The sequence below is a fragment of the Macaca fascicularis genome, chromosome 12, assembly GCF_037993035.2.
Source record: "Macaca fascicularis isolate 582-1 chromosome 12, T2T-MFA8v1.1".
Taxonomy (NCBI): domain Eukaryota; kingdom Metazoa; phylum Chordata; class Mammalia; order Primates; family Cercopithecidae; genus Macaca; species Macaca fascicularis.
Window position 1 is genome coordinate 12,789,411 of NC_088386.1, and position 144,179 is coordinate 12,933,589.

Genomic DNA, 144,179 nt, shown 5'->3' on the forward strand with positions numbered 1-144,179 from the left:
AGGGTCTGAGAAGACCTATCCACCTTGTGCAGAGGGCTCAGTGGGGCCAATGTTGGGGAGGGGTGAGCTGGGAAGGGTCTTAAAGGATGACTACAACAAAGGCTGAGTGCCTACTGTGTGCTGTCTTTTTGTTTGTGATTTCAATGAATCCTCACAAGAACTCTATGAGGAAGAAACTGTCACTATTTATTTTACAGGGAAGGAAACTGGGCCTGGAGAGGCTTGATGCCTTTCTTGTGCAGATGACAGAGCTGTTGTACAGCAGCACCAGGACCCTAATCTGGGCCATCGGAGTCCAGAACTTTTGTTCTCAGCCACACCACTATGATCTGCCCTGTGGGTTGCCCTGCTAGGCGAGGGAGTGGCAGGAGGGCTTGTGCACAGGGTTTCTTTTTGAGAGGCCCACCATCTCTGTCCTGCCCAGCCAGTCTGCCGAGAGCTGCAGGCCTCAGCCAGGAAAGGAGCATAGGAGGGAAGACACATTTCAAGTGGACAGTGCAGCCAAGTCTCCTGCCACAGAGTCATGTGGAGACCATGCTTCACATTCAGCGGCCCCAGATGACGTCGTAGTGCTGATTTTACCCAGTTGTTCACCAACTACAAAACCAGTGTCCTGACACACGGCAGTCATGTGCATGCGGCAGCCCCTGTGGATCTGAAAGAGAAATCTCTTCAGCTTAGCACAGCCTGAGAGCTTATGGGTGGAGTCACCTGGCAGAAATGCCAGCAGCAGCAACCCTCCTTTCTCTCAATCTTATTGGTGTCAGACCGTCCTGAGTTTGAATCCCAGCCTTGCCCTTCCTAGCTGTGTGTCCTCTGTAAACTAATTTTTATCAGTTGCTGCATAACAAGCCACCCCCAACCCTAGTGGTGGTAAGCCACAGCCATTTGTGATTTCTCAAGAGTTTGTGGGTTGGTTGGGCAGGTAGTTCTTCCGCTGTGGACTGAACTTGACCAACTCAGCTGGGCTTACTAATGCAGCCGTGGTTAGCTGTGAGCCAGCTGATGAACAATGGTCTCAGCTGGGGCAACTGGGCCCCCTCCACCTGCTCACTCCCCCACTAATGGGCTAGCCAGTCTTGTTTTCATAACACAGCTTGGATTCCAAGAGAGGGCAAGCCAGTGCAAGGTCCCTTGAGGCCCAGGCTTGGAACTGCTTCCCAGCACTTTTGCCACTTTCTGTTAGCCAAAGCAAGTCTTTGAGACCAGCCCAGAGTCAAGGTGTGGAAAGCAGACCTTGCTTCTTGGGAAAGGAGCTGCAGTCACATTGTTAGTGCCATGAATATAAGCTGGGCAAAGCGCAGCCAGCATACCACATTGCTTCACCACTCTGAGGTTGAGTTTGCTCATTTATAAAATGAGAATAATATTATTTATATTATGTGATACCCTAGTGTAAGGGAAATGGCTGCACTTTAGTCAGGAATAGGCCGAGGCAGCCAGCCGGTGCAGCGTGACTCAGTGGGTTTGGAGTGCAGGCGCACAACTCCAAACATTATGTAACCATGCCACGTGAGGCACATTATGTAACCACTCACACATGCTCATGTGAGGCTCAGAGCCACTGTTGTCTGTAAAAGGTATAACTACCTTGCTGATGCTGTACATATGGCTTGCACTCATGGCTTTCTTGTGCCCATGGCTCACTCATGCCCACAGCTGGCTTGTGTCCAGAGAGAGAGAATAAAACCATATCAAAACTCCTTACGATTCCTCGAGTGTTCTTCCAGCTACCTGCCACTTGCCCACTGACTCCCCTCGGACCTCAGTCAAAACCTGACACCTAGCGTTCTGTGTTCTTTCAGTAGATGGTTAGTCAGTCGTTGCCACAAGAAGGGACACAGGAGAGGCTCAAGAAAACAAAGTCTTTTATACCTACAGGTCCTAGAATGACAGAGTCACTGTAGTGCAAGAAGGGGTCACATCCTCCCCACCCTTTAAGGTCCAGTTCAAATTGTGCTTTTTCAGAAAACCTTTTTGATTACTCTCACTCCAGATAACTATTTCCATTCTGTAAATCCGACCCATGTATGTAAGGAAAGATCAATGAGACTCTAAGACTGATTCAAGCTTACTATGTGGTTTACAACATGGAGAGTGGGCTTAGCCCAGCAGGCAGGGAGCTGAGAGAGAGCAAGGACCCAGGGGCAGGTGGAGTCAGGGTGGAGCACAGAGCACAGGGCATGAAGAGAGTTCATGTGTGTGCTGGAATGTTACCAGGTCAAGGTCAGGGGAGGACAAAAAAGGGGAGAGAGAGCTCACCATGAGAGATGTTATGTCTGAATGACTGAAGAGATGGTCAAGAGTAAGGTTGACCATAAGTGACCTTCACCTTCTGTGTCACCACTTCCACCCTCTCCTTCCCCTGGCTATGGACATGAGAGAATTCAATGAAATGTTGTGGTGCATGGAGTGGGCACATCAATGGAGATTAGAGGTATGAACACACTGACACTCAGCCACAGTCAATGATGTTGAACTTTATTAACGGCCCCTCTCCGGAGGCTGCTCAGTTGTCCCTAGGGAACTCCTCAGAGATCTTCTGCCTTCCCATGTGTGAGCCCGAGGACACTCAGGAGCAGAGCAGTGAAAGGGTTTCCCGGTCAGATGCTGCACTCCACGCCTGCGTCCTCCTCGTGGCTGCAGTCGTGAGAGCCCCAACTATTCTTGCTGCAGCTCCACAGGGTACTCTCCGTGCCCCGACACTGAACATTATCCAGCCAGATCTGCCCAGTGCCTTGATAGAGAGAAAGCAAGAGAGAGAGAGAGAGAGAGAGAGCAAGAAGGGTAGGATTAGAGTCATAGCAAAGCAGCCACGTGTGTGCCTGGGAGATTCCATCCGGGATAGACTGCCAAATTTTCTCACAGTCATTCTGGCCCATTCTGGTCCAATGTGCTGATGGCTGGCTTAGCCTACTTTTTTTTTTTTTTTTTTTTTTTTTTAACAATGACTCTGCCTCCATTCTATTCTCTACCCTTTGACGAAAGTCTCATGCAAATATTTAATACTTAAACCCCACACTATTTGAAATATCTTCCTGGGGGGTTGGGGGTATCCTAATGTTTAGTCTCCTCCCTGCTAATTCACTCCTACTGTGTCCACCTTTCTCACATGCCTCTGTAATCATGCCATCGCCCCGCTCTAAAGCTAGCATTTGCTTTGGGTTGGAGTAAGGACAGGGAGCACTTGGGGTTGGGAGCAAGCGGGGAAACCGGCCTCATGTCCTGCTGGGGCAGCTTCTATGGCCAGAGAAAAGGGCTCTGCCTGGGGACTTGACTCCTTTGCTCAAGGTTTGAACTTTTGGCTGAAAGACATAGGCTGAGTCTCCAGCGTCTGAAGACATTTTCCCCAAATTTTAGTAAGCCCCTGCTCTGATTTGTTTCCTCTTCCCTTCCCATCTTTTCTTTAAACATGATCACAGCCAAGACTGCTGGTCAATCCAGGATGCTAGTTTGCAGATAGCTGGAGTGAACGTCTCTGTTTGCCTGCCCTGAATCTTCTCTCTGTTCTTCTAGTTCCAGCAACTCATCTGTCCTTTGGAGAGCCATCTCCGGCAAACACCCTCAGCCATGTGGCATTCTGACTCCAGGGCTGGATGGACATTGACTGAAGCAAGGCCAGCCTTCACTGTCAGCGCTGGAGGAGACAGGTCATCTTTCTGCTGGGGTGGCCAAGCTGGAAGGACGCATACCTGGAGCCCTGTGCTGCAGAGATTTCTGGTTGCTTGGACCAATTCTTTTCTTTTAAGGCAAACCACACTGAGTCACTCGCCAACACCCCACCAGCGAGAGAAAGCCACATCCACACCTCTGGGGAAGAGGCCCTTGGCTGGTAACTCACTTACCAGCTCCCACTTTGTACAGGGCCCTTCCTCTGGAGTAACCCAGCATGCGGCAGAAGACGGTGGCATCAGAATTATGCCATTCATCATCGCAAATGGTCCCCCAGGTACCACCGTAGTAAACTTCAGCCCGGCCTCGGTTACTACTGCCAACAATCCTGACGGACACTGCGTTTTCACCTGGGTGAAGAAACACACGTGGGAGAGGCGAGGAAGGCGGGGCTTTGGGTAAGTGTGGGCTCTTTCTTTTCATTTTGGAGTTCTACAGTTAAGGAAAAGAAATGCCCCTGCTTGACTGTCACCAGAGCCTGGAAGATCCCACTTTACAGCACCCACCCAACCTGGCATGCAGCCTCCGTGCACCTGGGGCCTGCGGGCACAAGGCCAGGGGGGCAGGTGCCCCTGTGGCTGGTTTGCAAATTGCATACACCAGGTCTTGTCACGTGTTGTGGAGAGAAAAAAAAGAAAAGTTGAGAAAAGAGAAGGAAGGAAGGAAAGAATGGAGGGAGAGAAGGAGGGAGAGAGGGAAAGGAAGGAGGGAGGGAGAGGAAAGAAAGAAGGAAAAGGGGAGGAAGGGAGGGAGAGAGAAAAGGAAAGGAAGAAGGCGAAAGGGGGAAGGAAGGGAGAGAAGGAAGGAAGTGAGAGAGTGGCTGGGGAGGGAAACTGCTAACTGCTGCTGTGTGCCGTGGGCAGGCTCATTCACGGGACTAGACCCTCAACTCTTCCCCAAAATGAGAAATTTATTTGAGAACCATCTTTTCCCTCAACACACACAATTTTCAGGTGCAGAATTGACTTTAAAGCACACATTAAAGAGAATATAAATAGTGATTACCTGTTTCACCTTTTTCTCCCTTTACTCCTCTCTCCCCAGAAGATCCTGTCATGAGGAGAAAACCCACACGGTTTGAAAGAAATCCAGGCAGGATGCCTTTGCCTGCATTTGCAGGAGTGGGGAGCGGGTGGAGGGGTGGGGGTGGTCAGACTCTCCCTGGGTCTCGCCTGTGGCCTGGTATTGTGGGTACAGGACGTCCTGCGGGTGCCAATGATTAAGCAGGAAGAAACGGGCCTGAGCTATAGCAAGAGGGGTTGAAGTCAGATTGGTGAGGGACCCTTGGTCAGGGACATGGAGTGGGATGGGCTCATCTCCTTCATGCAAACCGTCTAGGGGTGTTGGGTCATGGGGCATGGCTCAAGTGCACATTCATACCCCTGTCTCAGATTCTAGAGCTGCGCCTAATCCACTGCTGTGTGCTCCACGCCTAGGACAACCCCTAGCGCAAGACTTGCCAATTAAGGAAATAAACCTCTACCCTCCTGGGTTCTGAAAACCCCCAAAACAGGGCATTTCCTGTTTTCAGGTACAGAACTGGCTGTAAAGCATAGTCCTAAGAACCAAGGAATCAGATGCAGAGGCCTTACCTTTTACTCCCTGGTCTCCCTTCTGGCCAGCTCGTCCAGGGGCTCCCTTGGAGCCTGCCAGCCCCGGGCTCCCCTGTTCTCCCTTCACACCTGCAGGGCCTGGAAGGAGAGACAGTGCCCTGGTCAGGTACCCTGCTTTGCCTTCCCAAGAGAGACCCAAGGGCCTTGCTGTTTAATAAAAGTTATCCTTAACTGCCAGACCTCCCCCATGGCTGGGCTATCTGAACGTTCAGCCTGTCTTTGGTCCATATGGGGGCTGCACTGGTCTCTCAACTCTTAGGTAAACGCTGTCGAGAACAGGCAGTCTAAAATAGCTGGTGGTATTCCACAGATTGTTGGTTCTTCCGGAATTACATAGTTATGTGGAAGTTCTAGCCACGCTGGGAGAATTTGCTAGAATGTTTCTAAGCCTCGATGTCTCCTTTAGTGAATTGAAATAGTAACAGAGGCCGGGTACAGTGGCTTGCTCCTGTAATCCCATGCTTTGGGAGGCCAAGGTGGGAGGATGACTTGAGGTGGGGAGGCCAAGGCTGCAGTGAGCTATCCTGGCACCACTGCACTCGGGCCTGGGTGACACAGAGACTTTGTCTCTAAAAAAACTGAAAAAACAAAACAAAACAAAACACAAAATGGTAATAGAATATCTAGCTTATGAGGAAGAACAGTTGCTCGAGAAATGTGTCTGAAAAACTTTACTTTTGCACTCACAGGGGCAGGGCTGTCGAGAGGCCTAGAAACACCCCGCAGCTGGTGCCGGCTCAGGACCCAACTGAAGCACAGGCTCTGGAGGTGAGGATAAGAATAAGAAAGCCCAGCGACAGGCAGCGGGAGGCAGCCAGGAGAGGCTTGGGGGCCAAGAAGAAGAGGCAAGTGGGCCACAGCTGAGGCGGGGAAGCAGCAGCCGTGGATGGAGCAGAAGGGGCACAACTCCATGGCGGCTGTACAGCCTGGAGCCTCCGCCTGCACCCCTAGCTCTCCTGACATTTTCCCCCTTTGCCATCCTCAGCCCCTGCCCCACATGCTACACCCCTCAGGATGCTGAGTTCCTCTTATTCCCAGGTTTTGCAGTGGAGAAATCTGAGACTTGAGTGACAGAGCCCTGGAGTCTTAACCTCCACTTTGGAAGAAGGTCACAGCTGTGCGTTCAAAGTCAACAAGACCTGCCCTCTGAGTGGGCAGGCCTTCCCCGTCATCACCCCGAGGGATGAAAATGCAGTCAGCCCTTTACCTGGAACTCCTGGTTCTCCTTTTACTCCTTGCTGTCCTTGAAGTCCTAAGATCAAAACAAAAAAAGGGGGGGAGGAGATAATAAAACTTAGATATTAGACATTTTTAATCTTAGACAACCTCTACCTTTTGTCTGATTAATGCAGATGGAAAGATACATTGGTTCTCCACGATTGTTTAAAGCCTCTTCAGCAGATCATAAAAAGAGACAGTCTGCAGATGAATGAGAACAGGTGTATTGGGGGTGAAACAGCAAGGTACTGGATGAAAGCCTGGATTAGACAGACCTCAGATGCACCGCTGGCCTTCCCTGCCCACCAGTAACCTGACCTGGCATCTAAATCCAATCCCATTCCCTGCTGTTGCATTTATATTGGAAGAGAATTGGGAGATATCTGGTAAATAAAGTAATTGCCAAAATAAAGTTATTGCCAAAAGACTGTGGAGGGGGCTCAGTGGCCACCAGGAGCTTTGGGGGTCCTCACCCCTAATAGATGCTCTACAAGTATTTGTTGGTTTATTTCATTGCGGCCCCCAGTGGCTAAAGATTCACGTGGCTAAAGGGTCTAATGTCCAGAAAATGGAAAAATAATAACCACAATCATTGGTGATTATCCTATTGTAGTTAATGTTAAAGTTGCCCCATTCTTCCTTCTTTCTGTCCATTCATCCTTTTTTTTCAGTAAAGTTTCATGGAAGACCCACTGTCCCCAGCGCCCTGCTGGGTCACTGTGAGATAATAATTTGTTCATTTAGCAAGATCATGTCCTCTTGATTCTAAGTGCCAATATTATTTTATTTCAGAGAAATAGGACTCCTCAAAGCAGTTACACAAACTTGGGAAAATGCAAGCTCATTATTGACTATCAGTAAAAGTTACTAGAGGGTAACAAGGGGAACACCAACAGTGAGTCATAAGTATCTGTGCCCCCGGCCAAGCACGGAGCTCAGTCAACCTCCTTGCAGTTGCCTTGGGGAAGTTTCTGCCTGCCCTGCCCCACCTCTCACTTCAGTCCCTGGATTTTCCAAGCACCTGCAGTGTGCTGGTTAGTGGAGGGAGAGGCAAGGGGCTGGCAAGACTCTTCAGGGCCCCTTCTTGGAATAATGAGCAAGAGCAGTTGTGAATGCCCCTGAAATCCAGGGGCATTTCAGATCCCACCCCCAGGCTTGGCGCTGCCTGGGGAGGAGGGCGGGAGAGCCAAGGCAACAAGAGAAGCAGGAAGCACCAGAAGATTCTGAGAGGGCATGTACTTCTGTTCCTCATGTTAGGGAAAGGGACAGAACTGAGGCTGGGATAGGTTTTTGTAAGAGCTGGAGGTGCTTAGAGGTCAGCCCCTGGCAGACAGGCCCTAGCTTACACCGGGCCATTTGTGTACACACCTGTCCCTCTGAATAGAATGCCTCACCCCTTTGGTTCACCTGGAGAACTCACATTTAGCTTGTAAACTCTGCAAAGATGATATCAGATGTCACCACCTGTGAAGCCTTCCCTCTCTCGCCCAAGACATGATATCCTTTCTCCCAAGGTATTAAAGCAAAGTGGTTCCACAGTCTGACAGCCTGGGCTTGAGTCCACTTCTGTCTTATACTGACTTTGTGACCTCGAACCAGGTGTCCCTGCTCTGAGCCTCAGTCTCCTTCTCTGAGTCTCCTTGTTGCCTCCTGAGGCAGTTGTGAGGCTGAAATGAAATTGTGTGTGTCAAGTGCTGAGCCTGGTGCCTGGCCAGTGCTAAATAAATGATGTCACAGGACCCTGTGCCCCCTCCAGGTGGGGGAGCACCTCAGGTACTGAGGTTGAGTCCACACATGAGCACAAGGATTGCTGCACAGCTAGCACCCAGCAAATGTCTTCTATTGACCTGAAGGGCTGAGCTGAGATTGTCCAGGAGAAGCGACAGATGTTTCCCTTCTGCTTACCTGCATCTGAACAGCATATGTCAAGATGGGTTAGGAGAAAGATCACATTCTATATGTCTATGATGGTGATGAAGTAGGAAACAGTCTACATCACAGTGTCTTGGGGTCCCTGAACCCTGTCTCTAGAGACATGCTCTTAAGGTAGAGATTTCTGCAACATGGCACCCTCTGGGATGCAGATAGAAGGGGCTGAGAGTCTGGATGTGGACTGTTTCCTACTTCATCACCATCATAGACATATAGAATGTGATCTTTCCCCCTACCAGTCTTGAAATACGCTGTTCACATGCAGGTAAGCAGAAGTGGCCTCAAAACACTGTGACCTCCCTTTACTGTGACCACCCAAAGAGATGCACCCCTCCAACTGTCCTCTAAAGCACTGAACAGTAAACGCCCTCTAAAGACAGGAATCATAGGAAAGCCCCTGTTCACCAGGTTCGTGGCCCCAAGCCTGACCCTCCCTCTTTGCTTCCCATACTCTCCCTTCCTAGCTCCTCACCTCCAGGGGACTCAGCATTTTCTGCTGCTTGCATTGTGCCAGGCACTGTGCCAGGGGCTTTACATACCTTGTCTTGTTTGATCTTTCTGCCACCCTCCAAAGCAGTGTGATTTCCCTCCTTTACAGAGGAGAAAGTACACCCTCAGGGATGCTAGGTGAGTTATCCAAGGTCACATAAGAGTGAATGGGGAAGTCGGGGCTGTCACCCAGGCCCAGCCTCCCACTGTTCCCTGAAGGCACCTTTGTTCCACTAGTACTAGGCTCACTCCTCTCCGGAGTTTCACTTGGTCTATGCACTTGGTTCCCAAGACACCTCCAGCCTTCCTGCAACCATTTTTCCCCCTAAAAGAGGAGTAGTCAAACTAGAGTATACATCAGAATCATCTGGGTGCATCTTGTTAGTAAACAACTTGCTAGGGCCCACCCAGAGTCACTGATTCAGTGGGGCTGGAGTGGGAATCCAAGAATCCACATTACTAACAGGTTCCCTGGTGATGCTAATGCTGCAAGTCTCAGGACCACATTTGGAGTAGCACTGCCCTAAACGACTCTCACTCATTCTTGAGGGACCAGCTCACAGCCTACCTCCTACGAGCAACTTTCCTTGTCTCTACAGGAACTCACAGCCCCTCTGGCATCTGAACCCTCCCAGACCCACAGTTCATATGGCAGAGGTTATACCTTGATGAAATGTCTTCTGATATGTGTTTAATGGGTATTGGAAATTAGCATTGAGGTTTGTGTGATTTCTCTCCAAGCCTCACTGGACTCTAAGAGAACACTGGCTGAATGGTTGTTCATGGACTAATCGATGGAGGAACTAGTAATTACTTCACTATAAATCAAGGCAGCATCCTGATAGGATCAGCTCCTGCAGAGTAGAGGGAGAAATGGCCAAAAAATAGGTTCCAGAGCTGCTTGTTGTAAAACTACACTGGAGAGCAAATAAATGCTGGATTTTTCTTCTTAACCATAAGTAAGCTGGCTTTCCCCGAGTATCACAAGCTTATCAAGCTGAGAGGGCTCCAAATATTTACTTGCAAAGTATTTTTACAGAAAAAATTTTCCCCCAAGAAACATGTGTTACGTTAGAAAACACATGCCTTCCAGTTGTTTAGTGTTGAGCTGGTGTTCTAACTAAAGTCTTCAACTGTTCCTGCTCCCAAGGAAGCTGCCTATTTCAAACCTAGAATGCTGTGAAACTGTCAGGGACCTGGTGTTTTTCTACACTGCTTGCACGCCACAGAAAAGGAAACAGGATCAGCAAAGTCAAGTAGCTGAGCCTGTGGTCACCCAGCAGTCAGGGGTAAGTTCAAGTTGAGGCTCAGGTCTCCTGATTCTGAGTGAAATGGAGACATTTCCAATACATTAAAATAACTTCCTTCCTTCTTCCCTCCCTCCCTCCCTCCTTTCTTTTCTTTCTTTCTTTCTTTCTTTCTTTCTTTCTTTCTTTCTTTCTTTCTTTCTTTCTTTCTTTCTTTCTTTCCTTCCTTCCTTCTTTCTTTCCTCTCCTTTCTTTTTCTGACAGGGTCTCACTCTGTTGCTCAGGCTGGAGTGCAGTGGTGCAATTAAAGCTCGTTGCAGTCTCAAATTTTTTGGCTCAAGTGATCCTCCTCCTCCTCCTTCAGCCTCCTGAGTAACTGAGACTACAGGTACATGCCACCATGCCCAGCTAACTTTTTTGTATTTTGTAGAGAGGGGGCCATTGCTGTCTTGCCCAGGCTGGGGAAACCTTCCTAAATACCATGCCAACTTGGAGGCTAGGTGCTACCTGGCAAATTGAGGATTGAGTGAATAACTGACAAATTGGCCTTGTGGTAAGAAGTGACATGAAGGATAAGGGACTCAAAATTGGGGTATGTGTAGACTTCTGCAGAGCTCTCTAAGAAACTTAGAGAAAAATGAGGAAGAGTTTTATAAATGACAATTTAGTGATTTGACTTAGTAGAATTTAATAAATTATTGGACTATCTCAGTACTTAGATATGAGGAATGGAATTAACTGAGAAATTATGCTTTCAAATGCAGATGAGAAACATCTTCAAATACAGATGAGAAAATGGATTTTGTGTTATTTGCACTTCGGTTTTGCCCGAAGAGGAAAATAAAAGGGCATGGAAAATTCACACTGTTATAGTTTAGACATAAAGGCCATTGAGATAAAGAATTTCCAATCAGATTGATGTTTTGGAGTTTAAATGTTTTGGCTGCTTCTAATGTTATTTCATGAGGTAGAAACAGTAAAAAGAGAAATGTCATGATTACAAGCTGAAATAGAGTCCTTCCTTATTTCTAAACAAATATTATATCAAAATAGCTAAGGCATGTAGAGCTAAAATTGGATTATTCTTCTGCAATCTTTGAAAGTGAAAATGTTAGAAATACTAAGTGATGGAGACTGGACAGGGTCTGTTTCTAGCAGGTAAAAAAAGTGACCCTGAGAGAAGGTTCTGAATGCCTTGCTTGATAAAATGTGGAGGTTATCTTCCCCCCAGAATGGAAGGAATTTCCTCTTTGTCTTATTTAATATGAGCTGGCTCCTCTCTCTCAAGAGGTGCAAACAAGAGGAAGCATTTCACCTGAATAGGGTAGAGTGTGGTCAGTGGCTGTGGGGGAGGTAGAAAGGCTTGGTGACCAAGCCAGGATTTACCCATTTGTGGAGGAGTGGAAGGTGTGGCTGGGGTGGGGATAGGGTGAAGGTAACTGATTTCTCTCAAATCATACACTCTACATTCTTCCATAAAACCGAATCTGGAAAAGCACAACTCTGGAATCAGACTTTGGGATTCACTTCTGAATTCAGTTCATGCTCCCTGTGATACTGTGAGCAAAGGGTTTACTCTCTCTGAGCCTTTGCTTCCTCGGTTGTAAAGGAGAATGGTAAGTTCAGTGCGATCATAGGGGTCAAGACCCAGGCACAGTACCTGGCCCAGAGGCACTGATAACAATGAACAGACCACTCATCTTTTAAAAATAGTTAATGCGCAGTAATGAAACCTAGCTGTCACCTAGGTCAAGTCAACACACAGTAATTTTTCTGTTTTCATTTAAAGTGGCTAGATATTCTCTTGAGAGATTAATGATTTTATTTACAAAATGGGAAATACATCAGTTTGGAAACCTGGCTTGATATATCAAAACTGGCCAAGCACTGCAGTGGCTTTAGTTTGGGGAATACCGACATCCTGACATTGACAAGTATACACTGTCCTCCATGATGGGGAGATCGGGCTCCCACTCTCCGCCTGCCCCTCCTTCTCCCACTTCAGAAGTTGTCAGATGTAATCTCTCCAAAAGTTTATTAGCCTATGACTCCAGGATGATCTACAGACCCAGCCAGATTAGTCAGATTATGGTCCTATTGGAATTCCCCTCTGAGATGTGCATGTGGACTGTCAGCTACTTAATCAAGGCAAACATTTGGACTTGGGTGGGCAGCCTGCACAGTTTTAGATAAACGGTAATTATCACAAGCCCCAACTTGAAATGCAATTCCTCATGTTTACTTGGTCAGCCAGGGGTAACCCCTAGAATTTGCTGGCTGGTACTCACTACTAGGCCTAATTATTGGAGAACGCCATAAGAGTGCTCAACAGATATACAAGGTCTCAATGATGATGAAATTAAAACGATCCCCAAGCTATGGGCCAAAAGTCTTTTGCTAAAATGGGTGTGGGGTCCTGGGTACATAACTAAGAACTGTGATAGGGCCTGAGAGCTTCATGTTTCCTCCCAGGAATGGAACAAGCTGCTACCTTCTGCTCCGATCCTTTCTGAACTGGGATGAAGGGAGGAGGTGTCACTCATCAGCACGCCCTGATGGTGGGGCTGGGTAGGAAGACCTCATGATAGATTGTACTAATAAGACCCCAAGGTTTGTCTTGTATGGGCCTAGATTTGAACCTGGCTGTATCTCTTAATGGCTGTTTGACTGTAAAGTTGCGCTACGGAGAGTGCTTGTCCCACTGGTGTCAAGAAGATGCTCATTAGCAGGACTGCTTTTGTTCTGCAAATCCTCCCAAGATGCAAAGGGCGGGGCAGGATTCCCTACCCTCAGACTGTGGGAGACCCAGGCTTGGGGCTCGGAGAGTGAGCACAGTGCTCCTGTGGGCAAAATCATGTTTTACCTCCAATACTCTTGGTTAGTCAAGAAACATTAGTCTAGCAGTCGGGCCGGGGACAGAGGGTGGCTACCATTTACAACCGAGAGATTAAAGCAATCATCTCCATGAAACCACACAGAAGGTTCAGGGGCAAGAGAGCATCAGGTCTATAGTCAGACGGATTCTGAGACTGGGGACCAGTGAAGATGGAATTATAAGATCAGAATGGACAGTGAACAAGCCAGGAACGTCTGACGACCATATCCAGATGGAGCCTATCCCATGGTGAGACCTTGCTGGTGGCCTTCAGGTGGCATCCACATGGGATCAGGTAGCAGGGATCCTCCCATACCAACACATCATCCATAAAAAACACAACTGCTGTGGGGCTGGACAGATTACAAGGACAGAGAGGGTGTAAAAGCTGCCCTTGCCATGGCTCCCAACAGCTTTCAAAAAAACCCAAAAGTTCAGACCCAGGGTCCAAGGTTTGCCGGGAGGTGGTGATGAATGAATCAATCAATCGATTAGAACCGTGGAGGACCAGGTCCCAGTGTGGGTCTCTAGCACAGCGTGGGGGGTGAGGGCATCCAGGTTGTCCGACACAAGCATGACCTTCTTCTTGGGCAGAGGACAGGGGTGGAGGCAGACTGTCTACAGATGTCCTTGGCAGACATGCAGCTTTACATCATAACCCTGCCTTCCCCATAGCCCCTCCTGCCTGCTCCTGGCTTTCCAATGTGTGCAACAGTTCTCCATAGAAATACCCAATCAGAGAGTGCCCACACCATCAGGCAACAGTCTCTCTGTTCACTGCAATACCCTGCATGTCTGAGGGCAGAAAGGCAGGAATCGGTCTTATGCATTGTGATAGTAGTCTGGACTTTCTAGACCAAGTGAGCACACTGCGACTGGACCAAACTGGCTTATAAAATAGACTATATTGGTACAATGGTTTATGACCTAGACTAAATGGACATGATGGTATATAACCTAGATTGGGTTGGCATTATGGTATAAACTCGTCTTTGTGAGTTTGGCTAGTGTGGGTCAGTGCTCCCAGGCTGCTCCCTTAGGAAAATGTGGAAGAAGAGTTTTCTGGATCCTCCAGCCTGAATCCAGACTCCTGGACCTCCTCCTGGGGGTCCCAATGAAGGGTCAGCAGGAGAGAGCAGAAACATACAGCTAGGAGGCAGACCAGGGAGATGGTATGAGCAAGGTGCTTTGCTCTCCTCCCTGATGCAGGAGGTTTGGTCATGGCATTCAAGGCCTTTCATGAGCCATGAGAAGAGAAAGAACAGCCCTAGGCCGTTGGGCTTAAGTGGTCCTGGCAGGGGCAACTGCCCTCCATAACCAGGAACCTCAGAGGCCAAGGCGCAGAAGATCCTCTGCCTCCTCCGTGGGCCTAACAGGAGGCGGTTTTTCTCCCTATCCATCCTGCCACCCAGCAAGCCCACCTACTCACCCACTGCACCCTCTGTTACCTGTGTCCCCTTTGCTTCCTTTCAGGCCTGCGGCTCCTGGACTCCCGGGGCTCCCTGGAAGTCCTAGACAACAGACACCACAGAGGGCATAAGGGCTGGACTAGGCAGGTTTTCACACATCACTCTCTGTGCTCGCCACGGGACCCAGGATCTCACCTGTTAGCCCACGGGAGCCAGCACTGCCAGGCTCGCCCTTGGCACCTGGCTGTCCCACTGCACCAGGAGGGCCTGGAACACCCTGCAGTCCAGGTTGTCCTGAAAGGAAAGTAGTGACTGCCAGGCTGTGGTAGTTGGCAGGGGGCCTGGCTACCCCAACCCCTGGTGCTTCTATTCTCAGCAGTGAGACATGTACCTCTTAATACCTTAAAGTCCTCTTGGCAGATTCAACACCTCTCTTTAGAAGCCATGAGCTAGCCCTCTTAGTAGTAGGAAAATGATTCTCAGCAACTTACTAATCTTTTCCATCTGCAGGGTTTGGGACTTACGGACTTACTAGGAGCTCTGGGTGTGACTGTCTAACTTCATGCCATGGGTGGCAAAGTGGGGTGAAGTCTAGAAAGAAACATCAGTGAGGCCTGCCTCCCGCTGGCTGCTCTGTTCCTGTTAGTCAGGGCCAGGTTTTAAAGAAACCCCAGGTGCTCTGGGTGAACACCAAAATGAAGCAAAAGATGGTGGAGCCAGGTCCCCAGCTTCACTCTGCCAGGGACAGTGGTAGCTGGGATGACGCCAAGATTCCTGTAGTTCTTACCTGGATCTCCTTTAGCTCCAGGAAAACCAGCCAAACCTAAGATGAAAAAGAACTTTTAGGAATTTTTTTTCCCTTTGGCTCAACCAGCCAGAAAAAAAAAAAGAAATACCTAGAGGTCAATGGATGTGACTACGCGCTCTCTTACCTGGTGAGCCTGGCCTCCCTGAGTCACCTTTACTCCCCTGGGCTCCAGGAGGCCCCATGACCCCTGCATCTCCTTTCATGCCCTTGTCCCCTTTGCTTCCTGAAAAACCAAAAAGTCTCAGTCAGGTGTGGGAGGAACACCAATCAGGCCACCATGTCCTCCTCTGACACTTCCCATTCCACTGAAATCCCAAATCCTAAACTCCTTGGGCTCCTACTTGGTGCCCACGAGTGGAAGATATGACCACTGCCCTCAAGGAGCGGACCACTCTGCCCCAGAGACAAGAAAGAAACTCATGAAAATTTGGTGAGGTGACCTGGTATGGCTGACAGTCAACAGAAAACCCTGGTCCCCTTGGGAGGGACAATAGCCCAGGCTCAACCAGCACTGTCTGGCTCATTTTTGTGTCTGCATTTTGGCAATTATTTGACTTCACTTCAAAAATTGAAACCTGAGTATTCCAAAAAGCAGATCCCAAATGCTGAGAATAGCAACTTTGAGGCGTCAACAGACAGAAAAACATTGCAACAGCTCATATTCCTGCCAGCACTTCAGACATGGGCTTTCCTGGTACCCAAGATTTCAAATTTTCCACTTATCATCAGAATTCAGAGCTCATCCTAGCCTGTCCCCTTCTGAGTCCTCTGTCGCTCCCTCCTCTCTTGCTGGTGCCTGGTGCATATCAATTGACAGAGGCTCCTCACTGGGGTAGGGCTCTGCGACTTCTTTGGTTTAGGGGTGGACTGCCTGGACCTTGCCAGCCACTCAATGCAGGACACTACTGGTAGGCTGCCAAAGTCCCACCATCAGCTGGGTGTCCGTGCTCAACTCCACTCCCCTGGGGTTGGGGAGAGTGGGACAAAGGTCTAAAGAGGAACATCTCACTTCAACACAACCTTTTAGGCTTTCAAAAAGGCTTATTGGGAGGCAATTTTGTTAAAAGGCATTTATTGCTCCATTCTATGATTTTGATAATTCTGAAGCTGGGGAGGACTCAGGCATGACACCAGCCTTCTCTCCAGTGACTTAGAAAAGGGGGCAGAGAGCTCTGAAGAGGTGAGGAAGAAGGGAGAGCCCTGGGTCTTGGCATTGAGTGCTGTGAGTTCATGAGTTGTGAGGCTCATGAATCAGACCCCTTGAGATGGCTGAATGCTTGAAGGGTGGCTGCTCCTTGAGGAAGACAAAGCAATCCTAAGGAACTTGGTTGTGGCTGAGCCGTCCTATAACAGCTGGAGGGGCAAAAAGCAGAGAAGGCTGTTCTTGGCCATTCAGAGTGTCCACTCTGGAGACGGGGCCAACGGCACCTGTTAGAAAGCACTGAGAACTGTTTCCCTGGAGGAATCTGTTGGTGCCTTTTTTGCTGTGGGCCAGGACCATCAAGTTACAGCATCGCTGGGCCACATGAGGTTTCTTCAGAATGGTCTGGGCCTGCATCTGCATTGCTACAACTTCCACTCCCCAGCAAAGGGGATGGCTTTGGGAAGAGGGCAGTATCGCATCAGTCAGAGGACCACACTGGCTCTAGCCAAGGAAGCACAGCTGCCTCTGACTTCAGAACTTTCCAAGTGCAGCTAAGTAGTATGGTGAGGAAAATAAGCTTGTCCCCTGGGACTTCAAGTTGGTGGCTTATCTGTCTACTAGCAGGAAGAGAAGAGGTAAAATCTCAGCACTATTGGGGTCAGGTCTCCCTTGGTTTGCACAGCCCAGCCACTGGCAGTGGATTGAGCAAGCCATGGGTGAGAGAGATCTCATGATCTTGGGAAATGAAATTTGGCAAGAGGAGGAGTGGGCCAGAGTCCTGATTTTTGAAGAACTCAAACTGCTGCCTTTCTCTTCACCGACCACAGCGTTTCCAGGCCTGAGTCTTGGTGTGGATTCTATGCTTGCCTTTGTGACAGTGTGGTTGGGAAGCAGCATAACTCAGACTCAGTGGGAAAAGACCTAGCTGTGGCCCCTTCTCTGGGGCTGGCGGGACCACTTTGAGAAAGTCTGGGTTTCCCTTTCCCATCTATAGAGAGAACTATGTTGTTCCAGCTTTGGAAGGATCCTCAGAGGTCAACTGCCCAACCATCTTCCTGTGCCAGTATCCCCCATCAGCCCAGCCTAGGAGAATTCTGCAGCCCCTCCTCCCGTCCCAGCAGTCAGCTTCCCGCTAAGACCAGTGCCCACCCAGTTCATCAGGGGTCAACCCCAGGTTCTGAATCATTCTTCCTCCCTTGCCTTAGCACAGTTGGTCCTCCTGAAGCCTTAGTCCATTGGTCCCTTGGTCCTTATTCTTCTGCTGGGCACCACCTTGGGCAAGACCATTTTCTTTCCCACAAATGCCCTTTGAATATTTTAGGATGGCTGACACATCCCTGCTAAGGGCTGTCATCTTGAGGGCAAGCCTTCCCAGTTTTTTGTAGGGAATTCCCATGTGCCAGGTACAGTGGTACACATCTCATATGTCTTATATTCCTGCAGTAATTCATCCTCATTAAAGGTTTGTATTATTATTAGTCCTCTTTTCTAGGTGAGTAAATTGAGGCTGAGAAAGGTTAAGTCATTTGCCCAACGTCACACAGTTAGTGAGCCATAGGAGAACCCAGGTCTGTCTGATCTTGAAACTGAAGTCCTTCCCTTTCTACCTTACGGGATAACTACTACTACTGCTACTACTACTACTACTACTACTACTACTACTACTACTAATGCTATTACTATTACTAGCTGTCATGTATTTGATGCCTATTACTAGTTATCACATATTTAATGCCTATCATGTGGCAGACAGTTTGAAAGCATGGTCTCTAACCCTTATTACTGTCTTGTAAAATATGTCTAATTTAATTACTATTTTAATTTAATTACCATTCTTTTCTAAAATGAGAACATTAAAGCTCAGAAGGGTGAAGCATTGCCTTAGTCACACAGGTGACCAGGTGCGGAGGAGGGATGGGAACCAAGCCCACCTGGCCCCACAATCGTCACTCTCTGCCATTCACTGCAGAGCCTCCCCAATGGCTGCAGGAGGCTGAGAGGTGGAGAGCGTGGCATGCTCAGTCAAGTCCAGAGCCCCTAAGCCAGTGTTTCTCCGAGTTTGGTGCCCAGACCTTCAAGGTCAGAACCGTCCAGAGCATTTGAAAGAGACCCTCGAGCCCTCCCTGCATTTTAAGCAAGCACCCAAACAGCTCTTATCATATTGGCCCGTGGCTTGAGGAACACTGTTCTAGAGATAGCACCCTCAGTCAATGGGGGATTCTGGCTGGCTGGGGTCTCCCTCCTGAAATCAACCCTCTTGCCCTTGTCGTCAGTCAGTCTGCCCTGCTTCCCAAGGCCCAGTGCAGGCCCACTGTCCTCATCCCCTCAGCTTCCTCTCTGAGCTCGTAGCACTGCCTGTGCCCCGACTTGCCATAGTCATGCCTGGAATGACATTGTTCTCCCTCTCACGTTGCATCTCTTTGCTCACCTGGGAAGAAGAGACCCCGTGTGGTGCTCCAGAGGTTTCCATAGACAGAGCACTGCCCTGCCCTCAGCACTGAATAGACCCAATGGGACAGAAGTCAGGCCCCAGTTCCCTCAGGCCTCCTGGCAAGCACCGACACCCCCAATACGGCCCTCACCTGGGAGGCCCAGGTCTCCTTTATCTCCCTTAGTTCCAGTTTCCCCTTTTGGGCCAATGAGACCCCCATCGCCTTTGCTGCCCTTCTCTCCTTGGGGTCCTGGGGTGCCTGCAAAGAGAACGGCTGGTGAGGTGGGCTCCCACTATCCTTTTGGGGACAGGCTACTAGAGGCAAAGGGGCAGGAAGTGTTTGGGAGAGAAGGGAATGGGACCCCCAGATTTCTTCTGGGGGATGTGCTAGCTCATTTCTTGGGTGGTCTTGAAGAGGTGTGGCAGGACTCAAGAGAAGAGGACTGTAGGGCAGGCAGTAACCTTCTGGGGCTGGGGTGGGGCTGTGGAGAGAGGTCGGGGGGAACTGCCTCAGTGCCTCAGGGAATGCATCATTTGTCCCTAGCAGAGCAAGCACAAGTTACCAGTGGCTCCTTGCTTCCCTGGAGCACCCTGGGGTCCTTGGAGGCCTGTGAGGAAGGGAAAAAGAGCTCAGTTGCTGTGGTCTGAGAATGTCTAAAATGTCTTTAATCAGCTGACATTCTAGATCCGCTTAGCTGGGAAGGTGCCCAGAAGGAGATCTCTCTCTCTCTCTCTCTCTTGCTCTCTCTCTTTCTCACACACACACACACACGATTGCACAAACACAAACAGCAGAGTCCCTGGCAGTTCCAGGCAGTGTTTGCTCTTGCTACGGTTTGAAAGCATCCCTCAAAAGTTCGTGTATTCGAAGCCTGGTCCTCAATGCAACAGGTCCTAGTGGGAAGGTGTTTGGGTCATAGAGGCAGATCCCTTATGAAGAGATTAATCCCATCTGGCAAGATGGAGTGAGTTCTCGCTCTTGTGGGACTAGATTAGTTACCGAGAGAGCTAGTTCCATTTCTCCACCACATTTTGACTCAACACAAGGCCCCCACCAGAAGCTGCCAGAGGGAGCTACCCAATCTTGAACTTCCCAGCCTGCAGAATCATGAGCTTCTATTCTGTGTGAATTACCCAGTCTCAGGTATTCTGTAATAGCGACACAAAACAGGCTAAGACAGTTCTCTTCCCAAAGGTCCAGAACAGCACCTAGGAATATGTCCTGCATGGCAGTGCAGGAAAGGCTTTAGAGTCAGGCAAGTGTGTTTGAATTGTAGCTCTGTCACTCCCCAAACTGGATGACCTTGGAAAAGCCACCTAAGTATTCTGCACCTCAATTTTCTCATCTGTAAAATGGGGCTGGTAATGACTACCTGGTCCTCAGCTGATGCATAATTAGTGCTCTAAGACAAAAATGGAATTGAGAATGGTGATTCCCACCCATGTGGCCCAGGTATCCAAGGCTAGCATGTGGAGTAGACTGGAGGTGCTGGGTGTTCCTGGGGCTGGGGCAGGGGCAGGGGCAGGGAGGGATCTGTTGGGGAGAGAAACGGTAAGAGTATGAGGGGAAATTGAGGGATCCAGGAGGCAAAGTGGAAAAGGATGGGAATGAGAGGAGTGAGAGGAGGCGGGTGTATATAGAGAGGCTCTAAGTGAGTTGCTCAATTACAAAAGCTTTTTCTGAGGACACCAGTGGGGCCCAAGCAGAAGGTGCAGATGGGCTCTGGACTCCACATTCTCTATGGAAGCACAGCAGCCTGCTTTGTGGATCTGTTTCAGTATGTGGGTTCCAGAGGATTTGGGCTGAAGAAGGGGTTGCCTGGTTTTAGTGCTAGTGATTGCACAGTCCTGCTCTGATCCCTGTGTCAGGGCTGTGTGATGTGCCTGCTTGTCAGAGTCCTAAAGAGAAGGGGAGGCTCTAGCTCTATTCCTTCTTGAAGGAAATGACTGAGCTCCTCAGGCTTCTGGCTTTTCCTTCAAGCCAGCCTCAGTGGTTCCACTCTGGTGAGTTTCAGGCACCTAGCCTGAGTCCCTCTCTCTCAGAGGAAAGAGGATGGAGGGAGACCCACTCCCCTCTGAGTGAGCTTGCTCTGCTTAAGCCCCCACAGGCTGAGTGTGAGTGTGTATGCATGGGGGGTGTGAATGTCTGCGAATGTGTGTGAGCATATGCATATGTGCCCAAGTGTGATTGTACTTGTGCAAGTGTGAGAATGCAAATATGCACATAGATGTGTGCTCAGACAGGGTGTGCATGAGTATATGCTTGTGTGTGAGTGCATGTGTGTGCATGAGTATATGGGTATATGTGAGTGCATGTGTGTGCATGAGTGTGATTATGTTTGTGCGTGAGTGTGAGAATGCGAGTATGTGCACAGATGTGCCCTCAGACATGAGTGTGAGTATGTGTGGTGTGAATGTACGTGCACACCTCTGACTGCACCATAAACCTTCCTTCTTATGGTCTGCCTATCCTCCCCCCTTAAAACCTCCTCAGAAAACCCCCTGCTGGACACAGATCAATAGGCTCTTTGTGGTCCCTTCGATTAAATTCCTTCCCCAAATCAATTTCTGGAGGATTCTCCTTTCTAAAAAGTTTCCTTTCTTGTAACTGGTGGTGTTTTCTTTCTGCCTCAGCAGCCTGGCAGCTTAGAGCCCTGTTTGTTTACTCCCAACTCCCTTGTAAATCCTCTCGTCTGCCCTTTGTCTAGTAAAGGTCTTAATGTCTTTGCATCTTCACATCCCAGCAGCCTCGACCCCGTGGGGAATTTGCAAAATGGAGGTTCTAAATGAAGGGTGGATGGGAGTAGAGTGGAATGGAAAACCAATGTTTGGGTTTGTCCCTGGGGAGGGACAGCTCTGGGTCCCCCATTCTCTGACTGGGCCCCGTGAACCCATTTATATTAATAAGATGGCTGGGCAAAATTAGGCAACAGTCTAAAAAAATGGAAACTAATACTTTCCCAGGAACAATCACGAGCTTTGGGTCATTGTCTCTAATCCCCCCCGCCCCTGGCAGCCCTGTGTAGCCCTCTCATCCCCAATCACAGAAAAAGAAACTGAGGCTCAGTATCTTTGGAAACATCAGGAAACATTCCCAAGGGCACAGAGCTAGTCCAAGGTGGAGGTGCATGTACCTGACAACAGAGTCCCTGTTGGACCAAGGAGGCCAACTTTCCGAAATGGCACTGGCAGACTTACATTCTCACACAGAGGAGCGGGTAGGAGTCACACCCACCAGCCCCACCCAGGATGAAGGCCATCTAGCCATACCTGCCCCTGAGGGCCCTACTCTGGCCACCAGAAAGGGTGCTTCCCAGCCTCTCAGCCCCTCTGGGGTCTCCCACCAGACCTCCGTTCACCTACAGACCCCTCAGAGGTCCAGACTCTGGAAGTGGGCTGAGTCTGCAACCCGCGGCAGTCACTCTGAGAAGCTTGCTGTGTATTTCTGGGCACACAACTGGCACCTACTCACCTGCCTCTCCCTTGACTCCCGGTGGGCCTTGAGGTCCTGGTGGGCCTGGAAGGGAAAGGGAATTCAGAGTGAAGCCAAAGAAGGAGGAGGAAAATGATTAAGGGTCAACAGAAAAAGACCTGTACCTGTTGCTCCATCTCGTCCGGCAGCCCCCTTGGCTCCCTTCTCAGCAGGTGGCCCCGGTGGGCCAGGGGCACCAGGCATGCCCATGGCCCCCTTATGACCTTGAAGACCTGAGGAAGAGGAGCAGAGACACTAATGAGTCAGCCAACAGGATGGGGCAACTCACATGGTGATTCATTCAACAAACGTTCACTGAACATGGAGATGAGCCAACTTTGTGGAAAGAAGGAAAGAAGACAGAGTTTCTCCTGCAAGAAACCCATGGCCTAGAAAGCAAAAGAGAGACACTGAGTCAAACAGCCCTGGGGGCAGGTATTAGCACTGCCCCTTTAGCTGGGTGACCTTCTGCAAGTTACATTATCGTTTTGAGCCTCAGCTCCCTCATCAGTAAGACGGAATTAGTGTACTAGTTACACATGGATGTCCTGAGGTTACCATGTGGGGACAATCATGGAAAACATACAAGGCAAGCTCTGGATAAATGGAGCCTATAATTTCTAGAACTCACATGATTCTCTACCATTTCCAAGGACCACTTTGCAGATGGAGTTTCACTGGAATCTCACAACAACCAGAGGGGGCATACAGGGCTCCTCGTCCCCATCGCCAAGGTGGGCAGTGATGTTCTGAGATGCCCAGGTCTTGCCTGAGATCTCACCTTTAGAGTGTGACCACAGATTCCAGGTCTCCCCAGGGCAAAGCCTGCACAATTGCCAAGACACTGTGGCGGTAAAGCATGTGATGTGCTTTCTATTTCAAAGTAGAATCCCATCCAATGTGTGGGATCCATATGTCCTATCATTTTATATATACAAGGCTGGAAGGATGGAGTTCCAACTGGTGACTAGAACCTCTCACTTCAGCAAGGGATCCCTTTTGGATGTGTCTCTGGAGAGAGAATCATTTCAGGGTTTGACATCTGCTTCCACTGATGAGTGGCATGACCTGGATAGGGGTCTTCACTTGGCCTAGCCCTGGTTTCTTGCTCTGTACATGAGAATAGCACATCCACCCTACAGGGTCTTCGGGAGGACAGCAGAGGCCATGACGCATGGAAGAAACCCAGTGAAAGGGGCTCTTACTGTTGGCCAAAGGGAAGGGACAAGAACCTCAGAGACCCCACAATGCCAGAGATAAGACCCCTCCCCTGCAGAGCTGTCCCTCCTCCTGGGTGATCAAAGCTAGAGGTTTCTGCCTCTGGCACTTCTTAGGGAAAGTGCCCCACTACTCCCAGGCTAGAAGGCGATTTTCAGGGTAAGCTCCTAGGATCCTGTGCCCATTAGTGTCAGAATCTCTACCATCCCTTCTCAGGAAGAGCAGTGCAAGCTGTTCCGGCTCCACTGTGGTGGCCTGGTCCCCTGGGGGCAGGGATAGGGATAGGGCTCAGGCTCAGGACTCTAATTCAGCTTCTCCAAACCTGCCTGCATCATCTTGAGTGAGTCGATGTGCCTCTGAACCCCAACAGTTGCTTGGGGTTAGTGTGAGCAGTCAACAAACCCTAAAGCAAAGTGCTTGTGCTTATCTAGGGGTGCCCTCAGGGCCTGCCTCATCCTTGCCCCTCCATAGCCTCATCTCCCCACACCATCCTGTTGCTCTTGTGCTTCAGACACATGAACCTTCTTTCTCTGTGGTCTTTGACTCACTAAGCTCTGTCCTGACCCAAGGGCCTTTGCACACATGGCTCTCTCTGCCTTGCCTGCAGGCAGCTCAGGCTAGCTCTCTGCCTTCTTACCCAGGGAACTGCCCCATCCTTTCAGAGCAGTGGCCAGGGCTGTGACTGCATCAGGCTCCAAATTGATTGCCTCCTAAACAGGAAGGCTCATGAGGGCAGAGCCTCGTCTGTCCTCTTCATGTCTGGATCCCCAATGCCTATGGCAACTTCTCATCCTCATGGAACTTTCAATAGATATTTGTTGGGAGGAAGGAAAGAAGTCCAGGATTGATAGGGGAGAGAAACAGAGAGACAGGTGGGTTTTGCAATCCTCTTCCCTGAAGCTTGGCTGAGGAGCAGTTCCCCTGACTGTGTCCCAGGCAGCCTGCGTGGGAAGGCAGTTCCACAGGCAGGCTCTCTCCAGCAAGACCATGACTTCTGGGTTCCACATCCAGCCTTCCTCCCCTGCCCACCTATTTGTCACTGGGGCCTTTTCAGCCAAGGAACCTCCTGGGAGCCCAGGCAAGGCAAGCCATGGGGAAGGGGAGAGAACACAGCCTCCCTGGGTGGGAAAGGGCGATGGGCGGGGAATCTGGAGAGGCACGTGGTGCCTGAGGAGGAGCCGAGAACTCTATAGCCCCAGCTGCTGGAAGAAATTTCCTGTCTCTGGTTTCTAGGCACAAAAAGAAAGAGTGGGAAGAGAGAGACAGACAGAAGTCAGAGACAGAGAGAGACTGAGAAACACATGGAGAGTGAGAGTTAGAGATTTTCTCTATGTACACACATCTATATTCAGAGAGAGAGGGAGAGAGGGAGACATGGAGAGAGAGAGTTGGAGATTTTCCTCTATGTACACATATATCTATATTCAGAAAGAGAGAGAGAGAGAGACATGGAGAGAATTGGAGGTTTTCTTTATGTACATACATCTATATTCATACAGAGAGAGAGAGACATGGAGAGACAGAGTTGGAGATTTTCTCTGTGTACACATATCTATATTCAGAGAGAGAGAGAGAGGGAGACACGAAGAGAGAGAGTTGGAGTTTTTCTTTATGTACGCACATCTATATTCATACAGAGAAAGAGAGAGCCACAGGGAGCCCATGTTCTGTGCTCTGGGATGAGGTGGGCAGCACTGTGCCTAGGGTGGGTGACAGGCAGATTTTGAAGGTTGTACTGAACCCATTGGGTTGAGAAGAAGTTTAAGCATTGATTCTGTCAGCAAAAGCAGTTGAAATTGTTGAAACTGCCCCTCCTTGAAGGAGAGGAGCCAGCATTCATCAGGCTGGAGGCTCTCCTAGTATTAACAGTTAGTCTTCTCAAGAATAACAGAATAACAACCATAATAACAATAGCAAATAATAGTCATAATAATGACGAAGACAAGAACATCATTGAGTATTTGCTCTCTGCTGGACACTCGACTAAGAGGTTTATATTTATTGTTTTATCCTGACACTAATCCTAGGAGGTCCTACCATTATCTCCATCTTATTGGGGAGGACAAGAGCTCAGAAACGTTAGGTGATTTGCTCAAGGCCACCCAGTTTACAGGGGCAGATCCAGGATTTTCTGTAGGTCCACCAGTCTCCCAAGTCCCTGCTTCCATCATTTTGCAAGGCTGCCTCAAAACCCTCCCCGGTCAATAGTGTGATCTGGGCCGTCCTTGAAATATTATGGGACCAAAGGATTCTGTTCCGAAAATGGCATGTATATTTATCCACAGGGGGGCATTTCAACCACTCAGCTGATGAAATGGAACAGGGCTGTGAGTGAAGCGTGTGTGCAACACAACACATGTGGGTTGAGGAGGGAAGAAAAGGCAAACAAGCCATAGCCTTGTCCTCAGAGAGCACATGCCATTGTCAGACAGCTTTTGCACAGCATCTCGCTTGAGTCCTATAGCAACTCCGTGAGGTGAGTCAGATTACCTCCACTGCTTCCTACACAGGTGAGTGGCTGAGGCTCCAGAAAACTTAAGCAACTGACCCAGTGTCATACAGCCAGTAAGCCCCAGACCCAGGATTAGAACTCAAGTCGGCCTAACTGCACAGCCTGTGCCTGCATGACACCTGCCTCCCATCATTACTGCCCTGCAGGAGAGAGGAGTCAGACACCATGGAAATGAGTACAGCACCTCTGGTGGGAAGTGCTATGTATGTGGTAGGTAAGAGTCACCTGGAAGGAGTGCTTATGGGAGACCAGGAGAGAGGCTGCCCTGGTAGCTGGAATGCTGCCTGGCCTGGCCTGGGAAGGTAGCTAGATTTGGAAGGGTGGGGTGGAGAGAGGAAGCCACTTTAAGTAAGGAGGGGCTGGGAGTCCATTTAAGGTCCGGGAACAGAGAGGAGACTCAACTGAAGACAAAGGAGGCTGTGGGGACAGGGGAAGGTAAGCTGGGGTCAGATGTCCCGACCCAGAATGGCAGAGGCCAAGGGGACCTTCTGGGGAGGTTTTGTGGAAAGAGCAGGGTGGGTGTCAGTGAAAATGAACCTACCTGGAGGGCCTTGTTCACCTTTGATTCCAAACATCCCTGCAAGGGAAGGAGAGTGAGCTACGGCTGAGCTGTGCCGCACCCTTGGCCCTAGCCCCAACTGAGTGAGCCCTCCCATGTGAGACTCCCATCAGACTGTGGGGGTTTGGACAACAGGAGCCAAACACCTGGCTGTTTTTTGGGAAAGAGTCCTTGGAAAGAGCCAGATGCTTAGCTGTAACTAGCGGACTGCACCCTGAGACCTGTAGATCCCTGGGAGCCTTGGAGGTGGGGAAAGGAGGTGGATTCAAACCAGCCTGAGGAGGTAGAACCCCTTTGTGTTGGTCAAAATGAGCTCCTTTACATTTCAAGGAAGAGACACTCCCGTGGTGTCTGAGTGTCTGAACCTGCACTCCATCCATCTGCCCACAGCTATTACTCCTCTTCACACCCCCACTCAGCCTTCATCTTTGCTCCCAGGGAGGCTCCTCTGGAGGGATTTTCCTCCTGGGTCTGTGCTGGGCGTGCCCCTTGGTCACAGGACCCAGCCATGGGATCACCCTCCTAAGCCTCAGCTCACATGGGGCCCAGAACAAGGAACCCTGCTGGGGCCAGAGCTCTGTGTCACAGGGTAAACCCTACAACAGTTGGGCCACACCTAGCAGCTGGTTTTGCCCAAACTGTCTGAGGGCGAGGCTCTTCCCATTTTGGGGCAGCCTGAGAGAGGAGAGGGTGAAGCTGCAAGGCCCTGAAAGCTACGAGGGAAGGGGCACCCCCGGAGTTTTCACCCTTGGCTCAGTTTTCCCCAGCCTGCAGTCCTACCACCCAAGTCACCATGTTTCCCCCAGCAGGTCTGGTTGTCCTCCTCCCTCTAAAGTCCCCATATTGTCTGAACTAGTTTGGTGGCTTGAGTTGCTCTCTCCCCAACCTCATGTCAATGTAAGTCAGCTGTGGAAGAGTGGTCCAGAGAACCACCCCAAGCTCTCTGTTTTACCCTCCCTCCTAGACATTCTGGATCCATCTGGGGACTCTGGGTTCAGACTTGGCATTGAATTTGTTGCTGTAAGTCCCTGGCTCTTGGAGGTCACACTTTGCTTGGACAGGGTCGTTTATTTCCTGGTTCCTGATCCGGCTATCTCCCAGACCTCTGTTGAGAAGTCCCAACCCAGAGGGGAGGAGGCCAAACCTGGGTTCTGAGTGAAGTTGTCTACCCGCTGCAGCAAGTGCTCGTGGCTGACACGGACCCAGGTGAGTTGGGACTGCAGGACTTGCAGCCTCGATGCAGCCTGAGCCAGGCGTTCTCCAGAGTGTGTTGACCGCAGCAAGGAGAAGGGCAGGCTGTCCTCAGCTGACAGAGTGTCATTGAGGAGATACATCTCCAGGACCCGGAGCCGCTCCTGCAGATTCAGAACTGGGCCCCACCCCACAGCATTCTTTTAGGGACTGAGGCATTTGAGCATATCCCTGACATTCTTGTGTCATGTGTGCATAACTTCTACGGGCCCTGAATTTGTAAACACAAACTCCATGTGCTGTCAGACCTAGCGTAAGCACAGAGCCTTTTCTACATCTTGACCATGTGCGCTCCACACTCAGGCATGATATTGCACAACCACAAAACATTTCTGCATGGCCTAAAGCTGTGCCTACTGCATCCATAATCAATCTCCAACCTTCAGGCAGTTAAGGCCTTCCTGCATGCTCTGGGTGTGGATGCATGACAGCTAACATGCTGGTCTGAGCTAAATAGTGCAAGCAGCATTTGTGTGTGATCTTAATATACACATGATGTGTTTATGACAACTTTGCATTCAGCCTTCTTGAGTGACTTCAGTGTCTGCTCATGGAATTACTTCATGATTCTAACCTTTAGATTGGGAATACTTCAAAAGTAAAATCATGTTCAAATGGACACTTGGATCGGCAAAGCCCTTCCCACTCAGAGGCTGGGAGTCTTAGATGTCAGACATGTGTGGCATACCCTGTGTGAAATTATTGTGTCTTTCACTGCTTAGACACATAGGCTCCCAAGTGCATTCTCAATGTCTCTCTCTCCCTCTCTTATGCACACATACACACAACATACACTATCTTCTTTGCTTCTCTCATCACTGTGGCTGCCAGGGGCTGAGACTCTCTCCCAGTGGATGGGAGGAGTGGCTTAAGGTTCTCCACTCAACCTGAGCCCTTCATCTGAGGGACCCAGCTGGGTCACCTCTCTCCCCCAGGAGGGACTACACAGGACCAAGCCTGCTTTACCTTGGACCACTAGCAGCCCAGCACCAGCGGTGAGCAGGATCAGGTAGATGACCACCACAGCCAGGGAGAAGTTCACCCCATTTCTCCTCTTGGGCTTTGGATCTGAAACACAAGCCAGGCAGAAGGTGGCTGCTGCAGAGAGCACAGCACAGGGAGTCCCCGCCTGCTTCAGGCCCTACTCCATGTGAGCAGGGGGCACCCTGTGAGGTCAGCTAGGAAAGACACCAAAAGCTCATGAGCCCCAAATCATCCCCTGATCCTCCTTCTCGCCACAAAGCAAAAATTGCCACTGTTGGTCACTCATCTGTGTGGCTGGGCAAGCAAACATCTGTGCCATATATCATTTGCTGGAAAAGGTGTTATATCAACCTTGTTCACCACTGAAGCCCCAGCATGGTGCCTGGCCCTGCTGGGTTCTCAGTCTATATTTGTGGAATAAATTATGAATTAATGTGTTTAAATTTCAAAACTCTGGGAGGAGGAAGGTTGTTCCCACTTAGCAAACAAGTAGTGAGGCTTGGAGAAATTAAATAACTTATTAGGATATAAGAAGCAGATCTGGAATTCATGTCTAGATCTTTTTTTTTTTCCTTAAGATTTGTAAATTATAAAAGCAAAACATGCTTGATATATTTTATCAAATAATGTACAGGGCATGACAAGGGTTAATAATCATCCCTCAACCCCCTAAGGTCCTAACCCAATGAGATAAGCTCTATTAGCACTCTGGGGTATGGTCTTCCTCTCATCCCTCCTGCTCAGAAATCCTACAAACCCATAGAGTCTGAGACAGCCTTTTTTTTCTTTTAATCTTACAAACGCTATCATAGAACATAAAATACCACACATTGCTTTTCACAATGAAAGATTTTCATTGACATTTTCCTAGTTTTCTTTGTAGAGAGAGATTAGCTGCCTAATATTCCTTAGAGACAAACGCCACAGTTCATGCTAATATTTCCCTTTTGATGAGCTGTTTCCAGTTTGTGACATTACAAAAGAGGCTGTAATAATTCTTGCCTGGAAGTCCTGACTCTAGCCTTTTGTCAGCTGTTACTCTGTCTTGTTTAGGCGTATTAAAGGGAGGGTCCCAGATGCAGAAGGCCCTGCAGCTCCTACCACTCACATTAAATGAGCACCTATTCCACACCAGGCATTTACCAACATCATCTCTAACCATTGCAGCAACCCTGCAAGGTAGGCATGGTTACGCTCCTTTACAGAGGAGAGAGCTGGGGTTAAAAATTAAGGCGGCAGATGACACAGCAGGCATGTGACCCCAGGTTGGTCTCACTCCAAGGCCTGAGCTTGCCTCACTAGCCTGCACAGACCACTGCCCCTAGGAAAGATCCAGTTGAAATGGGCCCCAAGGGCACATCTGAAAGGGAAAGAGATTATAATTAAGCAGCCCAAGGGGATGTGTGCCCAACCATGTTTGCTTCTGTGATAGGGGCAGGTGGGTTTTAACTATTTTGACAGATGCACTTAAACCCCAGATCTTCTCCTATCGCCTGCAGCTCCTGTGTTTACCCTGCTGATATTCCTTCCAACCCCTGAACAGCAGGAAGCCCTGCTTGAGAATTGCCCAGATGAACAATGGTCTAGAGGTAGCTCTGGCAGCGCAGAGAGGAGTGGTTTTGTTGGTGGGTTGGTTCTTTAGCTAGCGGTACTCGATTATACTCAGTTTAGTATGGAGTGCCCTGTCTCCTCTGCACCCCGCCCCCCAGAATACAGGCTCACACAGCAGCCTGAGTAAGCCCCACAACACATAACCTGGCCAAGTCATTCTCTGCTGTCAGCCCGTCAGTGGGGGCTCACTGCTCCCGACTTGGCACCTGAAGCCCCTCTGGCCAGCTCTCCTGTGGCTGCACTTCCATGTCACACCACCACATGGGTCCTGACTAACGGCCAGGCCAGATGACAACTGGTGGCATTTTTCTGACTTGGGGCAATGTATGTCCCCTGAATACTGGCTCTCCTCCTTCCATTTCACAAGACTAATTTCTGCTCATCCTTTGGAAGTTCAGTAGAGCCCTTCCTGTTTCAGGACACCTACTCTGGTTCCTCTGGGCTGGGTGGAACCCCTCTTGGCTCTCCCACATCACTCCGTTTCTCTCTTCCACAGCACTGATCACCCTGGATTGTGTATGTTTATATCTCTGTCTCTCCAAATGGCCTGGAAGCTCTTTGAGCTGTATTCCAGCACCAATATGGTACCTGGCACACAGTATGCTGGGAAGACGATGACTGAATAGATGAATGAATGAGTGGCTGCAGAGGTTTGGGTGCTGAACATGTGCAGAGTTTAGAAGTGTTGAAAGAGCATCAGGAATGCAACTCAGGGCCTCGAGTATTCATGCAACCATCATGATGAAGATGAGTAACACACGAAGGGAGCCTCACATTTAACACAAGGTGGTGGATGGCAAATACAGTGTCATGGACAGCACTGTTTTTGGACAGCGCTAAATTTTATGAAACATAACATCATGGGAATGGAAAGGTAAACTGTGCTTTAGAGACACAGGTAATAGAGATGTCAGAGGTTGGAGCAAGCATGAAAAACACAGATATTTTAAAACCATATGGTCAGAGCATGGTGGAAGGCATGTGAGTAAGGACACAATGAGAAAAAATGAGGTATGGTAATGCTGTGACAGTAGTTCATGGATAGCTATCCAGGCCCAGAATGCTTTTTAAATTCAGAGCTACCACCTGGCATAGAGGCAAAGTATTTTAGAAACTGGGAACGTTGAGCATGTAGGCCTATCTAACTCACTCTGTACAAAATGGAGAGTCTGATAAAGTCCTTAGCCTCTACACTGTTCATTTCATCTCTTAGAGGATAGAAGAAACTATAAAGAAAACATCTATTCTAGATCAGGTTTGACCAAAGAGGAAGAGCTGCTTGACATGAGAGGATAAAAACAGCCTCTAGTAAATAAGAATGGCCTTCCCTGGAGTAAACCTTGGTGAGTATGGGAAAGGATTTTAGGCAAGCAGGTTTCAGATATTTGACAGCTCTGTTGTCTGACCCACAATGAAAATGTGGCTCCAGAGGGAAATAAAAATAATGTTTCAAGTCTGCAAAAGATCCCAATGAAGAAAAAAAGGCTGCACACAAATTCCAGTCTTTCCAGGTCTGCCACCTCCTGGGGTAGCAGGTAGTGCTGGTAGGGTGTCCTCCTCCCATACTATAACACTAATGGACATTGAGCAGGAGTCCCCACTCTACCCTAGCACTGGGCTGCCTGGTGAGCAGACCCAGAGAAGTGATGTCTTCCCTTTGGGCCTGATGTATCTCACTTCCTACCCGACAGCACCAGGCAGTACTGGAACGTGCCTTCTGGCCTGCAGGAACGATCAGCAGGGGACCAGAAAGAACACTAATGGCACCAGGTAAACAAAGTGGACCAGACTAACACTGACAGGGCTCTGAAAACTAAATTGTCATTGTACTGTAGCCCACACAAGTAAGCCAGAACATACCTAATAAACCTAAACTGTATGACTATGTGACTGTCTACTAAAATAGAAGTTTTAAATAGGACCCAGAATCTCCCAACATACTATACAAAACATCTATTATATAATGGAAAATCATCCATCATACCAAGAATAGAGGAAATCACAACTCAGATGAGAGGAGACAATCAAGAGATACCAGCATTGAGATGACACAGATGTTAAAACTATTCCACAGGAATTTTAAAGCAGCTGTAACAAAATGGCTTAGTGAGCAATTAAAATTATTCTTGAAACAAATTTTTTTAAAGCTCACCAAAAAAGTATAACAATAAAAAAAGAACTGAATAGAAACGATTGAACTAAAAAATACCAATTAAAGAAAAAAGACTCAGTAGATGGGCTGAATAGTGTAATAGATGTAACAGAGGAAAGAATCAGTGAACTCAATGATAGAACAATAGAAATTACACATCTGAAAAAAAGAGAAAGTCAGCTGGGAAAGCAAACAAACAAAAAACGTGAACAGAGCTTCAGAGACCTGTGGGCCAGTAACAAAACACCTACAATTCATATCATTTAATTCCTAGAAAAAGTGTGAGGCTTTAAAAATATTTAAGCAAATAATGGCTAAAAGTTTCCCGAATTTTGTGGAAGATCTAAACCTACAGATTAAAGAAACTGTAAAAAATCCCAAACATGATAAACTCAAAGAAATCCATATCAAGACACATCATAATTAAAAAATTGAAAAACTAAAAAGGCAGAGAAAATTAAACATCTAAAGAAAAAGAAAAATCTAGAAAGCAGCCAGAGACAAATGGTACATTACTTATAAAGGAATATCTTTTTTTCTTTTTTTTTAAGATGATGTCACACTCTGTCACCCAGGCTGGAGTACAGTGGCATGAAGTCTGCTCACTTCAACTTCCATCTCCTGGGTTCTAATGATTCTAGTGCCTCAGTCTCCCAAGTGGTTGTGATTACAGGTGCACACCACCATGTCTGGCTAATTTTTACATTTTTAGTAGAGATGGGGTTTCACTATGATGTCCAGGCTGGTCTCAAATTCCTGACCTCGAGATCTGCTTGCCTCAGCCTCCTAAAACGCTGGGATTACAGGCATGAGCCATGGTGCCTGACCAGGAATACCAATTTGAATGACAGAAAATTTCTCATCAGAAACTATGGAGACCAAATGTAAGAGCTGCAGCTTACTTTGTGTTTTTTTAGAAAAAGAATTGTCAACCAGGAATTCTATTGCCAATAAAAATACGCTTCAGGAATGGACAAGAAAGAAAGACACTCTCAGAGGAAGAGAAATGAAGAGAATCTTTTGTGGGAGAACTAACTTTAAAGAATGATTAGAGGAAGTTCCCCTAACAGAAAGGAAATGATGTAGTAGACTAGAATTTCAAAAAAGAAAGACAATAATAGAATGAGTAAAAATAGGGATATATACTACACCATCCTTCTCCTCATGAGTTTTAACAATCACATTAGATTTTTAACACAAAAATTTTACCACCTGATGTGGTATTCAGTGAATGTAATGGGAATATGACAATTACATTTAAAAAGTGGAGAAGGCTAAAGAACGTAAATGAAAGTAATATTTCTACACTTGACTCAAAATGGTAAAATGTTGATATGTTCTGTATATATATTGCAATAGTCATGCTGTGATAACTTCCATATATATATATATACATATATATATATTTCAATAAGTAGAGAAACCCTTAAGAAAACTATTCAATAAAAAACACTATAAATAAATCAAAATGGAATTCTAAAACTTGTTCAAATAATCCACAGGAAGGCAAGAAAAGAGAAATATATGAATGGGAAACAAAGAAAAAATAACACACAATAAGATGGCCAATTTAAGCCCTGATATATCAATAATTACTTTTGGTATAAATGGTCTAAATCAGAGGACAGATATTGCCAAACTATATTTGAAAACATAATCCAACTATGTGCTATAAGTAAGAAATCAAACAATAGAACTTCCAAATACATGAAGCAAAAACTGATTTAACTGAAAAAAGAAATAGAAAATACACAATTATAATTGAGACTTTAACACCCACTTTCAGAAATTGATAGAAACTCTACAAAGTTACAGAAGAACTAAACACTACCACGACTGACTGATAGTATCTAACGAATACACAGAATACTCCAGGTAGCAACAGCAGAATGTACATCCTTTTCAAGGACACATGGAACATTCACCAAAATAGACCATATCCTAGGTCATAAAACAAATTTCAACAAAATGAAAAAAAAAAGATCATATAGAATATGTTATTTGGCAATAATGCAATAAAAATAAAAATCAACAATGGATAGGCAACAGGAAAATCTCCAAACATTGGGAACATTTGAAAAAGGACTTCTATAAAATGCATGGGTCATTAAGAAAGTCTCAAAAAAAAAATTTTAAACTAGAAATGAAGTTTTGGAGAGGTTCCAAGATGGCTGAATAGGAACAGCTCCAGTCTGCAGCTCTCAGCATGAGCGACGCAGACAACAGGTGATTTCTGCATTTCCAACTGAGGTACTGGGTTCATCTCACTGGGGCTTGTCAGACAGTGGGTGCAGCTCCCCCACGGAGCAGGGCAGGGGATCGCCTCACCCAGGAAGGGCAAGGGATCGGGGAATTCCCTTTCCTAGTAAAGGAAAGCTGTGACAGATGGTACCTGGAAAATCGGGACTCTCCCACCCTAATACTGTGCTTTTCCAATGGCCTTAGCAAACAGCACACCAGGAGATTATATCCCATGTCTGGCTTGGAGGGTCCCATGCCCACGGAGCCTCACTCACTGCTAGCACAGCAGTCTGAGATCGAACTGCAAGGTGGCAGTGAGGCTGGGGGAGGGGTGTCCGCCATTGCTGAAGCTTGAGTAGGTAAACAAAGTGGCCAGGAATCTCGAACTGGGTGGAGCCCACCACAGCTCAAGGAGGCCTGCCTGCCTCTGTAGACTCCACCTCTGGGGGTAGGGCATACCTGAACAAAAGGCAGCAGAAACTTCTGCAGACTTAAACATCTCATTCTGACAGCTTTGAAGAGACTAGTGGTTCTCCCAGCATTGAGTTTGAGATCTGAGAACGGGCATACTGCTTCCTCAAGTGGGTCCCTGACCCCCGAGTAGCCTAACTGGGAAACAGCCTCCAGTTGGGGCTGACTGACACCTCATACAGCTGGGTGCCCCTCTGAAACAAAGCTTCCAGAGGAAGGATCAGGCAACAACATATGCCGTTCTGCAATATTTGCTGTTCTGCAGCCTCCGCTGGTGATACCCAGGCAAACAGGGTCTGAAGTGGACCTCCAGCAAACTCCAACAGACCTGCAGCTGAGGGTCCTGACTGTTAGAAGGGAAACTAACAAACAGAAAGGACATTCACACCAAAACCCCATCTGTACATCACCATCATCAAAGACTAGAGGTAGATAAAACCACAAAGATAGGGAGAAACCAGAGGAGAAAAGCTGAAAATTCTAAGAATCAGAGCACCTCTTCTCCTCCGAAGGAACACAGCTTCTCGTCAGCAATGGAACAAAGCTGGACAGAGAATGACTTTGACGAGTTGAGAGAAGGCTTCAGATAATCAGTAATAACAAATTTCTCTGAGCTAAAGGAGGATGTTCGAACCCATTGCAAAGAAGCTAAAAACCTTGAAAAAAGATTGAACAAATGGCTAACTAGAAGAAACCGTGTAGAGAAGTCCTTAAATGACCTGATGGAGCAGAAAACCATAGCATGAGAGCTACATGACGCATGCAGAAGCTTCACTACCTGATCTGATCAAGTGGCAGAAAGGGTATCAGTGATTGAAGATCAAATGAATGAAATGAAGTGAGAAGAGAAGTTTAGAGAAAAAAGAGTAAAAAGAAATGAATAAGAAATATGGGACTATGTGAAAAGACCAAATATACATCTGATTGGTGTACCTGAAAGTGATGGGGAGAATGGAACCAACTTGGAAAACACTCTTCAGGATATTATCCTGGAGAACTTCCCCAACCAACAAGGCAGGCCAATATTCAAATTCAGGAAATACAAAGAATGCCAGAAAGATACTCCTCAAGAAGAACAACCCAAGACACATAATTGTCAGATTCACCAAAGTTGAAATGAAGAAAAAAATGTTAAGGGCAGTCAGAGAGAAAGGGCGGGTTACCCACAAAGGGAAGCCCATCAGACTAACAGCGGATCTCTCAGCAGAAACTCTAGAAGCCAGAAGAGAGTGGGAGCCAATATTGAACATTCTTAAAGAAAAAAATTTTCAACCCAGAATTTCATATCTAGCCAAACTAAGCTTCATAAGTGAAGGAGAAATGAAATCCTTTACAGACAAACAAATGCTGAGAGATTTTGTCACCACCAGGCCTGCCTTACAAGAGCTCCTGAAAGAAGCATTAAACATGGAAAGGAACAACCAGTACCAGCCACTGCAAAAACATGCCAAATTGTAAAGACCATTGATGCTAAGAAGAAACTGCATCAACTAAGAAGCAAAATAACCAGCTATATCATAATGACAGGATCAAGTTCACACATAACAATATTAACCTTAAATGTAAATGGGCTGAATGCTGCAATTAAAAGACACAGACTGGCAAACTGGATAAAGAGTCAAGACCCATCAGTGTACTATATTCAGGAGACCCATCTCACATGCAGAGACACACATAAGCTCAAAATAAAGGGATGGAGGAAGATCTATCAAGCAAATGGAAAACAGAAAAAAGCAGGGGTTGCAATCCTAGTCTCTGATAAAACAGACTTTAAACAAACAAAGATCAAAAGAGACAAAGAAGGCCATTGCATAATGGTAAAGGGATCAATTCAACAAGAAGAGGTAACTATCCTAGATATATATGCACCCAATACAGGAGCACCCATTCATAAAGCAAGTCCTTAGAGACCTACAAAGAGACTTGGAGTCCCACACAATAATAATGGGATACTTTAACACCCCACTGTCAACATTAGACAGATCAACGAGACAGAAAGTTAACAAGGATATCCAGGAATTGAACTCAGCTCTGCACCAAATGGACCTAATAGACATCTATAGAACTCTCCACCCCAAAGCAACAGAATATACATTCTTCTCAACACCACATTGCACTTATTCCAAAATTGAGCACATACTTGGAAGTAAAGCACTACTCAGCAAATGTAAAAGAACAGAAATTATAACAAACTGTCTCTCAGACAACAATGCAATCAAACTAGAACTCAGGATTAAGAAACTCACTCAAAACAGTTCAACTACATGGAAACTGAACAACCTGCTCCTGAATGACTACTGGGTACATAACTAAATGAAGGCAGAAATAAAGATGTTCTTTGAAACCAATGAGAACAAAGACACAACATACCAGAATCTCTTGGGCATATTTAAAGCAGTATGTAGAGGGAAATTTATAGCACTAAACGCCCACAAGAGAAAGCAGGAAAGATCTAAAATTGACATCCTAACACCACAATTAAAAGAACTAGAGAAGCAAGAGCAAACACATTCAAAAGCTAGCAGAAGGCAAGAAATAACTAAGATCAGAGCAGAACTGAAGGAGATAGAGACACAAAATCCCTTCAAAAAATCAGTGAATCCAGGGCTGGTTTTTTGAAAAGATCAACAAAATTGATAAACCACTAGCAAGACTAATAAAGAAAAGAGAGAAGAATCAAATAGATACAATAAGAAATGATAAAGGGGATATCACCACGGATCCCACAGAAGTACAAACTACCATCAAAGAATACTATAAACACCTCTATGCAAATAAATTAGAATATCTAGAAGAAATGGATAAATTCCTGGACATATACTCCCTCCCAAAACTAAACCAGGAAGAAGTTGAATCCCTGAATAGACCAGTAATAGGTTCTGAAATTGAGGCAATAATTAATAGCCTACCAACCAAAAAAAGTCCAGGACGAGACAGATTCACAGGTGAATTCTACCAGAGGTACAAAGAGGAGCTGGTACCATTCCTTCTGAAACTATTTCAATCAATAGAAAAAGAGGGAATCCTCCCTAATCATTATATGAGGCCAACATCATCCTGATACGAAAGCCTGACAGAGATACAACAAAAAAAGAATTTTAGACCAATATCCCTGATGAACATCGATGCAAAAATCCTCAATAAAATATTGGCAAACTGAATCCAGCAGCACATCAAAAAGCTTATCCACCATGATCAAGTTGACTTAATCCCTGGGATGCAAGGCTGGTTCAACATATGCAAATCAATAAATGTAATCCATCATATAAACAGAACCAAAGACAAAAACCACATGATTATCTCAATAGATGCAGAAAAGGCCTTCAACAAAATTCAACAGTCCTTCATGCTAAAAACTCTCAATAATTCGATATTGATGGAATGTATCTCAAAATAATAAGAGCTACTTATGACAAATGCACAGCCAATATCATACTGAATGGGCAAAACCTGGAAGAATTCCCTTTGAAAACTGGCACAAGACAGGGATGCCCTCTCTCACCACTCCTCTTCAACATAATGTTGGAAGTTCTGGCCAGGGAAATTAGGCAAGAGAAAGATATAAAGGGTATTCAATTAGGAAAATAGGAAGTCAGATTGCCCTGTTTGCAGATGACATGATTGTATATTTAGAAAACCCCATCATCTCAGCCCAAAATCTCCTGAAGCTGATAAGCAACTTGAGCAAAGTCTCAGGATACAAAATCAACATGCAAAAATCACAAGCATTCCTATACACCAAAAATAGACAAACAGAGAGCCAAATCATGAGTGAACTCCCATTTCACAACTGCTCAAACAGAATAAAATGCCTAGGAATCCAACTTACAAGAGATGTGAAGGACCTCTTCAAGGAGAACTACAAACCACTGCTCAACGAAATAAAAGAGGACACAAACAAATGGAAGAACATTCCATGCTCATTGATAGGAAGAATCAATATTGTGAAAATGGTCATACTTCCCAAGGTAATTTATAGATTCAGTGCTATTCCCATCAAGCTACAAATGACTTTCTTCACAGAACTGGAAAAAATGACTCTAAAGTTCATATGGAACCAAAAAAGAGCCTGCATTGCCAAGAGAATCCTAAGCCAAAAGAACAAAGCTGGAGGCATCATGCTACTTGACTTCAAACTATACTACAAGGCTACAGTAACCAAAACAGCATGGTACTGGTACCAAAACAGAGATATAGACCAATGGAACAGAATAGAGCCCTCAGAAATAATACCACACCTCTACAACCATCTGATCTTTGACAAACCTGACAAAACAAGAAATGGGGAAAGGATTCCCTATTTAATCAATGGTGCTGGGAAAACTGGCTAGCCATTTATAGAAAGGTGAAATTGGATCTCTTCCTTACACCTTATACAAAAATTAATTCCAGATAGACTGAAGACTTAAATGTTACACCTAAAACCATAAAAACCCTAGAAGAAAACCTAGGCAATACCATTCAGGCCATAGGCATAGGCAAGGACTTCTTGACTAAAACACCAAAAGCAATGGCAACAAAAGTCAAAATTGACAAATGGGATCTAATTAAACTAAACAGTTTCTGCACAGCAAAAGAAACTACCATCAGAGTGAACAGGCAACCTACAGAATGGGAGAAAATTTTTAAAATCTACCCATCTGACAAAAGGCTAATGTTCAGATTCTACAAAGAACTTAAACAAATTTACAAGAAAAAATCAAACAACCCCATCAAAAAAATGTGCAAAGGATATGAACAGACACTTCTCAAAAGAAGACATTTATGCAGCCAGCAGACACATGAAAAAATGCTCATCATCACTGGCCATCAGAGAAATGCTAATCAAAATCACAATGAAATGCTGTCTCACACCAGTTAGAAGTCAGGAAACAACAGGTACTGGAGAGGATGTGGAGAAATAGGAACACTTTTACACTGTTGGTGGGACTGAACTAGTTCAACCATTGTGGAAAACAGTGTGGCTATTCCTCAAGGATCTAGAACTAGAAATACCATTTGACCCAGCCATCCCATTACCGGGCATATACCCAAAGGATTATAAATCATGCTGCTACAAAGACACATGTGCATGTATGTTTATTGTGGCACTATTTACAATAGCAAAGACTTGGAACCAATCCAGATGTCCATCAATGATACACTGGATTAAGAAAATGTGGTACATACACACCATGGAATACTATGCAGCCATAAAAAAGGATGAGTTCACGTCCTTTGTAGGGACATGGATGAAGCTAGAAACCATCATTCTGAGCAAACTATCACAAGGACAGAAAACCAAACACCACATGTTCTCACTCATAGGTGGGAATTGAACAATGAGAACACTTGGATACAGGGTGAGGAACATCACACACTGGAGTCTGTCATGGGGTGGGGGGAGGGGGAAGGGATAGCATTAGGAGATATACCTAATGTAAATGACAAGTTAATGGGTGCAGCACACCAACAGGGCACATGTATATATATATATGTAACAAACCTGCATGTTGTGCACACGTACCCTAGAACTTAACGTATAATAATTTTAAAAAACTAGAAATGAAAGGAAATGAAAGTACAATATATTAAAATTTATGGGATAAAACAAAAGCAGCTCTGAAAAAGAAAATTTATACCACAAACTGTTTACACTAAAAATAAAAAGGGCCTCCAATCAACACACTAAGTTTTTTCCTCAAGAAATTACAAAAGAACAAAATAATTCCTGATCACCAGAAAAAGGAAATAATAAAGATAAGAATATAAATAAATAAAATTTAAAATAGGAAGATAGAGAAAAATCAATGAAACAAAACTAGCTCTTTGAACAAAATCAATAAAATTGACAAATCTCTAGTAAGACTGACAAAAATTAAAATGAAAGAAGACACAGAGAGCCCATATCAGAAATGAAACAGGTGCTATTACTACAGATCCTGCAGCCATTAAAAAGAAAATAAGAAAATACTATCGCTAACTTTATGCTCACAATTTAAAGGAAATGGGCCAGTCCCTGAAAAGCCACAAACTATCAAAACTCAGCCAAGGTGAAATAGATAATCTGAATATCTATAATCATTAAATAAATCTAAATTTTAATTTAAAAACTCCCAGAAAAGAAATATTCAGGCCCAGATAGTTTTACTAGCATATGCTAATAAACATTTAAAGAAGAATTAGCATCAATTTTACACAACCTTTTATAGAAAAGGAAGAAACACTTTATAACTCATTTTATGAGGTCAGAATGATCCTAACACAAAAATCAAAGGCAGTCCAAAAAAAAAAAAAAGAAGGAAAGAAACAAGCAAAACTCTCTCATGAACTTTGACACAAAAATCTTCAGTAAAAGGCAAGCGGAGAACAAAATCGTGAATGAACTTCCATTCACAATTGCTACAAAGAGAATAAAATACCTTAGGAATACAGCCAACAGAGGATGTGAAGGACCTCTTCAAGGAGAGCTACAAACTGCTGCTCAAGGAAATCAGAGAGGACATGAACAAATGGAAAAACATTTCATCCTCATAGATAGGAAGAATCAATATCATGAAAATGACAATACTGCCCAAAGTAATTTATAGATTCAATTGCATTTCCCATTAAACTACCACTGACATTCTTCACAGAATTAGAAGAAACTTAAAATTATATGGAAACAAAAAAGAGCTTGCATATCCAAGAAAATCCTAAGCAAAAAGAACAGAGCTGGGAGGCACCACACTATCATACTTCAAACTATTCTACAAATCTATAGTAACCAAAGCAGCATAGTACTGTTACAAAAATAGACACAGACTAATGGAACAGAATAGAGAACTCAGAAATAAGACAGCACATATACAACCATCTGATCTTCAACAAACCTGACAAAAACAAGCAATGGGGAAAGGATCTCCTATTCAATAAATGGTGCTGGGAAAACTGGCTGGCCATATGCAGAAAACTGAAACTGGACCCCTTCCTTACACCTTATACAAAAATTAACCCAAGATGGATTAAAGACTTAACTGTAAAACCAAAAACTATAAAAACCCTAGAAGAAAACCTAGGCAATATCATTCAGGATATAGGCATGGGCAAAGATTTCATGATGAACTTGCCAAAAGCAACTGCAACAAAAGCAAAAATTGACAAATGGGATCTAATTAAACTAAAGAGCTTCCGCACAGCAAAAGAAACTATCGTCAGAGTGAACAGGCAACCTACAAAGCGGGAGAAAATTTTTGCAATCTATCCATCTGACAAAGGTCTAATATTCAGAATCTACAAGGAGCTTGAACAAATTTACAAGAAAAAAAACAAACAACCTCATTAAAAAAGTGAATAAGGGACATGAACAGACACTTGTCAAAAGAAGACATTCATGTAGCCAACATACATATGAAAAGAAAGCTCAACATCACTGATCACTAGAGAAATGAAAATCAAAACCACAATGAGATACCATCTCATGTCAGTCAGAATGGGGATTATTAAAAAGTCAAGAAACGACAGATGCTGGTGAGGTTCCAGAGAAATAGGAACACTTTTACACTGTTGGTGGGAATGTAAATTAGTTCAACCATTGTGGAAGACAGTGTGGTGCTTCCTCAAAGATCTAGAGCCAGAAATACCATTTGACCCAGCAATCCCATTACAAACCATTCTATTATAAAGATATATGGCACATGTATATTCATTGCAACACTCTTCACAATGACAAAGACATAGAATCAACCCAAATATCCATCAGTGATATCCATATAGATAAAGAAAATGTGGTACATATACTCCATGGAATACTATGCAGCCATAAAAAGGAATGAGATCATGTCCTTTGCAGGGACGTGGATGGAGCTGGAAGCCATTATCCTCAGAAAACTAATGCAGGAACAGAAAACCAAACACTGCATGTTCTCACTTATAAGTAGGAGCTGAACAATGAGAACACATGGACACAAGGAGGGGAACAACACACACTGGCGCCAGTCAGGGAGTGGGGGTATGGGGAGAGCATTAGGAATAATAGCTCATGCATTCTGAGCTTAATACCTAGGTGATGGGTTGATGGGTGCAGCAAACCACCATGGCATATGTTTACCTATGTAACAAACCTGCACATTCTGCACATGTAACCTGGAACCTAAAATAGAAACAATTTTTTTTAAAATTTTCATTAAAAAATTAGTAAATAATATCAAGCAATATATTTTAAAAATTATATGCCACAACAAAGTGGGATTTATTCCAGATATGCAAGGATGGTTCAATAATTTAAAATTAATCCATATAATCCACCAAATCAGCAAGCTAAAGAAGAAAAATCATAAAATTGATGCAGAAAAAGCACTTGCCAAAATCCAATTCATAGTAAAACTATCATCATTATAATTCATAAATATGACTCATAACAAATAATAAACTCACAATAAAAATTCTCAGCAAACTAGAAATGGAGGAGAACTTCCTCAACTTAAAAAATTGCATCTACAGAATATCTAAAGCTAATATCATACTTAATGGTGAATGACAGGGCACTTTTCCCTTAAGATTTGAAACAAGGCAAGGATATCTGTTCTTGCCTTCTTATTCAACATAGTACTGGAAAGTTCTAGCCAGTGCAATAAATAAGGCAAGAAAAAGAAATTAAAGGCCTACAGATTGTAAAGAAAGAAATTAAAATGTTCTTATTTGTAGAGTACATGACTATCTACATAGAAAACTCCACAAAATCTACAAAAAACTTTTATTTTTATTTATTTATTATTATTATTTTATTTTATTTTTCCATAAGTTATTGGGGTATAGGTGGTATTTGGTTACGTGAGGAAGTTCTTTGGTGGTGATTTGTGAGATTTTGGTGCACCCATCACCCCCGCAGTATACATTGCACCATATTTGTAGTCTTTTTTCCTTCAACCCCCTCCCACTCTTCCCTCCAAGTCCCTAAAGTCCATTGTATCATTATTATGCCTTCATGGCTTAGCTCCCTCATATCAGTGATAACATATGATGTTTGGTTTTCCATTCCTGAGTTACTTCACTTAGATTAATAGTCTCCAATCTCATCCAGGTCACTGAAAATGCTGCTAATTCATTCCTTTTTATGGTTGAGTAGTATTCCATCATATACACACCACAGTTTCTTTATCCACTTATTGGGGTTCCATGATTTTGCAATTGTGAATTGTGCTGCTATAAACATGCAAGTGCAAGTATCTTTTTCAAATAGTGACTTCTTTTCCTTTGGGTAGAGACCCAGTAGTAGGATTGCTGGATCAAATGGTACTTCTACTTTTACTTCTTTAAGGAATCTCCACACTGTTTTCCATAGCAGCTGTCCTAGTTTACATTCCTATTAGCAGTGTAGAAGTGTTCCCTGATCACCACATCCATGCCAACATCTACGGTTTTTTGATTTGTTGATTATGGCCATTCTTGCAGGAGTAAGGTAGTATCACACTGTGGTTTTGGTTTGCATTTCCCTAATCATTAGTGATATTGAGCATTTTTTTCATATGTTACTTGGCCATTTTACATCTTCTTTTGAGAATTGTTTTTTCACATCCTTAGTCTACTTTTTGATGGATTTTTTTTTTTCTTACTGATTTGTTTGAGTTTGCTGTAGATTCTGGACATTAGTTCTTTGTCAGATGTATAGATTGTGAAGATTTGCTCCCACTCTGTGGGTTGTCTGTTTACTCTGATGACTGTTCCTTTTGCCGTGCAAAAGCTCTTTAGTTTAACTAGGTTCCAGCTATTTATCTTTGTTTTTATTGCATTTACTTTTGGGTTCTTGGTCACGAAATCTTTGCTTAAGCCACTGTCTAGAAGGGTTTTCCCAATGTTATCTTCTATAATGTTTACAGTTTCAGGTCTTTGGTTTAAGTCCTTAATCCATCTTGAGTTGATTTTTACATAAGGTGAGAGATGAGGATCAAGTTTCATTCTCCTACATGTGGCTAGCCAATTATCCCAGCACCATTTGTTGAAAAAGGTGTCCTTTCCCCACTTTATATTTTTGTTTGCTTTAAGTATTTGGGCTTATTTCTAGGTTCTCTGTTCTGTTCCATTGGTCTATGTGCCTATTTTTTATACCAGTACCACGCTGTTTTGGTGACTATGGCCTTATAGTATTGTTTGAAATTAGATAGTGTGATGCCTCCAGATTTGTTCTTTTTGCTTAGTCTTATTTTGGCTATGCATGCTCTTTTTTGGTTCCATATGAATTTCAGAATTGTTTTTTCTAACTCTGTGAAGAATGATGGTGGTATTTTGATGGGGATTGCACTGAATTTGTAAATTGCTTTTGGCAGTATAGTTATTTTCACAATATTGTTTCTACCCATCCATGAGCATGGGATGTGTTTCCATTTGTTTGAGTCATTTATGATTTCTTTCAGCAGTGTTTTATAATTTTCCTTGAAGAGGTCTTTTGACTCCTTTGTTAGGTACATTCCTAAGTATTGCATTTATTTATTTATTTATTTATTTTGGCGGCTATTGCAAACGTGATTGAGTTCTTGATTTGATTCTCTGATTGGTCACTGTTGGTATAAGGAAGAGCTATTGATTTGTGTACATCAATCTTGTATCCAGAAACTTTGCTGAATTCTTTTATCAGTTCTAGGAGCTTTCTGGAGGAGCCCTTAGGGTTTTCAAGGTAAACAGTCATATCATCAGCAAAAAGGGACAGTTTGATTTCCTCTTAACTGATTTGGATGCCCTTTATCTTTTTTCTCTTGTCTGATTGCTCTGGCTAGGACTTCCAGTACTATGTTTAAGGGGAGTGGTGAGAGTGAGCATCCTTGTCTTGTTCCTGTTCTCAGAGGGAATGCTTTCAATTTTTCCCCATTCAGTATTATGTTGTCTGTGTGTTTCTCATAGATGGCCTTTATTACATTAAGGTATGTCCCTTGTATGCTGATTTTGCTGAGGGTTTTAATTATAAAGGGATGCTGGATTTTGTTGAATGCTTTTTCTGCATCTATTGAAATGATCATGTGATTTTGTTTTTAATTCTGTTTATGTAGTGTATCACATTTATTAACCCGGGAATGTTAAACCATCCCTGCATCCCTGGTATGAAACCCACTTGATCCATGGTGGATTATCTTTTTGGTATCCACCATAACTAGTATTTTGTTAAGGATTTTAACATCTATGTTCACCAAGGATATTGGTCTGTAGTTTTCTTTTTTGGTTGTGTCCTTTCCTGGTTTTGGTATTAGGGTAATGAAGGCTTCATAGAATGAATTAGGGAGGGTTCCTTCTTTCTCTATCTTGTGGAATAGTGTCAAATGGGATTGGTACCAATTCTTCTCTTAATGTCTGATAGAATTCTGCTGTGAATCGGTCTGGTCCTGGACTTTTTTTGTGTGTTGTTGTTGTTGTTGTTGTTTTTCTTGGGGAGGTGGGGTAATTTTAAGCTAGGAAGGTTGTATTTTTCCAGGAATTTATCCATCTCTTCTTGGTTTTCTAGTTTATGTGAGTAAAGGTGTTCATAGTAGCCTTGAATGATCTTTTGTATTTCAGTGGTGTTAGTTGTAATACATCCTGTTTTGTTTCTTAGTGAGGTTATTTGGTTTTTCTCTCTTCTTTTCTTGGTTTATCTTGTTAATGGTCTATCAATTTTGTTTATCTTTTTAAAGAACCAGATTTTTTTTTTCATTTATTTTTTGTATTTTTTGTTTCAATTTTATTTAGTTCTGCTCTGATCTTGGTTGTTTCCTTTCTTCTGCTGGGTTTGCATTTGGTTTGTTCTTGTTTCTCTAGTTCCTTGAGGTGTGACCTTAGATTGGCTGTGCTCTTTTAGGCTTTTTGATGTAGGTGTTTAGGAGTATGAACTTTCCTCTTAGCAACACCTTAGCTGTATCCCAGAGGTTTTGATAGGTTGTGTCATTATTGTCATTCAGTTCAAAGAATTTTTTAATTTCCATCCTGATTTTGTTTTTGACCCAATCCTCATTCAGCAGTAGGTTATTTAATTTCCATGTATTTGCACGGTTTTGAGGGTTCCTTTTGGAGTTGATTTCCAGTTTTATTACACTGTAGTCTGAGAGAATGCTTGATATAATTTCAATTTTCTTAAATTTATTGAGGCTCATTTTATAGCCTATCATATGATCTGTCTTGGAGAAATTTCCATGCACTGTTGAATAGAATGTGTATTCTTTGGTTGTTGGATGAATTGTTCTGTATATATCTGCTAAGTCCATTTGTTCCAAGGTATAGTTCAAATCCATCTTTTCTTTGTTGACTTTCTGTCTTGATGACTTCTCTTGTGCTGTCAGTAGAGTATTGAAGTACCTCACTAACTATTATTGTGTTGCTGTCTATCTCGTTTCTTAGGTCTATTAGTAATTGTTTTATAAATTTGGGAGCTCCAGTATTAAGTGCATAAATGTTTGGGATTGTGATTATCTTCCTGTTGGACGAGGATTTTTACCATTATGTATGTCCCTTTTTGTCTCTTTTAACCTCTATTGCTTTAAATATTGTTTTGTCTGATATAAGAATAACTACCCCTTGCTCACTTTTGGTGCCCATTTGCATGAAATGCCTTTTTACACCCCTCTATTTTAAGTTTATGTGAGTCCTTATGTGTTAGGTGAGTCTCCTGAAGGCAGCAGATAGTTGATTAGTAAGTTCCTATCCATTCTGCAGTTCTGTATCTTTTAAGTAGAGCATTTAGGCCATTTATATTTAATGTTAGTATTGAAATGTGAGGTACCCTTGCATTCATCATGCTCTTTGTTGCCTGTACTTTGTTTTGTTTTTTGTTTTTGCTTTTTAACTTATATTTTTGTATTATAGGTCCTGTGTGATTTATGCTTTAAAGAAGTTCTGTTTTGATGTGTTTCTGGGATTTGTTTCAAGATTTAGGGCTCCTTTTAGCAGTTCTTGTAGTGGTGGCTTGGCAATGGCGAACTGTCTTGGCGTTTGCTTGCCGGAAAACAATGGTGTCTTTCCTTCATACAGGGATGCTTAGTTTTGCTGGATACAAAATTCTTGGCTGATAATTGTTTTGTTTGAGAAGGCAGAAGATAGGGCCCCAATCCTTTCTAGCTTGTAGGGTTTCTGCTGAGAAATCTGCTGTTAATCTGATGGGTTTTCCTTTATAGGTTAACTGGTGCTTCTGTCTCACAACTCTTAAGACTCTTTCCTTCATCTTCACTTTAGATAACCTGATGACAATGTGTCTAGAGGAAGATCTTTTTGCAACGAATTTCCCAGGTGTTCTTTGTGCTTCTTGTATTTCCATGTCTAAGTCTCTAGCAAGGCCAGGGAAGCGTTCCTTGATTACTCCCCCAAGTATGTTTTCAAGCTTTTAGAATTGTCTTTTTCCTCAGGAACATCGATTATTCTTAGGTTTGGTTGTCTACCATAATCCCGGACTTCTTGGAGGCTTTGTTCATATTTTCTTATTCTTTTTTCTTTATCTTTGTTGGACTGGGTTAATTCAAAGACCTTGTCTTTGAACTCTGAATTTCTTTCTTCTACTTGTTCAATTCTATTGCTGAGACTTTCCAGAGCATTTCACATTTCTAAAAGTGTGTCCAAAGTTTCCTGAATTTTTAACTGTTTTTTTTCTTTAAGCTATCTATTTTCTTGAATATTTCTCCCTTCACTTCTCATATAATTTTTTGGATTTCCTTGCATTGGGCTTCATCTTTCTCTGGTCCCTCCCTGATTAGCTTAATAACTAACCTCCAGAATTTTTTTTTTTTCAGGTAAATCAGGGATTTCTTCTTGGCTTGGATCCATTGCTGGTGAACTAGTGTGATTTTTTTTTTTCTGGCAGTGGATTCGGGGGTTTGGATGAGCCTTGTTTTGTCATATTACCAGGGTTGGTTTTCTGGTTCCTTTTCATTTGGGTAGGTTCTGTCAGAGGGAAGCCTAGGTCTGAAGATTGCTGTTCAGATTTTTTTGTTCCACAGGGTGTTCCCTTGATGTAGAACTCTCCCCATTTTCCTGTGGATGTGGCTTCCTGTGAGTCAAACTGCGGTGATTTTTGTCTCTCTTCTAGGTTTAGCCACCCAGTGACTCTACTCAACTCCAGACTGGTACTGGTGGTTGTCTTCACAAAGTCCTCTGATGTGAACTGCCCAAGGGTCTCTTAGCTGTGGATACCAGCGCCTGTTCCAGTGGAGGCAGCAGAGGGTGCAGTGGACTCTGTGAAGGTCCTTAGCTCTGGTGGTTTAATACTCTATTTTTGTGCTGGTTGGCCTCCTGCCAGAAGGTGGCAATTTCCAGAAAGCATCAGCTGTAGTAGTGTGGAAGGGGACTGGTGGTGGGTGCGGCCCTAGAGCTCCCAGTATCACATGTCCTTTGTCTTCTGCTTCCAGGGCAGGTAGGGAAAGATCATCAGGTCCAGGGGTGGGGCTAGGTGTATATGATCTCAGAGTCTCCTTCGGCAGGTCTTGCTGCAGCTGCTGTGGGGTATAAGGGTGAGATCCCCAGGTCACTGGAGTTGTGTACCTAGAAGGATTATGGCTGCCTCTACTGAGTCATGCAGGTTGTCAGGGAAGTGGGGGAAAGCTGGCAGTTACAGGTCTCACCCAGCTGCCACACAAATAAAAGGGCCAGTCTCACTCCCACTGTGCCCCCAGCAACAACCCCAAGTGTGTTTCCAGGGGGAGAGTGAGACAGCCTTGAAAACTTGCCCGAAGCTTTGTCTGCCTCCCAGCTGCCAAAGAAAAGGACTTTAATTCTTCCCCTGCCTGTGAAGTCTGCAAGCTGGATTTGTGCCCTCCCCTGAGTTCTGGTCAGGAGGCTTCTCACCCTGTTCAAATTGTTACAAAGTTCAGCTAGAGAATCCCTTCTCCCTGTGGAGTTTTATCCCCTGCTCCTCTGGCCACATTCCTGATGGATCCCTGTGGTGCCAGCCAGGAATGGGCTGCTTGGGGACCCAGCAAGCTCCCAGGGCCTTTCTGCTGCTTCCCCCACCCCTATATTTCACTTGGCGCAGCTCTTTAACTTGATCAGCTCCAGGTAAAGTTGGAAAGTTCTCCTGCAAACAGATCTTCAGCTTCTCCAGTGGGGATGTGTGTTCAGGAGACGAGGGTCTCCCTTTCCCACTTACATGGCTGGGGCACTCACAGTATTTGGAGTGTCTACTGGATCCTCCAGGAGCAGGCCACTTCCTTCAGAGCGTCTGTGGATCCTCTCAGGATTGCTGGTTTGTTCTTGCAGTTGATATGGAGCTAAAGTTCACAAAGCAAGCCTCTGCATGCTGCTCTGTCTGGAGCAGAAATCTAGTCCCACCTCTCATCTACCATGATCCCCCCACCTCCAGAAAACTTTTAGAATGAATAAATAAATTCACAAAGTTGGAAGATACAAGATCAACACATAAAAATCAACCACATTTCTATATACTAACAATAAGTGGAAACCAAATTAAAAGCATAATAGAATTGACAATCACACCAAATGGAGAAAGTAAAAAGTTTCCTCTTCAAAGTTTTCCTTCTTGTTGAAGAATAAATTGTGAGTGTTGGAAATGATGGTTTCTTTTGAGAACTAAGTTTCTTCAAGCCTCCTTGCTTTGTGTTTAATAACTTTTTGTTAAGCCCTAGCCTATGTAACTGCTGATTACACAGGCCCATTCCAGCTCACAGCCTATGCCCCTTCCTTATTTGGGAATGTTACTGCTTCCTTAAACCTTTTGTTACCAACTTCTTTGTTCTTCCCTGTACTTACCTATTTAGGAAAGTTTTAGGCTATTAGCAAATCGGGTATCAGTTTAAGATTGTGAGGTCCTGCTCCAGCCAATGGATGCAGGACACACAGTAAGGACGACCCAAATGCGTAAAGGATAAATATGTCTGCTTTTCCTTTGTTCAAGTGTGCTCCTGCCATTGTTCCATCTGCAATTGAGCACCATTTCTGCAGAAAGTAAAGATGGCCTTGCTGAGAGATCTTTTGTCTCTGTGTTGACTTTCCTTTGTGGCACCAATTATCTATTTGTAACAATTTTGATATTTCTAACAATTTTTGTGGCAATTGTATGGGGATACATTCTCCTCCAGGGGCGTCTCTAGTCCTCTTTCATGAGGAGGCACCACACCACCTCTTGCCGTGGCCTCAGACGTAAGGTACCAAGACCTACCTGGTGCGAGGAATAACCTGAGCTCTCAGCAATGCAGAAAGAAACTGGCCAGCAACCTAGCTTAAAGGATCCTCACATACTGTGGCGACGACTTTGTGCACAGACAAAGGAAGGAAATCCACAGGAGCTGGTAGAGTACTTCCTTGGTGATGAAATTCTGGAGGGCTAAATGTGCATGTGCGTGAATGATCACAGACAACCCTGCTTGCGGTGTTGTTTGTGTGGATGGTGACAAGTCCTACTGCTGGATGGAGGGAGTGTGTCCTCTCTGCGGTTCCGTAGCTACCTCATATGGCTTAGGGCGGATCCTGCCATGGGATTTATACTGGCATGCCAACACTAAGAGGCGCCTAATTCTCCCTTGGGGGAGCAGCCAGAGAGGACAGCACAAGTGGGAAGTCTGCAAGGGACCTTCAGAGGGGTGAAAGGGAGAAACCAGGTCAACCTCCCAAGGCAGGCAAGGCAAGACATCCCCTGGTTTGAGGGGTTGAGCCTTCCAGGACAGGCAAGGCAAGACATCCCTGGTTTGAGGGGTTGAACCTTCCTCAAATTTCAGGTGGTTGAACCTCAAACAAACTTCTGGTAGTAAGAAAAATATTCAGAACTCCCCTTTCCCTTCTTCTCGGGGGTAAGAAAGAGACTAAGCTCCACTCCTGCTGGTTGCTTCCCAGGGGAAGGGGAAGGAGAAGGGAGAACAGCAGCATAAGCGGCTGGCAGGGGCAGGGAAAGACCAGCAGAGAGGAAAGAGAAATTGGGAGAGGAAGTAAGGGAGAGAAAGAGAGAGAGACAGAGATACAAAGAAGGAGTCAAAGAGAGAGAGAGAAAGAGAGAGAGAATCAGAGAGAGAGCGAGAAAGAGAGAAAGAGACAGAGATAAAGAGGGAGTAAAAGAGAGGAAGAGAGAGAGTCAAAGAGAGAGAGAGAAAGAGAGATAGAAGCAGTAAAGAGAAAACAGTATACCCTATTCATTTAAAAGCCAGGGTAAATTTAAAACCTATAATTGATAATTGAAGGTCTTCTCCATGACCCTATAACACTCCAATATCACCTTGTTGTCAGTGGGAACAAGGGCGTAGCCCGAAAGCACTGAGGTCACTGACAACCCGTAGCTTTTCTAATCAAAAATCCCAGTAACCCACAGATGGCCCAAATGCATTCAATCTGTAGCAGCAACTGCTTTGCTACCGGAACAAAGTAGAAAAATAACTTTCAGAGGAAACTTCATTGTGAGCACACGTCATCACGTCAGAACTATCCTAGGTCAAAACAAACAAACAAAAAAACAAAAAACCCCAAAAGCTAAAAGGTAGCTCACTGACTCAAGAACCTTAAGGTATGAGGCTATTCTGTTAGAAAAAAATGATTTGACATTAGCCACTGAAAATTCCCTTGACCCAGTAGGTTTCCTAACAAGGGATCTAAATCTTAATTACCAAGCAAAGGTGCCACCAGACCTAGGAGGAACTCCCTTCAGGACAGGATGACTGATGGTTCCTCCTGGGTGACAGGAAGATATATGGTTCCTCCTGGGTGACTGAGGGAAAAGGACACAATGGGTATTCAGTAAGTGATAAGGAAACTCTTGTAGAAGCAGAGTTAGGAAAATTGCCGAATAATTGGTCTGCTCAAAAATGCGAGCTGTTTGCACTCAGCCAAGCCTTAAAATACTTACAGATTCAGGAAGGAGTCATCTATACCAATTCTCAGTTAAATTTGGACTAAATTAGGTTTTATTAATAGCAAAGGATAATTGAAACCCAAAACCTACAAGGTTTTCAACAAAGTAAAGTTTGCTAAATGTTAACAGTGTAACGCGTATTATCCTAACTTCTAATCTTGTGGTCTTAAACAGTCTGGTCCACAGACATGAAGTAATTTCACTTTGGAAAAGAATGGTTATCACCTTTGAGGAAAAAAAAAGGGAGGGGGGAAAAATTTATGTAAAAAGGAATGTTATATGGCTAATTCTTGTCCTAAAATAAATTAACTGGTTGTTTAAAGAAAGGGATGTTTGCAACAATTCAGAAAGTTAAAGTATATCGAAGAATTTTCTGTGAAAGTCGCGAAAAAATAAGTTGTAAAAGGGAATTTATGCAAGAAATGTTGTATAATTTAAAAATGATTAGGCCTTCTGAATATGAAACTATTGAAGAAACAGTTTATATGCAAGGTGTGTAAGGAAAGTAAAATATACTTTTGGTAAAAGGATTATAAAGAGGCATAAGAATGTGGATTTTCACCTACATTAAAAGGTTAAAAAAATTTTGTTTTGAAGGTTTAAGCAAGTTTTGAAACTTAAATTGTAAAGGAAATTCTGTGTGTAAACATATTGGCTAAAGTTAAAGGGGTGTCATCCAGTTTTTCTGTGAACTGGACATTAAAATAAAAGCACAACAGGTTTTCCTTAAAGCACTAACCTGCTCTTTAACAAAAAATTATAAAAGGTTAAAAACAGTCTATAAAAATCTTACCTTATGGTCAGACATTAAAATTAGATAAATATGTCTACAAAGTTTTATTTAAATTAAGTTTAACATTAATAACACTAATATAAAGGTAAAATTTAGCTTATGTGGTATAAAATCATACAGGAAGCATTGTCAAATATAAAATGATGTTTGGCTTTCTTTGGTCTAAAAACTAATAAAAATAGGTGCTAAAGAAAATTTCTCAGCAAGAAGGCACCAAGGACTATAAAGTCCACTGTTGATGTCCCCACATTTTAAACAAAAGATCAGTTTCTTAGAAATTATATACTTGGTTTATCCTCCACCTTCTCTTCCCTTAAAACAAAAGGTCTTTTAGCACAGGTGCCACCCTTGGAGTTTCCAATACACCAGCACCAGCCTGGGGATCACATTCTCCTCAAAGCGTGGAAAGAAGGGAAACTCAGGCCAGTGTGGGAAGGACCGTACCTTGTGCTACTAACCACCGAGACTGCTGTTCATATAGCAGAAAGGGATGGACACATCACACCTGAGTCAAGTGAGCACCATTATCCTCAGAATCATAGGCCATTGTTCCTGGATCAATCCCTACCAAATTAAAGCTAAGGAAAGCTTAGTCTATCTATCTTTTCCTTTCGTTTCCTTACCCAGTGCTTATATCCATTACTATTCCTACCACCAGCAACTCTAACCCCACTGTAGGGCGCTTCTGTGGTTTAGGAACAGAGGTCACTGGAAAGGATCCTATAGGCACCTCCTACAGCTGCCCCTTTTCCAAACCTACAAAATCAAACTATGACTCGCCTCATGTCAAATGACAAAAGCAACTTCTCAGTAGTATAAATAGAAACCTACGGCAAACCATAGCCATTGAAACAGGGTATAAAGATGTAAATGCCTGGTTAAAATAGATTAAATATTCTGTTCACACTTTAAATAAAAGTGACTGTTACGCTTGTGTGCATGGTAGGCCAGAGGCCTATGTTGTTGCCTTTCCACTAGTATGGTCCTCAAATCAAGCGGACATGGAGTACATGGTAGCTCTTTTTCAAGATTCCACCTCCTGGAATAAAGAATAGTGCCAAGCTCTTTTTCTGCTATTTCCTGACGTTCAACACCCTGGGGGTCAGCCCTTGAGGGTCATCCAGCCTCCAACTTCCAAAACCAATTTTACCTCATGTCTCCAATGACAAGGGGGAAAATCTGGCATTCCTTGGAGACATAACAGGGTGCAATGAAGTCAGGCACTTCCAAGAGCTGCCCCATCAGTCTGCCCTTATTCATACATCTGCCCTGAGTGGATGCATGGTGGGATTGTGGAGGACCATTACTGGACACTCTGCCAAATAATTGGAGCAACACTTATGCTCTAGTTCAATTGCCTATCCCTTTTATTCTGGTATTTTGTTGACCAGAAAAGGAAAACAACAACAACAACAAAGTAGCTTCAATTCTTACCTCTTTAACAACTATAGTAAGTATACTCTTTCTTCTTAGGTATTATGTTGTACCATATATCCAGGAGTTAATCAAAACAATTAAGCCAAGACATGTTAAGCAAGTTTGAAGAGGAAAAGTAAAAAGTAAAAGAGGAGGGATTATAGAAAGTAAAAATTTCCTCTTCAAAGTTTTCCTTCTTGTTGAAGAATAAATTGTAAGTGTTGGAAATGATGGTTTCTTTTGAGGACTAACTTTCTTCAAGCCTCCTTGCTTTGTGTTAATAACTCTTTGTGAAGCCCTATCCTTTGTAACTGTTGAACATGCTCACAGGCATGTTCCAGCTCACAGCCTATGCCCCTTCCTTATTTGGAAATGTTATTGCTTCCTTAAACCTTTTGTTACTAACTTCTTTGTTCTTCCCTGTACTTACCTATTTAGGAAAGTTTTAGGCTATTAGCAAATCGGGTATCAGTTTAAGATTGTGAGGTCCTGCTCCAGCCAATGGATGCAGGACACACAGTAAGGACGTACCAAATGCCTAAGGGATAAATATGTCTGCTTTTCTTTTGTTCAGGTGTGCTCCCGCCATTGTTCCATCTGTGATTGTGCACCCTTTCTGCAGAAAGTAAAGATGGCCTTGCTGAGAGATCTTTTGTCTCTGTGCTGATTTTTCTTCGTGGCACCAATTATCTATTTCCAACAACTTTGGTATTTCTAAGAAATGAAATATTTAGATATAAATCTAACAAAACATGTACAGGATCTGTATGCTGAAATTTTTTTAAATTTAATTAAAAGAACCAAAGACCTAAGTAAATGGAGAGACGTACATGAATTGGAAGTCTGCATATAATAAAGATATCAGTTCTCTCTACATTTGTCTATAGATGTAACACAATGCCTATCAAAATTTCAGCAAGATCATTTTGTAACCATAGACAAGCTGATACTTAAATTTATATGGAAAGGCAAAAACCCTAGAATAGCTAAAGCAGTTTTGAAAAGAAGACTAAAATTTGAGGAATAACTCTGCCTGATATTAAGGCTTATAATATAACTATAGTAATCAAAGCACTGTGGTATTGGCAGAGGGACAGTCACATAGACCACTGGAACAGAATAAAGAATGCAGAATGAGATGCACACAAATTTACCCAAGTTGTTTTTGACAAAGGTGTAAAAGCAATTCAACAGGGAAAGGATAGCCTTTCAATAAATGGTGCACGGAATGATGATATATCCATGGTCAACAAAATGAAACAAATGAAAACCTTGGCCTAAACCTTATACGTTATACAAAAATCAATTCAAAATGGATCATAAGCATGATCTGGGCATGGTAGTATGAGCCTGTAGTCCCAGCTACTTGGGAGGCTGAAGTGGGAAGATCACATGAGCTCATGAGTTTGAGGCTGCAATGCACTGTGACCACACCTGTGAATAGCCACTGCACACTCCAACCTGGGCAACACAGTGAGAGCCTGTCTCTAACATATAAAAATAAAAATAAAATAGAGCATGAACTTAACTGTAAAACATAAAACTAAAAAAATTTTACGATAAGATAGACAAGAAAATCTTCAGCAACAAGGGCTAAAGAGCTCTTAGACTTGACACTGAAAGCACAACACATAGATGGAAAAATTGTTAGGTTGGACCTTATCAAAATTAAAAACTTTTGCTCTGTGAAAGATGCTGATATGAACATAGCAATACAAGTTACAGACTGGGAGAAAATATTTGCAAACTGCATATCTAGCAAAGGACTTCTATATAGAATATATAAAGAATTCTTAAAACCAAACAGTAAAAAACAAAAGATCCAATTAAAACATGGGCAAAAGACACAAAGAGTCATTTCACTGAAGAGGTTATACACATGGAAATTAAGCACATGAGAAGATAATCAACATTACTAGCCATTAGGAAAATGTAAATTAAGTCTACAATGAAATATCACTATACACCTATGAGAATGGTTACATTTAAAAATAGTGATAATGTCAAAGGTTGGCAAGGTTGCAGAAAACCGGATCAGTTGTACATTGCTGCTGGAATGTAAAATGGTATAGTCACTTTGGAAAATATATTGACTGCTTCTTGTAAAACCGAACATACACTTAGAATCCTGCAATTACACTTTTGAACATTTACGTTGGAGAAATGAGAACTTAAAGTCACACAAAAGCATTTACAGAAATGGTCATGGCAACTTTATTTGTAATAGCCCCCAAACCGAAAACAACCCAAATGTCCTTCAGTGGGTGAATGTTAAACAGTCTCTGATACATTCATATCAAGGAATGCTACTCAATAAGAAGAGCCAACTACGGATGGATACAACTTGGATGGGTTTCACTATATGAAAAAAATCAATCTTAAAGAAAGTCACATACTGTGTAACTTCTTTATGTAACATTCCCAAAATGGCAAAATTATAGAGATGGGAAGCTGATTAGTGGTTGCCAAGGGTTGATGATTGCTGATGGGGGAGTGAGGGGTATGTGGGGTTATTTAGCATAGAATTGGTAGAACTATATACATACCCACGGATGAGTGCATGTAAAATTAATGAATAAGCTCTATGGATTGCACCAATATCAATTTCCTGGCTGTAATTTTGTATTAATGCAATGTAAGATGTTACCACTGGGACAGAATGAGTCAAGTGTCAGAAAAGCTTCTTCTCTGTGCATTTTTTTGCAACTTTCCCTGAATCTATACCTATTTCACAATAGAAAGTAAAGACAGAACTCTACATTAAAGCCAGATTTTAAAAGATGTTGAGAAATATTGGTATGATAAAGAGCAAAGTCAGAACAACGACCTGAAATAATAGCAGTCGTGTCAGCAAGACTGAGCCTGAATGTACTTGAGGGTTTGGGTTTGTTAAAGGTCGCTCTAGAGTATCTTAAGGGTGGGAAGAAAGGATGGTTAGGCTTACTACTGAGAGACAATGGTTAGTGTTAATTAAAACAACAATAAAAACCTTAACTTTTCTTCTTGTATTTTGTTTCAATCTTCTCTCTCAGGAAGAATGTTCTTCAGACTGAAGTTGGTGGGAAGCCTGAAGTAGTTGAGAAGCTGGGGTAAGAGGTCCCAACAGGGCCAGGTGTGTGGCTCATGCCTGTAATTCCAGCACTTTGGGAGGCCGAGGGGGGCAGATCACTTGAGGTCAGGAGTTGGACAGCAGCTTGGCCAACATGGTGAAACCCCATCTCTACTAAAAATATAAAAGGTAGCCGGGCATGGTGGCGGGCACCTGTAATCCCAGCTGCTAGGGAGACTGAGGCATGAGAATCACTTGAACCCCGGAGATGGAGGTTGCAGTGAGCCGAGATTGCTCCACTGCACTCCAGCCTGGGTGACAGAGGAGACTCCATCTCAAAAAAGAAAAAAAAAAAAAAAAAAAAAAAAAGAGGTCTCGACAGATCACATTGCACAGCCTAACAAGTGCTTGTTGGTGTGGTAACAGTAGTCTTCCTTGAGAAACCAGATGTACCAGAAGTGTGACAGGAAGCCTAAAGCGAGACACAGGTTGCTAATTTTCAAAAAGGTAGAAAGAGACACATCTCAGAAAGATATTGTCAATAGGTAAATCCTCTCTTTCAAGCCCAAATGTTCCATTGTTGAGGCGGATGATGGGGCTAAAGAGCAGTTTCTATGGCTCTGAGGAGAGACCTGGGATTGTGTGGGACCCTGAGGGCCACAGAAGCCCACCCTATGTCAAGTCCCTTCAGGAAACTAAAGTAGTCTTTCTGGTGGTCATTTGTCAGTGGATACGTATATCAAATCATCATGTGTACATCATAAATATATACAGTTTGTATTGTTAATCACAATTCTAAAAAGCTAGAATGAAAAAGAAAGAAAAGAAAGAGTACCTTAATTCTAGTGCAGATAATGGAATGAAGGAGGCTTGTTCTAATGAGGGAGGCTGGAGGTGATGTCAGGAAAGAGGGAGGCAAGGTGCACTGTGCTTCTAGAGGGTATACTGTGAAATTTACACTCGTCATCATTTTTTTAGATTAATTTTAGAAAAAATGAAAGTTATATTCCAAAAGTTTCCCAAACTCACTTCTAAAATTTTCTTCAGCATGTGGTTAAAACTTTCCTAGTCCAGTATCCTTGGATAATAATAATAAACTAGTTTAATACTTTGTCATCAGGGAAAAGCAGCATTTTGTATTTCAATACAAACAATAGAGAAAAATAAATGGGGAAAAGGACCTTAGAAATGTTTTTCAGTGCTGTTTTTCATGAACCATACAAGGGAAGTTTAAGACAGTGTATTTTCAGAAGAAAATAAAACTATATATGGCCTAAATAAATAAATCTTCAGCAAACAAAAAATAAATAAGGTGCATAGAGCCGGCCCTGAGGGGTCACTGTGTTACAGAGCCTCACAGTGATTACCTGCATAATGGCACTCTTCTAGGAAGTTTCACATGTTCCACAGTCTTTGTATTAGAAGGCAGGATGTTGTGAATGCATTTAAGAAAATGTTTCATCCAAATTGGAGTAGTTTTAGTGTTTTGGTAAGACACTTTTAAACTTTTTATTTATTTATTGGTGGAGATAGGGTCTTGCTATGTTGCCCAGGCTGGTCTGAAATTTCCGGGCTCAAGGAATCCTCCTGCACTAGTTTGGTTACATTTTTAGTTGGTGACACACACAACCCGGGTCAGAAATCTGGGGTTCACCCTTAACTCTTGCGTCTTCCTCCCCAGCCCTGTCCTGCCGTTGTAGTCCAATTGATCTGATTTCCAGGGTTTCTCCAGAGCATTCCTCTCTTTTCCTGCCTTCCATCCACTGCCCCTCATCACCTCTTGCTGCCAAGTTCCTCTCTGTCCTCAGCTTCTCTCCAGTCATTCCCATGTAGGACAAAGAGCAACCTCACATACACATTGGTGTCTTTCAGCCCCACATCGCCCCCTTCCCGCTTCCCCACTGACTTCAAGATGAAGTCAATGTTTTTGGTTCCGGCCTCAGTCCCCACTGGTCTTTCCCTCCCAATTATGGCCAAACAGTATGGATTTATTTATATTTCTCCAAATATTTCTTGTGAATACAATACAAACATGTGGCGCCCACCCCTGCCCCAGGCACTCACTTCTTTCTCTAACGGACCTCCTTTATCCTTTAAACTTTGGAAAAGGTGTCAGCTCTGCCCTCCAGGGTCCTACACTCGGTTAGATCCATCCATCATGTCCTGTGGAAGTCTCAGTCACAACATGGAAATTGTCAGTTCAGGGGCAGCTCACCCTGTCCCCTGTCCCCTCCTGCCAGAAGCCAGAGGCCAGAGGCTATGTTTATTCAAGCCTGTTTCCTTGGCACTGAGCACAGTGCCTTGCTGGAAATAGGTGCTGAGTATGCTTGAACATCTTCAGTCTCTTCAACAGTCATGTATCCAGAATGTTACATTCTGAGAAGTTCTAAATAGCCAATGATTATTATAGTCACTAGCACTCATGCCTTTCTCTGTTATTACACTGTAAATTCCTAGAGGCATAGCCCCAGACGCTTCATCTTTGTACCCATAAAAATTGCAGGCAGGAACCTGGACAGACAGGTGTCGGATGAGAAGGATACTTTGGCCAGGAGACAGACAGAGCCACCAATTTTCCTGCATAGACATCTTCCAGCAAAGCCTGGGAGTGGAAATGACTGATCAACTTGGAAGATGATCCCAAGAGAATGTTCTAGAACTAGGAAATCAGAGATCATGTGTGGAATGCAAGCCCACCCATGACTTCAAATGCTACAAATTCTGGAAGATTTTAAAAATGCATCACCTGTTGAACACTGAATGAGAAAATAAACACGACAGAGTTGACTGAATATTACAGACCTGAGTTTAACCTAAGACAAACTAATTATGAAACTATGAACATATTTCAGTCAACATGAAATACCGAATGTTTCCTGACCAGCATATCAGTTATAACAGAAATCCCCTTAAACAATTTTAAAGAAGCTGTGTTTTGAAAACTGTCATGCTTGACTTCAGTTTTGTGGTCCCCTTTCAGTGCCCCTGTTTTGCGTTTTCATTGTATCACCCAACCTGTGTGTCAGAATAAGACAGTCATAATAAAAGGGGACATTTAATAAGTATTGGCATTTTTTCAAGGGAAAATATTTAAATATGATTAAAACAATAGTGAAGCTAAGAAAAACCTGACTATATGCTAAAGATACAGCATCTATTATTAGCATTCCAGAAATTCCAAATTGAAGCACTCCCGACACATATTAGTGATGGTTACGTGCAAAATGCAGCAATAGGCCAAACCCAGACTTTCTATTGACTTGTCTATTTTTGTATCTCGCTAGCAGAAAGACTACATTTCTGATCAATTCCATTATTGAGGAATAGTACTTTACCACTGATTTCGAAAGGCTCCATTGCAATTTGATGAAAAACTGCTTGTTGGGTCTCACTCAAGAGCTCGTCCTCCTTGAGAATTTTCTTATTTCTCATTGCCAAGCTTTATAGATGGCCAAAGTCCTGGAACCAGCAGAAATGCTCCCCTCAAGAGGAACCACTCGGAGAAAGATCCTTCCCATCGAACCACTACAGCTGGTTGTAAACCTCGCAGCACTTCCCTTTGGCTCTGATTTCGGAATTTGCAGAATGTTTCCTGACATGATCAGGATTGGACATTTCTCAAACACGGGGTATTCACATGTGGATCTCCTACACAGTGCTGCTGCTTGTTAAGGGGGATGGAGGAGGCTTTGGGGCACAAGTTACGGGCCTCTGAAAGCACCCCCTCGCTCCCAGGTCCCTGAGACCCAAAAGCTGCATGCCCCCAGAGAGAGCCAACCAAGCCCTGCCATGGGCCCAGACTCAGCTCACTGTCCCAGGACCTCTCCAGCCCACAGTGAAATCTCCCTTCTCTGACCTGCCTCAACCTTTAGAGTTCATCCTTGCTGCTCAAAGTGTGGTCCATGGACCAGCAGTATCAGGATCACCTGAGAACTTGTTAGAAATGCAAGTTCGCTTGTTCTAACAATGAGTCTCTGGTCCCACCCCATCAGATCAAATCCAAACCTACAGTTTAACTAGATCCCCAGGTGATTTACATACACATTACCGTTTGAGAAGCACTGCTCTGAACCACATATTTTAGCACTTAGTATTTCTTCTTGGAGTTTTCCCATGTTCTCTGTGTGTGTGTGTACACATGTGTGCACATGTGTACATGTATTACAGGTGTCCTTGTCCAGGCCCCAGTGAGATCTGGACTCCTTAAGGAAAGTAACCTCTTCCCTCTCTCCCTCCTGGCAGGCATCTCTACCAGGGATGCCGTATAGCATGGTGGTTAAGACACAGACACTATGAGCTAGAAAGCCTGGCTTCAAATTCCACCTCTTCCACATAGGAGCTGTCTGGCAGTGAGCAAGTCACTTGAGCTTTGAGCATCTCACTATTCTGTTTGTGAAAGTAAGGAAGATATGAATTTTGTGAGCCTTAAATGAATTAAATCATGTCAGGTGGCTAGGATGGAAGTATTAGGTAATAAACACTACGGTCATGTTGTTATTATTATCACTGGAGACATTGTGAGCCTGCTGGGTGCCAAGGAGATGAAGAAATGGCCTTTTTTTTTCATTAAAGATATTCACCGTCTAGCACGCAAGATGGATGCGGCTACAACCAGTTTCCAGAAAGCTGCTGAGAAGTGCGGCAAAGGTTGATGTCCCTGAGAAGACAGAAGTGCCTGGAGGCAGGGGAGACAGGGCAGAAATATGACAAAAAGCTTTATCATCTGAATCAAGGGATGCCAGAGCTGGGCTTAAAGGGATAATGGGGGATTGATCCAGATCAAGATGAGGAAAAGGCCCTCCAGGGAGGAAGGAGGGAAGGCACAGCCTCTCAGAGGTGGGACGGCCCGGAACAGGGGAGCCATAGACTTTTGGCCTATTTGAAATGTAAGAGGTGAGGAAGACGGGTGGCAGGAGGTGAAGCTGAGCCAGGCTAAGTCACTTTCTTTGGCCTGTGGTATGTCAGAAAGTGAAAAGGGATGAAACTCAGGAAAGTGAGTTCCTAGCAGTGCCCTGAAAAGCAGAGGTCCCCCGTGGCGCCCACAATTTCAACATTCAGGAAGTCACTGGTTCCGCCAGAGGACAAGCAGCAGAAGCCAGGACAGAAAAATTTAAAGAGGAGAATTGGAAATGAGGAAGTGATGGCTCCAGCCAGAGTCTGAGGGGTAGATAGGACCAGATAACAGGGGATTTGCTCATTGGAGGGCAATCCCCCAGGCAAAGGAACCTGCTCACTTAGCCTGGCAGAGCTCCCTGCTCTGCCTCTGCCTCCGCCTAGTCAGCTTAGCTTTGATTCTCGTGAGTGTGGGGAGGGGACTTATTAGAAAATGTCATGGGCTAATTATTGAGGATCCCTGTTCTTAGAGGAAGCACTTAGTGGATGTCAAGTGTAGTCACTTCACCTCTGGCTATGGGGCCAGAGAGACTTGGGTCCCAAACTCAACTCTTTCATTGACTTGCTGTGTGACCTTCAATGACTTACTTCTCTGAACTTCCACACAGAGTAATGGCTTGTACAAGCATTAATTCTTATCCGAGATTTACTGTTATGCCAGACACTGTGCTAGACAAATTTACATACATTGCTCAACACTCATAACTTGCAACTTGCCTCAAACTGTATGGTTATAAAGAGCTACACCAGAATTTGAATCCAGACTCTCTGCCTCAGACTATAGACAGATTTAATTCTGGTTTAATCCAGGGGCTCCAATCCAGAGGTTTGCAGCAGAGGAACTTTTTGATAACACACATGCCAGTTTCCCATCGCAAGTCTGAGGCTCTGGTTTTAATAAAAATTTCAGAAGGAGCTCTAATGTGCACCAGGCTTAGGACCATCGAGCAGTATAATTGAGGCACTCATGTGCAGTGTGGCCTCCTGACTCCATCCTAGGAGGATCCATTAGGCTGAATGATATGAAATGACTGATATCATCCGTTTTTCATATGTAATAAATGGATACGTTATATGATTCAAGCTAATCCATTCACCTTGCAGGGCCTGAGACTCAGGGATTAGGACGAAGCAAGTAATTCACTATCCTTGAGTACAAAAGATTCAATAATCAATATAAATAATATTTTAGTGCAATATATTTAAAAAATCAAAGTTAATGCAAAAATTCTGTGATGAACAAAATATCAACATCTTAAAGAAAGACAGAATCCCACTTTGCACGTACAATGACTCTCCTCATTTGCTTACCGTAGTCCTGGCCCTCTCATTAGCTCTGTGTTTCAGCATCCCCATTACAAAATGGGATACCCAGAGTTGCCCTGTTTGCCCATGGAGTGGATGTGTGGATCAAATAAAATAATAAATGAGCAAGTACATGTAAACAAAAGGGCTATATATATAGAATAGCATTTTATATCAAGAGAGTATGTCATACAAAACTGCATTGTCAATGAATCCCTTACAAATCCTTTAAATCTTCTATAAATAGAAATATGGTACAGTCTCTTCTGAAGTCTTACTCAGACACTTTTATCTCCAGGAACACAGATCCAGCTGTTTCTTCCCAGGTGAAGTGGCATTTGGAGACCAAGTTGTCCAATAAATGCAGGGTCTAGTTTTATTTGTCTAACGGCATGCATATAATTGGACTGGAGTATTTAAATGAGCGTTTGGAGAGGGCTCAATGCCCAGTGTAGTTACATCAAGTTCTGATATTCTCTGAAGTGATGGTCAAGTGGCTCCCAATGCTTAATCACACAGGAGTGGTGGGGCTGCAGTCCCAGGCAAGTGTGGCCACTCTTGATGGTCTCCATGGAGCCTGATTTCCTATCAGCTAGTGGGTTCCAAATTAGTTCAGTCAGTGAGCTGCCTGGCAGATCATCAAGAAGAATCCTTGAGCAACCCAATTCCAGCTTAAAACTGGGGCAACCAAGTTAACGCATGATATAAAAATTACCGGCGCAAACCCATGTATCCGAAACGAACCAACCAATTCACAGCAGACAGGCGAACCGAGCCTTGGGGACCACTCTGGAGTCCCTTCCACGCATCTGCTCAGTCATCTGCCTATGTCCACCAGCAGAAGGGATGGAGAGCCTGGACTGAAGGGAATGTATAAGAGAGAAACATTTTTAAAAGTTTTATCTATTGACTTCATTTTTCCTGCCGGTTGTGAGTGCCCAGGCTTACCTAAGCTCCTGGTACTTAATGAAGCTCAAGAAGTGTTAATCATTTAAAAATTAGAGAAAATCAACAACACAAATGACCATCAACAGGCAAATGAATTGTGTCCTATCTATGCAATGGAATACTAGTCTGCAGTAAAATGAAATACGCCATGTGAATGAGTCTCAGAACCCATTATGCTGAGCAAAAGAAGTTAGACTTCAAACAGGACATACGGTATGATCTCATTTATACAGGCTTCTAGAACAAGCAAAACTCATTCAAAGTGTCAGCAAACGGAACCATTGGGTCCTGGGGTGGGAGTAAGGGGGACTCTACCACAGTGGAGCACAAAGGAAACTTCTAGGGAGAGGAAAGTGTTCTGTATCTTGTTTGGGGTGTTAGTTACAAAAGTCACTAAACTTTACACTTGAAGTGTGTGCATTTTATGGTATGTAAATCATGCTTCAATAAAGTTAATTAAAACAGAAGTTAAAGGACAAAAAAGAATCATTGTTGTTGGACCTTGGCCCAACTCACAGAGGTTTGTCTTTTGAGAGTCATTGGAATGAGAGGGTGACAGTGCCAGCCTCCCAGTGACAGGTGTGAACTGGCCACCCACACCCTCTCTTGCCTGACGAGGATCCTTAACACTCGCTGGTGTGGTAGGTCAGTTCTCCCTGACAATCACACAGACAGGCAGGCATGACAGTCACACAGACAGGCCTGCGTAGCACCCGAGTTACACAGACAAATTTCCACAGAGCTGCCTTAACATTGAGCAAATAGTTAAACCTAGGGAAATCAGTGCCCAGACATCAAAGCTAAAAATGAAACATGGTCAGTAGGAGCATTGCATGGGCTTCTTCCTAACCTAAAGCAATCCAAAATAATAGAGACAGTCTTAAATTCCTAGTGCCAGCACCCGTCTCGGGTCGATGAAATTTGAGACCACTCAAGGTAACCGAGGCAGCTGTTTGAATAGATTCATTGGAGAGCCTAAGGCAGCTCTCTGGACCAAGCGGTAAAGGAGATAACATAGAAATAATCACTTGGGTACCATAGTAGACAGGGCTTGAAAGCAATAGGGACCTTTTCATTGGACTTAGCAAGCATTTTTTGCCTCTGACCTTCTAGCTGAAACAAAATTAGTTACCAATAGACTTAAGTGAACGCTATACTGCATGTAGGTACATAACCCCAACCTATATAAGCACTAAGAAAATAGCAATACTTTGGGTTGGTACGATGGAATTATCTCTGTCCTTCTCCCTGTATCCAGCTACAGCAATAAATTCCCTTCTTTCCTAGTTTGTTTGCTTCTCATTATTGGGCCTTGAGAAAATGCAGCCAGACCTGGCTTGGTTCCAGGAACACTGGGATTGCAGAATTCGGACTGCAAACTCCGCTGTGAGAACATAGGAAAGAAAAGAGAAGCAAACTGGTCTCTTATGAGACTCTTCCACTGACTCAGCACTCCCAATTCTGGGACCATAAAGGGCAGAGGCTGGGAAATCTGCAGCCTTCCTGGTCTGATTTCAGGAACACAAGTTCTCCTGACCCCAGGCACCATGCCCTGCCTTCCTGACACCTGCAATGTTTTCATAGGGGACCAAACCTTATATTCCCTCAATTAGAAATGAGATGTAAACATACATCCCCTCTAGGAGAGGAAACAGAGACATACACCGAAGTGTAAATGAGCAATATTATTCTTTTTCAGAGCAGGTTTGGAGGATTGAAGAGATGGGAGCACAAGAGAGAGTGGGAGCGCCCAGGCCCTAGAAGCTCTGCACAAGAGAGTGCTATAAATGCATGGAAAGAAAAGCAAGAGCCACGAATAAAAACTTTACAGGTTTCACAGTTCTACCAAGGGTCACCTGTGCTAATTTGCATTGACCTGAAACCATTTTGCCTGACCAATCCTGGATTGAGAGCATATGGATGGAATAGAGAAGCCAGGAATTCAATTAGAGCTGCTGGGGAGGTGGTAGTCATTCCTCACTCATTCATTCATTCAACAGATTTATAATGAGTGCCTACTACGTTCCAAGCTCTGTGCTAGTAGGAAAAGAAAACAGAACCTTACCCTTTCCAATGAGCTTGCTATTCACCCTCCCTTAGTCATGTACTCGTGGGGTTGTGCCCTATCTTGTCATTTTTAGCAACTGTAACTCCTTCCTAATTGTTCATTTATTCCTCTTTCTGGCCATGCCTCCTATCTTTCCAGCTCATTTCCTTAGCACTAACTCCAACAACCTTTTGACTCTAGGACCTCTTATCTATTATTCTGCTACTCTGCCACTGCCCATCATCTACTTTATGTCCTCTCTTCCCTACGTAATCAGCTTAAATTTATGGCTACTCACCCCCTGGCACACATCCTTAACTCCTTTATCCCTTTTTTGCTTCATTGTCCTCACTTGACTAAACCCACAACCCTGGTTAGATCCAACTCTCAGTGCAGCTGAATGTAACTGGAGAGAACGATGTGGCCCTGTTGATGATCTTACTTTAATTTTGTGACGTGAACTGCAAATAAACCTTAATCCTATCTGGGAATAGTATAATAGTCTTTATTCAACTCACTCTCCCAAATAAATCTTTCATACCTGTCTTCTCTTTAATCTTGTCTTCGCTCTTACCTTACTTTCACTGAGGAAATCCAAACAACCAGAAAGAACATTCTCTGCACCTCCACCATCACCAGTATCTATGCTAAGGCTTCTGCCTGCCTCTCTTTGATGCAGATGAACTTTTTAAGTTTCTATCAAGAGCCAGTACTTCAACCTGTGCATTAATTCCATCCTCTCTCACCTACTCATGGGCATTTTCTCAGTAGCAATTCTTCCTTCAATCTCCTCTACAACATTGATTCTACAGTCTCTACTGAAGTTATTTCCAACTGCTGAACACACATACCATTTCTCATATTCTAAAACACCTACTCTTGACACGCTGTCCTACAACTTACTACCTAATTTCTTGCTCTCTATTCAAGTAAATTTTCTCAAAAGAATTGTCTATACCCACTATCTTCAATTTCTCTCCTCCCATGCTCTTTTAGAGCAACTCCAGTGGAGTTTTCATTTCCATCACTCAACCAAACCACTCATGTTAATATCACCAGTGAACTCTGCATGGTGACATCCTATGGTCAAATTCAAGTTTTCATTTTATTTGTCAGAAGCATTTCTTAGGGTTGCTCACTCTCTCCTCCATGAAATAATCTCTACATTTTCCTTTAAGACATAAAAGTTTCTTGGCTGGCCATGTCTCAGGCCTGTAATGCCAGCACTTTGGGAGGCCAAGGCAGGCGGATCACCTGAGGTTGGGAGTTCGAGACCAGCCTGACCAACATGGAGAAACCCTGTCTTCACTAAAAATACAAAATTAGCCGGACGTGGTGATGCATGCCTGTAATCCCAGCTACTCAGGAGGCTGAGTCAGGAGACTCACTTGACCCACAGAGGCAGAGGTTGCAGTGAGCCAAGATCACGCCATTGCACTGCAGCCGGGGCGACAAGAGCAAAACTCTGTCTCAAAAAAAAAAGAAAGAAAAGACATAACAGTTTCTTGATAGTCTTCCTATCTTACTGGTTACTCTTAGTTCACTCTGCTCATCCCTTCTCTTTTCCTCACCTCTTAATGTTGCAGTGCCCCAGGGTTCTAGCCTTTGTCATCTTTTCCATTCTTACATACTTTCTTGGTGATGTTACCTAGTCTCATGGTTTTAAATTCCATGATTTTCAAATTTCTACTTCTGGTAATCTCAGAAGGAGAAAAGAGAGGAAAGGGCAGAAATAATGGAATTTTTCTGCCCTAATGGAGACTTTCATCAAAGTCTCCAAATTTGATGAAAGACATGAATTTAGAAATTCAAGAAGCTTGATAAACAAAGAAGTGGGGTAGACTCAAAGAGACCCACAGTGATGCACATTATAATCAGAAGACAAAGAGAGAATCTTAAAAGCAGCAAGAGAGAAGTGACTAATTACATAGAAGGGCTCTCAATGAGATTTCAGCAAGCCAGGCACGGTGGTGTGCACCTATAGTCCCAGCTATTCAGGAGGCTGAAGCAGAAAAACGACTTGAGCCCAGGGGGTTCAAGTACAACCTAGGCAACATAACAAAACCCATCTCTAAAAAAAAATTTCAGCTGATTTCTCATCAGAAATCTAGAAGGCCAGAAGTCAGTGGTTTGATATATTCAAAGTGCTTAAAGAAAAAAAAAAAAAACTATCAACTGAGAATTCAATATTCAGCAAAACTATTCTTAAAAATAAGAGTGAAATTACAATATTCTCAGATAAACAAAAGCTGAGTTTATTACCACTAGACCTTCCCTGCAAGAAATCCTTAAGGGAGTCCCTTCAGGGTGAAATGAAAGAAAATTAGACAGTAACTGGAAGCCACATGAAGAAATAAGGATCTCCAGTAATGGTAAATACAGAGGCTATTATAAAAGTTAGTATTATTGTAATTTTGGTTCATAACTACATTTTTAATTTTCTCTGTGATTCAAAGACAAATGTGTAAAAATGAATTATTAATATACATTATTGGGGACACAATTTGTAAAGACTTAATCTGTGACACTAATAACAGAAAGAGAAGACTGGGCACTATGAAAGCAAAGTTTTTATGTTACTGAACTTAAATTGGTAAAAATTCAAATTAGACTGTTACAGCTTTCGTGTATTCAATGTAATCCCTGAAGTGAGAACAAAGAAAATATCTATTGAATTAACACAATAGAAAATATCAGTTAAATTCATTAAAAAGAAAATGTATTTTAAAGTAAAAATAGACTTTTAACCCAAAAAGGTTATAAGGGGCAGACAGCATTGTATATTAATAAGAGGTTCAATACAGCAAGAAGATATAACAATTATACAGATTTACAGACTGCTATGGTTTGAATGTGTCCCTTCCAAAGAAAATGACAAGGGAATCATATTCATTAGGGTTCTCCAGAGAGGCATAACCAACAGGAGATATAGATGAGAGAAGATTTTTAGGGGAATTGGCTCATACAATTATGGAGGCTGAGGAAGTCCCATACGCTCCCTTGATATTCCAGAGAGTGGCCCAGTCCAAGCCTGAAAGCTTCAGAACCAGGAAAGCTGATGATATAACTCTCGGTCTTAGGGCAAAGCCCTGAGAACTCAAAGGGCTGCTGGTGTAAGTCCTGGGGTCCTAAGGCAAGAAAGCCTGGAGTTCTGATATCCAGAGGCAGGAAAAGAGGAGCATTATAGCCAGAAGACAGAGAGCTAGAATGCTCCCTTCTTCTGCCTTTTTGTTTCATCTGGGCCCCGAGCCATTTGAATGGTGCCTGCCCACATTGGGGAGGATCTTTTTCACTCATTCCACCAACTTGCACACAAATATCCTCTGGAAATGGCTTTATAGACACATCAAAAAGTATACCTTATCAGTTCTCTAGGTATTCCTTAATTCAGTCAAGTCCACATTCAAAACTAATCATCACAGGAATCAAAAAGTTTCACTACAAAAAAAGCAACTAAACACAAAGGTGGTAATGGAGGAAATGAGGAAAGTAATACTACAGGGCATATGGAAAACAAATAGCAAAATGGCAGAAGTAAGTCCCTTCTTATCAGTAATTACCTTAAATATAAATGAATTAAATCTTCCAATCAAAAGAAAGAAAAATGGATTTTAAAAAAACCTACATGATCCAACTATGAGACTCACTTTAGATTCAGATACAAGTAGGTTGAAAGTGAAAGGATGGAAAAAATTATTCCATGTAAATAGTAACCAAAAAGAGAAGTGATGTGGCCATACTAATATTAGAAAAATATAGACTTTAATCCTAAAAGGTCACAAGAGACAGAAAAGAACATTATATTTTAATAAAAGACTCAATAAAGAAAGAAGATGTGACAATTATAAAGATTTACAGACTGCTATGGTTTGAATCTCTCCCCTCCAAAATTCAGGTGTTGAAATTAATGGTGAATGTGATTAGGTCATAGGGGCTCTTCCTTTGGCAATTGTGATTAAAGTCCACATAAAAAAGTGTTATTTTCATGCAGTGTTCCACTTGCTTGCCCTTCCACTATCTGCCATGTGAGAACACAGCATTTCTCCCCTCAGGAGGTTACAGCAACAAGGTGCCATCTTGGAAGCAGAGAGCAGCCCTCACCACAAAACCAAACTTGCTGGCACCTTGATCTTGTGCTTCTCAGGCTCCAGAACTGTGAAAAAATTAATTTCTCTTGTTTATAAATCACCAGTCTCAGGTATTTTGTTATAGCAACACAAATCAACCTAATAAAAGACTCTCAAAATATACGAAGCCAAAACTCATGGAATTGAAGGGAGAAATGGATACTTTGATACCACATTTTCAATAATGGATAGATTAGTCAGACGGAAGATAAGTAAGGAAATAGGGGACTTGAAAGACACAATAAGCCAACTAGACCCAACAGACATGTACAGAAACTCCATTCAACAATACAATGCACATTCTTCTCAAGGGCACAAGTAACCTTCTCCAGGATACACTCCGTTAGGCCACAAAACAAGTCTCAACAGATTTTAAAAGATTGGTGTCATACAAAGTATCTTCTCCAACCATAACAAGATGAAGTCAGAAATCAATAACAGAAGAAAAACTGGAAAATTCACTAACATGTGAAAATAAACAGCACACTCTTAAACAACCAGTGGGTCAAAGAAAAACATCACAAGGGAAATTAGAAAATATTTAAAGATGAATGAAAATGAAAACACAGCATATCAAAACTTACACTTGTTTTTTGTTGTTGTTGTTGTTGTTTGCATAAAACAACACAAATTTATTCTTTCACAGCTCTGGAGACTAGAAATAAAAAATCAAGGCATTGGCAGGGTCATGCTCTCTTTGAAGGCTCTAAAAGAGAATCTTTCCTTGACTCTTCTAGCTTCTGGTGATTGACTGGCAGTCCTTGGCTTGTAGATGCACATTCCAGTCACATGGTCACCTTCTCCCTGCATGTCTTCACACTCTCTTCCCTCTATGCATGTCTGTCTCTGTGTCCGAATTTGCTCTATGTCTTTATATATCTCTTCTCCTCTTAATATAAAATCCCTGCATACTGAAACTTTTTCTTTGCTGTCCACTATCATATTCAACATTAGTCTTGTATCTCCACCTAATTATTATTAAATCAGGTGCAGATTTAATTTCTCTTCAGGTCCAGAACCTATTCTTTGCACAGGAACCATCAAATGTGTCATTCCCGGCTAATTTCATATCTTCCAGTTTCAGCAGGCTGTGCAAGCATGATGCCAGTGTCTGTTCAGTTTCTGGGGAGGCCTTGGGGAGATTTTACTCATGGTAGAAGGCAAAGGGGGAGGAGGCACATCACAAGGCCAGAGAAGGAGCAAGAGAGAGCCAAAACATATGTACATTTATAAATGGTTAAAATGATAAATACTATGTTTTGTATATTTTACCACACACAAACAAAATGTAAGTCAGATTGGCCAAAATGGCCTAGTACCATGCCTTGCTAAAAAACAGAACTTTACGCCCAGGAAATCTGGAGGATGGGTGTGTATTTTGCCTTTTCTCTATCCTCAAGCCTGTTCCTGCCCATTATCTCCAAGAAGTCTGGGTTCAGATGGACACTGACTTTGGAGAGAATCAGTGTTCATTCACTAACCATTCAGGGTGGTATGACTCCTTGGGAACCCCAAAGATGAATGGCGTAATCTGAGCCTAAAAGATGGAAGAAAGTGCATGTGAAAGAGGACCTGGGTCAGAAAGAATTGCTTAGGTTTCTCTTCTCTTTCTGACTTTCATTTCTGAACACTGCTAGCAGTGAGGCTCTGAATGGAGAGGGGTAAATGGTCATGTAAATTGGAAATGTAGGGTGAAGAATGATCCATTTACAATCTCGTGGAGATCCAGAGAGCACCTAGAGGGCTTTGAGAGGAAGGAGAGTGGTGAGTAGCTGGTTGGTATACCTGACAGATGAGTAGCTAGATGATTGATGATTGCTGCATCATGGTGGACAGCTGGCTGTGCAGATCCAAATGTATTTCTGGTGTCACATTGTCTCTGACACAGTTTGGATATCTCATGTTGAATTGTAGTCCCCAGTGCTGGAGATGGGGTCTGGTGGGAGGTATTTGCATCATTTGGGGAGATCCCTCATGAATGGGTTGGGCCATTCATGGTGATGAGTAGAGGGTCTCCCTCTCAAAGATCGCTTAAGAAAGGACTCAGAGGCAGCTCATGACTTGGTGTGAAGTCAAGAATGTGCCAAAGGCCCTGGATAAGGCAGTTTTATGCTTGTTTCTTTATGACTAACCTGTTTTTGAGCACCGTTTCAATGTTTTGGGTCTTCCCTGCCTTTGGAGAGTTAATGGGAGGCAAAACCCTATTCTACTAAAGAGGCCAAAGGGTTGAATTGCTTGAGTTCTCAACCTCACTTGCAGACAGGCATGGTCATGTGGCCAACCAGACGTGCCACCACATTCCTTTAAAGAAGAGGGATTGCTGCACACCAGGGAAGGGGCAGCAGCTAGACAATGCCTTGGGTCCTACGACTCCTCCTGCATAGGCAGCAGAGGCAGCCACAGCAGTAGATGGGTCCTCACTGGATGGGTTCTGTGGCATGATTTCGGCTGTGACCTGTTATCCTCGTCCCTGATCTTGTCTAGACCCTCGTTTGATGGTCTTACCAGTAAATCTGTGAGATCCCAACAGTCTTCCAGGAATTTCCTTCTCAGCTTAAATCAGCCAGTTATCCATTTCTGTTGCTTAGAGCACACTGCAGACTGACACAGAGAACAAAGAGATGTGATCAGCAATTCAGACCCTCAGGAGGCCCAGGAGATTAGAGTTTTGGAGAATAAAAAGGTCCAAATTCCTTAGCTTGGCAAATAAGGGCCTTTCTGCCTGTCAACACCAACCTCTCCTCCACCCAACCCATATTTCTCCTGTCATCCTGAAATTACTACAGGTTACCACGGCTGCTCTTTCAGCTTGAAGACACTTTCCCATTCCTGCATCTCTTCTGGTGAATGCCTGTCACTCAGTCTAAAGGTATCCTTCTCCATAAAGCCTACTGCCAAATGGAGCTGACCCCCACACTCCCTACCTGCCTTTTCCAGGTATATTCTGCACGGAGGTTCATCCATAGCACAGTAACTCTGCAGTGCTAGTGTTTATTAGTCTCCTTCCTAAACTGTGAGCTCCCCAAGAGCAGGAACTACACATTACCGTCTCCTCAACTACATTTCAACCAAGACTGAAGTCAAGGCATTACTGGGAAATAGCCAGGTGCCAAGGAGCAGCTCCCATGCTGCATTCAGCTACACCAGGGTTTGTGTATGTCCCCTAGAAATAAGTGGAAGGAAAGAGGAGGAAAGGACAGGCCAAAGGCCCTTTCATTTTCTTGTTGACTCTGTTAGATGAGATCTCAAAGAATAGCGATCCAGAAAGGCTCTGTGGAACCTGTGATTTGTTTTTGTCCAGCACAAAAAGTTATGCTGTGAATGCTCTAAGGAAGTTTATGGCCGAGTGCACCCGAGATTCATTCTTCAAGGCTCTTAACCTCAGCCCCTAATTGCCAACAACTGCTACTGACCCTGGGTATTCATCTTCCCAAGAACTACACATTTTAATAGGGAACTTAAACTATAAATTGGTTAAATTTTTGTAGAGAAGAGACGCTGAGGGCTAAGGGCTTTGGTGGAGGCTGTACCTCCTCACTTCCCTGCCCCTGCTGGGAAATTGTGTACACCTAAGGACATTTCTAGCCATTCAAAGGTAAACTCTGCCTCTCTCCACATTTTAACCATTTTTGATTGAAAGATGTGCAATAAGCAACACAGCTTGATTCTTTCCATCCTTTGGACTGATTCTTTGTCCTTTCTTCTAGATGAGGCTGACATCTGGGGGCTCACAATTCTAAGAGCTGACTAGAGTAAAATGATCTAAAACATAAATGCAAGGAGTGATGCAAAATTCCCAGTCTACTATTATCTCTCTTCCTGTGTCATTTCTGATCACAGAAAGAAGTTAACTAATGGTGATTGTGCAAACTGGTTACAAATAAGAAGAGAAGCAAAATTCCGATGCAGTTTTTAAGAGCTGGGTGGAGGGAGCTGAAGTGACTGCATTTCCGTAGACTCATTTTCAAAGTGGCGTACGGGATAGAATCAGTTCCCCAGGAAGGAGAGGTGAACAGTTAACATTTTAGTGCCTACTCCAGGCCAAGCTTAGTTAGCCTTTTAAACAGGTTCTTTCTCTACAACAATCCTCTTTAATGTAAATACCATTTTTTTCCTTTCTACGAATGCAGAAACTGAGACACGGGAGCCATTAAAAGCCCCCTGTCCAACGTCACACAACCAGCCCCAACTGGCTGCAGAGTCCAATGTGTTCACTGCATCATACTGAATGCTGGAGTGACTGGGGCACTGAAGAGGCACCAAACGTTTTCAAGTGGTGTGTTTACGGGAGGAGTTTTGTCTGAAGCAATATAACTGATGCCACCAACTGTTTAACAACTTTAACCAAACTTTAAAAACAAACACAGAGTGTTAAGGAGCTGGTGGGTCCACAGGAAACTTGTGAATTAGGCAACATATATCTTTGACGTGTTCTTTTTTTAAATTTATACGTTGTTTCCCTGGCTTGAGGTCCCTGTTCTTCCTCCGGAAGAAGCTGTGCACTCAGCACTTCCCCAGCCTGAATCGCCCTAAAGAGATACTCACAGAATTCACTGTGATCCGAATACATTGCCGTATTATTTGCCATAGCAAAAACCTGGAATTAACTTAAATGATCTTCAGTGGGGAACACAATCAGTACATTCTGGAATATTATGAAGACATTAATAGGAATATGGTAGATCTGATTAAGTAAATTTGGAAAGAATTGCAAGAGTTATTATTATGGAGAAAACAGAGGAGTGGAACAAATGGATAATATGATTCTGGTGATGCAAGTTAAAAAGTATATATGTATGTACACCTATATGATGGGTTATTTATAATTTTTTAAAAAATAGAATAGTACACCAGAATTTCAGCAGTAGCTGCCTTTGAGTTAAGGTGGGAAGAATGTCTTTTAAAAAATAATTTTGTTATCACTTTATTATAAGAGCTGTAATTCTTGTATCATATTTACATCACCCTTGCCCTGTCCTGAGCTTTTTATGAATTTTTAATGTATTTAGGTTGGGTATGGTGTCTCATGCCTGTTATCCCAGCATTTTGGGAAGTCAAAGCAGGAGGATCGCTTGAAGGCAGGAGTTTGAGACCAACCTGGGCAACAAAGTGAGATGCTGTCTCTACAAAACTCTTTTTAAAAAATTATCTGGGCGCAATAGTGCCCATCTGTAATCCCAGCTACTCAGGAGGCTGAGGCAGGAGGATTTCTTAAGCCCAGGAGTCTCGAGACTACAGTGAGCTATTATCATGTCACTGCACACCAGTCTAGGCAACAGAGTGAGACCCTGTCTCTAAAAAAATAAATTTTAAAAAATGTATTTAATCCTCATGACAACACTACAAAATTGGTACCATTGTTATCTCCATTTTGCAGATGAGGAAATCTGGGTACAGGGAAGTTAAGTAACTTGTCCAAGGTCTTACAGCTTTAAGGAACAGGGTAGGTATTTGAACTCAGGCATTCAGGCCCATAACCACTACACAACACTGCTTCCTAGAATAGCATAATACAGTTGGGTATCCCGTGCCTGAAATGGTTGAGACCAAAAGTGTCTCAGATTTCAGATAGTTTCAGATAGTTTTGGATTTTGGAATATTTGCATATACATAACAAGATATCATGGGGAGGGGACCCACGTCTAAACACGAAATTCATTTATATTTTGTATACTCTTTATACACATAGCGTTAAGATAATTGTACACAATCGCTTTAATAATTTTGTTCATGAAACGAAGTTTGTGCACATCAGAAAGCACAGCTGCCACTATCTCAGCCACCCATGTGGACAACCTGTGGTTGTCTGGCATCACCATCATCCTGACTGAATTTATATGCTATGGATAAGCAGTCTTTTTCCAACACTACTCACACATAAGTACTTGAGAGTAAAAAATATTACATCATTAATAGAATGAAAAAAATGTGTTCATGGTAATGAGGCAGCACAATGGCATCATCAGATACCTGGATCTGCTGCAAAACAACAGCCACAACAAACAATGGCAGGTTTTCAGTCTCCATTTACAATGCTGTGCTTCAGTTGAAGGATTACTGTATGGTGTATTTTACTCTTTAGGTGATGGAAACATCAGAAACAGTTGAGGCACCAGGCAGTGGGTCCTTGAGGGATGAAGAGGCATTCTGCTAGATGGCTTTTTAAAATGTTTCCTCCAGAGTCATCTGCCTCATTAGCAATGGTTTTTGTCTTAGAAGTCTGTCTTTGATTTTATAAACAGACTGTACGAGTTGAAGAGGAAAGAAACACGAAAAGTGGCTCAACAGTCAAAGATAGGCTTATTTTGGAGAATAAACCTGTGAGGGGCTTCTGGCTGATTTTGGTCAGGAGTACTCTCTCTTACAGACTAATAGTATTTGTTGGTTTTAGGGTGAGAGAGTTTATTACAGGTTTGGAATGTTTCTGTGTTGGGGAGAAGTTTATGGCAGGGTTGGAATGTCTCTGGTCAGAGGGCAGGTTATCTTGGGGCTGACGTATCTCTGGCCAGAGGTGAGGTGATCTTGGGGCTGGCATGTCTCTGGTTGGGAAGGGGTTTACTTTACGGTTTTTGAATGTTTCTGGTTGGAGATGTTGTTTGTGGTTTATGGTCATGCTGACCTTAGCCATCAGGCTGATGCCCTTTGGATTTGGGCAGTTTTTGATCAAAGTGAACTTTAAGATAGGAGTGCTTATCCAAGATGGTGATGCTCCTGCTCTGCCACAGACATGATTTTTGTTCTGTTTTACTGTTCTAGTCTTTCGATAAGCCCATCACATATTTTCACCACATCACCTATAAGCACTTTTTTTGCAGTATTAACATCATCTTCATCATCAATATTATCACGATCCCCTTGTTTCAGAACCATTTTGGCTACTTCACCATTGGTTAGTGAATGAACAACTGGAGTCTCCTCATGGATGTCAAACATTTCTTTGATATCCACTTCTTCCAGCTTACTGACAGACTCTAAAGGTATATATCTCTGCATATATGAGATCAAACATTATTTTATTCTCACTTGACTTGCAGACTCCTTCAAAGTCATTGCCTTGTTTATTGTCATCCCTGAACACAGTCACAGGCCAGAGGTTATGCCAGGCAGCACAACTGTGTTTTTAGTCACTGTGTTCCGAGCATTGGCAACAGCATACATGGTGTCTTTCATGCTAAACTTCTTTTGAAAACCATCCACATCCACACTTCTGTTCGCTGCTGCTAGGATGCTATTCAAGAACGTGTTTTTATATTTACTCTTTATTTTCCCAAGAATATCCTGGTCACATGGCTGAATTAATGAGGTCACATTTGGGGGAAAGTATATTACATGAACATTATTTTTGATGAGAATTTCAACCAGCGGACAAGCAGAACAGTTGTCAAGATACAACAAAATCTTGCAGTCATCATCCAATCCAGTTTTCCTGCGGTGAGCACAAGCCACGTGAGCACAAGCCACTGGTACAAAATGTTGTGAAAACTATTGGAAAAGATGTCCCTAGTGATCCATGCTTTTTGTTAACATAGTAATGAAGTGGTAAGAAATTCACCCCTTGAAAACAGTGAGTACACAAGATTTTTCTATCACAGCAACTTTACACTTATGCAACCCTGCTGCATTTACACATTCCAGCACGGTCTGCCCTTGGCATCCTTAATTCCTACAAGGATTGTCTCATCAGCTGTAGTCAGTCTTTCTGGGGCAGTAATGCCAACACATTGATGTTTTATCAGCATTATATAGTAGATTTGTTCTGACATCAGAGTTTCATCAGGCGTGACCTTGACCTTGGCAAACTCATCAATGAATTTCTCTCCTGCTTTGTGATCAGCAGATACTTTGTCACCACAAACTTTAAAAATTAATGCCATGTCTTTTCTTAGATTTCTGAAACCAGCTTGTTGAATATTCACAGTTGCCTTCAATTTGCAGTTCATTGTGATAGATCTTTGCTGTTTTATGATCAGCATACCTTTTAGAGGCATGTGTTCACTGTGATGCTGATGAATCCAATCTTTCAATACATGATCAAGATCTTCATTTTTAGCTTTATGCGTGTTTTTCAATGTTTCATTAACTTTTGTTGATCACTATAGAGCTTCAACAGTTTATCCTTCTGTGTCTTCGGGTCATATATGGTGGTCATTCCAACACCATACTCTTTTGTAAGACGTTTCACACTTACACTGCTGTCCAGGTTCTCCAACAGCTTGATTTTCTGTGTTATAGATAAATATAAATGCTTCCTCTTATTCTTATCACTGGGTTACCCATATGGGTATCTGTGTGGTTTTCAATACTGCAATTATCTTTACACCACAGAGCAGAGATGAATGAAAAAAACAGAGCAATGCACATAGGTCTTGACCCCGCATGGGGATTTATGGGAACCTGCTGTTGCTGTGTCCAGCCTCCAGTGCCATTTTATTTTCTTTTGTGGATGTCTTTCTGTCAGGGAATTTAGGCAGGCATGGAAAAGATACATGGCAGCAGAAGGGGGCTGAAAGGTCTTTCTTTCTTCCCTTCGGAATGCCACTTAAACTGTGTGTTGTGTGCCTGGATTTTCACTGTGACCTGACACAGGAGGTCAGGTATGAAATTTTCCACTTGTGTTATGTCAGTGCTCAAAAGTTTTGGATTTTGGAGCATTGTGGATTTGGAGTTTGGGGATTAGGGATTTTTAGCCAGTACATGCATGTAGATTACAACAGAAAAATTGATAAGATACTGATATCTAAAAAGGAGGAGTCTGCTGCCTTACTCTCCCTCCCCAGAGGCAATCACTTCCAAACTCTTCTGTTTCTTTTGGTTCATTACCTCTTTCTCTTATGTAGGTTTATGCTGCTATTTTTGATTTACCTATTTTAGAGCAGAATCTTCCATTATAAGCATGACTTCTTGTTATGGAAGATGAGGCATAGCTCTCTTCTACTGCCACCTCTTATTTCTCCCACTCCTGCTCTCCCAACACTTAGTGAATGATTCGTAAATTTATAGGTAGTGCTTAAATCTTCATGACTATATATATATACACAGCTGAGCCCAGTCATCTACCGTAATTGTCTTTCCTTTCTGGTATGATTTTTTTAAAATTAATACTTGGCTTTTTTCCACATTGTTTTCATTTTCTATGAATTCATCCTTAAGTTTTTCCAAATGTCCCATAAAATGTTTAATTAACAGATATTCATTTTCAAATAATCAGACATACTCGGTACTCTCATAATTCCATTTTTCTTAGAGAACTGTCTCCTGAAATTTTCAATCAAATAATTTTCTATACTGCTTAAATTTTTGTATCATGTGCTTATATTGCCTTAAAAATACTAAATAAAGGTTTAAAGCAACTTCATTGAGATATGATTGACATACAATAGACTGCACATATTTAAAGTGTGCAATTTGAGATGTTTTGACATATATATACACCTGTGATATAATCACCACAATCAAGATACCCATTACTCCAAAATGTTTCCTTGGGCGCCTTTGTAATGTCTCCATCCTGACCCCATCCCCAAGTAACCACTCATCTGCTTTCTATTATTACAGATTAGTTTGTATTTTCTAGGGTTTCTATAAATGTAATTATACGTATGTAGTCAGTTTGTCAGGCTTCTTTCACTCAGCATAATTATTTTGAGACATATCCATCTTGCTGCTTGTATCAATAGTCCATTATTTTTATTACTTAGAATATTTCATTGAATGGATATACCACAATTTGTTTATCTGTTCACCTGTTAATGGAATTTGTGTTGTTTTCAGTTTTTGGCTATTACAAATAAAGCTGTTTTGAAAAAACATATATACAAGCCTTTGTATGAACATTTATTTGCTTTTCTCTTGGGTAAATACCTAGGAGTGAAATGGCTGTATCATATGGTAGATTTATGCTCAACTTTTCAAAAAATTGCCAAACTGTTTTTCCAAATAATTGTACCATTTTACATTCCAATTGGCAGCGTATGAAAGTTCCAGTTCCTACACACTTTTGCCAACACATGTCTTATGGTGACTTTTAAAAATCTGAGCCATTCTGTTAGGTCTACAGTGGTATTTCTTTATAGCTTTAGTTGGCATTTTCTTAATGACTAATAATATTTATTTATTTATGTATAGTTACTTATATTTTATTACTACAAGTCCCTTATCAGGTATACAGTTTGCAAAGACTTTTCTCTCAGACTTGACTTGCTTTTGTTTGTTTCTTTGTTTTTTGTGAGATGGAGTCTTGTGATTCTCCCACCTCAGCCTCCTGAGTAGATGGCATTACAGGGGCACATCACCACATCCAGCTAATTTTTAGTAGAGACGGGGTTTTGCCGTGTTGCCCAGGCTTGTCTTGAACTCTTGGTCTCAAGTAATCTATCAGCCTTAGTATCCCAAAGTGCTGGTATTACAGCCATGCACCATCATGTCCGGCCCTTGATTTGTTTTTTCATTCTCTTGAGATTGTTAAAAGAGAAAAAAGTTTAAAGGAAAAACTATGTGGTTGTCTCAGATGCGACAAAAAACACGCGACATAATCCAACATCAATTACTGATAAAGGCTCTCAACAAACCTGTAACAGAAAGGAATTTTTTAACCTGATAAACGATATTATAAAAGTACTTAAATTAAATATGATATTTAATGATGAAAGACTGAAAGATTTCCTCCTATTATAAGGCTAAATAAATAAATAAATAAAATAATCTCAGTTGGAAAGAAAAAACTAATTCTGTCTTTATTTACAAGCAACATAATCATCTACATAGAAAGTTCCGTGGAATCTACACAAATGCTTCTAAGACTAAAGAGAAGTTTAGTAAGGGTGCAGAATACAAAAGAATACAGAAAATTCAATTTTCTATATGCTAGTAATAAGCAATCACTAAAATTGTTTAAAATTATACAATGCGCAGCAGTACCATAAGTATGAAATACTTAGGGATAAGTCTGAGAAGAGATGTATAAAGCCTATAGACAAAAATCAATAAAATATTTTTGAAAGAAATAAAATAAGACTTAAGTAAGCAGAAAGGTATACCATCATCAAGGATCACAAAAACTCAACGTCATTGTTATTTCTTTTCAAACTGATTTGTAGATTCATTGCAATCTCAAACAAAATTGATAAGCAAATTCTTAAATTTATATGGAAAAGTCAAGGGCCTAGAGTAGCCAAAATAAACTTGAAATGAAGAATCAAGTTGGAGGACTTACACTTACTGACTTTAAGACTGATTTTAAAGCTAATCAAGCTAATCAAGACATTGCAGTATTTGCTATTTGGCAAAGTGTTCACGTTTTTCTCATTCTACTTTGAGTTTTTACTTTTTTATTATTTAGTTTTGAGAGTTGTTTACATATCATAGACAGAAGTCCTTTATCAGCTATGTGATATCCAAATATTTTCTTTCAGTTTATGATGTGTATTTTCACTCTCTTAAGAGTGGCTTTTGATGAGCACATGTTCTTAATTTTGAAATTCAATTTACTTATTTATTTTTCTTTGATGTGTCATGCTTTTGGTGTTCTATTTTTAAATTATTTGACTAACCCAAGGTCACAAAGATTTTCTCCTATGGTTTCTTCTAGAAGTTTTATAGCTTTAGATTTCCAATTAAGGTCTATGATCCATTTTGAGAAATTGAGAAGTCTGGGGCACTTTCTAGGGATTCTGACCTAAGACCCAGGCAATCTTTAAGGCCACTGAGCTTGACTAACTTTTGATAGTGGTGTGTAGACCACAGTGTGTTCAGTTGCAAGTATCAGAACACCCATCTTAAATTGGCTTACACCATAGGGGAGCCATTGGTGCATCAATTGCAAGTTCAAAGTGAGGGTGGCCTGTAGGGTTGGTTTAGTTCAGTCGCTCAATGATGCCACCAATGTGCAGTCTTTCTGCTGCCAGCTGTATCCTGATTTGGGTTCTTTTGGGGGTTGAAGGTTGCTAAAGCCTCCTCATTGCCTAGAAAGAGTGATGGACTCATATCCAGAAGCCCCCATCATACTCCAACTTGGACCACGTGTCCCACTCTGAGTGTTTATCTGTGACCAGGGGTGGTAGAGAGATTGTCATGGTTACTGTAGGTGTGAGCCACATGCCTCACTGCCAGAAGCAAGGGAAAGCAGCTTTTCCCAAAGCACATGGACAATGCGGGCAAGGTGGGTACGCTGAAGGGTCAATTGCGGGAAGAGTGAAGGGATGTGGAGGAAGCCATCTCAGTGGCTATTACAGGTGGATTTAAGGGCAGAGAAGCGGATGAGTTTAGTGATATATGTAAAATAATTAACAACTTTATAGAAATTACCATTATTTGCAGATTTGTGATTACTTACCTGGAAAGCTCAAAAGAATCAACTGAAGTAATAACAAAAACATAAAGAAAATCCCGTAAGGTGGCTGGTAGCAAAATTAATATGCAACTGTAGCTTTCTTTATAGAAACAACTATCAATTAGAATATATAATAAACATAAGAAAATACCTCATTAAGACTGCAAAGAGATGAAATACCTGGAAATAAATGTAACCAAAAAAAGTTAAGACTCAGCCCAGCATGGTGGTGCATGCCTGTAATCTCAGCACTTTGGGTAGCCAAGGTGGGAGGATCGTTTGAGGTCAGTAGTTTAAGGCCAGCTTGAGCAACATAGTGAGATCCTATTTCTACCAAATAATTTTTTAAAATTAGCTGGGCATGATGGCTTGCCCCAGTAATCCCAACTACTTTGGAGACTGAGGTGGGGGCATCGCTTGAGTCCAGGAGTTTGAGTCTACAGTGAGCTGTGATTGCACCACTGCCCTCCAGCCTAGGTGACAGAGTGAGACCCTGTCTCTAAAATCAAACGAACAAAATCTTAAGACTCCATGTGAAAAAAACAACTTGTAAATTCTACTGAAGTATATTTTTAAGAGACATGAATAAATGTCTTCGATAATGATATTCAATGTTATAACAATACCAATTGTCCCTAAATGAATCTATAAATTGAATGCAAGCTCAATAAAAACACTAACAGAATTTTTTTGAGAGAAGAAAATTAGATACAACTTTTTTCTAAAACTTATGTGCAAAAAAAAATGTAAGAATGAAAAAAATGAAAATGAAGAGTTATGGAGGGGGAACTATCTTACTAGATATTATAAAGTACTATAAAGGTACTGCAACTGAGTTTTCTCTTATCTGCCTATGACTAAGTAACAGCAATGGAAGAGAAGAAAGAGTCCACAAATACGAAAATAAACATTAAATTTCAAGGTGTGGAATAAAGTAGGCTTTATACCAGAAAAGATAGATTATTTAATAAATTATGTTGGGACAACTGGTTAGGAACTCCTTACCAAAAATTAAATGCTGGTGAGTCAGATATATAGCATTAAAATAAAAAGTGGGAAATACCGGAAGGAAAGGTGGTCTGTTTTAGTTTATTTTTTGCATTCTGGAGTGGGGAAGAATTTTCCAAGCAACACCAAAACATAGAAACTATCAGTTTGACTACATAAGAGATAGCTGTATGGGAAGAACATCCTGTAAACAAAGTTTTACTTTAAGAGGATAAGACACTAGGTGCGGTGGCTCACACCTGTAATCCCAGCACTTTGGGAGGCCGAGGCAGGTGGATCATGAGGTCAGTAGTTCAAGACCAGCCTGGCCAAGATGGTGAAATCCTGTCTCTACTAAAAATACAAAGATTAGCCAGGTGTGGTGGCAGGCGCCTGTCATCCCAGCTACTCGGGAGGCTGAGACAGAGAATTGCTTGAGCCCGGGAGGTGGAGGTTGAAGTGAGCCGAGATCACACCACTGCACTCCAGCCTGGGTGACAGAGCAAGACTCCGTCTCAAAAAAAACAAGAGAGTAAGACAAAAAAATGGTTAAAACACATTTTGCAAAGGGCTGATGTTCTTAGTATGTTAAGAGTTCACAAACAAATGAAAATACTACTAGGAGAGTGGACAAAGCACATAAACAGGGAGTTTAAAGCATGGGAAGTGGGTTATAAACAAATGATAATGCAAGTTAGAGTTTCATTTTTTTAAATCTGTCAAATTGGAAAGAATTTTAAAAGCATGACAAAACATTACTGGCAAAAGTATCAGGAGAATAGGCATTCTCATGCAAAATTGATGGGAATGTAAATCGCCTCCTCCTTTGAAGAACAATTTGGCCATATCTGTGAATATAGCTGTCTTTTGGTTCAGTGATTCCTCTTCTAAACATTTATTTTACAGGTATTCTTATATATGTGGTGAAGAATGTTCATGGAGGCAGAGTTTGTAAGGAAAAGACTGGAAAAACCTTGAATGTTTCTTAATAGGAAGCCAGTTAAATAAATTATGATCCATTCATACAACGGAGCCTTTTTATAATCCAGTAATGTTTCTGAAGTATCACCCTATGTAATTTCCATCTTTCTAATTCTCTCTCTCTCTCTCTTTTTTTTTTTTTTTTTCCATTTTCTTTCCCTGACCCTGGGCCATCAAGTCTAGTCCGGAAGCCCGGGGCTTGTGCGGAGTGCTTGCTGTCCCGTCAGGGTGGGGGACGGTTGAATCAGCTTAGAACAGAGAAGTCTTTTTCAGTTCTGATTTCTGGACCTTATAAGGTTCAGAATGAGCACAAACTCTTGAAAGTTCAACACTTCCAGAAATAGAAAGGGGGTGCGTCTCACAACTCCCAAAGCTGGATTTTCATATTTCAAGAACCAAAGTTTGGAGGGCAGGCCTCAGAGTTATTGACAATAAAATGATTAAAGTGATCAACTAAGGGGTGGCCCTTCCTAGTGCTAAAGGAGCAGCCAGCCAGGAGGTGCTGGAAGGAGGGAGTGGTTGAGCAGAGTGAGTGTTTAGAGGTACACTCCCCTTGCGGTGCACCAAGACAGGAATGTGGGAAATCGGACCAGCCAGGGGCTCTTGTGGTACTTTTCCAGGAAACACCTAGAGAGAGATGAGCCTTCAGCTTAAGGTCATGGCTCACCCGGTTAAGCAGCGAAAGGGGACCACATGGGAGAGGCAGGTAGACCTGAGGGCAGATCTTGACATGATGTGGTAAAGGCACTTGGGCTTCTGGGGCACCAAGGAGCTATAAATACTCCAGGGGACTAGACCCAGGCACTAGGAGAGGCTTGGACTTAGAATAAAAGGCCACTGAAGGCAAAATCTTGATGCTGAAAGCCTTTGCAATCTCTGAGGTCAACAACAGAGGGTGCCAGCACTTTATGGGACCAGTCACATCTCAGTGGATACCAGTGCAGGTGCTTGGGATCAGCAGCTTATCACACTGCAGCAGATGATACAAAAAAAAATATATATATATATATATATAGTGTCTAATTTGCATTACCTGCTCACACAAGAGACACAAGAAACTGATGGCAGTGGTTATTCCCCAGAGAAAAGGCTTAAGGAATAGAAGGTGTGAGAATGTCCAGGCACACTCAGAGTACTATGTGAGCTCCCCAAGAGAAGGGTCCACATTGTCCCCATCAGACTAGGCACTCACCAAGGTTAAGGCCAGTGACTCCCCTATCAGACTAGGGGTTCTGCAAAGGCTGGGAATATGCTTTCCCCAGCAGGTGCAGGATCTGAGGGCTTCCTGATTACGCCCATAAGGGCCTTAGGAATGGCCTTATTGAGTCCTGCCCCTCCGACCACTGTTCTGCTCCTCCCCAGACTTCAGCAAACTTGTGTTGAAGAAAACGGGAGATGAGCTGAATGGGAGCTGACAGATGACTGAAGAGGTGGCCCCCAAGTAGACTTCACATGCTTTGTAGAAAGGACAGTCTCAGTTTATGCCTGTCATTGTGCCTGTTATTCCAGTGTGATTATTAGTAGTGTCCTCTTTTACTCTTAAGAGTGACCCTGTTTTGATGATAAATCATGTGGTGACTATTTCTAGATCTCTGAAAACAGTGTTTCCCTCAGCTCCGAGAAGGGAGAGTCAAGACCCAAATTCCTCAGCTCTCCATCAGCAATCATGGACTCATCATCTCCTGTGAGACTCATGGGAATGCATCAGACATGTCCTGGGACTTAGGGAGGCAGGGACAAACACCACCAGTTGGGAATTGTTGCATGCACAACAAATGTTCCAAGAGCCCCAGAACTTCCCCTATTCAGCTTCCTCCTGGCTTTTCCCTCAGATGGAAACAAGATGATTGCAACAATGGTAGAAATAACAGTAGCTACTTATTGTTTGGAACTCTCAAAATGTCATTGCTTCCTTTAGAAAGCTCCCTGACCAGTATGGGGAAATGAGTTTGACTCTGCTCATGGGACAGCCCAGTCCTGTGGGCAACGCATAGCTACAATCCTTTTAAGAGGAAACAGGGACCCCTCTTAGAGGCCTGCCATGTTCCCCACCCCACCCCTCATGCATGGAAATAAAGAAAACATTTTGAGTCCCTTCAAGGGAATTCCAGGCATCTAGCTAGCCTTGAGAAGTAAATGAACAGCCCGGTAAGCAAGAAGAGAGTAGAAATAGCTTAAACGACAGCCACCCAAGTAAGCCAGAGTCATGAGATGTTTGCTTCCCCATAGAAACTAAAAGATAACACCTTAGCATATGTTCTTGAGTTTTCTTTCAGAAAACACGACTCCCACTAGATGAAAATTGCCAACTGCTGTCATGCAGACATCAGATAAGCGGGAGCTGAGGACTGAACTCTGACCACTGTTTTTTGTTCTAAATTTCTTCCTGAGAGACACAGAGAGAGTCAAGCCTACAGGCCATCAATCTTGCTAAGCTGGTCACTCTGGCCCAGTATATCGCAGCTTGCTTGCATGACCTGACTCTGGCATAGCACATGATAGTTTATGGGTTTCTTTTTCCTAAGTAACCTATGTTAACGCCAAGCCTTAACATTCCTTTCTACTGACCCCAAGCTTTTAGATAAAGTCTTGCTTACTTAACCAACTGCAGTTCAATGAATCTCTGAATTTATTTGTGACCTGTAAGCCCTGCTTGAAGATATTCCGGGCCAGGTGTGCTAGCTTATGCCTGTAATCCCAGCACTTTGGGAGGCCAAGGTGGGCGGACCACCTGAGGTCAGGAGTTCGAGACCGGCCTGGCCAATAGGGTAAAACCCCATCTCTATTAAAAATACAAAAGGCATGGTGGCGAGGGCCTGTAGTCCCAGCTACTCAGGAGGCTGAAGTGGGAGAACCACTGGAACCTGGGAGGCAGAGGTTGTTGTGAGCCAAGATCGCGCCACTGCTCTCAAGCCTGGGTGACAGAGAGAGGCTCTGTCTCAGAAAAGAAAGAAAGAAAGATATCCCACCGTTTTGGGCCAAATCAATAACTTCCATGTATTGATTTATGATTTTGCCTGTAACTTCTGCTTTCTGAAATGTATCCCTGCCCTTGAAAGCCCTTTTTTGTAAGCCATCGAGAAGCTCAGGTCTTAAGCGTTAGCTGCTGATTTCCCTTGCTTGATGTCCTGCAATAAATGCTTTCTTTCTCTCCCTGAAAATCTCAGTGTCAGTGTTTGGCTTTGCTGTGCTAGGTGAGCAGACCCAGGTTCAGCTCAATAACACTTTGCAGTTCCCAGACTGAGGAGGAAAATCAGACATGTCACTCAGAGAGTGACAGGAATTCTTTACAAAACCCTGCAGGACAACTGGTCTCATGCCCATTTTGCGGATGAAAAAGCTGGGATTCAGCAAGTTGATATAACTTATTAAGGTCATACAGCAATTTGGTGGCATCGCTGGCTTCAAGCTACAAATCCTATTATGATGCGATGCACCACGGAATATGGTAACAGAGTTTAGAAGAAGGAGGGCGGCTTTTAAATCTACTTCCATTCAGAAGGGCACATATTATTCTATTCCCTGAAAGTGGCTTTGGTTTCCATGCCCAGGAACATTGTGGTGGCACCTTCATCATGTGCCCTGTACACATGGGCATCCTGTGCCACTTCCTCTGGGTTCCACCTCCCACATGTTCTGTTTGGTGCCCTGAGCAAAGCTAGGCCACCAGAGGCACCAGGAACTGGGGACAGTCCTAGATGCTCTGCCACAAGTGCAATGTTAATAAGTTTTGTGATGCTGACCAGGAGTTCCTTTTAGAATAATTCAGTATTCTCATCTTGTCAATTTTTTATGTTCAATTTTCTGTGTATCTTACGAAACCTCAAATATTATGTGGAACAAGTTGAAAGAAAAAGAGACAGAAAGAGAAATAGTTAATGATGAAGGCTGGTGGTTAGGGAAGGGTCAGAGACTCTCATGGGTCTAGCCTGTTTACAAAAGCCCCCTCTTTACATCTCTGACCAGCATCCTTGACTAGCACCCATGATACATAATCATCCTGGTCACTAATCCATATCCAGACATTAGCCCTGTGGTGCTCTGGTCATACACGCATGAGTCAATGAACAGCACCATCCTCAGCATTTGCTGTTGTCAGAACGACTAACAACATTGATCCTACTCAAGGAACTTGTAATCTTGCTAGAGAGACAAGAATCTAGATTCTGAAACAATCAAGGTTATAAACAAGCAACAACCAGAGGATGATACACAGGAGCAAATAAAATCCATTTTCCTTGAGAGAAGAACATTCTTTCTTCTATAACACAAGGAAGTGGATTTTGGCAATGATCTATGCAGAAACCACAGATCACTGGGAAATTAAGAGCCCTTCTTTGGCTTCCTGAGGACTCAAATTGGCTGTCCACATGGTGTAATAACTCAGATGAACCAGGCCTCCTCCCTGTGAACTGTGTAGACATGGCTCCAGACTTGGAGGCCTCTGGTTGAGGATTGGCTGCACAGAGTATCCAGGTGTCTGGCTGAACTTTTCCTTATTCCAGCAGATGTTCCAGAGTCAGAGACTGGATGAAGATGTCTTGGAGTTCTCAAAAGGTCCTCAGCCTTTATAGGAGCTAGATCCTTTCCAGACCAGCGCTCGAATATCTGGTTCTTCTCTTCTTCCTAGATCCATGGAAGATTTACTTCTCAGTCACTTTTATTTAGTTGGAACCATGTGACTAGTTTTAGCCAATGCCCCAAGAGTACAAGTTACATGTAGTTAAAAGCAGGTGCAGGTGCTCCATGCTCTCTGTTGCTCTGCTACAGTGACTCAGGAAGTCACACATAAAGATAGTAGAAATATAGGATAGAAAAAGTACGAATTTCTTAGTCATCACGTAGGACAGCTGCCCACTAGAATTCTACAAGCAAGATATAAACTTTGGTTGTGTTAGGCAGTTGAGATTTCAGTATCAATTTGTTACTGCAGCATGACCTAGCCTGTCCTGACTCTGCAACATCCCAGAGTACTGACTGGGAGAAGAGGCTGGGAGAAGGGGAGAGCTTGGATGGAAGTCTTTTGTCTGTCTTTAATACTCTGTCTTTTCATTTGATGCTCTTGTTCACCCTCTTCCTCCCATTCCCTCTCTTCTTCAGTTATCCAAAGACCTAACATGGCACTTTTCCTCTGCTCTGCCACTACAGACAGAAGGACTTGCCTGATGGCCTTGCTTCATAATCCACTGTAATTCAGAAAAATATTAGGGCCAAAGGTGGGAGAGGTGCAGAGCCTACCCAGTTCAACATTCTCAATGAGTAGAGAAAGAATCTATGGCTTAGGAGATAATTTGTGTTGCCCAAAGCCACACAACACCTGGGCGACAGGACTCATACCCAGGTTTCCTGGCTCTGAGGCCCAAACTTTCTCCTCTGTCTCTATCCATTGACCTGAATCCTAGTCTCATCTGGAGGGTTGATTGTCATGTTATTCTACATTTCTTGTGTCAAGAAAAAAGTATTGAAATCTTGTAACTAGAGAGCAAGTACGGTATGTCCTTCAATGTTTTACCAGGGCATTGTTTAACAAACCATTTTTAATTCTCAGGGAGAATGTACTTGTACTTGACTATGCTATATACTATTTGATTAGAGCCTAGACACTGGGAAATGACATGTTTAGCTGCAGATTTCTGTCTGGCAGAAAAAAAAAAAAAAGATAACCTCAAATATCATGCTGTTATTGCCCTGTAGGACATTAACCAGTTTTGATCTAGCCTAAACAATCAATCTTCCTTCCTTCCTTCGTTCCTTCGTTCCTTCGTTCCTTCGTTCCTTCGTTCCTTCGTTCCTTCCTTCCTTCCTTCCTTCCTTCCTTCCTTCCTTCCTTCCTTCCTTCCTTCCTTCTTCCCTCTCTCCCTCCCTCCCTCCCTCCTCTCTCTCTCTTTCATACTTTCTCCTGACTATATCATTCTAAGTCATCAAGTGCTCTTGGAACCAATTTTACCATATTACTGGTCTCTCATTATTTAATTCATAAGTTGAGTAAAATCTTTGGCCCACATTCACCCTATATTGGTAAGAAAATTGACGTTTCTAACTTTTTGAAAATTATATGTTGACACTTGAGAGAAGCGTCCATAGTTTTTCAGCTTTGTACCACCAGCACCTAGCATAGTGTGTGACCTAGAACTGGAGGTCATAATGTTTACTGAATGAACAACAGAACCTGGGCCTATTCATCTAGGTTATAGATCTGCATATCAGCATCTTTAAAGTCTGGACTCAGAAGTGAAGCTCTGATGTGGGAGTCTTGGGGACCAGGAGAGTCTGTTGGGGGAAAGGTCTGGGCTCTCACCAGCCATGTCTAATCTTCCTCATAGGCGTTAACTCCATCTTCACTCAGGAACGTGGCACTTCTGTCCTGATGGCCTTGGAGACAGCTTTTGCTCAGTGGGAGAAGTTGAGATGGGTGTATTCCTCTAGGGCTCCCTTGGACAGACCCAACTGCGACCTCTACATTCCTTTAGCAGTTACGAGGGAGGAGGAGCTGCATTCCATCCACTCCTCCCTTTCCCCTGCGCTCCATCAGCTAAGCCACCACCTCTGATATTCAGGGGAGCCCTATCAGGGAGCCCGAAGCCAGAATAGCTTACTCTGCACCCTCTTACTTGTTCTAATTATAGCCTTTAAACCCAAAGATCCCAGTCCTTTAAGACGAGGCTTATAATGGCGTCATTCCCCAGAAACTTTTATGGGGACTCCTTGGTTGGTTTTTCCTTCCACCTAGAGGCACCACCAGGTCCTCAAAACCTTAAGGCAAGCTAGCTTTCCATCTCCAATAAGCAGACCCTTCCACCCAGAGGAGGGTCTTCCAAATGTCACTGAGTACGCTTTTTTCAAAAGGAGCGGTGTCCTTCGCTTGTCCAGGAACTTCACTTGGGCTGAAGGAAACAGTTCATTCTGCCTTTCATGATTTCTCCCTTTCCAGCAGCAGCCAGTGTTTATCATTCAGCACGGGGCTTGGGATGGGACTGAGTGGATTGGAACTAAAGTAGCTGATTTATATTCAGAGTGGAGTTTAAATTAACTGCACAGAAGTCAAATCTCGCATTGCTCGTGTTTACTTTTTCTGAGCAGTGCTGAGGACTTATGCTCTGGTCCATCCAAATTCCTAATGGGCCAAGTGCTCCAATTATAGATGATTTTGTGAACATCCGTAGCTTCTGAGCTGACGCAAGGATGATTCAGGAGAAGCTTTGGTGTCCTTCAGCCGGCTGTGGGCAAGTGACACCGCTGAAGCACGGCTGCTCTGGGCTTAGAATGGCTTTGGGCAGGGCTGGGTGACTTTCGCAACTCTCCATGCCCGTTTCCCCACCTGGGTCTTCAGAACACAGAGGCCTTAAAAGGAATTGGGGTCTCTATTAGCACTTTTCAACAAAATGGACCCTCGGTGGGGGAGTGGACGGTGGTATAGATGAAACAGGATTGGCCTGTTTGGGTCCATGTATTGATAAGGTTGAAGATACTGTGGGAGACAGATACATAAGGGTTATTGCACCATTCTCCCCACTTTGAATATGAGTGAACATTTCCATTGTCAAAACTTGTGTAGTTTTTTCTTTTTTGATTGGAGAAACCTTCTTTCTCTAATCGGAAATACCTTTTTATGTACCAGAGACCTGAGATCGAAGCAGCTTCAGAGAAGCCCCCATGGCCCAGGCAGACCCTACTTCTTCCCCATGCCCTGACTGTGATTAATAACCTGTCAGAGGAGCCAGGGGTCTGAAGCCAAGCTCTGCCACTGATGTCAAGGGGTAAACGGCTTGAACGAGAACTTTCTGAGCGGCTGACACTCTTGCGCATGTATCCAGCAGTCACTCTACCTTTGTTCTTGCTGACAGAGCACCGCTGAGTTGAGCACGTGCTTGGGAGAGGTGCGCTCAGACCCTGGAAATGCATCATGTCAGTGAATGGTTAGGGGTGGCCATGTGACCCAGTGAAATGCAAGGAAAAGTTTTGGGGTGGGCGAGACTGCTGGGGAATCCTCTCTGTTAAACAAAAGGGTGGCTTTAGGGGAGGCCTTCCTTCCCCTGGTGCTTTGGCAAGCTGTCATTCCTTTCAAGGACCTGTGGCCCCCTTTGTTCCACTTTCTACAACATTCCTCCTCCATCACACCCCCCAGCCACCCTGGCCCCTTTGCTTTTCTAGAACACGCCAAACACTCTTGCCTCAGGGCCTTTGCACTTGCTGTCTCCTAGGCTTTCCCTCCAGGTCTTCACTGGCTCCTCTTCCACATACTCCAGGTCTTTGCCCAGACATCAGCTTTGCAGTGAGACCTTTCCTTGCCAAATTAAAACAAATCCTTACCCTTCTTCTCCTCCTTTTCCCTTTTTTATTACTCTTCATAGCATACACCACTAATATACCGTGTTAGGTCCTTCTGGCACTGCTATCAAGAAATACCTGAGGCTGGGTAGTTCATAGGAGAAGAGGCTTAATTGGCTCATTGTTCTGCAGGCTGTACAGGAAGTATAGCGGCCTCAGAAAGCTTCCAATCATGGCGGAAGGCAAATGGGGGGCAGGCGCATCCCATGGCCGGAGTGGGAGCAAGACAGAGAGCAGGGAGGTGCCACACACTTTTCAACAACCAGATCTTGTGTAAACTCAGAGTGAGAACTCATTCATCACCAAGGGGGTGGCCCAAGCCATTCATGAGGGATCTGCCTCCACGATCCAAACGCCTCCCACCAAACCCCACCTCGCATACTGGGAATTACAATTCAACATGAGATTTGGGTGGAGACAAATATTCAAACTATATCACATACTATGTAGTTTTCGTATTTATTTTGTTCATTGTCTCACCCCATCTCCAGAATAGAAACTCCTGAGGGCAGGGATTTTTGTCAGTTTTATTCACAAATGTGTCCCCAGGACCTAGAAAAGTGTTTGACACACAGTAGCACTTATTAAATATTCGTTGGATGAATTAATGAAAGTTTGCTATGGTTGGAGCTTCAGCAGCCATTTTGTGACCGTGAGGAGGAATTGAAGAGAATCACAGAGAAACAGACCCACAGCTGTCACTGAGCTGCTGTATTAACAACCCTGTCTGCTGAGTTATTCTTATTGAAGAAATAATGTCCTAATAGTTTAAGCCACTGTTAGTTGGGGAATGTTTTACTTTTGGCTGAAATTATCATAAATGATACACCTTTCAAAGTTGTTGGGTTAATGGCCAAAGGATCCTTTGTTATTCTATCCTAGGAGGACTTAGGCTGAGGGCTCCAAGAGAGAGACAGGGAGCCCAGAGTTTGGCATGTCTGGAATGTCATCAGCCGAGGAGGTGGGCAGTCTGGCCCCAAACTGCTCCTTGGTGTACTCAGGGTCTCGGTGCTTCCATCAATACAATGGACATTATAATACTTTCAGTAGAAATCGCCTTGGTGCTCAAGGAGTGACCTGCCTGCCAGCATGTCCATTTTGTAAAGGAAGTGGCAGAGGCTGAGTGGCATTGCAGTGAGTCCCCTTTAGCTACACAGCCTGGTATCAAGACTGGGACACATGCCCAGGACTCGTGCCTTCTACATTAGTCTTCTTTCTCCCACTAGCTCCTGAAGCTGCAGTCATTCCTGGGAGGGCTGGGGATTCTCAGAGTACCCCCATCTCACACAGCGGAAGTGAGGAGCTGACAATCACCTGGTCATCTCAATCTGCCTAGACGAGTAAAGCAAGTCACTGGCTGAGACTTGTGCCCAGTACAAACAAGGCTGAGAAGACGGGACTCAATCTGGTTGCCACACAGTAACCAGAGCGTCCTTTTACAAGCTAACCATGGATCCCTGGCTTGAGAATCTTCCATTGATTTTAATTGCTCGAAAAATAAAACCCAAACTCCTTCACAAGACCTCCAAATCCTCACTGGTCTGGCCCTGCTTTCTCTCAGATTCACACCATCCCCCCTTCTTCATCTCACCAATTCCAGGCACAAACCTCCTCCCTGAAGCTTTATAACCATTTTTGTCTCTTCCTGGGGTGCTCTCCCCAGCCCTTTGCATGATTGACTGATTCTCAGCCTTGAGGTCTCCACTCATGTATCTTTCTCTTTGGAGAAATGGTCTCCAATCTCCCTACTCAAAGTGGCAGTGTCCCAGTTCCTCAATATCATCACCCTGTTTATTTTACTCACAGCACTTATCACGGTCTGTAATGATCTCAGTTACCTGTTTACTTATTTATTGACTGTCTCTCCAATTAGACTGTCCGGGAGGGCAGGGACGGTCCTCTGCTCCTAGCTACATCTATAGTGCCTCACTCAACACCTAGCAGGTGATAGGTACTCATTAATTGTGTGGGGTGAATACATGGAAGAAGGAATGGATGCTTGTGTTCACCTCAGCCACAGTGCCAGGTGGCCAGGCCCCAGCACAACACTGGCCTAAAGACCCTGTGATGGCCCTGGACAAACCAGATATGCCACAGCCACCACAATATAGTGATGCTCCAGCTCACCCCAAAAGAAAATGGGTCCAACAGACAAAGTTTGGATGTTGCTTTAACCAATGAAATGTAGGGCGAGTAACACATGTCACCCAGGGAGAAAGCAGAAAGTTTCAGTTGGACCAAAACAGGTCCAACCCAACAAACCAGTCTGCCCTCCAGGGTATGGAGCCACATCAAGCCAAAACCCCAGGTCTTGCCCTGGGCAATCCTGAACCTTATGACCACAAAGGAGCTCTGTCCCCCGAGGTTTGTTCACCACTATTTGGGGGAAGTCATGCCTGACCTCCTGCAGCCAACTGGGCAGTCGAGCGGTAACTGAGGGGGAGCCAATGGGATGTTGGGCAGCGCTGAGCAGCTGTCCTCCTGGGAGCCACCTTGGTCTTTCCTGCGCTGGTCTGATTCATGGAAACTTAGGCAGAAGAGTGTCCCACAAATCAAGTGTGCTTGGGGATTTCTGATGACAAGGGAAATGGAAACCTTCACCTTATATAAAGGTGGAGTTTGCAGTATTAGAAAGATAACCAGAAAGGTCACATGTACCATTCCTCCTCACTCCACCCTCAGCAAGAGAATGGAAGCACACACACACACAAATATACAGACAAACATACACATGCACGCATATACACCATGCACGTACTCACAAATGCATGCAAATAAACTCACATATACACAATATACACACATAGAATCACACAGTTACTCCCACAAAAAAGGCACATCTCCCTTCCTTCAAAACAATTTAATGTTTTGGGGAAAGTTATTCTGAAATCAGAAATTCCCTGGCCTGTATCCTCAACCATTAAGGGGGCCAGAATTGCCACACTGGGTCAGCTTCTTGACTTTACCCAGGCCAAATTTCTGTCTCTGCTGGAGGTCCCAGAGAAATGTTTAGTGGAAAGATGGGGATGTTTTTCCTGATATCAAATTCTGAGTGTTCCCGATGTGAATGTATTAAGTTTCCCTTAATACGTTCCAATCTGGGTCTGTCATCCTTGTCTTAAATCTAGTTATAATTTCAGCTGTCAGTTTATTTCCCAAAGTGAGAGTAGCAAACAGGACTTTAATGAATCAATCAGCAAGTGCTGTTGTGCAAACAGGAGCTGGGTAAGGAATGGATATTGTACTGGGAAGCAGCAGTCCTGGTTCCCGGGTCTCTTGCACCACTAACTGGCTGAGAACCCAGGAGTCACAACTTCCAGAGGTCTCGGTGTCCGCATCTGCACATGTGAAAAATATTAATACCTCCCTGCCTGAAGATGGGCCTGAAGGTTGTCCCTGAGGCTGAACCATCTACCTAGCACTGTGTTCAGTGCTGAGGAACTCGTGAGTCTCAGCTCCTCCCCTTGAAGCTCTGAATCTTTCTGTGCTTATTCATAAAGTGTCAGGGGTAAGCATGGACCATCCTCTTCTAACTCTTGAGGGGAGTTTTTGGTGTAAGGGACTCAGGTTCTCGAGTCAAACTTACAGCAAACACTACTAGGGACTTCACAACTGTGCCCCTCCCCTTTCTTGACAACAGAATTAGGTGACCTTGTGCTTCAGGGAGGATGGGTCCCTCACCTGCCCCAGGGAAAGGAGCTCAATCCGTCCTGCAAATCAATGTTGATTTTGTTCCTTTGAATACTTGAGTGGGCGTGTGACACAGATCTGATCAAGAAGACTTGAAGGAAACTCCACTGGGGGAAGGAGACTAAGAATGAGCACGGGACATGTGAAAGGGAAGCTCTCTCTCTCTCTCTCTCTCTCTCTTGGATATTTCTGTGTGAGGATATGATGGCTGGAGCTGCTGACGCTATTTTGCCCCTCTGAGGGGAGGAAATGTAGTGCTAGCCATGGTAGGTGGAAAAACACCTGAGTCCTCAAGGACATCATTGAGCTTCAGAATTGTCCAAACTTGCAGTTACTCTGTTTTCAGACTTTTTTCTACAGGAGATAATGCATGTCCTTACTGTTGAGCCACTTTCTGATGGATTTTCTTTTCCCCACAGCCAAAAGCATCTCAACTGTATCAGTCAGGTTAAGTTAGGTTATGCATGATGACAACAACCATGCTTGCACCCTAGGAGTTTTATACCAGTTAATTTCTCACTCAGGTGCCATGCCCCTTGGGGGTTGGCAGGGGAGCTCTGCCCATCTCAGCTGCTTGGGGATCTGGTTATGGGAGGCTGGGAAGAGAGTCTTGGGAATGGCACACTGGCCCTAGAAGCTTTCTCCCTGAGTGACATGTGTCACTCCCCACATTTCACTGGTTAAAGCAAGTCAAACAGATTGCTGTATTTCAGAAGTGTGCCATCTGTCCAGACAGTGAAAGCTGGAATGATGTGGGAGAAGACACTAATTCTACCACAGTAACTGACATAAACTGTAATAACAGCAAGTCATATGGTGCCAGACCAACAATTTAACTTCCTGGAACTTTGGTTTCCTCATCTATAAAATTTAATTTCTTTGAATGCTTCCTGTTTTTCCACTGTGGTGAGGTTACAATGAGTAATACATATGAAGGTGTTTTTAAAAACAGAATAAAGCCTATGGGAGCGGGTGGCTGAGGGGGTGTTTGTGCCATCTCAGCACAGATCACCGGATATCTCCATCAATGCTTCGATCAGATGTGCCACTTTCTCAGTCTCTGCCGCACGTCCAGCCAGGCCACTTTGGAGACACTGGATGTGTTCTATTTCCAGGATAAAACAGAGAAAGATGTTTATTCTGGAGGTGGAGGTAGAGGTGAGAGATGGTGGGAGAAAGGAAATGGGGTAGGAATTATTTTCCCTATGGCACTTCTGAGAGGCTGGAACAGTCAGCTCAGGCTGCCATAACAAAAGACCACAGACGAGCTGGCTGAGACATCAAGAATTCCCTTCTTCTCAGTTCTAGAGGCTGGAAGTTCCAAAATGAAAGTGTTGGCAGGTGGCTTTCTTCTGAGGCCTCTCTCCTTGGCTTGCAAGCGGCTGCCTTCTGACTGCCCTCACTGGGCCGGCCTTCTGTGCACTCACATGGTAGGGTCTCTTTTTGTCTCCCAATTTCCTTTTCTTATGAGGACACCAGTTAGACTGCACTGGGGCAGCCTTAACTGCCTCATTTAACTTAATCACCCCTTTAACGACCCTCTCTCCAAATACAGTTCCATTCTGAGGTCCTGGGGTTAGGACTCTGACATCTGAGATTTGGGGTTGGGAGACACAACTCATCCCGTAACACAGGCCGTTCTTTTCCTCTCGGTGAGATGTCCGCAGGAAAACACATGCTAACTTCCACTGTAAGTGAGAGAGAAGGAGCTGATCAGGGAGAAGGGAAGGAAGAGAAGAAGGAAAGAGGAAAGAGCCCTGGGAGGGGCAGGGATGAGGCACACAGCTGTCCACAGAGGGCTTCAGTGGGTGTGGGCATCACTCAACTTTGAGGGCCCACCCACCCAGACATCAGGGCCAAATCTGCAGACAACGACAGACAGAGAAGCAAAGAGAGTTCACTGAAGCCACTTCAGGCCAGAGGATGGTGCCAGCTTGCTGTGTGCAGAGGGATTGGTGGTAATGAAAGCTAGTGCCGAGAAGTTTACTTACAGCTATAGTTGTAGAAGATATTCATAATTAATTGTGTAGGTTTAAGTGCTTATGAAAGTTTATTTATAATCTTAACTGTAGTCCCTGCATTAAGTTTATCTTAAACAGAATCCTAATTTGGGAACTCAGGAAGATATGCATCAGCTGGTCTGTTTCAGTCTGGGTGAGCTCTGCTTTTCCTCTGGGCTCTTATGGCCTCTACCCGAGGTGGGCAGATCACAAGATCAAGAGATCAAGACCATTCTGGCCAACACAGTGAAACTCCGTCTCTACTAAAAATACAAAAATTAGCTGGGTGTGGTGGTGGGCACCTGGAGTCCCAGCTACTCAGGAAGCTGAGACAGGAGAATTCCTTGAACCTGGGAGGCAGAGGTTGCAGTGAGCCGAGATCGCGCCACTGCACTCCAGCCTGGCGACAGAGTGAGACTCCATCTCAACAACAACAACGACAACAACAAAACAACAACAAATATATATATATATATAACATTGTGATGATGATTTGTTCCAGGTGAAGAGTGAATGTGGTGCTAACATTGGCACATTGGCTTTTTAGACCCTGTTATGGGCTCAATGGTGACCTCTCAAAATTTATATTTTGAAATCCTAACCCCCATTACCTCAGAACATGACAGTATTTGGAGATAAGATATTTAAAGAGGAAATTAAGTTCACACAAGGTGATTAGGGTACCCTCTAATTCAATATAACTGGGGTCCCCATAAGAAGAGATAAGGACACCGACAAACACAGACGGACGACCCCATGGCGAAGAGGGCTGGCTGCAAGCTAAGGAGAAAGGCATCAGGAGAAACAATCCTGTTGACAATGTGTTCTCAGACTTCTAGCCTCCAGAACTGTAAGAACATAAATTTCTGTTGGTTAAGCGACCCAGGCCATGGTAGGTTGTTATGGCAATGAGAGCAGACTAATACAGTCCCCGAGATTCCAAGACCTAAAAGAGAGGATGGTGCACAGCCAAAGAAATAAATTCAGAATGATGCAGTGGTTGTGTCCATTATCTGAGCTCCCCCCATGCAGAGCTGGGTGACCCACTGTGCAGAAGCAGCACGAGCTTGGGGAAAAACAGAGAGAAGAAAAGAGCAATTTTAAAAATACTTGACTTTTTAATCTTTCCCCCAAATGTCATTCAAGTAACCAGCAGGGAGAAAAGAGAATTTTATTGGACCTTCTTGCTGTTATTTTACAAATTACTGTTGGGCCAGGGACATCTAAATCATCATTCAGGACTTTAGAAGAATCTGCTCTTAAATGAGGCAGGTAAGTCTGTACCTGTCACATGAAGTAGAGACTTGGAGGAGATGATTCTGTTAAATGAGGCCCCAAACATTGAATATGTAGAACATCTAGATGATGGATGTAGAGGTAATTCCTGTACAGTCCCGGTATTTCCCTGCCTTTCGGTCACAAAATCCAGCCTCAGCCTGATGCTGCCTCACAAAGGACTTTGTCCAACTGCAGACAGAAAGTGAGGATGAAACGATTTTTATTGTTATTGTCATCATTAATCCTTTAATTAAGGTCTCCTTTCTTCGTGTCAATATCCTGCCTTTTTCTCCCCTCCCTCTCTTTTAAATCTCATTCGTTGGGCTGGTTCCTCCAAGCTCTACCAGCTCAAATTTTAATTAAATTGAGTCACAAGCCTTGAATCTCTAATGAGGCCCTCTTCCAAATTCCATTAGAAATCAGAGTTGCTGCACTCTCTGTGGTGTTGTTCATTAGCACAGTATTATTTTTTGAATATAGACACCCTTGTTCTGAGCCTTTTTGCTGTTAGTTGATATTCAGATATGAAATTACCCCTTTCTCACATTTTGCAAAGGTGTAAGGCAATGACATTGAAGATATCAAAATGAAACAAGCAAAAAGTACATGAGCGGAACCTACCTGATCCTGAGAAAGGATTAGCTATTTATCCAGCACCATCAGAGATGGGGGCCTGGGGAGTGGGGAGGCATACTGGGGATCTTTTCAGATGACTGAGAGCTCTCCTTCTCGACACAAGACTTCTTTTGTTTGAACCAGTTCAAAATGACAGTTTCCTAAAATGCATTCTCTTCTTAAACAGAGGGTCTGAAGCCTAGGTCAATGCTCTCTTGGTGCTTTGGACCCAGCCTCATGATGAATGAGCAGCTGAGGTTTGGTAGAGGGATTGCTCAATCATTTGCTGGGTTACAGTCCTGCTCTGGAAAGATCAGATGCCTCAAACTGGACTTCCAGAAAAGTCTGGAGGAGTGGGAAGAGAGTGGGTCCCTGCATTCACTCTTCACCCTGCTGTAGAATGTGAGAGAACCTCAACAGTCATCAAGTCCAGTGCCATAATTTCACAGACCAGAAAGACAAGGAGGTGTTTGGTCAAGATCACAATGGAGTTGTGGCAGAGGTGGGCATGGAGCCAGCCCTGATCCAGAGCCTGTGCTTTTCCTGATCTGGAGCAGGTGGCTCACCACACAGGTAGCTTCCGCCAGGCACAGTCTCAACACCCATCCAGTTCTCTGCAGCCACAAGGAAGTGGATCATCACCTGGGGAAAGAGACAAGAGACAGGACCGTATGACCTTAACCAGATGATCACTCTTACTGGAAGACAGTGACATTCTTCCTCGTTCTCTTGTCTAAATACATTTCCTCATCCCCAGGTCCCCTCCACACACTCACTCTTATGATTATTCACCAATGTTTTATATATTTATTATTCACATAGTCCTTTCATCCAAGTTCATTTTTAAATTTTTTTAGCTTTTCAAAGACATATTTTTAAGCATATGCAAACACGAAAGAATGGGGTAATGAACCTTCACGTGCCTTCGCCCAGGTTCAGGAATCACCCACTCATAGCCAATCCTCTCTTTTGTCTCCCCACCTGCTTCCCAGCCCAGCCCAGAGATTGTGTCACTTCATCTAAAAATGTTTCAAATGTTTCAGTATGCATCTCTAAAATGCTACCATTGGCCAGGCATGGTGGCTCATGCTCGTAATCCCAGCACTTTGGGAGGTCGAGGCAGGTGGATCACCTGGGGTCAGGAGTTCGAGACCAGCCTGGCCAACATGGTGAAACCCTGTTTCTACTAAAAATATAAAAATTAGCTGAGTGTGGTGGTGCACACCTGTAGTCTCAGCTACTCGGGAGGCTGAGGCACGAGAATCACTTGAACTTGGGAGGTGGAGGTTTGCAGTGAGCTGAAATTGCGCCACTGTACTCTAGCCTGGGTGACAGAGCAAAACTCTGTCTCAATAAATAAATAAACAAATAAATAATGCTATTGTTGGCTGGATATTGTGGCTCATGCCTATAATCTCAGCACTTTGGGAGGCCAACACAGGAGGTCCTTTGAGGTCAGGAGTTTGAGACCAGCCTGGCCAACATGGTAAAACCCCGTCTTTTCTAAAAATATAAAAATTAGGCAGGTGTGGTGGTGCATGCCTGAAATCCCAGTTACTTGGGAGACTGGGACATGAGAATCGCTTGAACCTGGGAGGTGGAGCATGCAGTGAGCCCAGATCATGCCACTATACTCCAGCCTGGGTGACAGAGTGAGACTCTGAAAAAAAAAAAAAAAGCTACTGTTGTTAGTATTGTCTTGTTTTCTAATATTAATTTGCTTTTTAAAAGATAAATATAAGAATCTTTTCTCCTTTTTTTTTTTTTGGTTTAGCTTTTTTCCTTTTTCTAGCTTTTTGAGTTGGTCTTTAATTCATTTATTTGTGTGTTTTTATTTTCATTGATAGAGACATGTAATGCTGTCAATTTCTTTCTGATTCCATAGCATCCAATACATTTTCATTATTATTTTTAAGAAATTCTGTAATTTTGCTTTATATTTCTCCTTTGATTCAAAAATTATTTAACAGTAAGATTTTTTTCTTTCTAAATTTCTGAGTATAAGAGCCTTTGCTTTGTTATATATTTCTAGTTTTATTGCATTGTGACCAAAGAATGTTGTTTTTATATAAGTTCAGTTTCTTAGAATAAATTGAGGTTTCTTTTTGAGTCCTAAAACATGGTCAATTACTGTGAAAGTTACATGTACATTCCCTATTATCAAGATTCAGAATTTGATACAGATCTTTAGATATATCTTATTGATTCTGCTGTATAGGTCTTCTATATTATCACCAATTTTTAAAAACCATTTGATTTTCTCATACTGAGAGTGTTATATGAAAATCCTCCTAGTACGGTGTGTTTGCTTACTTCTTTCATCTCTGATAGCTTCTTCTTTGTAAAACAAACAAACAAAAAAACCTGCTATTTGGGTGTGTGGATGTTAAGAACCTCACTAGCATTGTAGACTTCAGCACAATAAAGTGTTCATCTGTGTTTCTTTTAATGCTTTTTGATGTGAATTCTACTTTGTTAGGTATTAAAAGTACAATTCTTAATTTTTTTATTTGTAGTTGCCTGTTATGTCTTTGTCTAACCTTTCACTTGAACTTTTCTGAATCTCTTTGTTTTAAGTGAATCTCTCTTATGATTTCACGGCATTGGGCTTTGTTTTATTAGCCAGTCTGAAATCTCATGAGCCATGTGTCAACTCTGTCCCACTGCATGCATGTTTGTGTGTTTTAAGAGTCTTTCACTATGTGGTCTATTTTGTTCGCTCTCTTTTGTTAATATATATATTTTTTGTTTTTAGGAAAGTTTGCATTTTTGTTCTAAAGGTTACTATGACTAACATCCTCATATCATACTTTATATTAGCTGCCCCCCTTTGAGATCTCTTCTTATTTATTGGTTCCCTCTTATAAACAATATTGAAACTAGCTAGTTACGTTTTTTATCCCTTCTTTTTGTCTATACTTCAGCATTGATCTGAAGTAATATCCTTCTCCTTTCAGTTAATAACTCTAAGAAAATTAGCACATTTATTTTATTTTTCACCTATTTCCCCCTTTTAATGATTGTATTGTATCTACATTGGCAGGGTACATAGCCATTACATACAATACTGTCTCCCTTAAAAGCATCCTTTATTTTAGATCCACAGTAAACATATATTTAATATTTACTACCAGTCCTCACTTTGATGACTCTTTAGTCAACCAACTCTTTTGGTTGTTTGAAATTGTTTGATGACAAATTCCTGAGAAAAGAACCATAAGAACAAAATTTCCTCTGTTCTTCCTTCATAATAATAATTGGTGTGGTATTTCTTATACTTAAAAGTTAGTTTGCTGAATATGGAAGTCCATAGAGGGTTACTGTTGAACTCTGAAGACAATCTGATTTTCCTTCTCTTAGAGATGAGATTATCTTTTTGTCTGAATTCCCACTGAATGTATTTTATTTTTCTTTTAAAGTTCAATAGTTTTATCATACCCTGTCTCAGTGCTGCCATTTTGGGTCAATTTTTCTAGGTATGTTCTTTCAATATGTGCTTTAAGTCTTCTGTTTTTTAATTTTATGATTTTTTATTTATTTATTTATGGATTTTGGCATTAGCTCTGTTCCATTGCTTTGGCTGTCTTCTTTGTGAACTCCTCTTATATGTAGGTTGGATCATTATTTTCGTATTTTCTATATCTGTTACATTTTCTTGAATACTCTAAAAACTTCTTTCTGTTTCTTCTTGATATTTAAAATGTTCTATTTTTCACCTTCTGTTTATCTTAAGGCATTATCCACTGTCATTTGTCAGCCTTGTGTTCATTCTAGTTTAGTTTTTATTTCCTGTTTTTTTCTTTTACTTCTAATTATTTTCTGAATGCTAACTCCCCCCCTTTTCAAATCTTCCTTTTCTCCAATGACCTCATTTCCAAGTCTTTCTAATTTATTTTAATATGGTCTTCTCTATCCTTTAAAATATTTTTAGCACATTTGGAATATTAGGGTGTCGTCTCACATGGTTTGTGGGCCTATCTTTTTAGTCTGCCTTCATCATTTGTGTAGGGACATGATTCTGTTCCTGGTGTGTGTTTTCTTATAATGACTTTGTATGTATTCTTTGGCAATCCTTTTCTGTTGCTCAGTTTTAAGGGAAATGACTCTTCTTGTACTTTTTAGGAGGGTGCATGGGCCAGCTTTTTACAGCTCTGGTCTCCTTGTTCTATTGTCTTTGTGAAGAAATAAAAAACATAGTCTTCTACTTTGTAGTACCTGCCTCCTCTAATTATTTTCCTTGGATATTTTCCTTCCTTTGCCTCTGTTGTACTTGTCTTGCTTAATTTGAATTCTACCCACAGCAGCTTCTTCTCGGGGCATATTTCATTTGGTTTTTATGAGTTCCCAGGACCCACTCTATACCAATGCTCTTAAACCTTACCGAGGGCTCTGGGTGCTCACCCATTAATTGGATTCTGCAGATCCCCACTTCTAGTTTCAACCACTGTGGTCAGATGGGCGAGCTGTGCATTTAGTGAGTACCTATGGGGACTTTGGAGTTCTCCTGTTGCCAGGGCCATCAGAGGCGCCCCTTGTCTTCTTTCTGCACAAATGCTCACAGCAAGCAGGGTTTGTAGCTGACAGTGGTTTGTCCTTACCTATTTATATTTTGGAACTTGTGAACATATCTTTTCACTCAGTTTTGTTGTTGATAGAGTCCATATGTTTTTAATTTTGCTATCCTGATTGTTATATGTGCTTTCATATGGGAGGCTTAGAAAAGTTTTCAAACCCTCCTGCCACAGCTGTCTTCCCAGAATCCCTCTCAAGGCATGTGAACATGGCTAGGCTGCTGGTTCCAATTCTAAACTCCTTGAAGACAGGGAGACTGATCTTCTGTGTCCAGGAGCACTATATAAGGATAGGTTTAAAATTTTGTTAACCGATCATAAAAGTAATACATTATTATTCCTCTTAATTTAGAAAATGCAGAATAGTGTATAGGAAGAAAATTAACATCACCGAGTATACTACTACCTGAAATAGTGATAACCCCTGCTAACAGTCTGGTGTTTTCCCTTCAAGTCTTTTATCCAAAGACATTTTAAAAATATATGTTTTTATATATATGCATACATGTGTATATAGAGAGATGTGTGTGTGTACATACATATACATATATATACACATATATACGTGTGTGTGTATATATATACATATATATATATTTAATTGAGGTCGTAGTGCAACAACCAGAGACTCACTCAGTTTACTCTGGGGAAAAGGAGATTATTGTAAAGAAATTTAACAGAATGTTACCAGCAACAGTGGCTGCTTTAGGGACCAGAGATTCCCACGGTTTCTCTCCTGGGTCACGTACTCTTCTCTCTAGCTTCTCTATTTCTCTTATGTCTATTCCATTATAATTTCATAATTCTGTGGTGCATCTTGGCCTCTCTCTACACCATAGTCTTCCAGGCTTAGCTCCTACTAGTCATGGACTTGTTTTCTGGACATTTCTTAGTCCAGATTCCCCAGATAGGGCATCTGATTGTCCCACCTTATCTCATCATAGCATCCAGAGGCTCATCTGTTTCTAAACAGTTATTACTCAGAGGAGGCAGTGCTACATGGTGGGGAACAAGGATCCCTAAGGATTTGTAGGGTCTGCAAATGATGCAAGTACAGTGATGGATAACAAACTATACACACATTCTACACTCACATGCATATACACATATACAGATGTGTATATATAATATATATATTTTTTGGTATGGCTGACATTTCTTAGTAATTAATTGTAATTCTAGCACATATATGTGTAGCTATGATTCTTTACAAACTTCTTTAATAAAGGAAAATTTTTTATTAATACCTATTAGATGTACATACTTTGGGGATACATGTGATAATTTGGTACATTCATATATTCAAATTAGGGTAACTGGGATATCTATCGCCTTAAATATTTATTATTATGCTAGAATATTCAAATAGTTCTAGCTCTTTTGAGATGTATGATCGATTAAGGTTAACTATACTCAGGCTGCTGATCTATTGACAATCTTTATATCCATGATTTGAAAATAGCAAGTCAAAGTTTTTAAACTTTTTTTTACTGTGAAATATAACACATGTGCAGAAAAGCATCAAATATAAATCTGCAGCTTAAGAAATTACTATAGCATACACACCCATTAACCAACACCCAAGTCAAGAGACAGAGCCTTGTCAGCATTCAGAAGCCCCTGGCTACCCCCCAACTTCACTAAGTCCCCAGCTTGCTTTGTTGCTTTGAATCCCCAGTATGACATGACATCTTAGGTGTCAACTTATTATTCTTTTGGGGAGATACTTTGATCTCCTCATGGTAAAGACAGAGAGTGGCATCTAAATCTGCAGCCAATCTGTGCCCTGCTGCTTACTTCAAATGTCTAGACTGAGGGACTTGCTTCTGAAACCCCAAAGGAAACAGAAATTCTAAGTGAGGGTATTCCAGATATTCCTCACTGAACAGAGATTATTTAGAACAGTGGTTCTCAAAACTTGGTGGGTCTCAGGACCATGGATTGAAATCAGCTTGCTAAAAAAATATTAGTGCCTGTGTCCCAGTCCTAGAGATGCTGACTCAGTAGGTCTGGGTTGGACCTGGGCAACCGTGTTTTTAAAAAGCCTCCCAGGTGAGCCAGATGTTCATGAAGTTCTGTGCATCACTGATTAAGGAGACTGCATCTTTCTATCTCCAGGGTCGGCTGCTGAGACTGTTGCTTGAGAGGTGAGGTGCACCCATGGGCCTGGTGCAAGGCCAGAGTGCCCTTTGATGAAATGATAACATTCTTGTCTTCAATTGGTCATAAATATGAAAGACACACTTTATGGATGTTAGTGAAGGTGCTGGTTTCAGAAGTAAAGGCACCAGAAATGCTTCAGAGATTTTACCAGAAAACCATCTGCCAACTTCCTAGTGGTACCTAGAATGCTTAAGGGACTGACTCCAGTGGTGTAATGGTGTCTACCTGCTTCAGCCACAGAAGTTTTGGCAATGGCCTCTTCTGACAAGAGAGGAAAGTTACCCTTTGAATTGATAACCTTACTTGGGAGGCTAATACTGAGGGAAAAAAAAAAAACATTGGAAACGTGGGACAAGTCTGATGCATGATGATTGTTGGAGTGGTATTCCCTACGACAACAGAGAAACCAACAACCTAAGTGTCAAACAATTGGGGAAGGCATCATTACACCAAGGGTCATTTCTCATTTTGATAGCCATCAATAATGAGCAATTGTTACAACCTTAAAAATGCTTATGATAAAATGTCAAACAAAAAACAGATTGTGGTTTCAGAAAAATCATGGTTTCTCAACTTTGGCACTATGGACATTTTGGATCAGATAACTCTTTGTGGTAGGGGGATGTCCTGTGCATTTTAGGATGTTTAGCAGCATCTTTGGCATCTACTTACTAAATGCCAACAGGTTCCCTCCCAATCAAAAATGCTCAGACATTGTCAAATATCCTTTGAGGGACCAAGTTGGACCCAGTTGAGAGCCATTGTTTGATTAGATCAAACAAAAGACAAGTGAAGAGCTTGCTTACTTTACCAGATGTGTGAGAGATTTGGCCTTAACAGAAATCTCCTTAAAGTGCTTTGGTTTAAGGAAATGCATGGAGCTAATTTGCATTCACCATCAGCCAGAAGAATAACTTGTCTTCAGAATCCCTAGTCCTTCCTTCAAAATCTCCTTGTATTTTTCCCATATGAACAATGAACATACCCCCACCCCATCCAAGGAGTACAGTAGCTTCTCTTCCTACTGCCATTCAAATATAATGTCAAGAAAAGAGCTGACAGAGAACTTAAACACTGGTGCAAAAGCAATATGGTGTGAGAAATTGAAAGGGGACCCAAGCATCCTGGGTTCTAGTCCTGCTTTTGTCATAATCAACTTTGCAGTCTTAGGCAAGTCGGCTAATAATTCTGGGCCTACATTTTCTCCCCTACAAAGGTGGGGTATTGGATCAGATGATCTTTCTGCACTCATTCTCACTAAAGGGTAAATGACTAACACAGTAAGCTGTGTTGGCCTTCCAAGAGGTGGTTGCATATTTACTGTAAATGATACTTTCACTAGGCTAAGAAACAACTCAGCTTGAATGCCAGACTGATGATTATACATGTGTGGATAATTAGAAAGTACAGATGTTTCTGGAACATACATCCAGATATAGAATTTCAGACTCTTACAGCTGGACGGTATGTTAGTGATGACTTTGTCCTACCCTCTCATTTTACAAAAGAGAGATAGACAAAGAAGGAGTCAAAGATAAAGAAAGAGAGAAATAGAAGTAGTAAAAACAAAACAAAACAAAAAAAAAACTGTACCCTATTACTTTAAAAGCCAGGGTGAATTTCTGTCTACCCAGCCAAGGCATATTCTTCTGGTGTGGAACTTCAACCTCTATCTGCCTCTCAGATAGTTTGCAATAAATAACAAAATGTATCCTTACTCTACAATCCCAAACAGATTCTTTGGCAGCAGTGACTCTCCAAAACTGCCGAGGCCTAGACCTCCTCACTGCTGAGAAGGGAGGACTCTGCACCTTCTTAGGGGAAGAGTCTTGTTTTTACCCTAACCAGTCAGGGATAGTAAGAGATGCCAGCCGGCATTTACAGGAAAAGGCTTCTGAAATCAGACAACGTCTTTCAAACTCTTATGGAGTAGGGTGATATGGCTTTTCCCCTTTTTACGTCCTGTGACAGCCATCTTACTATTACTCACTTTTGGGCCCTGTATTTTTAACCTCCTTGTCAAATTTGTTTCCTCTAGGATCAAGGCCATCAGGCTACAAATGATCTTACAAATGGAGCTCCAAGTGAGCTCAACAAACAACTTCTACCGAGGACCTCTGGACCGACCTGCTGGCCCTTTTGCTGGCCTAAAGAGTCCCCCTCTGGAGGACACTACAACTGCAGGGCCCCTTCTTCACCCCTATCCAGCAGGAAGTAGTTAGAGAGGTCATCTCAGAATTCTCAACAGCAGTTGGGGTGTCCTGTTTAGAGGGGGGATTGAGAGGTGAAGCCAGCTGGACTTCCTGGATCAAGTGGGGACTTGGAGAACTTTTGTGTCTAGCTAAAGGATTGTAAATGCACCAATCAGCACTCTGTGTCTAGCTAAAAGATTGTAAAATGGACCAATCAGCACTCTGTTAAATGGACCAATCAGCAGGACGTGGGCAAGGACAAATAAGGGAATAAAAGCTGGCCACCCCAGCCAGCAGCAGCAATCCCCTTGGGTCCCCTTCCATGCTGTGGAAGCTTCGTTCTTTCGCTCTTCACAATAAATCTTGCTGCTGTTCCCTCTTTGGGTCCGCACCACCTTTAAGAGCTATAATACTTGCTACAAAGTCCTGCAGCTTCATTTTTGAAGTCAGCGAGACCAAGAACCCACCGGAAGGAACCAACTCCGGACACAAAATAAGATCTTGAGGCCTGGAGAGGGGAGGTGATTTGCCCACTTCTTGCTGCCCAGTGGCATAATCAACATGGTGTTTTAAACCCTGGGGACTTGAAGACACAGGGACAATTGCTTTGGGGGAACCATAAACATTACTCAGTTCTGCACACTTTCAGGGTCAGCTATCTGCAACCACTTGGCATACTCACTCATGTCTCTTGAATTTGGTGGAATGAAAGAATTTATTTCCTGACGCATTTCCACAAACAAGGCCCTCGAAAAGCAGGACAAATACAAAAAGAAAGTCAGAAGTAGATAGATGTTGAAAGATGAAAGAAAACTTTATCAGACAGACAAGAGACCAAAACCACACAGGATTTTAAGTGGGAAAGTTAAGAATTATTAACTAGTAACAGGGGAGTGTAGTATCAGGGTATTGGCTACTGATGGTAAAGGGAGCACTTTACAGAGGTAGCAGACATGCAGGGCAGGCACTAACTTAAGGCTAAGCGGAAAAAAAAAAAAAAAAAAAAAAAAAGGCTAAGCGAAGTGCCCCAGGAGAAACAAATCTGGGACACTCCACCCGCTCCCCGCATCACTACCAAGGATGAGAATCAGACTTTGTAGGAGAGTATGGGGCTGTCCCCACTGGAGGATGAAGTTTGCCCACGTGACAGGTGGAGACTGTTCAACAGGAAACTGCCCCCTGGGGTGACAGCAACCCTTTCTGGGAAAAGCTGCTGAACTTTCTGAAAAACCGGCTGGGGGACTGGTAGGACTGGGAAGCCCTCAAGGGGTGCTTTTGAACTCACTGGAAGCTGGGCGAGGTGCCAGCAGAACTCACTAGAAAGCTGCACACGGGGGTGCCACTGAAAATCCTTGAGGGAGGCTGCAACTGAGTGCCCGGAACCCGGTGGAAGAAAGAAGGAAGCAGAGCACAGGGAAACCAGCCGAGAAGTACGTCCCTCTGCAGTGTGCCTCTAGCACCCTCTACTGGCAAAGCTCAGCATCGTGCCAGTTGCAAAAGAGATGTTTGCAAGATTCAGCCCCAGTATCACAAGCAGTGCAATGAAGGATGGGTTGGGAGAAGTGAGGCAATAAAGTGGTAAGTGACACACTCATACCCTGAAACACAATTATTGAGGTAGTGTGCCCCTTTGGTCCTAGGCATTGCCCCCAAGGACTCAGTCTTTCAAGTTTTCTCACTCTCTTTCTTCCCCCAGGTCTTCCCTTATGGCTACACTGGATGATGTTCATGAATGTCATGGAAGCTGAAAACAGTCCCGCTTGAGTCTCAGAAGCTTAGGGTATTAGACAGGAAGGGTCACTTAGCCAGGCTGACCTCATGTCCAGGTTTGCACCTGCTATCCCAACCACTGTCCTGTTAGTGCTCCCTCTCATTCTCCTAAGTGTCCTGCTCAGGTGATAAATTACATGGTTCCCTAAAGGCAGCCAGCATCGAGTCCAGTCACCTGACTTTACAGATGAGGAACCTCCTACACTGATGTCGAAGAAGAGGCTCTGTGGGGAAGTGGGGAGGACTGGGCTTGGCTTTACTGTGCAACGTTGGCTTGTTGCTAAGCCTCTAAAATGGTCCACCAAGAGGTAACATGAGGTCATGTGTCCAGAGCATCAGGCATACATTGTGACCTGAGGGATGGGATGCGCCAACCACTGCCATGTACCTCTTCCATCTGCCCACCTCCCCAGTCCCTGCCTCACATTCTCCAGTCTGTCTTTCAGACAGAAACAACAGGGCACATTTATAACAGTGGAGCACTACACCCCTTCAGAATAGACACTGCTAACAGAAAAGTTCCAGGGTGCAAATCTCAATTTGTTTGGAAAGGAGGATCAGGGCTGTAAACGCCCAGGGATTACTAAGCAAGAAGAGGATATTGAGCACTCTCTCCAGTTCATGCCTCTCTCTCCTCAAAGTCCCTCTTCCTGGTGGCTACCAGAGGCTTAAGCAAGCAACCAGAAGCAAACGCCACTCTCTGGGTAGGCAGGTCCAGCTCAGGTGTGCCTGTTCCATGGGAAAGAGCATCCCACGATCTCCACCTGGTGGTCAAGCTATAGAACACACTCCCTGGCCAACTGTTGATCAACCTGTTGAGCAGCTACCCTGTGCCCATTTACAAAAGAAACCCAGGCTGGGACCTTCTCTACAGGTGACCTGATGGTGGCTGCTCCTGGAGGCTGATTGGAAGCATGTGTCTGTCTCAGGCCACACTTTGACATGGCATGAGAGACTTCTCTGCCACACTTGCTGCCCTGGATCCAGAACAGGTTACTCAGGGTTTCTCAGCCTCAGTACTCTGAACATTTGGGGCTGGATATTTCTTTGTTGGGGGGTGGGGGTGAGGCCATTCTGTGCATTGCATGATGTTTAGCAGCATCCCTGGCCTCTACTTACGAGATGCCACTAGCAACCTGCTCAGTTAGGACAACCAAAAATGTCTCCAGATGTTGCCAAAGTCCTATGTGGGAGAGACAAGACACAAAATCACCCCCAGTTGAGAATAACTAGGCTACTTAACCAGTCAGCTGTTCATTTAACAAACATCTCAGTTCTTAGCAAAATGGCAAGGCGAGCAGTGGTGACTCTGTCCAAGTCAGACCAACAGCAGTCCCTGGGCACCCACAATGTGCAGGGTTCTAGGAAGCAGTGATGAATCATGATGAATCAGTCCCTAGTCTCAGTCCTCTAGAACCACCCCTGATAAAGTTTTGGCCACAAGCTCCCCCATCCCCTATGCACAAGCACAGGCACACATATTTTGAGGCTGACCTCTTGTAGGTCTTAGCCCAGGAGCTGACCTCTGGAAAGCAAAACCTGTTCACATGAGGTTCAGGTAAGTGCATGTGGTCTCCATCTCAGACTCGGAAGATCCCTTGAGTAATCATAAGAACAGCTATTATTGTTTTCAGCATAAAATACATGTCCAGTCCTGTGTTCAGTGCTTCTCCAACTTCAGTCCTCACTACAACTCTGAGAGGTGGTGCCCTTTTACAAATGAGAAAATTGGACTCAAGATTTATTAACTTACCCAAGGCTTCAGCGCTTATAATGATAGAGACTAATTTTGGACTTGGATTCCACACAGCCTTCTGCAAGCCATTGCAGTTTCCAGTGAGCTGCTTTCTTGGATGCCATTTAGAACCTGTCATCAGTAGCTCATGGTTTAGGCTTTGAGGAAGGTCTCCTTTTTCTCTGCTTCCAGCATGCCATTTTTTTTTTATTTTTTTGAACAAGCTAATGGCATCTCAAGGAAAGGGACCATGTCTTTTGCTTTCCTTGGGCTGCTTTCAGAGACAAGTATGGTGCTTGGAACATAGGTGCTCAACACACAGGTGCTCCAAAGCGCCTGCATGTTTACAAAGTCAGTCCCTTCCACGGAGAGCAGTGTCTCTCAAAATTATGACTTATGACTGCCCTGTCTGGAAACCTCCTTGGCCTCTTTTCCTTGGAACCATAGCTAATGAAGAGATCCATCTCATCTCCACCTACATCTCCCGCTGGTGGGCAATCTAATTAGGTTCTTTCTACAATTAACTATTCATAATTAAAGAGGAGCAAAGCCCATGTGTCATTCTTTAACTCTATCCATTAAACAACAATGTCCAATTTTGAAATCCCTCTTCAGACGAGGAGAAGTGGTGCATGTGTGGGCTAAGAATTCTCCAGATATGCTAACCTAAATTTAATTATGCAAGGAGAACAGAGGTTTCACTTCATTCTTCCTGGAAATACTGTAATTAAAACTCAATTAGGGGCAGCACTGGCCAGCATCATTATTCGAGTGTCACCCTATTGAAGAGACAAACAGCTCAGTGCTGCTCATGCGGATATCATCCTGAAGCCTTTGCGAGTAAAGGGGTCATCCGGATCATCCTCTGCCTTTCAGCATCTTCTAAAAGCACCATTTGTTTAATTGACTTCTCTTCATTTTTAACTGTTTAAAACTTTTCTAGTCAAGCTTCCAGGTCAAAAGACGAAACAACCATTCAGATATCTTGTCTAATCATAGTTCACCAGGTACTTATGATGCGATGGGTGCTTCACACACAGTGTCTTATTTGATCTTTACATTAACCATAGGAAGTAGGCATCATTCTTATGTAAAGACAAAGGAATAAAGTCTTAAAGAAGTTAAAGAATCTTCCCTTGGCACCAGTGGAAAGTGGTGGTGCCAGGATTTAAATGGACAAGTCTGCTACTAGAGTCTGCACTCTTACACATTGTGTTATATTGGTGTTTTGAAAAAGTTTTCCAAAGATCTGATATTTGACATCAGAGAGAGATGACTTCTGTCTGGTTTTGGCTGTAAACCCAACACACACAGATCAAATACAGGGGATCCTGAATTCTTCTTGCACGCTTTGTGTTGGCAAGAAGGCTGATGAGCTAGAAGGCTTTGCGTGGCTCCAGTCAATGCACCACTGCCAGAGAAACACATTCCAGGCCCAGTCCACAACTTTATAGTGGGGCTGTCTGCACAGATCACCCACACCAGCAGACAATCCGCATGGCTCCTTCTCAGGAGATCCACCAAGAGTGCTTGCCAATGAATGAGGCATCTTACCTGGGGTCACCACGTGCCGTTGGCAAGTTGTATCCTTCTCAGGGGCACCTACCAAGGGGTGAGTGTACCTGAGTGTCAGCTTGCACTGCACCCCAGACAAATAAATGGCAACTCTTCTACTCCTCTTTTCTTTCCTTTTTTCCTTGAGACGGAGTCTCACTCTTGTTGCCCAGGCTGGAGTGCAATAGTGTTATCTCGACTCGCTGCAACCTCCACCTCCCAGGCTCAAGCGATTCTCCTGCTTCATCCTCCCAAATAGCTGGGATTACAGGTACCCACCACCACGCCCAGTTAATTTTTGTATTTTTAGTAGAGACAGCATTTCACCATGTTGGCCAGGCTGGTCTCAACCTCCTGACCTCAGGTGATCCACCTACCTTGGCCTCCCAAAGTGCTGGGATTAAAGGCATGAGCCACCGTGCCTGGCCCCTCTTCTACTTTTCAAAGGTTCCAGTGGGCTACCAGTGACTTGACCCTACTGTCTTTAGAATGCTCAGGCTCACAGTCCACTGGACATACTGCCTCTTGCTCTTACCACACAGAATACAGAGTAAATTAGAACCCTCTGAAGGCAAGCCTCTGAGTCGGTTCCAGAAGAAGGGGCAATAAATATGAGGACCTGGAGGGAAGGGCCATATCCCTCCCTTTCCCTTTTCCTGAGGACCTAAGACCCTTTTTACCTATATCTGCTCTGTTCCATTACTTCATTTATTTCTCCCCTACCACCTTCTGGATGCCACTTCTCTACAGACAAACAGATTGTGTAATAAGAAACTCTCAAGGAATCAAGGTCCCAGAATGAGGACAGGAAGAGTTTGTTGTTGAGATCATTGCTTCCTCCAATATAGAGAACCATGGTCTGACATTTCAGAAAGCTTCGGGTGCAGCTGAGCTGTCAGGGAGGGGTGGAGCATGAGGGGTGGCTCACATGCTGGGTTATGGGATAGCTGAATTGTTGGGTCGTCCGTCCATCATTCATTCATTCCTTCACTTAAAACTTACCTACTTCCAAAAGATATTTACAGCAGCTTAAAATACATCTAATACTGAAGGTTAAATGAAAGATAACATAACGCAACCACTTTAGAAAACTGTCCGAAAGTTTGTAACAAATGTAAACACACACCTACCCTTTGGCTCAGCAATTACATCCCTAGGTCTTTACCCGAGAGAAATGAATCTATATGTTCCCACAAAAGACTTCAGAATATTTGTAGCAGCTTTATTCATCATACCCCCAAATTAAAGATGTCCTTGTGTCAATCAAAGGAGAACGAATACACAGACCATAGTACATTCATACGATAACTTGCTATTCAGTAATTAAAGGGGACAAATTTCCAAATATGTACAACATGGATGACTCTTACAGAAATTATACTGAGTGAAAGAAGCCAGATGCAAAAGTGTATGTTGAGTCATCCCTTGGCATCCTGGAGGAATTGGTTCCACGATCCCAGTGGACACCAAACTCCATGAATGCTCAAGTCCCTTATATAAAATGGCGTAGCATTTGCGCATAACCTACGCACATCCTCCCGTGTGCTTTAAATCATCTCTAGATTATGTATAATACCTAAAACAATATAAATGCTATGCAAATTATTATTATTCTGTATTTTTTATTTCTATAGTTTTTATTGTTGTATTGTTATTTTTTATTGTTTTCTTTTTCCAATATTTTTGAGGCACAGTTGGTTGAATCCATGGATGTGGAACCCATGGACAGGGAGGGTCGACTGTATTTATGAGTCCACTTACATGATGCTCAAGAAGCAGCAAAAGGAATAGATGGAAACAGCATTTAAAATGGTGGCCACCTTGGCATGATGGGGAGCAGGAAGGGAGTGAGTGAGAGGAGCCTGTGGGACTTTCTGGGAAGATAGAGATGTTCAATATCTTGACTTGGGTGGGAATCACACAGAAGTATACATTTGTCAAAACTCATCAAAATGTGCACTTAAAATCTGTGCATTTCAGTCTCTGGAGAATATACGTAAAGCAAAGCGGAACAAGTAAAAACAACAGCAAAAACCTCTGTGATTTTCTTATAAAATAGGGAGGCAGTCTAGAGCCAGATGGGCTGGATTTGAACCCTGTTCCAGCTCTTACAGGTCGACCAAAAGTTGACCCAAGGGCTGGTTAATCCAAGTAACATTACCAAGCCTTTGTAGATAACTTCATGGTTTACAAACCCCATTCCAGCTCTTACCCCGTTACAGCTCTTACCAGCTCTTACCAGTGCCCATAGTCACACCTAGTGGATGGCAAACTCTATTTAAAAGAAATATTAACCATTCAGGAAATGGGGCACCATAAATTGAGGGTCTCCAAGATGGGGCTTTGGGAAAGGGCTCATGAACCTCTAGAAAGTAGTTGAAAATTCAATGTGCATAATGTATGTTTGTGTTGGGAGATGGTGTATAGCTTTCAATCAGACTCTAAGATGATTGCTCTAGGACTCCAGAATGAGATGATTAATACAAATGAACATCAAAGTTAAACCCCGAGGCTCCTGTTTTTCTTTTCCCTAGAAATGAGTTCCTAACACCAGCTCACCCACAGGGGAGGGAAATACACAGTGCGTGGGTCCCAGGAGGTGGGAATCCCAGGAGCCACCTCAGGGGCTGCTCTCACAGGAGGGGATGAGTAAGTCGCAAACGTGGCTTTCTTGTGATTTAACAAAAAACAAGGGTGAGGATTGAGCTTTCATAGCTTTGTAAGGGAACGATGCCCATCTGTGTGGACTACTGGACCACAGACATAGCGGGCAGGTGACAGGGCTGGGTCAGGGGAGATGGAGGTAAGAGAAATCCCTGAGCTTGCAGATAAGTTGTGCTTCAGATGTTCGGGGAGGGAGGAAAGTGACTTGGGAAGCAGGACAAACTATGGAGTGGGAGCTCCCCACCCCCACCCCCACCACCATTTCCCCTTCTCTATCATCTCCTCGGTCCTCACATCTTGGCTTCTTGTACCAGGAGAAAGTTCTTGGTGTTTCTTTTTGAGGCCCTAGCAGTTGTTTCTACTCAGAACATGAAGAATGGTGGTGGAGCCTGGCCTAGCCCTGTGGTGGGGTAAAGTTGACAAATGGGTTGTTCATGGGCAGCAGAGCAGGATGGAAGTCAGATTTAAAGTCTGGCTCCACTGTGTGGGTGGTCCAGGGGACCTCGAAAAAGGGTTTTTCCTTCAGCGTGCCTCAACTCATTGCCTATGAAATGAGGGTAAAAATTCCACCTTCACATAGTGTGTTAAGGTCTAAACTATATGGGGGTTGGCGCATAGCACTTAGTAGGGCTCTGCATACAGTGGGCACTACAGTAAATCTCCCACAGCTACTATGGACCCACTGGTGATTCTGATCATTTTACCTACTGTTGTCTGGCCAGTTAAATGAATGTTACTTGGGTTTATGAATTCATTCAGCAAATAATCTTTGAGCTGCTATTAAGCGCTAGTGCTGTGCTAGGGCCCTGGGCCACAGCAGAGAATAAGATGGATACACAGTCACGTCCTTCTGGGGTCCAGCCCTCTCTGAGCCACTGGTGTCTGCTGGGTAACAGCAGCCCCTGCTCCTGTGCCAAGGACTCCTCAGGCAGAGACTCTGGCCCTCCCCTTCCCTTTTCAGATTGATTGACATTCGGGGACCGGGAAGGGGTGGGACAGGGCTGGGGTGTGGGGAGGGCTGACAAGCATGGCAGGTTCATGAGTCCTGGCTGAGAGTGCCTTTGATGAAGGTGCCAGAGGTAAGAGCCTTGTTATCTGATTCCCAGTGATTCATTACCGCTGGCGTTGACAGCTACCTTGGCATCCTCCTTGGTCCTGCCTGGGGCTCAGAGCCACGGTACACCCTGAAGCCCAATGGGAAAAGCCACCACCTGCCTTTGGGCCAGGAAAGCAAGCATTGTTTTAGGGGCTTCTGTGTGGGGAATTTTTCCTGGTCACAGCTTTGAGCCATGGCGATGATCCGGCCTGAGATGGAACTGATGAAGTCCAACTAGAAGTGGACAGCAGTGATGCCTGAGGAGAGGCAGTTCCCAGAGGAGCAGTTTGAGGGCTGGGGTGGGGGGGGGGGTCTGGGGGAGCCTTTAGTCCCAGCTCACCCTTGCCACTCTTAAACAGCAGCAACAACAGTGAGCATTAACATAATAAAGCGCATTACCCTGTAGCCAAAACTCTGTGAGCCAGAAGCATTTGAAAATTCAGAATGTTAGGGTTTTGAAGAAAGTAAGACAGTATAAAAACTGAATGGTTCCTGACATCCCCAAGGGGTCTGGAGCAGCACCTCTGTAACCTAGCACACAGGATGGATGAGTGTTCAAACCAAGCCAGAGAGATAAAGATGACAAATGGTTTCACATCCACTTAGGAAGGGTTTTGCCACCAAACAGGTTGTGCAAAAACGTGAGTTTTTTGAGCCTTTTGCATCCATGATCATAAATAAGGGATTATAGGAAAGAAGTCCAGTAACAGTTATAGCACTAATAATATTGTTTCAGCTCTACAATATTTTCTCAATCTTATTCAAATGGGAATAAAATACCTCTAGGAAACTGCATTTTTAGATATCTACACACAACATGCAGTTTAAGTAAAAAACAGCATTTTGTTAGACCCCAGCCCCTATCGCCACCCCAGTTTCCCCAGTGTGAGAATTCTGGAGCCATCCCTGCGGAAATGGTCGCCCATGGAAGGCCTGAGTGAGGAGATGCCTGGAAGGATGTCAGAGTCCAGAGTCCTGCTTCACAGAGAAGCTGCCCCCGAGGCAGGCAAGGGCGATCTGCAGCCTTGGTGCAGCCCTTCTGGAGCGAAAAGCCAGGATCTGAGACTGGGAAAGAAGGCGCTCTCCCTTCTTCCTGCATGGCTGAGGGTTGCTCCTTCCTGGCTTTCAGCTTGGGGTGTGGGGGATGGGCTACACAGACACAGAGTTAGGTGGAAGGGGCCTGAAGGGGGCCTCTTGGCTCTGGCTGGATGGGTAAACTCCACATCCCTCTACGTAAGTCCTTTCCTTTATCCTTGAGCCATGGATATGGGAACTATGAGGGGAAGGCAGAGTTCACGCTGTGGCCAGAACCTCAAAGGACAACCAGTGTCCTGGAGGCATCAATATGACCATAGGTCAGGGGGAGACAGTCGGTGTCACAGGTGCATTTCAATCACTGGGGATGCAGTCCAGGGACTGACTTTTTAATTGAGTTACCAAAGCGCATTTGCACACTAAAGTCCAGGAACATGTGATCAAAGAGAAGAGCATCTCAGAGATATAGGGAGTGGAAAATGGCAGGCTCAGCCTCCGCAGCTCTGCACGGATTTTCTCCGGCATCGCCAACCTTGGAAGATCAGCACTGCCTTAGCAAGGATTATGACTTCATGAGCAGACACTATGTTCACACAACTATTGCATTTTATCATTCATGTGGCCCTCCCAATAAGGTGTCATTATCCCCATTTCATAGATGCACTCAGAGAGCAGTTAACCAGTGATGAAGCTGAGATTCAAACCTGGGTCTGCTGAGTCTGAAGTTCATACTCTCTCTCTGTGCCGGGGGACTTGGCTGCCGGACTTGCTACCTCCTGTTGCTGTTTGTAACATAGTAACCACAGGAGCAATGTTAACAGTGCTTTTACTGTATCCAAGAGAACAAGGGATTTTAGGATACAACCAAAAACACCCTAGGAACTTGATCCTCCCTTAGCCTTCCCTCCTGTTTTGAAAAGTCGACCCAAGGTCTGGTTAATCCAAGTAACATCACCAAGCCTTTGTACATAACTTCATGGTTTACAAAGCCCTTCTCCATACTGTGCCTCATTTTGATACTCTGAATGAAAAGGCAAGATCTGTAAGGAGGCCTTTATAGCTCTATTTTATGAATTTTGGAACAGAGGCTCACTGAGAAACATGCCTCCCACAGCTAGCAGGCAGACAGCAAGGACCCAGTGCCAGATTCCTTTATGATATGTGTGGTGCTCCAACAGTCCCCCCATTCTACTTCAGACTTTCTTCCAAGGTTTTCTGACATGGTCAGCCTCTATCCAATTCAGGGAAGGTTTACCATTTTGAGTTCCAGGAACCTAAAGATTTATATTGCCATAGTTGGTTTATATTGTCATAAATAGCTCTGAGAATTAATTTCAGGAAATTGACATCAAAGGACCCACCTGAGATGAGTGATATTTCCTGACTCCAAGGGACAAGGAAACACCCACTGGGGGATTGTGCCTTCATCAAACAAACTTCAATTCCAATTTTTTTTTTTTTGTTATCTTAATGGGGGGAAAAAATAGCTCATGTGAAGTCCAGAATCCAGGCGCTTTCCCATATGTTTATATCTGTTTACCAGTTGATGGATTCATTTACAGCCTTATTTATTAGCTTTTCCACTCCAATTGAACCTCCGTACTGCAAACTATTAAGGGGCACACGTATTGACTTAAATACATGGAAAGCAATAGCTTCTGTGCATGTTCTTACTCGCCAAATGGAGGCAAGCCTCAGCTAGGGACAGGGTGCATTTTATAACTTACCAATGAATTAAGATCTGTTTGAAAAATACTGGCCTAGGAGTTCCCAATGTATATGCATACATTTTGACCTACCATTTTCATTTTTAGAAATTTTAGTCCCCTAAATAATGATTGTGTATTGAGAACTGTGTGCAAAGATACCCACTATAATAACAGATATAATCAGAAAAAAATAGCTATCTTAATGCCTGACAGTTACTTAAATGATTGTACATTTATGCAGTAATATAATAGATTTCCTTTAAAATTATGTACTAGAAAAATATTTCATGATAGATATACTGAATGAATAGAAGATGTTATGTACCAGTATTCTTTATTTTTCAGCAAATATTTGTTTCCACGTATGACAGTGAACTAGACAGACATGGACTCTGTCTTCACATGGCTTTCAGTTGAAGAGGACACAGAAAATAAATGGAATTACAGACAGAGTGATTGCATTTGGTGCTGGAAGAGGTGAAGAAGGAAGTGCTAGGGGAACAACGAAAGGGGGGGCCCAGGTCAGACTTGACCTGCACTTGCTATTCAGGTTGAGTCAGAGCTTGCACAGCAGTGACTTCTTAACTGGGACATGAGGACGTTCAGGAGCTCAGCAGAGGTAAGTGTGGGGCTGGGATGAAGGGAGGGAAGAGGCCTCAGGTGAAGGCAACTGTGTGACCACAAGTCCCAGGAGGCTCTTGAAAAGTTTTATGCTAAAGAGTGACCTGGTCAGGTTCACACTTTAGAAGGGCTCCTCTCTAGGGTGGAGAATGGACTGTGGGGGTTCATGCTAACAAGCAAAAAGTCAGACACATAGAGGAAATTCAGAGATGATAGTAGACTAATGCAGAGGAGCTGGAAATAAGTAGGTTGATCCAGGAGATATTTAGAGAATGTTGACTAGGGCTCATTGATTGGATATGGGTGGTAGGGGAGGAAGGAGGTTGATATTAAGTGCTAACCAGCTTTCTGGTTTGGTCACGTGGATTAAGAGTGATTCTCTCAGGTGACAGAGAACACAGGGAGGGAAACTTTGTTGGAGGAGGAGGAAGAGGTGTTGGGTTCCACTAGGGTTCGTTCATTTAGAGTTCTCCATTGGGGACACTTAGCAGGCAGGTGGAGATGAAAGTTGGTAACTCAGGAGAGAGATCAAAACTGGAAGTAGAGATTCAAGAGTGACTCATCATCAACTGGGCACAATAAAAGGCAAAACTGGACTGAAAGAAATAAAATCAGAAGTTGTGAGGGGCTGAGGGTAGGGGAAAGTGATTGCAAAGAAGCACAAAGGAATATTGGGATGGGATGACACAGTTCTCTATCTTGATAATCATCATGCTTAGACACTGAATACATTTGTCAAAAATTATAAAGTTAAAATTGGTTGATTTTTTGTACATAAATTATACCTTAATTAAGCTGCTTTTTTTTTTTTTCAAAACAAAGAAGAAAGAAAATCCAATGCCTATCATAATCTAGAGATACAACTTCTAGGTTTATACCCAACATACAGGTGCACACGTGTGCACCAAAACACATATTCACTGAAGTTTGTAGCAGCCTTATTTGTAATAGCCCCAAACCTGGAAACAACCCAAATGTCCATCAATAGTAAAATGATGAATGTGGCAGATCATACGATGTGTCATCACGCATTCATCATTTTACTATTGAAAAAGCAAACTCTGGCTACATATAAGATCCCAGATGAATCACAGGCAGAATGTTGAGCTAAGGAAGCCACATGCAAAAGAGTACACGTGATAAAGCATTCCATTTACGGGAACTTCAGAAACAAGCAAAACTAATCTGCATGATTGAAATCAGACTAATGGCTACCTCTGCAGGGAGACATGACCAGGAAGGGCATGAGAGAGGCTTCTGGGGCCTGGAAATGTTAAATATGCAAGTTCAGGTGGCAATAATACAGGTGTACATATATGGAAAACTTTCATAAGCTGGACACTTCAGATCTGCAAAATTTTATTGAATGTAAGTTATACCTCAGTAAGAAAATAATCTAAGACATATCTGTAAGATTAAGTTCCTATTCATTTCAATTCCTTGAATTTATATTTGGCAGACATATAGACAAGATGAGTTGGGGCTTTTATCTGCTCTCTGTGAAAACAAGGAAATTAGTAGTATATACAGTGGCCATGCTGAGTCTCCTTATGAGTGAAGAGTTGTTTGAGAATTGTCTTGACAGTTTGGAAAATTACAATCTGTGCAATCACGTGTATTTCACATTGAATGTGCTAATTATAACCATTTCTTACCTATTCACCAGATCAGATTTCCCAGCCACTGCCACCAGGGCCCCTGGAGTCTTGAGAAGACTTAATTGCCATCTCCCAGTGTCCTTGACTGAAGACCTGTTTAAAAGCGCTTTAGCAAATGCTTGAGCTGCAGGAGGAGTGCTGAGCTGTCCATTTTGCAGTGCTTAGGGCCCCTTCTGCTGCTGTCCTATTACCCTGGGTTCACTGGTGGATGTGCAAGCTTGCTGTAGCCAGAAGCCCTCATTACATTATGGTCTTTATGTTTAGGAAAAGCGTTATTGAAAGCAGAAGATTGTGAGCCCCAGTTCCCCTAGAGCCTGGAAAGAAAGGGGGATTCAGAGTCACAGTCTCACTAAATTGATGCTGGGGGCTAGGCCAGGCATATTTCCTGCATTATCTAATGTTCTCCTCTTGGTGACATGGCAGATGGCACTCCAGACCAACATAGGAGGAGGCAATAGGGATGGGACTACTGGGCATCCGAGTAGAAAAACATAGCATCGAATCCTTTCCTCCTCCACATACTCTGTACTTTGCAGTAAATCCCGGCTACACGGAGGACTGACAGGTGAAAGGTAAGACTTCAAAACTTTTCAAAGAAAGTATGGAAGAGTATCTTTCTGACTTTGAGTTCAAGATGATTTCTTAAACACAAGAGAGAAAAAGCACTAACTGCAATAAGGAAAAATTAATAAACCGGAATACATTAAAATTAACTCTGTTCATCAAAAGACACCAAAAGAACAGTGAAACGGCAGGCCATAAACCAGGAGAAAATATATGCAACATCTGTAGCTGGTAGATTAGTATCCAGAATATATAAAGAACTCCTGCCCACGCATTAGAAAAAAGGACAGCCCAGCAGAAAATGAGCAAAAGCAGCAAATAGGCATTTATCAGAAGAGGGAAGTAAAAAATAACCCAGTGAGATACAGTTGTAGTAAAAATGCTAAGTTCTGGGAAAGACATGGACTTCAATGTTAATCCATTTCTGCTATTTCTGATGAATGTGTATTTGATGCAGTACAACTTGATGCTTTCTACCGCAACGTGACGGAAATGTGTGACCTAGCACTTTGACGTCAGTTATATACATGAGAGCAGGGGTTTGCAAACTGAGGCCAGTGGACTTTGTTTTTGGTAAATAAAGTTTTATTGGAAGTCAGCCACACTTACTTGTTAATATATTGCTGATGGCTGCTCTTGTAACACACAACAGCAGAGCTGAGTAGTCGCAACAGAGACCTTAAGGCCCCAAAGCCTACAATATTTACTAGCTGATATTTTGCAGACAAAGTTTGCAACCCTGATCTAGAGACAGTTTTAAGGTATCGTTTTCTTTTTACCTATAACTTTCTAGAACCCATACCATTTTAACAGACTTTATTTTTAGAACGGTTTTAAACTCATAGGGAAATTGAGAAGACAGTAGAGAATTCCCATAAACTCCCTCACCCAGTTTTCTCTGTCATTGACCTTAGCATGGTACCCTTGTTACATACTGCTACATGATTAACTAAAGTCCATAGTTCATTCACATTTTCTTAGCTTTTATCTAATGTCTTCTGCTCCAAGATCCCACCTATTTACTTGACATATTTCCTTAGGCTTCTCTTGCCTGTGACAGTTTCTCAAACTTTCCTTGTTTCTGATGACCCTGACAGTTCTGAGGAGTACTGGTCAGGTATTTTGTAGAATGTCTCTCTGTGGAATTTATTTGATGTATTTCTCATGATTAGACTGGGGTTATGGGCTTTGGGGAGGAAGACTACTGAGGTAAAGTGCCATTTTTATCATTGTATGAAGGATATGTACTAACATGATTTATCACTGTTGCTACTGACCTTGATCAGCCGGCTGAGGTAGTATGTGTCAGATTGTGACACTGTAAAGTGACTCTTTCCCCTATACTCCTTGGAGGAAATGAACACATTATGCACAGCCCAGCCCACACTTAGCAGGTAGGGATGTATGCTCTTCCTTGAGGCTGAAATATACATATATATCAGAATAGTTTTACTGCCCTAAAAATTCCCTGGGCTTCACCTATTCACCACCACTCTCCAAGCCCCTGGAAACCACCAATATTTTTACTGTCTTCTAGAGACAGTTTTGTGCATGTATACCAAGAGACAAAAACAAGAATGTTCACAGAAGCAAAGAGCTAGGAACAACCCAAATGTCCACTGACAAGGGGATAGATAAATAAAATGAGATTTTTTTTCCAACAATGAACTCTTATACAACTGGGAACCTGACTCAAGCCCCGTTACATGCATGCAACAGTGATGAATCCGAGAAAAGTAATTCTTAGTGAAAAATCTAGTTCCATAGACCATAGAATGTCATTTTTTTATGAAACTCAGATACAAGTAAAACTAAACAAAATGTAATAAAACCAGTTTTTAAAAGGCAAAGAAGGCCAGGCATGGTGGCTCACACCTGTAATCTCAGCACTTTTGGAGGCCAAGGTGAGTAGGTCGCTTGAGCCCAGGAGTTCAAGACCAGCCTGGGCAGCATGGTGAAACCCCATCTCTACAAAAAAATCAAAAATTAACTGGACATGTTGGTGTGTGGCTGTAGTCCCAGCTAATCCAGAGACTGAGGCAGGAGGATCGCCTGAGCCCAGGAGGTCAAGGCTGTGGTGGGCCATGATCTTGCCACTACACTCCAGCCTGAGTGACAGTGAGACCCTGTCTGAAAAAAAACAGGCAAATATATAAAATTTAGGATAGTGATTAATTTGGGCAGAGGCAAGGGAATGGGACAGGGAAGACATGTATACATAGACGATTCACCCAGCTTGGCCTCCCAAAGTGCTTGGATTACAGGTGTGAATCACCATACCTGGCCTTCGTTGCCTTTAAAAACTGCCTTTATTACATGTTGTTTAGTTTTACTTGTATTGGAGTTTCATAAACATAGAATCACTGTTGTTCTAGTTCTTGAAATTAGTTCCTGAGTATTTATGATATGATTTTAAACACATTCATTTGTAGGTATGCATATACATCCACATACATGGATATCTCTTGTGTGTGTTAAATATATTAGGTATTTTTCATTGTGATAATGCCTAATTTATGGGATTTTTGTGAGAATTAAATGACATAATATAGGCAACAACTGACAACAATTGCATTTATGAGAATTATCATCTCCTAAGAAATCATGGTTGGTCTCCAGAGACAGAGATCCAATATTTTTTTTTAAAAAAGGAAAGAAATCACATTTGGCCACTTCAGCTCCACGTTTGGATCACCTCCTGAACTGTGAGTTAGACTCGAGACTGGGCATTTCTTGTAGGTCACTACCAATGAGGCAGTATTTGAGTCTTCTTCATCAGTGTCTCAAATTCTACTGTTAGATTTATGAACTTGGGGAGCCAGAAGTGACTTTAGAGGTCATCCGCTATAACCTTGAAGAGGAGGAGCCCTGAGACGTTGAATGGTTTTCCTAAAACTACTCTATTCTACTCAGGGTTCCTCCAACCCTGAGTCCACAGCCATTTCCCGTTTTTAGTGTGACAGGCCCAATATTATAGATGTGGAAGAACTGAAATGAGGTGGACAGGAGTGAGAGGAGAAATAGAGGTTGGAAACACAATCCTTCTACAAGTTTAGGATTTCTGACATACTGGCCCACTCAGCAAGAGGTGGGTGACATCAGAAATGGGGAACTCAGGACCGGCACACAGCCTGTGACCTGTGTAGTACCAAGAAGTGGCCACACGATGTCAGCAGAAACCAGTATTTAGAAATTAGCAGTCACTCCAGGCTTACTCGCCCAGCCTACTCTCAGCCTTTTGGCTCCTGTCCAGCAGAAATGAAATTTTACTGAAATTCTGAGGTGCTTCCGAGCATGTGACTAACAAGAGAAGGAAAGTAATGATCAAGTTCTCAAAGTAGTTTCAGAAGAGACAGGTAGGCCTACCTGCTCAGAGGACGCTCGCTGCAAACTTTTCCTTCTCAGAAAAGAAGGAAGGCTGCAGGACCTCTCTAGATCAAAGGGCTCCTTTCCAAAAGCGAATGAGATACTTTGTAATATATTTTCTTCTTGTTAAGCCTTTGAAATCTGGTGTGCATTTTATGCTGACAACACACCTCAATGCAGACCAGCCACATCTCAAGCACTCGACAGCCCCAGGGAGTGAGAAGCCACCATCCTCGAGGGAGCAGACACAAAGTCACATCACATGAAGTCAGGTCTGAGAAGCAGTCTCCATACAGTACAAGGATATGAGGGTCCAGGAGTATCTATTCTGAGTGGAAGGATGATTTGTCAGGCAGCACCGAGACAGCCTGGACTCGCCCAAATTCTGTGCCACCTGCTAGATAATGCCTGAAATTCCACAATCTGCTTCTTTTAGGTCTCATATCCTTTGCACTCTAAATGGGACACACCCTTCTCTCTCTTTTTCACTCATGGGGTAGAGACCCAGATCTAAATTTATGGAGGGATGTAGGCTACGAGGTCTGTCCTTCATGGGAAAAGTCGCAGACCAAGAGGACAGAGGATCCGCTTCTTTGACCCATTGGAGACTTACCTGATAGCTTCCCTGACTGCACATGGAGGGGTACTCAGCAGCCAAGGTCACTAGGCCTCCCAGCAAACTGACTTCCCTGCGGCCAGCCGTCTGACTCTCGGAGCCCTGGAGCGCTGATTCCTTCCACCACTCTGGACCCAGTTTAGCCTGCACACACTGGGAGGGTGCCTCTCATCTACACAAGCTTGAGGGGTTTCTGCTGTACAGAAATTGGGATTGTCTCTACTTTGCCCCTGCAGGCTCAGGAAGAATTTCAGTTTGGTGATTTCTACAGGTCTTGGACCCATTTTACTCTACGGACTTCTGAGATAAACTCGGCCCCTTGTGCTATTGTGGGACCTGATGACATGCTAATATCTGGGGGAAAGGATGAACATTTCAGCTCCCAGATCCCACACCTGTGCCAAAGAACCTGCAGTGTGGAAGAGGCTGAATGTAGGGGGAGAGAGTTTGGCAGCCCATAAAGGGGGTAATTTTGGCAGCCCTTGGAGGGAGAGAAAGGCTCTCTACATCAGAATAGAAGCTTCTCTTCCTAAACATCCTGTGGAAGTAAGAGTGTGTTCTTAAGAAAACCAACCAAAATTATTACACAAATTCTTGGGTTCCCACAGTCCATGGCAAACACAGCAGCCAGTGTGGAACTACAGATATCTAATAAGGATTGGGAGTCATCTGAGTCCCCAATGTTGAAAATCGTCAAATAAAACGGATTTATTTGATGCAGCTCAGGGCCGCGCAGGGCAGCTTGAACCTGCCTATTCTCCCCATTAGAAGGCTCCTCTCAGGTGAGCACAGTGGCTCACACTTGTAATCCCAACACTTTGGGAGGCTGAGGTGGGCGGATCACCTGAGGTCAGGAGTTCAAGACCAGCCCAACCAACATGGTGAAACCCTGTCTCTACTAAAAATACAAAAATCAGCTGGGCATGTTGGTGCCTGCCTGTAATCCCAGCTACTCTGGAGGCAGAGGCAGGAGAATCGCTTGAACCCGGAAGGTGGAGGCAAGTTGCCGTGAGCTGGGATTGCACCACTGCACTCCAGCCTGGCTGATAGAGAGAGACTCCGTCTCAAAAAAAAAAAGAAAGAAAGAAGAAGAAGAAGAAAAGAAGAAGAAGAAGAAGAAGGAGGAGAAGGAGGAGAAGGAGGAGAAGGAGGAGAAGGAGGAGAAGAAGGAGAAGAAGAAGGAGGAGAAGAAGAAGGAGGAGAAGAAGAAGAAGAGGAAGAAGAAGAGGAAGAAGAAGAAGAAGAAGAAGAAGAAGAAGACGGCTTCTCTCATCCTGCTCCAGCCTCTCCTTGCTTCTCTGCCTGGTCCATCTCCATGTCCCCAACTGCACTCTCCTTACTCGCTTCCCACCAACCAAAGGGACCAAAATGTTTTTTTAAAATTTTCAATTATTTATAAAATTCCTAGGAAAGGAAATGCTTTCTAGTGAAACATATCTTCATGACAGCGAAAAGGCTGAGTCAGCAGCTGTTGCTAAAATCTTATCTTCACTATCAAGTGTGTCTCACTGGGTGGCTTATCCAATTTGGAAGCAAATCTTTCATGATGAAGCAAGAATCTTGGCTGGAGCTGATTAAAGCAACAACAACAGCAAAACAAACTTGTTAGAAAGTTACCAAAGTGATGTGTGCATATGAATTCCCCACTTTTTCCTAAAAGTTCTCAGACCTCAGCTCCCATTCATGTGTGTGGAGGGGACATGGTTGTTGACTGGCCCATTGTCCTGGGTGTGTAACTGTATAATCTGGCATGGAAACTTTCCGCACACCGGCAAGGTTGCCTGTGAAATTGAGGAGGTTTCCGAGGGAAAAGAACCATATTTTTGAATTGCAGGATTTGCATGTAGATTTTCCTTTTTATCCAAAGCAGCAGCAGGCAGATGAGCAGGCAGAAAGGCCACTGACCCAGAAGCCAGTCCCTGCCTGCCACTGACTGACACTGTGAGCTTGCATATGCCACCCATCTCCCTGTGCTAGGACTTTCCCAACCAGAAAGCAGACGAGAGGCTGGGGACGGTGACAATCAGGCATCTCATTGTAAAGAAGAAAGGAAAAGCAAAGCCTATATTTGGACAGGAGAGAGTGAAATGGCAAACTCCAAAATTCCTTTCAACTGTGCTGCCTATTTTGTGTGTGTGTGTGTGTGTGTATGTGTGTGTGTAGGGGGGAGGTGGGTGAATTGTCAGTGTCTGACCCTACAAACCTCTGATCAGAGTGCAACCGTGAAGTCTCACGCGGCCTAAACCCAAAAACCCAACACTGCCACTGTTGATAGCATTCTTATTTGAGTGCCTTTTTAAAAAAGAATTACCTGGGAAACCACCTGTTTCTGTACGATATTAAAAATATTTTACTTTCAAAGTTAAGGTGTATTTGAGTTATTGTTGCCTAAGATAAACAAAACAAAGTATTTTGTTTTTAAAGTTTTTTTTTTTGTTTTTCTAAAGCTGTGCTCTTCTCAAATGGGGAGGGCTGTGTCATCACGTAGAAGGAAAAGCTGAACTTTGAACCAAATTGGGAAAGACAATAAAAGGTAGCTGAAGGAGCTCGAGTTTGTCATTATTCTCTAAGTCATTAAAACACAAAATTAGGACACGTTCAAGGATAAGGAGTGTCATTAAAATATCTAGGTGATTCTTTAAAACCCCTAAAAGACCCAGAGGTTTCTGGGGTGGAAATTCCCAAAAGCCTCAATCATGAGTCACTGCAATGTGTTGCCCTCAGAGCCTCCACTAGTTTTGGCAGAACTCAGGGCCCCAAATCTGGAGTCCAGCAACAGTAGGGAAACTTTTTATGGGGAGAGGATGGTGGGAAGGGATGGGTGGTGGGGAGAAATTGCCTTATAAGGAAACTCTTAAGTCCTGGGGAAGGCCTGGTATTTCACCAAACTGAAAAATTGTTAAGGGAAGATCCTTGAACCCCTTACTCCTCCCATCAAGAATTCAGAGAAAGAGGAGAGTGAGGGATATGTTATTCCCCAACACAGACTTGTACTATATCCCTCTGTTTAAACGTGAAGGGGTAACCCACTTAAGGGCAACATAGCAATTTCCTAGCCAAGCTACAGAGCATAGAAGACACTGAACTCACAGAGGCCAGACAATGAAGGTACACGGCTGAAGCCACTGGACACGCCACAGAGCCTGCCAGAGCCTCTGAGGCAGCTGGACCCAATGTGAGGAGCAACCACACCCTGGAAGCCCCGGGGGCAGGGAGGCACAGACAAGCCGGTCCAAGCCTCCTTCCAGAGCTTGACTGCCCGCTTTGCCATCAATCCTTTTCGCTCCCCCTCCAGCCTCTGGTGACAGGGAGCTTACTCTTTACAGTCTTTCTTCACTGCACTGAGGACAGATGCTCCAGATAGTTCACAGTCAGGGTGACAAAAGAGTCCCCAAGCCTCTTTTGGGTCCCCCAATCTAACACTGCCTCTCAATGGAGTGGGTAAGCAGCGGGGGAGAAGGGGCAGAAACCCTGGGTGGGTCACAGGCTCAGGGCCTAAACAAATCCTGAACTCAGTGGCACTGGGTCTTCAGTCCTTTGGCTGACCAGCAACGTGACAGTGACCTTCTGAGAGTGCAGATAATAATGGACTGGAAGTATCTCCACCCTGACCCCAGCCAAGTGTGTATAGGAAAGGGGTCTGGGATTCCACATGACAGATCAGAGCTGAACAACGTGAGAGTGGGATGGGCTTTGAAACCCTTGTCTTGGTCATGCAGCTAGGGCTAGGTACACTTAACTGGAGGAGCTGCTACCACCTACCCAAATCTTTCTACTTAGCTATTTGCCACTTTCCCTAAGTGCTTTACACACATGATGTCATTTAATTCTCACCACCATCCTATGCTGCAGGTATTATGACTCCCACTTTATAGGTGAAGGGCTGCAGTAACTTGCTTAAGGACTTCCAGCCAGGATTAAACCTGCTCTGCCTGCTGGGTGTTGGGGACACGACCCAGCTCCCACCTTCCACATGGCCAGGCATAGCCGGTGCTCAGCGGCACAACGGGTGGGTGTTTCCGGACTCCTCCTAGACAGGCAGCTCATATGGACTCAGTGCTGGGCTGTCTTGGAATGTGCTTCCTGGGACATAATTACCATCATCAAGATTATTATTAGCATTAGGCATTTACATGACACTTAATATTTTCAAAGCATTGTACTACCATTTAATTAGTTTTTCCTTGCAACATTCCTGTCGAGTCCACACTTGATAGCTGGGCAGACTGACGGGGAAGAGATAAATGCTAAAGGTTGATGTGGAAGAGGGCATGGCAGCACAATCTCTTAGCTTCCATTCTTTCTGGTGACCCAGCTAATATTAATTATCTCCCCTACTCCTGCAAATTCTGCACCTCCAATTCCCAGTTCTCCACCATCAAGGTGACTGTGACTTCTAGGAGTTGAGGTGCAGGGATCTCTTCTTTGATGTATTTCGGCTCAAGATCCAAACACCTTCCCCCGCTGCAAAAAACAACAGCAACAACAACAGCAACAAATATCATGTTCCAGTTCACATGTATTTAGAACAAAAGGCACCCTCAGTCTCTTTCCAAACTTTTCCATTAAAGCTACCTATAAAATCTCAGGACTGTAATTCCCAAACCTAAGGCATTTTCTGATAGGAAGGTTTTATCTAGCGTTTGGCAAATCCTAATTGGGTCTGTTAAAATAAAGGAGTATCCCTTCAGAGTAGAGAAGGGAAACAAAATACAATAAAATGGAGGAGAGGGGCAGGTCAGCAGGCTCTGCTCCTTGCTGGCAGCAGGGGCTGTGAAGGGGTGGTTTACCCCATATCCTGAGAGCCCTGGCAGAGCATGAGAAGCTGCCAGTCCTACCTAAGATGTTCTCGCTGCAAGGCCTACTTATTCTGCTCTTTAGGTTAAAGGAGAAACCGCAGGGAAGAAGAAGGGGAGGGGATGCGAGGCAGCTAGGGTCCTGGAAAACTACGGGAGTAAGGAAGAGGAAGGAGACTGAAATCTCAGGTGCTTCGCTACAGGACCCACCAGGCCGGGACGACCCGCTTCTCTCTGCACAACAACACTCCCTTACAGCCAGGTTCTGGCACCTCCTCTCTCTCTTCCAGGGAATTCCCTTCACCGGGGTGCGCTGGACCAACGGAAACCCCTCCAGTGCAGCACCAGCTACAGGTTCGGGAATCAGAGGAGCTCCTGCCGCCCTGCAGGTGAACTGGGGTCAAGGTGGAACCATGGGACTGGGGACTGGTGGAACTATGCCTCCTGGCGATGCTGGCCCTCAGTCACCTCCGTCTCTCCAGCAGGCTTCCTGGCCTTTCCTCCCTACCCCACCCCCACCCTCTTCCCTGCGAGCCAGGGGCCCAATTCCAGGGCAGAGGGCAGGGAGCTCCATTCGAGGTGGTGACAGGAAGGCCAACAGGCTGCCGGAGTCCAACAGGCTGCCGGAGTCCGGGAGTGGAGCGACCCAGAGAGGAGACTGCCTCAGTGCGGTTAGAAAACGCTGGGTCATCCTGGTTTTGTCACCGGCCTCGACTGCTCCCGGATCACGCCACTTGCACCCTGACAATTGAGGCGCGGCTCTGGTGAAGGCTGGGCCTTGCCCTCACGGTGGGACCCAAGCTGCCTCACCTCTCAGTCGGAGTCATTGCCTGCTGACCAGAAGCAAGTCTGAAAAATTCTTGCCCTTGGTGGGTCACCCCCGCCGCCGCGGAGACCAGCCATAAGCTTAGAGGCCAGGGACCCTGAGACGTCCACCCCAGGAGCTCGGGGCTGGGGGCCTACCTAGGCCAGCATTTCTGGCCCCCTACCCCTGCCTCCGGGGGCAGCCAACCACCATGCCGAAGTCGGATGCTCGGCCCCTTCCGGGGCCTAGAAGCTTAGAAGCCAGAAGAAAGCAAGCCGACAACAATACCAACAAGGGGAGATGCGGCCTCCAGCGCGGCTCTCTGGCCAGCTCCACTGGGTGATGCAAACGGAAGATCCCTGTCGGGAGTGGCGGTCGGAGCCAGAGACCTCACCTAATGAGGCACTCGCTCTGTGCGGACCCTCGGAGAGGGCGCAGGCAGAGGATTCCCCTGATCCACCCCGGCGGGGAACGAGGCCCCACTGGGCTGCCTGGGAGCGCTGAGACCTCGCGTGTGTTGCAGGGGGAAGGGCAGGGAAGGTTATAACTCCTGTCCCCAGTTGGAGCCCGCAGGGCGACATGGGGTGTCCCCTGAGGGAACTGGTGGTCCCCATCTGGCTCCCCATGAACTGGGGAAATATTCAGTGCTTCGTTTCCCGCTTGGTGTGGGCATGCACTTGGGGCGGGTTAAGCCTCTCCGACCTCAGTTTCCTCCTTTGTAAAAGGGACAGTATGCTGGTTTATCCTTAACAGGCTTCCGGCATGCCCATTAGGAATACCTAAGCCAGCCCACCAGGTGAAGCCTTCAGAGCCAGGCAGCCCAGAGCTAGCACCTGATAGATCCTGAGCTGGCTACCATTGTTCCATCGTCTTTTGAAGGTGGAGACCCCTAAACAGAACTGCTTCCGCCCTCTCTTCCTCCTCCCCCGACCCCGCACTCTCTCTCTCTCTCTCTGTGTCTCTCTCATCTCTGTCTCTCATTCTATCCCCCTCGGCAAACCAGAAACATCTGCGTGAAGGGTGAAAACAAAGTTTAATATAAATCCGCCCGTTGTTCAAGTGAGTCCAACCACGGAAGCTGGTCTGCGCCGCGCGAGTCGGAGCCAGCGTTCTGCGTCCCAGAAGCTTCCGATGTCGCGGCCAGTTCTCCGCCGCGCACTCGCCTCTGGCGTCTTTATCTTGCTTGCTCAAATTTGGGTTCCGTGGCGGGTCTGGGAGAGTCGAATCCAGCGGCTGGATGGACGGAGAGTCTCGGCTGCCGCTCAGTCCTGCCGGGCATCTGTGACCACGCGGCCACCGGGCTCATCCCACAGCTCCCGCCCTGGGCTCTCCGCTGGCCCCGACGCACCGGCAGTGCTAGAGCAAGGCCTGGAGCTCCGCCATCCTGGTTTAGTCAGATGGCAGCTGACCCCAGGACCAGGACCTCGGTGGCCCTCACAAAGTCCAGAATTCCACAGGGTGGGTCTGAGGAGTTGGAAGGTGTCGGTGTCACCAGCGGGGCGTAGACAACCGGTGCTACCAAACCCCAGCCGGCCGCAAGTGGGACCTCGCTGCCCTAGCGGGAGCGGGCGCAAACTCCCGACCACAGGGAGGACCCGGGTGTCAGGGCGAGGCCTCAGCGGAACGCTCAGGTCTCGCTTGGCGTTCAGGAGGCAGATCATGCGACAATAACCGGACCTCTAGTCCCTCGATTTTCCCGTCTCTTAACAGGAACGACACCCCCGCCCAGAATTCCGTGTGTGCGCGGCTTCTCAAGACCCTGAAATTCACCGCCTCCAGGCAGCATGCGGCCCCAGAACGACTCCGGGACTCCAAGAAGGACAGAGCGGAAACTTCTCATCTATCCCGAAAGCAGAGGGTCTCCGGTTCGATGTGACAGGCCCGCTGCAGGCCCCAAGGGCAATTTTGCTTCTCAGGGAATGCTATGTGAGACCTCCACCCAGGTGCCTAGGAGGTAGCCGCTCTGGCCTTGCTCCGCCAACCTGAAGCTGAGGACCAGGACAGCTGGCTATGTCTGGCGCGGACCGTTCCGGGGCTCCCCGAAGGGCGCGCCCAGCTTGGGTCCTGCCGCCCCACGCTTGGGGCCCAGACCTTGTTGGACTGTAGCCTCCCCTGAGCCGCGCAAACTCGGAACTCCAAGCAGAGGTTATAAGCGATCTCCGGATCAAAATACTGTCCCCTTTCACCGTCTCCCGAGTTTTATTCATTTCATGGAAAGGTCAAGGGTGGCTTGAGGTCTGAACCACCCTGCACTGGTCTCGATGCCTGCCGTCGATGCTTGTCGGACACTGCCTGGCGGGGAGATTTGGGTTAGGAGCCACGTCCCCACTCCTACCCTAGGGCTCAGGTGCGTCGTTGGCCCAGTCTTCTCCCTCCCTCTAGCCTCGGCCCTTCTTATGGGTCCTCTCTCTAACACTGACCCCTGCCCGGGTCCTGTCTTCTCATCTAAGCCTCCCAGATGCCTCTAAGCCTCCCCTTGTGTCCTCACTGGTCCCATGACATGGGTGCTCTCCAGCAGTGTCCACACTGCAAAGTGAATGAAGTTTTGCTAGTTTGATTTTTTAAAAAGATTTAAGTTAGTGGGCACTTATCAGGATAATTCGGACCATCCTAATCACATCCAAATGAAATCCTAGACAATTGAGAAAACAATAATTGCAGCAATTATACATTAAATATATATAAGAGATTAGGATATAAATGGCACATAAAAGTCCAGGATTTATTCAAGGCTAGAAATAGAAGACAAGGCACAGGTGTCTTCAGACACCGCTCAGATTCAATGTCAGTTTCAAGGTCAGAGTTGGGAGAGGACCAATCTAATCCAAAGCCCTCAGTTTACGAATAAGAACACTGAGGCCCAGAAAGCAGCGGGGTCCCGCCCAAGGTCACACAACGCGGGGCAGGTAGAGGGAGCAGGAACGCAGCCCTGACTACCAACGCGGCGCCAGTCTCTGTGTGGTTCCGGTATTTTCTGCTTTCGGAATCGCAGGGCAAACCCGCACCCCTCGCCCCCGGGAGCGGATTTTCCTCCAGCTTTGGCTGTCTTGAGGTGAGGAGATCCTGAGAAGGATGCTTTTGTGAGAATTCCGTTGTCTTTCCCGCCTCAGGCGTCAATTGTCAGGAAAGAGACCGGACGTCCCCACCGCAAGCCCGGGGCTTTCAGACACAAATCTCCCCGCAGCCTCGTATACCCCGAGGGCGCCACACAGACGCAGTTCTCACTGGAGCCGACAGGTGGCGCGTTCCCCACGGGGAAGCCGGCCGTCAGCCGCCCGCGAGCTCAGATTCGGCTCCCTGCCACACCACCAGCTTAGGGTCGCTCTACGGAAAGAAAGGGGACTGGAAGCGGTGCGGCGGGGGAGCTCGGGCTTGTTGCCGAATGGTCTAAAATAAAACCCAGGAAACCCGGATTACAGCCCTTCGACTCAGAGCGGTTCCACTGTTTAAGGGGCAGCTGCGCGCAGGGTGCAGAGAACAAGGCTCCGTCGGCTCCGCGGAGAGCACACCCGACCCACCGGGGTCACCCCTAGGGGGCGCGATGCAAACCCTCCCATGCACAGGCTCTTCCACGCGCGTCCCTACAGCCTCCTCGACTGCCAGCCCCAGCCCCAGCCTCCATCCTTCCGCCTACTTTTTCTTTTATAAATGGGGGTGGGGTGGAGAATAAGGGAAAAAGTGAGCTTTCTCAATTGCGGCGATAATTGTGCGCGGGATGGGTTTCTTAATCTGCTCATCCATTATTGACTGCTCCTCTAATATTTGGCTTTGCCGCTTTGATCGCCAGAAGATCACATACTTGACTCCTTTGCATAACAATTTTGGGGCGGGAGTCATTGGCGCGGGAGGGGAGGGACGTGCCTAGAATGACTTTGTGGCCGGTATTCCACCCCTACCCCATCCCTACCCCCAGACCCCCGGCAGGAAGTGAGCCCAGCCTTCCCTTTACCGAGCCCCCCACCCCTAACTACCATTCACGCTTGGAAAGTTCTAGCCGGGGCGAAGAGGATGCTGCTAACTCCCTGGTGGGTGGAGGAGAGGTAGGAATCGTAGGAGCCCTAAGTGGGATCCGACAAGGAGAGGGATTGTACTTCCCTCTCGTCCCCACCCTCACTACATTCCCAGCCCCAAGAGATAACCTCCCCTCCTTCCTCCCACCTCCGACACCCACCGGGAAGGGGGTGAACCCTTCCTGGGGATGAATGGAGTGGAGGTGGAAGCCTGGGGTAGGAGACCATCATCCCCCGCGCTCTCATCTGGGACTTAGGCTGCAGAACAAAACTGGGACGCCCGCGGCTTCCGAGCCGGGTTTGGCGAGCTCTGAGACCAGTGGCGGGCTCTGTGGGACCTCTACCTAGTCCCTTGCTCTCTTCGGGGTCTCAGTTGCCTCATTTGTGGAGCGGGCTTTAGGTCTCTACGCTCCCTAAGGTCCCTTTGATCTTGACCTTGGCACGTGTGGCCCACCCTCCCCTCAATCAGGGCTTAGGGCTGCTGAGGTGGGTCTTGGTGGGAAACAAAAAAACAGTTGCTATTTTAATCCGGGTTTAAACAACTGTCTCCTCTTTCCTGGCATAGGTCAATGGCAGGGGTAGAGGGGGTGGTTTGGAGGGAGGGATAGGGTAAAAGGTGAGGTTTGGGGTCAGAGCCTAGGGTCGTTGCAACTTCACATATTTCACTTCCAAAACCTCGGTCACTCCCCAGCTCTCACAGAAATTCACTCACGGACACGCACACACGGAGACTATGCACGTGGACACGCACACACACTTTCACACTGACACAGCACAACGCAACCACACGAGGATTAGAGAGACAAAACGCACACAATTCTTGCGTGCACACTCGGGCACACACTCGGACTCACACACGCACCCAACTAGAGCCTCTCAGAGTCACGAACAAACACGCACGCGCGGGACTACACACTCGTTCCCCTCCCAGCTTTCTGCTGGAGCGGGGGACCAGGCAAGATGGCCCGAGAAGGCCTTGGCATTGCAGTGACCCCCTCCCGCCCCCCACATCCGATTCAATATGAGGAAGGAGGTGGGGCGGGGTGGGGTAGACAGACGGGTTCTCGCCCCTCTCCCCCAGTCCCAGGCTCATGAGACTTTCCGTTCCCTTACCGCCCCACCTTCTGTACTAAACTTTTTCCTTCCACATCTTCCCGCCTGGGCCCTGCAGCGCCGACCTCTGCTGGAACCCAGAGCTTTTCTTGCACCTCCCCGGGAAGAGGGTCCCAAAGATGCACGCCGGAGGCGCGGCCTGGATCAGGCTCTGGAGCCGGCAGAGGCAGAAAACCTAGGCGCCGAGAGCCGGGTGCGCGAACTTTTGTCTCCTTTTCCAGGGTCGGTGGGAAAAGAGCCCGGGGACAACCAACCCCTCCCCTACAGGAGTCAAAGGGAAGAGAAGGAAGACAGTTAATTCTGGGACAAGCAAAAAGAACGGTTTTGGAGTCACAGGAGCTTTCCTGCACAAAGGACTTGGATGTTGTGGTTTTTTTCTTCTTTTCTGGTGTTTTTCGTTCCCAACTTTGAAGTCGGGTTCAGACCTCCTGGTGACCATGGACTGAGCGGAGGGGTGGGGGCAGCAGAACCCGGAAGCCGCGCTGGCCCCTCCTCAATCGCTTCCACACTCTCACACGCCCAAGGCCAGTCGGTGTGGACCCCGAACCGCGCCAAGCCGGATCCAGGCGGGAGCGGCCACTCGGACAGGTGGGGAACAGGGGTGGGAGAGGGTACCCTAGGCCTGAGGACACCGACCTCGGGGAATCTTCTGGGGAGTGGGAGGGAGCCATACAGGGATAAAAGCAAAATAAAAAATAGAAGAAAATTCAGGCACAGACACGGATTTTTTCTTTTTTTCGGGGAAAGGGAAAGAGATTAAACCCAAACTCGGGTCTGGGTTCTGGGGTTTGGGTGGGATTCAGTGTAAGCATAAAAAGCGGGATGTCAGATTAAAGTGAAGAAAAATAAATAGGGAATTGTGTGTAGTCCTCCTGCTTCCCGGAGCAGCGAAGTCTAAAATTCTCAGCTCCAGAGGCCTGTCTGCCTGTGTGATAGAGTCCCAGCGAGGTTTGAAATTCCGGGGGGGCGGGGCAGTGAAGGCTACTCTTCCCGTAATCCGAGCCAAGGGGCCCTGCGTCCAGCTCCCGGATCATCCCCGCACAGCCCGAACGCTGCCTGCAAACCCGCGAGCAACGACAGTTCGGGTGTTTGCACCCTGGCGCCGTCTGCGCTTGGCGCGGGCCTGTGGACAGCCCGCGGGGCTCAGAGAGGAAACCAGGGCCCCAGGAGCGCTTTCTGATTCCTGGCCACCGGGTGCAATTTACAGAAAGCATCGGTATCTTTCCACCGTTTCCCACGGGGAGTCAAGAGGAGAAAAGTCTCAGTTTGTCTGACTTGAGAGAGAGAGAGAGAGAGAGAGAGAGAGAGAGAGAGAGACTATTTCTAGAACAAAACTGTACATGCTGTGAACTGCCTCAGATAAGAAGGAGAAAACTCTGGAGGAAGACTGGATGGTGGGGACATAAATCCAAATACTGAAATTCACGAAGGTGACAACATCCAACAGTGGGCTTTTTCTCGGGCTTTCCAGATACCTAGACATTTTTAGTCTTATTTCATATATACAGAAAAAAAGAAATCCTCCCTGTCCCTCATCCCCTTCATGAAATGCTCTGGGTCCTCTACAAACAAAGCTGCTGCCCCAATTTCAGGAGTCAAGGGAGCATTTTATTTTGTCAGCGGAGCATTTTATATTCCATGGTTTACCTCCCACGCACCCCCCACCCACCGGCTTTTTTCCTTTGCTGCCTCCCCTAGTCCCACTCCACTTTGGACAGAATTGCTTAGGATCCCTAACCAATACCCAACGAATCCCCCAGCACCCACCCACCCCCACATTATTATGGGCTCCAAATGAAGACCAAGACCCCGAGTGCTAATTGAATTAGTCTATTGAAAAAGACTGTCAGGTACAATGACGTGACTCGAGGCCCCACATTTCCCAAGGTCTATAGGCTTTGGGGACCTGCGATGTATAGTCTGACCTTCTAGCTCATAATAACGCGGCACTTGTAGCAGAAATCTCCTCGCATTCACTCCCAACAAAACCGCTGGTCATCCAGTCCCCGTAGGAAGGCTGCACGCTATTGTGTTGCGACAACTCATTCATGTCCCGCACCACGAGGCCCCACCGCCATCTGATCTACACTCGAAATGCGATTACCACCCTGTGCATGCAACATGCTCCTACTCCCAGTCCATGGCGCACACCCCTCGCCAGGCTGCAAGAATTTCTTTCATAATTCTCCTTCTGGTCCTCATCCTTGAAAGAGAGGTGGAAACATGCAGGACCCTGGTATTTGTCTCTGCCTACACAAAATCCAAAATTCTATGGACAAACAGGCTGGTCCTCTTTTCTGAACAGCATACACCAAAACCCTCAGCAAATACATTTCTTCATGCCTGACTAGTGGGGCTGACTTGGGTGTACACATTAACGTTCACATACACACAGGGGTCTCCTGCCACACACAACTATACACACACACACACACTACTTTTATAGACTAATTTTCTCTCTGGGTGGCTCTCACAGACCAAGCAAATAAACACAAATATACACTCTTGTCCCCACAGCCACGGGCCACTCTTCAAGACCGCTGAGTGTTTTCCCCAAAATTAGAAAAGGGGAGAAAGAAAGGTAAAATTTCTCAGTCTTCACTCTAATAAACACATGTCAGTCTTCCGACTACATGATTCCCAAACCCCACTAGCTAGCAGCTCCCCAAACATGTATGCATCATTCTCCTCTGTTTGGCCAGGTGTCTTTGGCTCAGTGGGAGCCCCTGACTATCCTCAGAAAATGCAGGAAGTCTAAGGACGGGAGAAGGGAAGGACGGTTGGGGTCTCTCTCTGTCCTATTTACCCAACTCCCCATCACTGAAGGCCTCTTTGGGACCTCCTTCGTTCAAGTGAAAAAAAGTAGCACCCCTCCCCCAACTTTGGCATTTGAGACAAAACACTCTATATCTTCCTCGTCATTCTCCACTTTTATCTGGGCTATCCCCGAGGAAAGGGGACTTGGGGACAATCAACTTACTGCAGAGACACAGCCCAGTCTATGGCCTTCTGTGGGCCTCTAGCCCAGGTGACTGCATAGCTCAGAACTGCAAAGCCATAGAAAGGCGCACAGGGTACCCCCACACTTCCATATCTTTGGCCCAAGAGCAGATGGCATTTGGAGAAAGGGGCTCCATTCCATTTGAGTAAGGCTTCCCCACCTGCTACCCGCAGGCCCACCTCTCTGCCACCCCGGCCTGGGCATCAAGTTGAAAGTCATTCCTTAGCTCCCAAAGGCAGAAACGAGTGCCCCCAAAAGGACCGCCACACAAATATAACCACTCGTGCAGATACAATCCTTCACACACACCCTAACCCTTTACCCACATACTTGTACACACAACTCACCCTGCCCGTAGTTCCTCACTCACATGCCCAGCCCCGGGCTCACTCAGAGTTCTGTGAACCCCTCACCCATCCGTCTCGGCCAACATTTGTTCACTCAGCCCTCACACACTTCACTTGCGTGCTTGCCAAGACGCCAATGCGCTCACACAGAGTTCTCAATAGCATGTTCATTTGCAGGAGGGAGAGGAGGGCGTAGGGTCTGGGTGGAGGTCATGGAGCGCAGGGCGGCGCGGGGTACCGAGCGTCCGGGCCAGGCAGGGCCTGGGGGAGGTGGGGGGACTAGCCAGCGCGCAGAGTGCCGCCTAATCCAGCTCGAGCTCGTGGGCCGCGGGTGCATTTATCATCCCATTACTGTAACAAATCCGGGCTCCACTACATGAAAGGTAAAATGAATTACCGACGTTAAGCCGTCAATAAAGTCATTTCTGTAAATGGCGTCTCCAAAGGGCCGCCGCATTATTCAGCTGGCTTTATCAGCTGGCTGGAAATTACGTGGAGGAGCCGGGCCGCGCGGCGCGCGGGGCCGCTCACTTTGATTAAGCGTCTTGCCAGCGCGATGTGACAGAGCTTTTGACCAGGGTTTTATTCACAGGCCTGTGATGAACGCCAAGCTGATCAGGCGGAATGAAGAGTAATTAAAACCTATAAATTATCTTCCGCAGCCCTTCTCGAGGCGTCTCCTGCAGGCGAGATAAGGCGTCGAGACCCTATTTACCGCGCTGAAAGGGACCGCGGTGCACAAAAGCTACGCGGCTAAATAGGATATTGATAGTGTCCTAATTAGAATTTAATTAAGTACCCACGCTTGCTTGCGGGATAAAGATTTCAATTTTGCGAACTTAAATATAAATAAAATCCCACCCTCATTTCGGGGAGAAGGGGTGGGGGCGCCTGGAGATTTCGGGGAGCCCTTGGGTGTGCGACTGAAGAGGACTCGGGAG

The 144,179-nt window shown here is 44.3% G+C and overlaps 1 protein-coding gene and 1 long non-coding RNA gene across 3 annotated transcripts; both read right to left on the reverse strand.

Moving 5' to 3' along the window:
• Positions 1 to 2,461: 2,461 nt before the first annotated feature.
• MARCO (macrophage receptor with collagenous structure) lies at positions 2,462 to 61,858 on the reverse strand. Of its 2 annotated transcripts, XM_005572954.5 has the most exons (17): positions 61,661 to 61,858; positions 28,817 to 28,918; positions 27,744 to 27,968; positions 26,582 to 26,617; positions 22,436 to 22,543; positions 22,311 to 22,355; positions 19,402 to 19,446; positions 18,990 to 19,097; positions 15,388 to 15,486; positions 15,243 to 15,278; positions 14,651 to 14,749; positions 14,495 to 14,557; positions 6,493 to 6,537; positions 5,265 to 5,363; positions 4,678 to 4,722; positions 3,846 to 4,022; positions 2,462 to 2,737 (listed from the first exon to the last, which is right to left on the reverse strand). In XM_005572954.5, the coding sequence occupies exons 1-17, from the start codon at positions 61,755 to 61,757 to the stop codon at positions 2,604 to 2,606; spliced, it is 1,563 nt and encodes a 520-aa protein (XP_005573011.3). In that variant the 5' UTR covers positions 61,758 to 61,858; the 3' UTR covers positions 2,462 to 2,603. The 2 variants fall into 2 exon arrangements, with proteins under 2 accessions (XP_005573011.3, XP_045222906.1); XM_045366971.3 differs by lacking the exons at positions 26,582 to 26,617; positions 27,744 to 27,968; positions 28,817 to 28,918.
• Positions 49,022 to 53,369, reverse strand: LOC141408135 (uncharacterized). Its single transcript, XR_012420931.1, has 2 exons — positions 51,931 to 53,369; positions 49,022 to 51,883 (listed from the first exon to the last, which is right to left on the reverse strand). It is a non-coding gene; the product is annotated as an uncharacterized lncRNA (long non-coding RNA).
• Positions 61,859 to 144,179: the final 82,321 nt, after the last annotated feature.

Excerpts from the sequence above, each read along its gene's own strand:
- MARCO (XM_005572954.5), bottom strand. The coding sequence starts at position 61,757 with ATGAGAAATAAGAAAATTCTCAAGGAGGACGAGCTCTTGAGTGAGACC. Across the intron at positions 22,356-22,435 it reads CGGACGAGATGGAGCAACAG|GCCCACCAGGACCTCAAGGC; the intron begins GTACAGGTCTTT and ends TTTCCCTTCCAG. Across the intron at positions 19,447-22,310 it reads GGGAGTCAAGGGAGAGGCAG|GCCTCCAAGGACCCCAGGGT; the intron begins GTGAGTAGGTGC and ends CCTTCCTCACAG.